At 47.5% G+C, this 118,150-nt stretch overlaps 5 protein-coding genes across 14 annotated transcripts; 3 read left to right on the top strand and 2 right to left on the bottom strand.

Annotated features, from left to right (window-relative positions):
• Nucleotides 1-4,261: 4,261 nt before the first annotated feature.
• Nucleotides 4,262-22,443, top strand: LOC117039025 (solute carrier family 22 member 6-B-like). Its single transcript, XM_033136059.1, has 10 exons — nucleotides 4,262-4,747; nucleotides 6,733-6,836; nucleotides 8,017-8,171; nucleotides 11,273-11,441; nucleotides 12,799-12,922; nucleotides 13,524-13,639; nucleotides 15,398-15,612; nucleotides 17,390-17,498; nucleotides 18,634-18,837; nucleotides 22,220-22,443. The coding sequence occupies exons 1-10, from the start codon at nucleotides 4,352-4,354 to the stop codon at nucleotides 22,374-22,376; spliced, it is 1,749 nt and encodes a 582-aa protein (XP_032991950.1). The 5' UTR covers nucleotides 4,262-4,351; the 3' UTR covers nucleotides 22,377-22,443.
• A 5,334-nt stretch (nucleotides 22,444-27,777) lies between these two features.
• On the top strand, nucleotides 27,778-44,626 carry LOC117038926 (solute carrier family 22 member 6-A-like). 2 transcript variants are annotated; one of them, XM_033135913.1, is made up of 10 exons: nucleotides 27,781-28,526; nucleotides 31,640-31,743; nucleotides 32,089-32,243; nucleotides 34,390-34,558; nucleotides 34,822-34,945; nucleotides 38,716-38,831; nucleotides 40,170-40,384; nucleotides 41,761-41,869; nucleotides 43,109-43,312; nucleotides 44,457-44,626. In XM_033135913.1, the coding sequence occupies exons 1-10, from the start codon at nucleotides 28,110-28,112 to the stop codon at nucleotides 44,551-44,553; spliced, it is 1,710 nt and encodes a 569-aa protein (XP_032991804.1). In that variant the 5' UTR covers nucleotides 27,781-28,109; the 3' UTR covers nucleotides 44,554-44,626. The 2 variants fall into 2 exon arrangements, with proteins under 2 accessions (XP_032991805.1, XP_032991804.1); XM_033135914.1 differs by lacking the exon at nucleotides 44,457-44,626 and having other exon boundaries at nucleotides 27,778-28,526; nucleotides 43,089-43,264.
• A 3,161-nt stretch (nucleotides 44,627-47,787) lies between these two features.
• CHRM1 (cholinergic receptor muscarinic 1) lies at nucleotides 47,788-62,507 on the top strand. The gene is made up of 2 exons (XM_033136371.1): nucleotides 47,788-47,917; nucleotides 60,827-62,507. Exon 2 carries the CDS (start codon nucleotides 60,924-60,926, stop codon nucleotides 62,505-62,507), a length of 1,584 nt encoding a protein of 527 aa, XP_032992262.1. The 5' UTR covers nucleotides 47,788-47,917; nucleotides 60,827-60,923.
• Nucleotides 62,508-68,749: 6,242 nt separating this feature from the next.
• On the bottom strand, nucleotides 68,750-91,465 carry DPF2 (double PHD fingers 2). Of its 4 annotated transcripts, none has more exons than XM_033136424.1 (12): nucleotides 91,271-91,465; nucleotides 87,099-87,259; nucleotides 86,329-86,436; nucleotides 83,788-83,951; nucleotides 81,505-81,597; nucleotides 79,662-79,740; nucleotides 78,543-78,584; nucleotides 73,285-73,422; nucleotides 72,551-72,679; nucleotides 71,843-71,955; nucleotides 70,856-70,937; nucleotides 68,750-69,320 (listed from the first exon to the last, which is right to left on the bottom strand). In XM_033136424.1, exons 1-12 carry the CDS (start codon nucleotides 91,300-91,302, stop codon nucleotides 69,244-69,246), a joined length of 1,218 nt encoding a protein of 405 aa, XP_032992315.1. In that variant the 5' UTR covers nucleotides 91,303-91,465; the 3' UTR covers nucleotides 68,750-69,243. The 4 variants fall into 4 exon arrangements, with proteins under 4 accessions (XP_032992315.1, XP_032992318.1, XP_032992317.1 ...); XM_033136427.1 differs by lacking the exon at nucleotides 91,271-91,465 and adding an exon at nucleotides 88,952-88,968; XM_033136426.1 differs by lacking the exon at nucleotides 91,271-91,465 and adding an exon at nucleotides 88,829-88,847.
• A 12,597-nt stretch (nucleotides 91,466-104,062) lies between these two features.
• On the bottom strand, nucleotides 104,063-117,496 carry CDC42EP2 (CDC42 effector protein 2). Of its 6 annotated transcripts, none has more exons than XM_033135799.1 (3): nucleotides 117,407-117,496; nucleotides 105,342-105,544; nucleotides 104,063-105,159 (listed from the first exon to the last, which is right to left on the bottom strand). In XM_033135799.1, the coding sequence occupies exon 3, from the start codon at nucleotides 105,145-105,147 to the stop codon at nucleotides 104,425-104,427; it is 723 nt and encodes a 240-aa protein (XP_032991690.1). In that variant the 5' UTR covers nucleotides 105,148-105,159; nucleotides 105,342-105,544; nucleotides 117,407-117,496; the 3' UTR covers nucleotides 104,063-104,424. The 6 variants fall into 6 exon arrangements, with proteins under 6 accessions (XP_032991690.1, XP_032991691.1, XP_032991692.1 ...); XM_033135800.1 differs by having other exon boundaries at nucleotides 105,342-105,547; nucleotides 117,407-117,465; XM_033135801.1 differs by lacking the exon at nucleotides 117,407-117,496 and adding an exon at nucleotides 116,973-116,990.
• Between the last annotated feature and the right edge of the window lie 654 nt (nucleotides 117,497-118,150).

The raw sequence follows: 118,150 nt of genomic DNA, 5'->3' as shown, positions 1-118,150 counted from the left end.
TCAGGGACGATGGGAGTTGCAATTCAGTAACATATGGGGGACCGCAGGCTTCTCACCTGCCAAAGCTGTTGAGGGATACACTCTGCAACTTGACATGACTCCACACTAGGCAGCCTCCTCTCGTACCTGGTGTGTAATTAGTGGAGCAAAGTTTGGAAGATTGCCAGTTCCTACTGATAAAAATTGTTACTGTGCTTATTGTATTGTATACAGCTGAGATTTGCGAAGAAATGTCAGGCTGTACTTTCTGCATCCTGTGGCCTTTGGGCCCCACTGTTTACAGTTTTCTCTATACCTATATATGTGTGTGTGTCGGCCATGGGAGGCTTTTTCATGCATATGATGCCTTAATAAATATTTTAGCCTTTAAAATGCCCCAAGGCTCTTTGTTTCATTTTGCATTGCTTTGCTTCAACAGACGGCATTTTCGTTTTGCACAGCTACTCCTCTTTAAACTGTGATAATAAATCTGTTAAGATGTCACTGAACTCTTAGCTCAATCCATGGCAGCCCTTGGTGTTTTGGATAAAGGGCTGGTCTAGACAGAAACATAGAAAGGTACCTGATACGGAGGGCCCCTCCAAACTGGTGGGCTGTGGTTTTTGTTGGAAATCACTGGGGAATACTAGTTAATCCTGAAGTCCAATGTGGGAGAGGGGGCGGGAACAACAAAGAAAAAATGGCTGGGGGGAAAGGGTGCGAGGCTTGACCTACTCTTACGAAAAGCAGTTGTTTAGTCATGTCCGACTCTTCGTGACCCCATGGACCAAAGCACGCCAGGCACTCCTGTCTTCCACTGTCTCCCGCAGTTTGGTCAGACTCATGTTGGTAGCTTTGAAAACACTGTCCAACCATCTCATCCTCTGTCATCCCCTTCTCCTTGTGCCCTCAATCTTTCCCAACACCAGGGTCTTTTCCAGGGAGTCTTCTCTTCTCATGAGGTGGACAAAGTATTGGAGCCTCAGCTTCAGGATCTGTCCTTCCAGTGAGCACTCAGGGCTGATTTCCTTCAGATTGGATAGGTTTGATCTTCTTGCAGTCCATGGAACTCTCAAGAGTCTCCTCCAGCACCATAATTCAAAAGCATCAATTCTTTGGCGATCAGCCTTCTTTATGGTCCAGCTCTCACTCAAATGATATAGTTTTTTTTTTTTTTTTTTTAATAAGAATTTATTGACATTTTTACTTATAACAACATACAACCTTAACCACACCTACATTTATACACATACAAAACAAATACAATTACACATCTAATACAAAAATTGCCATGATTTTTCTTCTTAATTAAACATCTCAAAAAAAAATTTCTTTTTCCAATCTTGACAGTTGACTTCCCCTGCCTTTTCACCTTCGAGTTTATATCCATAATCTACTTTTTAACCTCTTCATTTAAAGAAATTAAACTTAATTATATATATAAAGTAAAACATTCATCTTAATCTTCATCTTAGTCTTAATCATCTTAATCTATAAACTTAAACCACTTAAAATGACTTCATTTATACTACATCCTCATAAATCCTCACAAATCATCTTCAACAAATCTATCTCTTCTATCCTTTGAGCTGCTGCTAATAACATAGAAACTTAAAATATCTCTTTTCGTGTTCAAACAAATAATAAAACAAGCCATTGTTGACAGTGTTCACCCTCCAATTTCAAAATACCATAACAGATTGCTTTAGATTTTACTTAATACTTCACCCCACACCCCCTCTGTCCATTCTTCTTCTCCTGATGGCATCAGCACTGAACTTCCATGCAACTTCCCTCTCCCAACGTCCACAGATCCAGGCACAGTCCAAAGCTCTCCTTGCCACGAGCTCCGAGGTATCCAACTCTCCCTCTCTCAGCTTCTCCGGTTCTTTGTAGCATTCCTTTTCTTCTTGTAAATACCTTAATTCTCTGTCCCTGGCCCCCGAGCTCACACCTCGGGGACTGGATATAGCAAATCTTGACATCGCCTTGGGGCTGCCACCCCCAACAAGCGAATTTCCTCTCCGAAGTAGCTCATTCATTTCTTCCCATCTTTCCATCCATCCTCTCAGCTCTTTGACAAGATTTTCTTCCAAAGTGTCAAAAGTTTTGTTAGCCTCCTCTGTGGGCAGTTGGTTCCATTTCAGACCCCCACACAAGACTTTGACTTTTCTGTAAATTAGTTCCACCTTCAAGGCAGTGAGCCTTTGTTCATCTGTTAGTCCAGAGTTCAATACCAGTTCAAGGACGAAACCCAGCATACTGGCAGAGGAGGAGGAAGTGGGTATCATATTTCTTCTCCTGTCTCTTTGTTCGTCGCCATTTTCCTAAGCTGGAGCGCAAACACCGCAACTTTAAATAGAGATATTTTCCGCTAGTTAGCTTCCCAAGAAAAAAGTTTGCCAGTCTCATGTATCGATTTTAGATACTTTATAACCAGTTCTGTGGCAGCAATCCCTCAAATTGGTTAATTTCTTAAGCTCGAAGGGAGGGAGGCAGGCTGCCTTTCTCCTTCCCCCCGGATCGTTCCAAAAACACGATTTCTGCCAAGATTATTTACTCACGACCACCGGGTTCCTTTAGCTCCATTCTTCACAGGTAGAACTTGGACGCTCACCGCGGGCTTTGCCGCCGCATTTGCATCCCGGTTGGGGCATATCCCCGTAAGCCCGGCTCCGTTGTCCCTTCACCCCCACTCCCCCTTTACAGGGGGGCAGGGGAAGGGTTCGGAGCCTCCGCGGGCGCAGCCGGGGAGCCCAGGGTGCGGGACGCTCTTCCCGCACCCCAACCGGAGCCGCGCGCTGCGGTAGCGCGGCTCCTAACCCCCGGGATGGACAAGGCGCTTCAGACCCGAAGCAGCCTTCGACCACCCGGCGATGGCGTCGCCGCCGGAAGTCACTCACTCAAATGATATAGTAAACCCAAAAGTGAGCAGTGTTTGGCCCACACCTCACCCTAGCAGCCACCTCCGAAGTCACATAGCCAGGAAACTAGGAGACCCCTCAACTAGCTGCAAATGTCTTACCAGTTGGAAAGGGTTACTTGTCCACAGCAGAGGGAACTGTCATTTGCTTATCAAAGAGAGGAATGTGGGCAAGAGCAAGAAGAATAGATCTGGGAGGGAGAAGGAGACGTGGTCATTTAAATGCCTGGAGAGGGGAATAAAATGTGTCTGAATTTGAATGGCGGTTCAAGACAGGCAATTCACAAAGTATTGTGATTGACAAGTTCGGAAACTATGTACCGGTACTCATGTGTGCTCCGGTGTCACTAAACACCTCCTCTTTCTTTGTGATGTTTTCATTACATTTTGGGTGGTCTTTCTGACAGGGAGGTGGGCAGTTTCCTCTCATTTTAGCTGGCTGTCAACTCTGTTTCCTTCCACTGACCAATAGCGGACAGTGCAGGGTCTCCCTTGAGAGAGCCCCATTTTTTTGTAACATGTGGATGTGTCAAAGGCAGAAGTGTTCCCCGTGCAGACGGATACCTCAGTGGGAAGCATCCCAGACCAAGGGAAGGGTGGAAAAAGTCTTACCAAACACCCAGAGCAGCAAATGATTCCCACCCGCTCCCCCCCCCGGCCGGATTTGCACAGCCCCCATAAATAAAGCTTATTGTTGCGATGTTTTCTTTGATACCAGGAATGCAAATGACTTCGAGGGGAAAAGTTCATATTCCAGGCCTGACTCAGCTCATTCCTACGCCTGTTACCACCATCTCGCCCAAGTTCCCTGGAAATGAATGTGCACCCCTCCCTTCTCACTAATACCTCCATTCTTAGGGGATGTGGGTCTAATGGAACCGACTAAGCCGCCTGAAACTCAGCAGGAGCTTAATCAGAAGCACAGAAAAACAAGCCCCTCGCCAGAGCATGGTCCAGTCGGGCTCTGGCCTTTTCAGCCTTATTCTACCTTTCGTTCCTGCAGGCAGAGGGGGGAGAGGGGAAGGTGCCCTACTGGTTCCTTCGTAGGAACTGCACATAAGCGGCGACGCATTTCTGGGTGACCTTGGAGCAGGCTCAACTATGAAATGCACACGCAGGAGGGCAGAGGTCCCGTCTGTTTGCCCATCGGCAGGAGGCATGGGAAGTGTCCTTCTTAACTGTTTCATTCCTTCGGTACAGCTCCGACCACTGCAAAGGAAATCAGCCGTGGAATCATTTTGACAGCCTCCACCGGGCCGCTTCTTGGAGGTTTCCATCTCTATATTTTAGCAAGCCCATTTGTGATTTGCACCTCCAGATCGCTCAAGCAAACACCTAACGTTTGCAAATATATATATATATTTTCCCTTCCTCTGCTGCCATTGCATCTACATCGGCCAACGTGCCTCGTCCGATTCAGCAGGGCCCGTCCTGCGTCTCTGGGCCGCGATGACTTTTGCCCAACTTTTGGATCAGGTTGGCGGCATGGGCCGTTTCCAGGTCCTCAACGTGCTGCTGCTGAGCTTCCCGATGGTCCTCATGGCAGCCCACAACCTCTTGCAGAACTTTACAGCAGCCGTCCCCGGGCACCGCTGCCGCACCGACATTAACGGCACGTGCGGCGGCGGCGGCAACATCACCGGAGGCGCAGACTGTCCTCTGAGAGCCTCCATCCCGACAGACGGCAACCAGGTGCTGCAGAAGTGCCGCCGCTTCGTCACCACCCAGTGGCACTTCCTCGAGCCCAATTCCACGGAGCTGGAGAGAACAGAGGCAGAGTTGGAGCCTTGCCTTGATGGCTGGACCTACGATGGCCGAGTCTTCACGTCGACCATTGTGACAGAGGTAGGAAGGCCTTAGGCGAGGATCAGCAATGCCTCGCCACATTTTGGGGGGGGGGATTGGATTGGGACTGAAGTGGGATTCTGGATGACATTGCAGGATTTGTGTAGATCGGGGACGGGGGACGGGACACTTGCTGCTAGACTATAGTCCCTGGTCTGGGGTGATGGGAATCGCAGTCAGTGCAGAGGTTAAGTGTGTTGGAAGTGGGCCTGGGAAACCAGGGTTCAAATCCCCACGCAGCTGGGTGACCTTCAGCCAGTCACTCTCTCTTAGACTGGCCTACCTCCCAAGGTTGTTGTGAGGATAAAGCGGAGAGGGGGATACACATGTTTGGCACCTTGAGCTCCTTGGTGGAAAGGCAGGGTACAAATAATAATTAAATAACCCGGAGGGTCCCCATCAATGATGTAGATGACTTCCTGTAACAAAACTTTGCACAAATAAAGGGAGGGGGGCAGAGATAGGCCACATGTCCACATTCAATATGAAATATGACTATGCCCAAGATTAATTTTTAAGGCAGCAATGCTAAGTAGCTAAATTGTGATTATCTATTTGCAAAAGTTTAGTGATTTAAATAACCCGTCCCCCCTCCTGCAAAGAAACCCCCCACCTTCTCCTAATCCTTCATTCATTAAAGCTCTCTGCAAAGAATCTCCATATAAATATGTGTTTTTTGGGAGGGGAAGGTCTATGGTTCAGAAGTGGAGGACCTGTTTTGTCTAAATTCAGCAAGTTCCTACTCAACACAATTGCCACAATACTTGCCAACAAGATTTAAGGATTAAAGTCTCTGCAGTAAAAACAACCTAGAGTCTGGCGGCATCTTAAACGCACACACGTTTATTGTGGGACAGAACCTAAGTGGTTAGATACATGAGGAGGCCACCTAAATGGTTATACCCTCTGACCATAGAGTTTGTTTATTCGTTGTTTGTTTTATTTTAAGTTTCTGTCCCTTCCCTTCAAAGGAGCCAGGGCTGCAAACCACAAAGCAGCAAAACAATACAATTTAAATTAAATCAAAAAGTTTAAAAACATTAAGAATATGTTGGTGTGCAACTAAGTCTTACTCAGAGTAGACCCATTGAAATTAATGTACACATTTTATTTAAATGGGTCTACTCTAAGTAAAAGTTAGTTTGAATACCACACATAGGTTGGAGCCAATGTTAGCCCTACTCTGAATAGTTAATTGAAATTAATGAGCATGACAACCTTAGGTCCATTCAATTCAACGGGGCTGCTCTGAGTAGGACATGCATTCTCAGTTCTACCTAGAGCAAGCATTGGAATAACGGACCCTTTATTTCAATGGGTCTACTCTGAGTAGGACTAATGCTTGATACAATCCTGTGCATTCCCTAACAAAGTGAGGGAAATGCAGCAGTAGATGTGTCCTGTTAATACTGTATGCCAAAGACAACTCAATTGTAGGGCCTCCCTCAAAATTGGATTATCACAGAATTTTAGAGTCAGAAGGGACTTCTGAGGTCATGATTGTACCCCCAACCTGCTGCTCAGCAGAGGAATAAACTCAAGCATCCCTGAGAGGTGGTTGTCCAGCCTCTGCTCAGATGACTCCAGCAAGGAGAGCTCACTCGTCCCATCCCAAAGCAAACCGGTCCCACCACTGAACACCATCTCCTTCTGTTGAGCTGAAATCTGTTTCCTTGCAATTTCCACCTTTGAGTTCTAGGCAGAGGCACCAGGTTCTCCAGAGGAATGGGGGGGGGGAGCCACACAACATCGCACAATGTCCTGATGTTGCAAGCGCAATGTTGCGAGGAGCCAGGAGGCGGAGGCGAACACCCTCTGAAAATTGAGGGGGGGGCCAGCCCCCTCAAAAATATATTCAGGGGCCCAAACTGCCTCGGCCCGTAGGAGTCAGCACCTATGGTTCTAGAAATGCCTTTTGGAGCTGCGGAGATTGAGCCAGGAGATGGTGATGCTGCCGTGCTAACCGCCCTCCCCCCCCCCCGCAGTGGGACCTGGTGTGCGACTTTCGGACGCTGCAGCAGATGGCCCAGTCAATCTACATGGCGGGGGTGCTGGTGGGTGCGGTCGCATTCGGAGGCCTCTCGGACAAGTAAGGCGTTTCGCGCTTCGAAAAACACGTCGCGAATGCACGTCACAGCGGTTGGTTCTAGCTGGGCCAGGGAATCCTTTGTTTGTTTGTTTTAAAAAATACATTCCTACTAGATTAATAAGTAGCAGCAAAATGGCAAATGGTATGTTGTGGGGACGGGGGCGCCATAAAAGGGGGACTGGGGGCCAGCCCCCCATATTTTCAAGGGAATTCCATGGCAATCCTCAAAAGGATGAGCCAGGATGAAGCGTCTTTGCCTTGGCACATCCCTTTCATGAAGGTAATGTGGCTGTGGGGGGGGGTATAATGGGCCAAGTCGGCCTGGCCGGGTTGGGGGTGGCGGCGCATGTGTGATGTCATGCACACACGCCACGTGCCCCCCCCCCCCCCATGATGGGGTCAACTCAGTGTGTGTGTGCAGGTAAGAAGAATTCATTGGGCCAGTTTTTTTCTTAGCCAGAAACTGACTTTCTCCCAGTCCCAGAGTTATCCGGATTACACACTGTGGGCTCAGGGCCAATGGAAGTATCCGACTTTGGGCTCATCTACATTTTCATTTGCCCTGTGATTTCTTCAATTCATCCCATGATCCTCAAAGGTTTTAGTGTTATCCTGCCACTTTCCTTGGGGAAACCCAAGGCGGCGATGGGTGGCAGCGATGTGTAAGGGCGGCTGGCGGCAAGATTTGCCCTCCCCAGATGGTGTGTTCTCTTACCATTCTCCAGCCATTATCGCCTTGGTGCTTCTACAGTAGCTCTGGGGTGGGAAGCCTCAGGCCCGGGGGACAAATTCTGCCCTCCATGACTCTCTTTCTGGCCTTCAGGAGCCTCCCCAGGCCACCCCAGCCAGACGCTCCTTGAGTGTTTATGCCTGGCTAGAATGCACCCTCAAACTCTGATACCGCCTCTTACTTGTCCAGGAGAAAGAGGCATGTGCAGAAACCGGCCGGCTGTACAAATATAACATTTGCATTCCTTGCCCCTCCCACTTTTGCCTCTGGTCCTGCCTACCACAGCCATGTGGCCCCTGGTAGGTTGCTCAGAAGGGAATGTGGCCCTCAGGCTGTAAAAGCTCCCCCACTCCTTTTCCAGATCATTCTTCCATTCCCACTGCTTCCAGATTTCACCCACACAGAGACCACCACCCTGCCTGTAACAAGACTCGTTCCTCCCCGGTTTAGGTTTGGCCGGAAAGCTTTGCTGATCTGGTCCTGTCTCCAAATGGCTGTTTCGGGGTCCTGCGCTGCTTTTTCCCCCAGCTTCACAGCTTACTGCATCTTCCGCTTCCTGTCAGGAATGGCTCTCTCAGGCATCGGGCTGAACTGCGTGTCGCTGTGTAAGTTAAGTTTCCTCTGGTGGCTGGTTCCAAGACTTAAAACTTTAGCCAAGCATGCTGCAAATCTGCCCTGAGGCCTCTGGGCATGTGCAAAGGACATTGTTCTCCTTCTCCCATTAACCACAGGCAGTCATATCCACCAAAAGCAACAAGTTACAGGTGAGAGAGAGTTTGAGTCTTGGAATCTCTTTTTTCATTTGTTTTTTTCCTGAGAAAATGGCCGCCTACGCACACTGCTTTTTCTTACCATGATATTAAATCAGGGGTCACCAACATGGTACCCTTGGGCACCCGGGCACCTTTGAGGACTTCCCCTGGAGCTCACAAAGCCTCTGAGGCCCCCCCCCACCACCACCACCACACAGGTACTGCCCCCTGCTGGAGAAGGTAGTTGCCCCTTTCTCCTTTGAAAGGTACGTGGAGACGATGAAGGAAGTTGAAAATGTGCTGCTGTTTCCTTGTTCAGCTCTGTTTTTCAAGCCTCTGATTAATTCTGCTAGATCTGACTTTTACACAGATCTCCTGGAAAATCAATGGGCTTTTTTCACCTGTATGTTGTGTATGCCAATGACACCAACTATAGGGGACCCTGGGGGGCCCAAGCACCCACTAATTTTTTTGTTGTGGGTGCTGCTCGGCACCCACACCGCAGGGCCTCCAATGCGACTTCTGGTGCCTCGTGACCATCTAATCTGCACACGTAATAAAGCAACTGAAACAGAGGCATCTTTTCTCATTCACACCTCTAAAACCTGGGTACAAAAAAGCACATAAATATGCATATATTCATGAAAAATAAATGGGAAAATGCATTGTATCAGGAGACATCGCTTTGCAAAAATATGCATATTAGGGAAAATTACAAACATTTATTTATTAGGAAAACTTCACACAAAAATGCTGGTGAATTTTCATGAGGATTTATATATATATATATAAAATAAACTTGCAAACTGATGTGGAATCAAGGAGGAATAAGATTGGTAAAATGAGAACCCGAGAGAAACAGCAATCATCATTGACAGATTCACTCATCCCTATGCACCAATGGGGAAAAATGAGTGACGACTACTTCCCACCCTTGTGATCTGGGTTCAAGTCTGATTTGTGCACACACACACACCCCCGAGGCAGTACGTTGTGTTGTAGTGAGTGTTGCACAGAATAAGGGATATCTGGGTTTAAATCTCCACTCATTGAGAGCATACGATATCGGACTAACAAAACCTGTTCTTCATTATTTACATGTGTGAATTCAAATCAGGGGATTAAACTGCCAAAATATTTAGAAGTGATAAATCTCCCTAAATATAGCAGTGCCTTAACATTAGCTAGGTTTGTGTTTTAACTTCTGTACTGCTGCAAAGAAGCTTTTAGGGTATCCCTTTCGATGTACATTTATATCCCAGAGGAACTGGAGACGTTCACTCTGTCCCATATGTTTTATACAGTGGTGTTTTTTGTTGTTGTTTTTAAAAAAGGAAAAAAGGTACTCACCATGAAATTGTTACAGTAAGTACCACACTTTTAACATGGGGGGAGAAGGTGCCGCTACTGTGTACCCTTGAGTACCCCCATGAAAAAAGTACTGGTTTTATATTTTCTGTTTGACACAGAGTTTAGGTCAAAGTTCTTGTTAGAAACCCCAGAATCAGTTAGGTGGGTGTTTAAATTTCTGCAAAAAGCATACATCAGATTGAATTTACAAAAAGAAAGAAAGAAATCTCAAAGAGAGTAAGACCTAAGAAATGCTGGTTTAATTTTTAAAATTTGATGCTGTTTCAAATAGTCTTTAAATTTCTTCCAGTCCTCCTGAAAAGAGGACTGAAAAGATTGATATTTGAGAATGAAATCAGAGGATATATAAGGTTTCAGTTATGAAATTAGTTAGTTTAAGATAGGAAATAAGAACTAGATATTAGTATTTTATGTTTATAAGGATTAAGATTAGATGAGAATGATGATTATACAATGTTATGAAATTACTGAAGAGGATTTGCAATGAACGCAGAAAGAGAGGATGTGAGGAGGTCCCATAACAATGTTAGTAATATTATAAGAATAGTTAAATAAGTGTTTGTTAAGATTTTTAGTTGTGTGTTTTTTGTATTTTTGTATTTGTATTTTTGTCTTTTTTGTAGTTTTTGTAGTGTTTTGTTGCATTTTATGTTTGTGATATTATCAAAATTTAATAAATTTCTTTTTCTAATTAATAATAATAATTTTTAAAATTTGGGCTTCTTGGTACCACGCTGGACCACAATGTAGCTTTGTTTGGAATCTCCACTCATCCATCATCATCATCATTTTTTACTTATACCCCGCCCATTTGGCCGGGCCTCCCCAGCCACTCTGGGCGGCTCCCAACAGAATATTAAAAACACAATAAAAAAATCAAACATTAAAAACTTCCCTAAACAGGGCTGCCTTCAGATGTCTTCTAAAAGTCAGAAAGTTGTTTATTTCCTTGACATCTGATGGGAGGGCGTTCCACAGGGCGGGCGCCACTACCGAGAAGGCCCTGTGCCTGGTTCCCTGTAACTTCACTTCTCGCAATGAGGGAACTGCCAGAAGCCCCTTGGAGATGGACCTCAATGTCCACGAAGCTCACTGAGCAACTCTGAGCCAGCCACTCTTCCTCTCTGTGTGGCCTACCTTATAGGGGTGTTATGATGATAACACGGGGGGTGGGATCGCAGTGCAAAATCATGCAAGAGCACAGCGTCCAAAATGGCAGCTGTTCTCTCCGGAGAACTGGATGTCCCAGCTTTCCTGGAACACTTACAAGATAGGGCCACAGTGTCCATGTCGTGCCCCCCCCCTCGCATTTTCCCGCAACTGGAATTCTGAAGCATTTCCCCTCCAATGGTGAAGGGAGAACCAGTTGCTAGTTGACACCCTGAAGCTCATAACTCCCATAAGGATGAGTCTCCTCCTTTTCACAGGGGAAGAGAGGAGTGGGGGGGGGGAGCTGTCCTGTCCATCTATCTGTCTGTCTGTGAGTCTTCTCCAAAGTTTCCCTCAAGCAGTGAGGGAAGGTGATGGGGAAATTCACTCCTTTGAACATTGCTAGATGGCAACGTGAGTTTTTCCTCTTCCAGCGGTAGAGTGGACCCCAATGCATTCCCGGGCCACCATCAGCATGGTAACTGGATACAGCTACAGCATCGGGCAGTTCATCCTCGCCGGCATAGCTTATGCCATCCGCGACTGGCGCTGGCTCCAGCTGGCCGTCTCCTTACCTTATTTCACCTTCTTCCTGTACGGCTGGTAGGTGGCGCTGTGGCCCTGCTCTCTTGTCTGCTGTGAGCGGCAGTAGTGGGAGTCCCTGCCCCCAAAACGCTGGCATTAATTGTGCAGGGAGGCTGGGGACTGGTGGGTGAAGGCAAGGGAAGCAGAGGTTGTGGGGAAGGAGCTGGGGAGGAAGGAGTGCCTTGAGGGCTTTGCAAAGAAGGACACTCGTCATTTGAGGAACGGGGGGAGTGTCACAAGGAAGCCTCTGGAAGGGGAGGCTGGAGAAGCAAGGAGGGGGAAAAGGGGTGTCTCTTCTCCTCTCTCGCAGTCCCCATTTAAGCATGCCACTTTAAAGATAAAGATGCAGGGTTTATCCACCTTTACCATTCCTCCACGCTTTCCAGGCACAACCACACGTCTGTGTCCGAGCACCCTTTTTCTTTCGCTCCGAAGCTTCCCCCACAAAAAAAACACAACTCTTTAAAGCTGAATTGGAGCAAACAGCGCTCTGCAGAAAACCCGAACTTCCATTTGCTCCGATTCAGCTTTAAAGAGCAGGTCCTGTGTTTGCACCATTGACAAACAGTAGTTCAACAGTAAAAGCTTCCCCAGCACATTATCATAGGGAAGCTCCAACTGTTGTTTTCCTGCCTTTCTTGAAGCCAAGCGTGCTGACTCGGGAGGGTGATTGGAGCGGCTGATATCGTGTGTGATGCCGTGATGTCACAAGTCGCATCCGGGCATCACGCGTGATGCTGTGATGCTGCACGTGACGCCCAGACATCGGACACGACACCAAGACACAACGCCATCGTGCACAATGTCTGGGTGTCTGGGCAGCTCCTCTGCTGCCGCCTCCTGCCACTGCCATGAGCCGGGGGCTGCTCCCCCACCATGGAAGAGGGAGGAGCCGCCGCATCCCAGACTCACGCGACTGTGGAACACCCAGGCATCGCACGCAACAGCTTTGCATCTAGGTGTTGCGCATCACAGCGTCGTGGCCAGGTATCACATCTGGGGTCTGAGCGTCCCGTACGATGTCATGACATCACATGTGATGCCCAGACAAACATTGTGGGGACTCTGCCCCCCATTAATAAATATTGGGGTGGGGGCTCAAAGGGGTTTAACCCCTAGGAGTCGGTGCCCCTGCTTACAGCCATTGGAGGCACAGAAGTATAAGCCCTAAGAAGGGGGGGTGGGAAAGCTAGATGAACCTAGGGAGGGGGTTGTTGGAGGAGGAGATGCATGGGGTGCAGAGCTGTTAAACAAATACCCAAGGGCTCCTTCTGTAGAGGAGGGTGGGCATTACCTAGGGGTTGTATTCACCTGCTTTTACCTCACTGTGTCCTAGTTCCCCCACCTTGCTGCCTCTCTGTTTTCTCTTGCCCAGGTGGTTTACAGAGTCTGCCCGGTGGTATGCCACAGCTGGCAAACTGGACCAGGCCCTCAAGGAGCTGCAGAAAGTGGCACGGATAAATGGGCAGAAGGAGCAAGGGCAGAAGCTCAGCCTCGAGGTAGCGAGAGAAAGAAATGTTTCTTCCTTTTCTTCCTGGTTTACGCTCCTAAGCCTTTAACATCTGCACAACAGGTAGAGATTCAGCAGTGCCAGCTCCACCCCCCCCAAAAAACACCAAAAAATGCACCTCTCTGCTGTTAAAAAAAAAACAGCACCAGTTGAATATCTGCCTGCCAAACATCTACAGGGAACAGGAGCCTGCCTGGGAGTGCAGGTGGGGAATGGTAACAACCTTAGGAAGAAGGTGAGGTGGACCAGCCACCCAAGAAATGGCTGTGTGTATTTTGCAGCAGTCTTGATTCCGCAGTCAGGATACACTAATTCTGCAATCGGGGTGCAGGTTGTGGATTCGCCTGTTTGGCCTCTGCCCTCACTAGCCTGCTGATCTGTAAGGTTTCCGATGGGGCTTGAAAAAGGTTGAGGATTGAATGTGGAACCTTCTTTATCCAAAGCATGCACTCGAACGTGGAACTATGGCCCTTCCCCTTAAACATTAAGTAAGTTCCCATTCGCCTCGCGATTCCATCCCTAAATGCGCGGAATTTGGCAGGAGACCACAGCGGACGGCAGGCAACACCTTGCTTGTCTTTTCCTTGCAGGTCTTGAAAGCCAGCCTACAGAAAGAGACACCCTCGGCCAAGTCCAACTTCACGGCAGCTGACTTGGTGCGAACGCCTGTTGTGCGAAGGGTAACGTGTTGCCTTTGTTTCGTCTGGTAAGTTTGAGGTGGAAACAGCTGGTGGGGAAGGCAAGAGAGGGAATGAATGAAGCGGAAGCAGAATGGACGTTCCCCACATCAAATGGGGTGCGCATTTTGCGTGGTCGCGAGTAGCCCCCTTAGATCACAAAGCAGCTCCTGGCAGTTGGGCCTGGCACCGCCATCCCAGGTTGGATACCTGTGGACTCCACCTACTCCAGCAGCCGCCCAATCCCGCCTGGGGAGGTGTTGCCGGGGGGGGGATTGGCCAGGGAGAAGGAGGGATTATACAGTGCACACAATAAAACTTGAGTCATACCTGGGAAGCGGCCGTCAGATTCAGAGCTTCCCCACCCTCCACTCCCTTCAATTGATGTTTCCTTTGCAGGTTAACCACCTTTTCCCCCCACAGCCACACAGGCACGCAGGCGCTGCTATGTCAAGGTCGCTGTTGAAGGGCTGGAAAGGACTTTCCCTGCATTAGCAGGTTTCGCCTTTCCCGTAGCAATTCGTCACAACTTTGGCGGTTGTAGGCCTTGGGCGGAATCCTTTAGTCATCTACAAAATTGGGGGGGCGTGGGGCAGTGACCCCCGCCCCTATTGCGATGTCGATAACAGGGTTCCCATTAAAGGGGTCTCAGGGGGAGGCATTGGCCATACGCCCAGAGGTCGTCACTGCCCTCCCCCTCCAGCAGCGGCGAACAGGGGGGCGGGCTATCTGCTTGAACATATGTTCTCCAGAGTTAGCCCACTCACTCCTCACTCAGGCTGGATAACCCTAAAATTACCCAGAACCCCGGCTGGGGGGCTGGGAAGGATAAACACCCAATGCCTGAGCCAAGGTCTCCCTACATCTGAATATTAATAAAGCTGTGGTCAATTTAATCCCATAGAACGTTGTCACGTTTCGTTATTTCCCTCAGGAGCTGCCCGGGGTTCGAGGGACTCCGCCTGGCCACGCAAAAGCCAGATCGCTTTAAAGATCGTTTGCTCGGCTCAGTAGTGGGGGGCTCAGTTGGTTAGAGCAGTGGTGTAGTGTGGGGGGCTGGGGGGCTGTGCCCCAGGTGCTTTTTTGAGAGTGGGCGTGATCAGCCCCCCCCCTCCACAAGCTCCCTCTCAGACTAACCTACCTCACAGGGTTGTTGTGAGGGACTAAATGAGGGGAGAATCCACATTTGCCACCTTGAGCTCTGTGGAGAAAAAGTTGGGATATACAGTGGTTCCTCAGTTTTCGAATGTAATCCCTTCCTGAACACCGTTCGGCTTCCGAAACATTCGAAAACCGAGGCACAAAGGGAGAATTCCAATTTCAATGGAGAAAATTGTAAAACACACGCAGCGGAAGCCATTCGACTTCCAAGGCGCGTTCGAAAATGAAATCATTTACTTCCGGGTTTTTGGTGTTTGAAAACCGAAATGTTCGGCTTCTGGGACGCTCAGAAAACAGAGGAACCATTGTAAATGGAATGCTAGGTGGTTGGTTGTAAGTCGCTTTGGGTTGGAAGGCGACTAACAAATTTAATTAATAAATAAAGAATAATGATGGAAAACAGAGTCCAAAAACATTCGGGGGGCGGGTCAAAGGTTGAAAAGCATTGAGCTAACTCGGTATCTATGCTGACAGGCAGCGGATTCACCTGGTTTCTGACGGGGGTGTCCCTCCGTTCCACCTGGAGATGCTGGAGATTGAACCTGGGACTTTACGCAAAGCAAATGTTCTGCCCCTGAGCCGCAACCCTCAGCTTATTTTTGTGTTTTCCCTGTATCCACCACCAGGTTCTCCACCAGCTTCGCCTACTATGGGTTGGCTATGGACCTGCAGAACTTTGGGGTCAGCGTCTACCTCATCCAGGTGATCTTTGGGGCCGTCGATATCCCAGCGAAACTCATTGCCTTCGTTGTGATTTGCTACTTTGGCCGCAGGATCACCCAGGCATTGACTCTCATCCTAGCAGGCCTGTCCATTGCCGGAAACATCTTTGTCCCCCAAGGTGAGACTCCAGATAAACCACACTTTAGGGGGCTCCTCTGGACCATTGAGCATTCATTCTGATTTGCTTGCACAAAGCTTATGCGGAAGTTGGATTTATTGAGCACTTGCTCCAATTCGTTTCCTGGGAGGTTATACATTGACAACGAATGTTCATCCTGATTTGTTTGCAGGCTGTTCATGCATCTTCTCTCCACCCACACTTTTCAGTGTATGTCCCCATCACTTTCCAAACTGTCTGTTTGGAATGCTTTATGCATTAAATTTATATCCCACGGCTCTTCCTCCAAGATCTCAGGGCATCTTATTTTTTCAAGTGGGTAATAAGGTAATAATAATAATAATAATAATAATAATAATAATAATAATAATAATAATAATAATAATAATAATATTTGTACCCCACCCACCTGACTGGGTTGTCCCAGCCACTCTGGGTGGCTTCCAACATATATAAAGACACAACGTATTTTTTGCTCCATAAGACGCACCTAAACTTTAGACGCACATAATTTTTAGAGTAGGAAAGGGGGAAAGCCCTGTTTTTTTGAGGATCAGCTCAAAGTGGTGCAGCTTCTTTTGCAAAGGGAAAAGCCCTGTTTTTTTTAGGATCAGCTCAAAGTGCTCTATTTTTTTACAAAGAGAGAAGGGGTGTTGAAAGGAAGCCGCTGAACAGCTGTTCAGCAAGTGATCGGGAGAGAGATGAGGCTCCTTTTCCAGCCCCGCCCCCTTGCCCAGGCCTCAATTGTTGAATGCAGAGGGAGGCTGCAAAACATGCTTCTGCAAACCTATGTTTCCTGGTATGTGCTTAAGCTCCTCCCACAAAATAGAGAACAGTCAGGTTTTGTACTGCTTGAGGTGTTTGGGCACCCTCCAAGGACCTCTTGGGAACTGTAGTCTGGTGAGGGTGCGGAAAGCAGATTCCTAGGGTTATAGGCTCCCAACAGGGTTTCCTGTGGAAGAGGAAAGGCTGCTTGTTTCAGTGTGAAGTGGGATTAACTCCTAGAATTGTGTGGCACAAGACCTTGTGACTGAGGCTACAGGTTCATGCTTCTGGCTCAAAAGCATGTGGAAGAATAGGTGAAAGAGCCCCTGAGCGTATGCAGGGTACATTTTTCTTACGGACAGCTTCCTTCCTCCAGGCAAATTTTAATTCATTAATTCATTTGCTTATTTTGCATATGTGGATATTACCCAACAGCTAAAGTTTTCTGAGTGTTAAATCCACAAAACAGCAAATAATCAGGGGGGGGGGGCTTTTTGTTGAAACCACAGCATAGTGGGAAAGGATTAAACTGCAGCGTTATTTTAAAACCACAAACAGACACGTTAAATGCAATTCCTTATTTAACATAATGTGTCGTTTCGCTCACAGTGTAAATGCCAATATTCACCAAAGCTTGATTGTTTATATAATAGGGTTAAAATGTGGCTGTTGCCTGCCACCTTCAGGCTGCCACCCTTGTGATTGGCTGAGCTGCTGGTGAGATCACAGAATGTTCACAAATGCTCTAATGGTTCCGAGAAGGTTGCTGGTGACACAACACTGACAAACTGCGAAAGGTCATTTGGCTGGAGACAGAGGGAGAAAACCTTATCTTAAGATTGAGGTGGGGGGCGGGCAGGAAATGTATGCCAAATGCAAAGTGGAACAGGAAGTCAAATAATGGCGAGAAACCAAAGGTCGAAACGGTAACAGAATTTGTCAGGGGGCTCGGGGTTGGAGGGCTCTGGACAATAGTTGTTTGCAAAATCATTCGATTTGACCTTCTCCCCAGATATGCAGATCCTGCGCACTGTCTTCGCTGTCTTTGGGAAAGGGTGCTTGGCAGCCTCTTTCAACTGTGTCTTCTTATACACGGGAGAGCTTTACCCCACGGTGATCAGGTACCTCAGACTTAGCAGAAGCTCTTCACTGTCGGCCATTTTATATGGACGGTTATCCTGGAATACCGTCAGAACCAGGCCAGGGCTCCGAACAGAGTGAGCTCTGTCTTGCGGACCCGGAAATAAATGCGCAAGATATCAGCCCAGTCATGTGAGAGCAAGGCACCCAAAATGGCCGTCGTACTCTTGGGGGGGGGGAATGAGATGTCCCAGTTTTTCCAGGGCAGTTGATGGGTATACAATACTGCCCACTGCTATTCCTTCTACATTCTGTGGCCTGAGCACACACAACTGCGGGGAGCTCCCTGGAGGTGGAAGCCCCCTAGACCCAAGCTATTTAAGGCAGGCCGGTCTTTTAAAACAGGCAGGTGGAGCCATCCTTCAATTAACCCGGCTGCCGTGGAGGCTGGTCCATTCGGGCGAATGGGGCGGTGCCCCACCAATCTCAGTCTCCCATACTGTATGCCAGCCGCCTTCCACCAGTCTTCATATACCCAGCTATCCCTGGGATTGGCACTGCCTGGCAGCTTCCTCCTCCTCTTCCTCAATCTCAGTGTTGCTCCATGTAGAACTCAGCAGGGAGGAAGAGGAGAGCAAAACCAGAACAAGTCGGCTGCTCTGCCTGTCGTTGGCTCTGGCTCCCCCTAGTGTTGGGCTCCCTGCCTTTTGCCCTACCAGTCCCAATGAGCACCACACACCATAGAATCATAGAATAGAATCATAGAATCATCGAGTTGGAAGAGACCACAAGGGCCATCCAGTCCAACCCCCTGCCAAGCAGGAAACACCATCAAAGCATGCCTGACAGGTGGCTGTCAAGCCTCTGCTTAAAGACCTCCAAAGAAGGAGACTCCACCACACTCCTTGGCAGCAAATTCCACTGTCGAACAGCTCTTACTGTCAGGAAGTTCTTCCTAATGTTTAGGTGGAATCTTCTTTCTTGTAGGCCAATCTATTTAGGCCAACAATAACGAGCCTGTGGCCCTCCAGACAACTCCCATCATCCCGCACTATTGGCCATGCTGGTTGGGTCTGATGGGAGTTGAAGTCTGGGGTCATCTGGGGGGGGGCACCACAGTTTCCCCCAGTTTAAGTCTTTCCCCCTTTGTCAACTTTATGTCCGTTTGCATGGCAGGCAAACCGGGATGGGGTTTGGGAACACCATGGCTCGTGTCGGCGGGATCGTGGCTCCCTTGGTGAGGATGACCGGCGAGTATTCCCCATCTCTCCCCCTTCTGATCTATGGGGCAGCTCCCATCATCTCCGGCATTGCCGCCTGCTTCCTTCCAGAGACCCTGAACATGCCCCTACCTGATACCATTGAAGATGTGGAGAACCAGTAAGTAGGATCTGCCTTTTCCCCTCCTCATTCCTTAACCACGTTTGTTTGCTAATTAGTAGAGCAACCCCGGTGCCTGCCATTGTTTGGGAATTCCGAGAGGACCCCCCCACACACACACACAAAACCCACAGTGCAGTTTAAAAATCAGTGGCTAAAACTGGCGCAGTTTTGAAAGGTTCATCATTCAGCCCGGACACTGAGATCCAGCACCGAGGGCCTTCTGGCGGTTCCCTCATTGCGAGAAGTGAGGACCGCAGTTTGGGGGTGCCTGCTCTAACCACTGCACCACATTGCCTTCCTTCCATTTAGTAAGCCATCAGTGGCTGGGACAAGGTCTGTGTTGGCGGAGAAGTGACTTGCATCAAGGAAAACACAACATTCCTGCATTTTACCCAAAATAGTTAAAGGACACGTGAAGGTTCTTATGCTAGCAACGTTTATAGAGATATTATAATACAAACAGAAGAAACGGTGCCTTTTCATGTCATGATTCATACACAGGAATTGTCATCATTTAGGCTACCCCCTCTCTTAATTCAAAACATGGAATGGGCGTCATTTGGCTCATCAAAGTATGCAAATCATAATTGCATGAATTATCTGCCTATATCATGCAGATCACTCACAAAGTGTGCAGATAATCAGCTTACACAGATGAAACTGGCTTGTGAAGCGAAGACGTTGAATTTGCTGTTGCCACTGTCACATGGTAGACACTGACTGAAAGGCCTAGGGATAGTTCCCCACAGTTTAGGGACCAAAAACTGCTGCCTTCGCACCAGATTTGGCAATCAGACAAATAAATCTGGTTTGTTTGCTTTAAAACATCTTTTTACCATGCTGTTTTACTCTATAAATGCTCCCAGAGTGGCTTAAAAAGATAATGCAGTTTTGTATGTTATTTCCATCGAGATACATATTTACATGTATGCTGTACAGAAGTATATGCATTTTTGTATGCATTGCTTAGCGGAGAAACAGCATTGCAAAATTCAGGAAAGCGTGCATTTCAAAAGATGGCTGTGGGTTGATTTGCATCTTGTTTTTCGAAAGGTAAGTTCCCCTTTAAGTGCAAACGGAATCGAATTTCTGCCCAACACTACGGGGAGGTCATCTAATCCAACCCCACCGTGACTCTTATCTTCTGTTTAAAATTGCTTTGAGCAATTTGGCGTGAAGGTAAAGTCTGCATTCAGGCCCTGGATTATCTCCGTTAATTTGCAGGAACAAATGATTAACTCAAGGTGCCTAAAAACGGAGTAACCTTGGACCCGACGGAAATTTCCTCCGCAGGTCCTCTCCTGCAGATTTTGGGGGGATGGCTGCGTATTCCCGAGAGAGAAGTGATGCTTGCTTTTCCTTTCCTTTGCTGATCAGCATCTTGACATAGGAATCCAAGGGTGTGGCTGAGCAATCTCCAGCTCCTCTGCTAGCTGAAAGACTAGCTTGTGAGGGGAAGCAGTCCAGTTGCAGGCTGCACACACCCCTTAACAACAACAAAAAATGCCCCTGATCAGTACAGAACTTAAGGAAAGCTTTTCAACACATCAGCTGGCATGTTCATGGAAATCAGAAGGGCAAGTGCTGCTGTACTGCTTGGGGCCTTCCCACAAGGGCATCTGATCGGCCACTGAGAGACTAATGGGCCATTGGCCTGATCCTGCTCTTCTTAGGTTCTTATGTGCAGAACAACCTCCCTTGAGCAAACAGAATCTCCAGCCGAAACAAAATAAAAAATAAAAAAATACATTCCAGTAGCACCTTTGTTGTTGTTGTTGTTCAGTCGTTCAGTCGTGTCCGACTCTTCGTGACCCCATGGACCAGAGCACGCCAGGCACGCCTATCCTTCACTGCCTCTCGCAGTTTGGCCAAACTCATGTTGGTAGCTTCGAGAACACTGTCCAACCATCTCATCCTCTGTTGTCCCCTTCTCCTTGTGCCCTCCATTTTTCCCAACATCAGGGTCTTTTCCAGGGAGTCTTCTCTTCTCATGAGGTGGCCAAAGTACTGGAGCCTCAACTTCAGGATCTGCCCTTCCAGTGAGCACTCAGGGCTGATTTCTTTAAGAATGGATAGGTTTGATCTTCTTGCAGTCCATGGGACTCTCAAGAGTCTCCTCCAGCACCATAATTCAAAAGCATAAATTCTTCGGCGATCAGTCTTCTTGATGGTCCAGCTCTCACTTCCGTACATTACTACTGGGAAAAACATAGCTTTAACTATACGGACCTTTGCCGGCAAGGTGATGTCTTTGCTTTTTAAGATGCTGTCTAGGTTTGTCATTGCTTTTCTCCCAAGAAGCAGGCGTGGTGTACACCAGTGTGGTGTAGCGGTTAAGAGCGGTGGACTCGTAATCTGGTGAACCGGGTTCGATTCCCAGCTCCTCCGCATGCAGCTGCTGGGTGACCTTGGGCTAGTCACGCTTCTCTGAAGTCTCTCAGCCCCACTCACCTCACAGAGTGTTTGTTGTGGGGGAGGAAGGGAAAGGAGAATGTGAGCCGCTTTGAGACTCCTTCGGGTAGTGATAAAGCGGGATATCAAATCCAAACTCTTCTTCTTCTTCTAAGTAGCACCTTAGAGACCAACTAAGTTTGTTCTTAGGTGCTACTGGAAGGATTTTTATTTATTTTTTATTTTGTTTTGACTACAGCAGACCAACACGGCTGGCTACCTACCTGTAACAGAATCTCCAGCTGAAGTCAGCTTGGATTACACGGGCAAGAGGGTCCTGTGTGCCTGTTAAAACATCCCCTGCCTTCCGAAATACTTTTTTTTTTTTTAATGGAAACACAAGCCTGGAGTTCAGAGGCCTTTAGTATCAAATCCAGTAGTACTATGTGGGAAATGAAGGTTAAACCAGCTATGGCACACCTGCTCTAAAGAACTATCCAGGACTTCTAATCCAGGGGGAGGGCCAGGGGGGCCGTAGCCCCAGGCGCATGGTTTTGAAGGGGTACGAGTCAGGCGCCCCCATGCAGGGATCCCCACCCTGCCTGCCGCCAGAGGACTCTGGACCCTGGAGCCTAGTCTTGCCGCCGTGCCCCTAGCCTCCTCGCCAAGGGACAGCCGGCCGGGCTCCCCTCTGCGGAGGCAGACAGACTGGTGGTACAGCTGAGCCCCATGAACCCTCTGTGTCCTGAGCCCACCTGGCAGCAGCAGCCTGGCGGCAGCAGCAGTAAAACATTAGCTGGCATAGCAGGTTTTCTTCACCCTCCATGCCCAGCCCCTCATTTTATTATTGAGCTGAGCTGGGGAGGAGTCAGTTTGTAAGATTACCTACACCTAAGCAGAAGGATTTGCAGGAACCCATAATATTCCCCCAATCCTCTCTCTCTCCCCCCCCCCCCCAATTCAGCTTCATTATTTTGTCTTCTTCTAGGAACTTGGAGCAGCAGAAAGGCGACGAGGGCTGCAAAGGAAACCCTTCCCATCAGGACGACATTTTCCTGGACATGAGGATGTTTAAAGATCCCAGGCCGCTTGAAAACACAGGAAAAGGAGATGGGGCAGCCGCTGGCCCAGCCAAGAGTAGCTGAGCATCAAAGGTGTGGCCCCATGGGCAGGGAAGCCTCTGCTGCCTGCAGTGTACCACCTCCAGCAATAATAAAAAAAACCTCAGTGCCTTCTTCCACCAGCATAGCAAAGTCGAGACATTCTGTTAATCGTAATAGGCTAGGACACCGTTCTGCCCTGGCTGACATGTCCAAGTGTGAAAAACTCACAGCTGGGGACCTGCAAAAAAGCAGGGGGGGCATCCTCATCTCCTTAAAGGGCTTCTTGTGTTCGGGGATCTGACCTGCCATGCCCTCCACCCTGCAATGACACTGTAAGGTGGAAGGGGCTTAAGCTAGTCTCTGCTGCAGGGACCCACCAACTCTCGTTTTTCCAGTTACCAGTTCAGTTCCTGGCATGTCTACAACATTTTGGCGTGTTGATGTTTTTTTAAGTCCTCCTGCAAATTCACCAGCATTTATTTATTTTTTTTAGTGCACTCCTAAATAAAGATGGAAAGAGCTGTCAGTTCTATATACGCTTCTTTTTTACCATTGTTTACTTGGAAAACTGCAAGGTGAAATTCGTATGAGCGTGAATTTTAACAGACAGCTGTGTTTTGGTTCACACTTTGTTTCAGACAGTACAGATTTGATAGATTCAGCTTCAGGTGAGAGCTGGATCTAATTTCTCCCCAGTCCTAATGCAATATCCCCTAATAGAACGCACTGTTGATGTTATACTAGGGACACAAATACATGCATTTTAAGACATGATTTTCCTAGTTATATGCATTTTGGAGAAGGGGAGGTACCCTCTGTTTTGGGTTGCATATTGTTTCAGAATGTGCAGATGAGGTTGGTTCAAATTAAGATGCAAGTGGAGGTTGCAGGTGCCATCAGATCAACACTTTCAAAGCAATGAGCTCTCCCTACTTGGGCAGAGGAAGCCAGCAGGAGAGGAGGAGCAAGGGAAAGAGGGGAGCCAAAAGGCCAGAGAGAAAAACCAGCCGTGGCCAGATCCAGTGGGCCGTTCACCATCCCTGCCTTATCATGTGGATTTTATTGGGAGGTGAGGCTCAGCAAAACAACAGAACTTATTTGGAAGCCATCAAAGAAATGCAGCAGCACACAGAGCGCCAGCTCTCAATTATTGTCAGGTTAGCGTGGAATAGTGTCCAGTTTTTACTTTGGGTTCAAACAAGGACTTTCAGCAGGGTGCTCATTTCTGCCAGGAAATACTTGAACTATACAAACACATTCACAGTCTTGTGGAGTGCCGTTGGTTCCCCGTGCCTGCTCCCAGTGGTGGCTGGTGTCCATTGGGGCTGGTGGGGCAGAAAGCCAGGAGGGCCAAGTAGGCGGAGCCAGAGTCAACAACAGCTGGAGCCACAGCCAATGGCAGGCAGAGCTAAGGAGCTCTTGTTTCTGCCCCATTAGGGGCGGAGGAAGAATTCAATTCAGTATGCATTCAAAGCCAAACCTATCCAACTTGCCCTTTTCTGAAACCACGTGCGAACCGAAACAGAGCTATCCTTCAAAATTCACACTTTTCCCAATTTCGGGTTACAGTTTTCCAACCATTTTTTTAATGCACATTTTAAGGGAAAGCATGCATTAAAAAGAAATTTGTATTTTTTTTATTTAAAAAGACATTAAAAATGCATTGCATATGGGGAAATTGCTTGCAAAAATGTGTACGTTCGCCAAAACTGCATATGAAAATGTGTTTATTAGGAGAAATTCGTACTAAAAATGCTGGTGAATTTTCATGGGGAATCAATAAATTTCAAATCGCTTCAAAATGTGGGGAACTGGATTTAAGAATGAGAACCTGGGAGAACTGGAATCCTTCCACTCCTCGTCCCCATCTTCCTCCACCACCTGCCTTCTGAGCTCTGCAAGACGGCCACCTCTTTTGTAAAAAAGGCAGGCAGGTGGAGGCTGGTGGAGGGCAGGCTCAGAGCAGTGCCCCATTTGCCCCAATGGACCAGCCTCCACTGCCAGCTCCAACTGAAGCACCTCACCCTCCATCAAGGCCCTCTTCTTCCTTGTGTACTGCTTAGACAGGATTGCCATACGTCTGGAATTTCCCAGACATGCCTGGAATGCTGCAGTCAGAAGGAGTGTCCAGGTGGAAATCGGCAAGAAAATGTCCGGGAAAATCCGGGACATATGGCAGCCCATATCGGCAGTGTCGTTTTTGCCAATTTCCCATAAAAATAGCTCAAAAAGTAAACCTTAGCGCACACGCCATCTTCCCACCTGCCACTACTCTCACCCTACTGCGGCCTCAGCTTCCTCGTGGGGCTTCTTCTTCCCATAATGCAGCTGAGGTTTGGTCAGCCATGGAGGCAGCTCCCGGTTCCAGCCTAACAATCGCCTCCTCTGTTTCTCCGGACACATTTGGCAGAAATCTTCGGAGAGAGGCTTCAGCGGGGGGCGTGAAGGGCTGGAGAAGAGGGAAGGAGGGGCGTGGGGAAAGGGGCGCACGGAGCTCCTCGTGACGGCTTCAACAACTTTTGTGTCCGTATTTACACTTTTTGAAATAACGGCAACCCTAGCTTAGAATGGCATCGCAACTCTGTGCAGCCTGTCAAATCTGACTTGATAATGACATCACTGAGAGCAAGTGAGGGCAATGGTGAGTGAAGACAGTGACAACAACAAAAAACAGGACCCAGTTCTCCAAAAATGTTAAGAAATTCTCAAAAAGGAGAGGCATCCCCTGCACCCGGCAAGATGGCTTAAAAATATGGATTAAAAGATTGACAAACTTTCCTACTCGGCCCACATCCTGAGGGATTTCTCAGTCAGCAGAGCTTGAGACTCTTAATCTCAGGGTCGTGAGTTCGAGCCCCACACTGGGCAAAAGATTCCTGCATTGCAGGGGGGCAGACTAGACGAACCATGGTGGTCCCCTCCAACACCACAATTCTATGATTCCTCTATGATTTAACTCTCCTCCAAGGAGCTTGAGGTGAAATAAATAGGGGGTGTTCCTTTTTATAATCACGGCAGGCGTATGAGGGAGGCAAAGATAATGTTACAATGGGCAACTTCCCAACCAGGCAGAAACCAGAAGGTTGTGCACATGCCTCTCCTTTCCCCATCTAGGCAAGCAGACGCATGGTCAGACTTGAAGGACACATCCTGGCAAGCAAAAGCCCTGAAGGAGGGTCAGTGAGAGGGTGTGGCCTGGGAGGAGTCCCAAGGGCTGGGCAGAGAACTCCTGGGGGCCACATTTAACCTCTAGCTTTGAGGGCCCACAGCCCTGCTCAGGGGTGGAGGAAGGGGATGTGGTGGGGGCAGTCCGCCCCAGGTGTCACCACCGAGGGAGGTGACAAAATGCTGGGCAGCACTTACCGCGGGGCCTGCATCTCTCCTGGGAGTGACGCGGTGGTTTGGGTGCCTGCAGGCTCCCTGCTGCCCCAAACTGTCTGCCCACCGCTTCCCCCTCAGATGTAGGGCGGGTGAGTGGGAGGAGGCAGGCAGACACCTCGGAGGCCCCGCAGAGAGTCCTGCCCCAGCTTGCCCCACCCCCACGGGTGGCTGGCCCCCACCCCTGGGTGCAGAGCATGCGCGCTGCCCCAGGTGCTCAGACAGCTTGCCCCAGGTGCTCCACCGCTGGCCCTGCTCTAGACGATGATTGGAAATGGTGAACAAGGTTCATTGGACGGGGCGATCTTGCCCTGCAGCACACATTGCAAGGCAGCATTAAAAGTACTGGGGGAATTTGTTCTTCACTCACTTGAGTCAACAGGAAGCTTCAACCGGCCTGGGCACGGTACCCTTTGAGTAGAAGAAGAAGAAGAGTTTGGATTTGATATCCCGCTTTTCACTACCCGAAGGAGTCTCAAAGCGGCTAACATTCTCCTTTCCCTTCCTCCCCCACAACAAACACTCTGTGAGGTGAGTGGGGCTGAGAGACTTCAGAGAAGTGTGACTAGCCCAAGGTCACCCAGCAGCTGCATGTGGAGGAGTGGAGACACGAACCCGGTTCCCCAGATTACGAGTCTACCGCTCTTAACCACTACACCACACTGGCTCTCACACACCCCGGAGTGGAGTGCACACCCCGGAACACGTCCCAGAATCCTTTGCCACACACAGTGGAACACCACGCTTCAACACTTGGGGTGAAGTCAGTGCGGCTGGTGCTTCCCTGAAGGCAGAAATTATGAAGCACACTGCCCTGCTGCGTAATTTTACCACACCATTTGGCTGCTTTGGGTTGCGTCTGTCAAGAACACTGCAGTCACATTTTTCACACATTAGCATCTCAGCCACGAAAGCTAGAAACCTTTCCCGCCCCCTCCCTTCAAAAAAGCAGACAGATAGTTAATAATCACAACACTGTTCTTTGTACAGTGCCTTCAGCCAGCAAATAAAAAGATAGGGATTAAATCAAGGTTGCAGAAGCATTTTTAGTCTGGGGGCTACATTACCCCCTGGGCTAGTTTCTGGCTGGTTTCTACACACACACACACACACACACCTTAAATTGATAAGGCCACACAAAATTTGAAGGCCTCACATGCTAATGAACTTCCCTTATTTGTGCAGCTCCTCTTTATTTCACTGAGTCACACGCGCGAAGATTTTGGCGCTGTTCCCCACGTGGGCCCTTTGTGACACTGGTGCAGGCAGCTGCCTCACCTGGGTCGCCTCTTGGCAGCTTTTCAGCCTCACACAGCACTTTCCCAGGCAGGAAGGGGCAAAATAATAAAGCGCCCTGTGTAGCTCGAAAGCTTGCACACACGCACACACACACACCAACCAGAGCCTGATAGGGGAATACATTATAGGAAATGTCCTTCTGCTGAGTCAGAGCCAATGGTCCATGCAGCTCACTATTGTCCATACTGACTGGCAGCAGCCCTCCGGGTTTTTAGACAGGGAATCTCACTCAGTGCTACCCAGAGACGCTGGGGATCGAACTCCGGACCTTCTGCCTGCTCCAACAGAGATGCTCTACCACAGAGGCACTTCCCACTTCCTGATGAGAACAATCATTCTTTCCAGTGCTGTGCCATCTCCTGCCTTTGTCATTCCAGGGCAGGCGATTTCCAGCGGTCCGCTTTTTAAGATTATGAGCACGGAACAAGGAACAAAAAACGATGCTTCCTGTAGCCAAGAGAACACAGCCAGCTCCCCCTCTTTCCTTTCTCCACACGCCTCCCCCCCCACCCAAAAAAAACCTAATACTTGTTCCATGCAACACCCTGCCCCACATTTACTGAATGCCTGCATTTTCTCCTCCTTCCTATCCTTTTTGGACTAATCCTTCAAAGCCTCATTAGAACTTTGACCCAAGTAAAGTGATTAGGGCTTGCATAATCCCATGGAGAAGAGAACAACCCCCCTTTTCTGAAACTTAGCCCCATTGGTTCCCCCCTCAAGGCTATGGCACACACACACACAAACACACACTGAAAAGGGGACTCATAAACACCCCATGCAGTTTACAGCCTGTGTGGGGAACAGTCTTGCCGGGATGACTTGAGTTCACAAAACAGGTTGCTTGAAAATGTGTTTTTTATTTCCCCCGCCAGGCCGGCCTGCGATGTTTTCAGCTGCGGCCAAGATGGGGGGCGTCACAGCTTTGCCTTGAGAAAGATCCTGACCCTGAATTAGCGAGAGGAAACTTCTTTCCAGCGAGGGTGGGAAGGGTTTGCCTGGGGCTGGCATGCGTTCCGGAGATCCCGGCCACAAAAAGATCGCTCCTGAGCCCAGCCACTCGGTCGTCCCCTTCCAAACATTCCTCCCTCTTCCACCATGGCGTTTGCCGACCTACTTGAGAAGATCGGGGGCATGGGCCGCTTCCAGGTCCTGCAGGTGGCCTTGCTGGTGACTCCCGTCTTGCTGGTCGCCAGCCACAACCTGCTGCAGAACTTCTCCGCGGCCATCCCGGACCACCACTGCCGGATCCGGCTGACCGGCAACGCCACCAACCCTGGCCATGCAAACAGAACTACTCAAAAGCCAGGGACGGAGGAGGACCTCCTGTGGATCTACATCCCCAAAGACGTGGCTGGGAAACCGGAGAAGTGTCGCCGGTTTGTTACCCCCCGCTGGCATCTCCTCAATTCCAGCGCCGACGACAGCCACAATGTGACACAGATGGACACCGAGCCGTGCCACGATGGGTGGATCTACGACAACAGCGTTTTCGTCAACACTATCATCATGGAGGTGAGGTGGGGTGGTGGCCAGGCTGCCACGGCATTCCACATGGGTTCCACGTGCAGTGATGTTTCGCAGCGGGTGGTAGCCTTTCAAGGCAAGCGTTTAAGAAATGACTCGCACCACGTCCTCCTGCAGCCCAATGATGTCTGGAACTGATGGGGGATTGTAGTCCTGAGGGCCACAGCCCCCCCCCCCAGCTCAGTCTCTGCCAATTGGAGACAACCGAGGGCTAAAGCTGACATGGCGTTGAATGTGTCTTTGCATTTAATGGGCAGGTTTTTTCTCCCGCTAGAACTAACTGCTAATTATTAGGATCCGTGGCAGGGAGAAGTTTAACCGTCTCCTAGCCCGTTGCGCTGGCAAGGAAAATTTGGGCGCTGAAAGTGGCTAGTGGCTTTTTGGGGGGAGTGTGCCAAACCTCAGAACACACCTCTCTTCTCTCTTGCCCGGTCCTCATCAGCCTGGGCCCAAGCAGACAGGGCGTGGCAAGGGCTTGGAGGAGCAACTGGCCCCCACAGGCTCCTAATCAGGGGCCCCAGTTTAGGCACGGGAGAGAAAGCCAATTCTGTTCGTATTTATAAGTGAGTCTGCCTACTTCGCACGTCCCAAAGCAATGTGCAAACTGAACGACAGCCGCCATCCTTTGAAAGGCGCACTTCTCTGAATTTTACAGTGACGTTCTCCAGACATGCAGCCTGCACACGAATACATATATACAGTGGTGCCTCACAAGACGAAATCAATTCGTTCCGCAAGTGTTGTCACCTAGCGAAAATTTCGTCTTGCGAAGCACGGACGGGGGAAGCGCGGTTTGGCGAGGGGGAAAAAAACGCGAAAATTTTTCATCTTGCGATTCGTGCCCATAGGGAAATTCGTCTTTTGAGCCACCCTTTCGTTAGCGAATGCCTTTCGTCTAGCGAGTTTTTCGTCTAGCGAGGCATTCGTCTTGCGAAGTACCACTGTACTGGAGTAAGTTGCATATAAAATTATACATACTTGTAGGAAGATTGTGTATAAAAATGTGTTATATTAGGGAACATGTGTATATTAAGCAAAATTTCACAGAAAGGTTTGTATACGTGAATCATTAATATTGGGAGAAATTCGCACAAAATTGCTGATGAATATTCAGGAGGACTATTCTTTTAAAAAAATTGCGACCTGGAATGGAAATATGGAGAACTGTACTTAAGATTGGAAGGCTGAAGGCTAGGCTGCTTTTAAAAAGGGATGGGGGATATTTGGTATAGGCAGCAAATACAATCACCATCATGCTTTATATCTTATTTTGCTTGGCTACTAAAATCCTGCCATCCCCCTAAATTAGAAATCTTGTAAAATAATGTAATATACTTTTGCCAATGCTGGCGAGAGGTAGCTGTGCAAGAGAATTCCACCATCAGTTGCTAACTACAAGGGCAAAGTGAAACTGCCACAGTCGGTAGCAGTCTACCTCTGATCACCAGAAGCCCGGGAATAACAGCGGAAGAGGGCTATTGCCTGCATGTTTGGCATGTGGACTTTCCATAGGCACTTTGGCTGTCCAGCGTTGGAAGTAGATTACTAGGTCAGAGGTATATTACTGCTCTCTTTCCGCAGGACACTTGCTTCCATGGTGCCAGGAACAGCCACATCGACTGCCACAGCGTAGGAAGATTAATGTTTCAGCTGATTTGATGCACACTGATGTTTTCTGTGCATGCTATCTGCCTGTTTTTCATGTACTGTAGTAATTCTTTTTATATATAAAAAAAGGTTAATGTGGCAAAAAGGTAAAATGTTCTAAAGCAGCAGCACCAACCCTGTGCTTCAGTTCACCATTTTTCTCACAGCTTAATTCAACAAGTAAGAGGAAAGGGATATGATATCAAGTAACAGCATGTAGAAAATTCAACTGGGGAAAGGGAAGCATGGGAGGCCAGAGGTTGACAACCTTTTTAGGCCTTTGGGCACATTTGGATTTTTGAGCAAGTGCCACAGGCATCGGTTGCTCTCATCACTGCTTCCCCCCGCCCCTCCACTGAATCAGCACCTGCCTACTTCGTTTTTCCAAAGGATCTGGGCAAAAGTCCCATCCAGCAGAATTGACCGGAGCTTTGAAAAACGCATAGAGCTGAAAGAGGAAGTGAGAAAGAGCGTCACTCTTTCAACTTCCTCCTTTAGCTCTCTGTGCTTTTCAACAGAGAAATGGATAGCTACCCTCACCACCTCATCGCCGCAGAGGCGGAGCGGGGGGGCTTCTCCAGAGGGAAGACCTCAGAGGTGCTGTAGTGCCCACAGGTGCCAAGTTGGCACCCCCTGCTGTAGACCCAGAGATTATCAACTACAGCAGACTCCTGCAAGCACACAACACTGTGTGGGGCTCTCTCCTGTCAAACGGAATCTCAGTGCTATGAGGTCTGATCAGTTGCTGGGGGCGGGCGGGGCTCAGCATCAGTCCCACCTGCCCCACCAGATGATTGGCGCTGTCACGGCTAGCTCTCCATTTGACAATAATCTTTTGCGCTCACACAGACCGCATCCAGATGGGCAAGCGGTGTGTGTGCTGAGGCATGCCTCCACACTCTGGTTGGCTTCCAACACATAAAAACATATCAAACATTTAAAAACCTCCGGATAAAGGGCTGCATTCGGATGTCTTCTAAAAGTTGTGTAGTAGCTTAGATCAAGTGTGGGAAGCTTGTCAGGCCCTCTAGGTCAGTGTTTCCCAACCTTGGGCCTCCAGCTGTTTTCAGACTACAATTCCCATCATCCTGACCACTGGTCTTGCCAGCTAGGGATGATGGGAGTTGTAGTCCAAAAACATCTGGAGGCCAAGGTTGGGGAACACTGCTCTAGGTATTGCTGGACTACAGTTCCCATAATCCCTGGCCATTGACCATGCTGGCTGGGGCTGATGGGAGTTGGGAGTCCAACAATATCATGGATGGCATCAGATCCCCCCGGCCTGCTTTAGACCTCCCACCACCCAGCTTCTCCTCTAGGGGGTGGCACACTGAACCACACCTCCCCCAGTGGTGGGATGTTAACCGACTGACACAGGTGGGTTGCGATTCCTCTTTTTGTGCCAAAGGGTCGCTTTGCCTTCATTTTAACCCTCTTCCATTCCATCCATGCAGTGGGATCTGGTGTGTAACCTGCGGACCCGGAGACAGATGGCACAGTCCATTTACATGGGGGGAGTCCTGGTGGGTGCTCTCCTGTTTGGGAGCTTAGCTGACAGGTGGGTATCTATGGTTGTTCAATATATCTGCTCAGGGGTGGGTGAAACAGCTCAGGTGGAGGGTGGGGGAACAGATGAAGACATGAACTGCCATCTCAGTTAGGCTTGACAAAACGTTGGCCTCAGCAGCACTGTTCCCGCAAAGGGGCATTGTGGGAAATCGAACTGGCAGGCCGTTTCCCAAATTAGTTGCTAGCACCAGGGAAACCTGCAGCTTGTGAGGCACCTTGCTAGACTCTGTCCCCCCCCCCCAAAAAAGAATCTGGGGGCCAGTCCTGCTGTTAATATTCAGATTGTTGGTACAGTAGCAATGGCAATATATCCACGCAGTGTCCTGTGTTGCAGATTTGGGCGCAAACCAGTTTTAAGCTGGTCCTACCTGCAGATGGCCGTTGCGGGACTGTGCACAGCTTTCTCCCCGAATCTCACAGCCTACTGCGTCTTCCGCTTCCTGGTTGGCATGTCGTACTCTGGGATTATCCTGAACTGCATGTCCTTAGGTAAGAGTTGCAAGGCCCAGTCCGGTGAGGCCCTCACCCATCCCACCACTAAAATCCAGTCACTGGGCCAATGGCTTCACTTGATTCAGACACCAATGAGAAATAGAGCTTTGGTGTCCATCACCTTAGCTTTTTCTCTCCCTCAGCTCTGCCCCTACCCCCTGTTGTAAAAGAAGCATCAAAACCCTGGAGTATCTACCATTTAGATTCACCCCGTCTTTCCTCTGAGGTGCTTCAGGGGGTGGGCAGAAGATAGATTGGGATCGATTAATAGGCCTCTATGTGGTTTGCAGTGGGTCGACCAGCAGTTCTGATTCCCAGCAGTTCTAACAAAGAGGAGCAAGTGTTTTTCTCCAAAATCAGTTTGCTGAAAGAGTATACTTGGAGGAAAACCAGGAGCGGATTTTTATGTAAAACGACTTGGAAGCTTGGTTCTGGGCTTAGCCTGCGTTCAAAAACAGACCCTGTTCCTTTATTCTGCCGGACTGAGATATTACTTTGCTTGGGGCTGTAGCTAAACAATGAACAAAGTTGGTTCCACAATTCTGAGCCTTCCCCCTATTGGTATACATGGCTTTCACCATTTTATCCTCACAACAACCCTGTAAAGGAGGCAAGTCGAAGAGATGGTGACAAACTGGTGAGCTTCAGTGGCAAGTGGGGATTTGAACCCAGAACTCCCTGGTCCTATTTCTACACTTGCCTAACCACTGCTGGCTCTCTTGTAAGAGAATCAACCATTTGAAAAGTTGTCAAAGAATTTCAACTATGACTATCCTGGAAACTCCCCCCCCCAACATTGTTCCATTTCTGCCCTAAGCCTAAATGTGAAGATCCTTCTCCCTGTTTCCCCCACCCCCACAAAAATCTGGGGAGATAGGTTACAGAGAGAGGAGACTGAATCAGGCTCACCCATTGAGCCTCATGGTTGTCTCTACCCACTGAATCACACTACCCCTCGCTCTGTAATTCCAAACATTTCCGCCCACAGACTTGTAGGCTGGTGCTTTTAACACCTGTAATACAGGTCACTATGTAACGGGTGCAGCTTTTACTCCAGTGTGGAAATGGAGCAGTGGCTGAAGCTAGACCTGCTGGATTTCTGCCTGCCAAGCAGCTGCGGGAGCCACAGGGGAGAGCTTGCTTTTGCATGGTGGCGTGTGGAAGAGTGTTTTCGTGTTTGCATTTTCTTGCATTCCTGACTCCATTAGCTGTGTTTTGCCCTCAGCATGTTGCTGAGCTGTACAAATATTTATCCCCCTGGTTTGGCATACCTGCCTCTCATTTGCTTTATCACACGCAGAGAGGAGAGGCGCAAAGGGTGGGTGGGTCACATGATGTGGAAACATTGGAGACGGATTGTGGGGGGACAGGCTTGTTTGGTCATATGGGAATAATTAATGCAAAACAATATCTCATTTGATCTGCCCTGTGCTAGATTTGCCAACTGACCGGAAAAACACACAACCTGGCCTGCTCTTCTGCTCCTTAACAGCAGCTTGACAATGTGCAGAAGGGAGCAGAGGAGGTTTTCTATGGGATGAAGAAAAAATAGCATTCTCGGCTTTGTAATATCTGCAGAACCAGTCACTGTTAAAAGCAGGGGAGCAGAGGGCAGGAAGAGAGTTGGCAACCCTTGCTGCACCCCTACTTTAATAAACATGCACTTCTGCAAAGAATAATCATATAATTCTATGATTCCTATCAGATAGATCAGCCCTTTATCCAGAAACACAAAGACTAGAATCTTACTTTATTTTTATGAAAAGAACCATAGCTCCGTGGCAGAGCATCTCTGCAGAAGGCCCCAGGTTCATTCACCAATGGCATCTCCAGACAGAGGTGGGAAAGGCTCCCTCTCTGAAACCCTGGGCAAACTCTGCCAGTCAGTGTAGACAGTACTAAGATGTATGGGTCCCAGTGGAATATATATGTGTGTGTTGTTACACTGTGACACCAGAGGGCGACGTAGAGCTGAAATTAGAACTGAATGAATTTTTCCATTATGTGAGCTGTAAACCGTTTCTTTCCAGATCATTTTCGGAGCGTTTTTTTATAGCTGTGTAGATGCAGCCCCTGTTGCCATATAATGATTGATTGGCTGCATCTCTATCTTCTGCTCTCGCTCTCTCTGTGTTTCCTTTAGTCCTCGAGTGGGTACCAACCAAAGTGCGCACGATTGCTGGGACTGTGGTGGGATATTCTGCAACCGCCGGGCAAATCATCCTTCCTGGACTGGCCTACGCCCTCCCAGACTGGCGCTGGCTCCAGTTCGCTGTTTCAGTGCCCTTTCTCGCCTTCTTTGTCTACTCCTGGTGAGCACACATCATCCCTTTGCAGAAAACACCCTTAATTAAAAGATTAAACCCTACAGAGCAGCCAGGGTCTCACCCAACAGCTCCTGTGACTTTTGCCATGAACTGGTGTCATGTGAGCATTTGGCCAAATGGCTCATTCACACGTCAGTCTTGCTACAAGCAGGGCTGGCTGACCCATAAACCAGAAGTTGCCCAGGGGTGCTGGTCCTTACTGTCCCCAACAGTTTGAGATGTGACTTTTTTTTTTAAACCCTGCCTAGGTGGTTTGCAGAATCCGCACGGTGGTTAATACTCTCGAACCGACTGGAACAGGCTGTGAAAGTTCTTAAGAGGGTAGCACAGATCAACAGGAAAATGGAAGAGGGAGAGAAACTCAGCACAGAGGTACAAAGACGAATTGAGGTTGTTGATGCAACCAAATTCACAAGCAAGGAGTGCGCACATTCTGTGAACCTGTGTCTGTTACGTTGGCTGGATTTGTAGTTGTTTTTTAATGTGAACCTTGAATTTTGAAATATCCCAATGTGACTCAATTTGGAGGGCACCTTTAGGAGAAACACAGTACAGTCGTACCTTGGATCTCAAACGTCTTGGCTCCAGAACTAATCGGCTCCTGAACGATTGAAACCTGGAAGTGAGTGTTCCGGTTTTCGAACGTTCTTTTGGAAGCTGAATGTCCGACAGGGCTTCCGTGGCTTCCGATTGGCTGCAGGAGCTTCCTGCAGCCAATCAGAAGCCACGCTTTGGTTTCTAAACATTTTGGAAGTCGAACGGGCTTCTGGAACAGATTCCATTTGACTTTCAAGGTACAACTGTATTAACATATTGAGGGGGGGATGGACAGACACCGTATGAAAACACTTCCTTGCCAACATTAGTATCAGCATTATTTATATATTACATTTATCTGTCACTTTATACAATAGATAGAGTCTCAAAGTGACCTGACAAAATGAAATACAACAAATAAAAGCAAGTTAGAACCAGAAAGAAATTAAACAAACAATAGAAAATGCTCAGTGGTCCAGCTAGGCCGGGGGTCTGCAACCCGCGGCTCTGGAGCCGCATGCGGCTCTTTTGCACCTTTGCCACGGCTCCGGGCAGGGCCGGTGCGTTTAGCGCCGAAATGTAGGGGGCGCTGCGCCACGCTGCTGGCCCACCTGCGCCCACCCACTTCTCTACCTTGCTGGCGGCTGTGCTGCTCATGCGTGCCTCGTTTTGTGCCAGCGCAGGCGCAGCAGCAGACCGCAGCAGCTTCCCTCCTTGGCGCCTGTCCCGGCGCTTGTGTTTGGCTGCTGCTGGTGGAGCTGCTGGCTGCTGCGATTCGACGAGGCGTGACGACTCAACGAGGTAAGGAGGCAGCTGCGGGCTGGGCCAGGGGCGACGGGCGGCGGGCGAGGGGGAAGCCCTCTTTTAAAAAAGTGGAAGGGCCCGGCTCCAGGACACGTGGCAGTCTGGGAAGGAAAAGGAAGCCCGGCTGTTCAGCTAAGGGCGGCCCAATGGGATGAGATGGGCGCGGGAAAAAGCTCAGGGGACGACCGGTCCAGGGCTCTGTTTCGGGGGCACGCAGGAGACTTCCCTTAAGCAGCGTGGCGAAAGGGGCCCGAGCATGGGCGTACCGACGGGGGGGGGCAGGAGGGGGCAGCGGCCCCCCCTAGAAGCGGGAGTCCCATGGACTGAAAGAAGGGTTTTATCCATTCTGAAGGAATGTTTTCCCGCACCTGCAGGGGGGACGTGATCAGCCCCCTGCTTCAGCCCCTCTCAGCTGCCTTGCCCAGCCCCTCTGCTGGCCAATAGTGATTGGGGCAGTGTGCATGCTGTGTGCTTTTGCATAGGTTTGCTAAACTTTTAGGGTTGCATTTGTGCTGTTCATGGGGCGGAAGTATTCTGGGGGGTTGGATTTCCCCTTCTAGATTTGCCCCTGCAGCGTCAGGCGTTTGGACGGTTCCTTTAATACAGTGCTTGTTGTTTGGCTGGGGGGGGAGCGTTTCGTGATATTTTGCCATTTTGCCTTCATTAACTGCTCTTCACTACCTGTCTAAATTGTGCTATGAGCTTCTGTGTGTTTATAGTGCTTGGAGCCTGTACTTGCATCCGTGTTGGGCAGTGGTTTGGGGACATATTGGAGGTCACCATTTTTGGTGGGTAAAAAACTTCGTGTTTTAAAAGTCACCCTGCTGCATTTTAGAATTGCCCTTTGACTTTTCCCCCCCAGGCACTGTAGCTTAATCGCTGACCTCTTTGTTATTCAGTTGCCTTGGAATTAGCTACATTGTTCTTTAATAGCTGGGCTATTACCTCACCGCAACTGGATTCCCAAATTGTTTTTTTTAAAAAAAAAAGATTTTCTTGGTTTACAAAGTGTGTGCAATGAGAGAAGGGGGAAAGAGGTTTTTGTGCTGTTCATGGGGCGGAAGTTTTCTGGGGGGTTGGATTTCCCCTTCTAGATTTGCCCCTGCAGCGTCAGGCGTTTGGACGGTTCCTTTAATACAGTGCTTGTTGTTTGGCTGGGGGGGGGGAGCGTTTCGTGATATTTTGCCATTTTGCCATTTTGCCTTCATTACCTGCTCTTCATTACCTGTCTAAATTGTGCTATGAGCTTCTGGGTGTTTATATTTTTGTGGGCCGCAATGGTTTTGCGGCTCCCAGTTTTTTTTTCTCTTCAGAAACGGGTCCAAGTGGCTCTTTTTGTCTTAAAGGTTGCAGACCCCTGAGCTAGGCCAATATTGTCAACACTTACTGGCAGCCTCTCTCCAGGGTTTCAGAGACGAGGTCTCTCACAATCCTTCCTGGAAATGCCAGGGAAGGAACCTGGGGCATTTTGCATGCAGGGCATCTGCCACTGAGCTTACAAACTCACCCATCCATCACCTGACACCGCATGCTGTCACGCACAGGACGGGAAAAGCAACAGTTTCAAATGCAAAGAAGCATCCCTTTGAAGCTGCAGCTTAGATTCAACAGGGAAAGGTGCCAATTTTAAAAGGAAGGAGCATTCCTGGTTCCTTTGCAGTTCAAGGTGGGAACCTGATGTCATATGATGCCAGGTGACAAGTGGGTGCACAGCTTGGCCCACTGCTCAAAGTGGTCCACCCATTCCTGCCCCCCCACCTCCAAGCTTTGCAACAACCCTAACAGATAGGCTATGCCAGGCATGTCCAACAGGTAGATCGTGATCTACCGGTAGATCACTGGACGTCTGCGGTAGATCACTGGTAGATCATTGGGTCCCCCCAAAGAAGCTGAACAACTCTGACCCCCCTAAAAAAAAACCTCAATATTTTACCGCCTCCCTGAAAAAAACTCAACAACTGTGACCCGAACCCCCCCCAAAAAACAGGGGCCTTCCTTCTTCCTAAAAGAAGCTCAACAACTTTGAGCCCCCCAAAAGGGTGTAGATCACTTCCAGTTTTTAACTCTGTCAGTAGATCGCAGTCTCTTGGGAGTTAGCCACCCCTGGGCTATGCTATCCAACATTCTACTTAAATGCCTCCAGCACAGGATTTCCGGGCATGTCCTAAACTCTATCTTTCTCTCCTTTTCAGCTGAGTACATGTGTATTTACTGGAGTGCACATATTTTTAAAAACTGTGAACCCAACGTTATCCATCTTTGCAAACGGGAATCATTCCCTGTACTCCTAGTGTTCGGTGGTTACGTGCCGCTTCTTAGGGAGTAGTGCACTGTGTGACATACGGACAATCCCAAGCAGGTTTGGTGACTCTTCAGAAACTCAAGAGATAGGACTCGTGAAGGTTGACAAGTCACTCAAGACCAGTGGCAGACTTCCTGAGGTCCTTTAGGCTCTGCTACCAGTGCCTCTGCCAACCTTTGCCTTCATTAGGAACATTAAACATTAAACATTAGGAAGAACTTCCTGACAGTAAGAGCTGTTCGACAGTGGAATTTTCTGCCAAGGAGTGTGGTGGAGTCTCCTTCTTTGGAGGTCTTTAAGCGGAGGCTTGACAGCCATCTGTCGGGAATGCTTTGATGGTGTTTCCTGCTTGGCAGGGGGTTGGACTGGATGGCCCTTGTGGTCTCTTCCAACTCTATGATTCTATGATTCATTCTTTCCTTAGATTGGGGCAGTCCAGGAAAGCTTCTGCATCAGTGACGAATAAGATCAACCATGTGTTCTCCTGTTCTTCCTGCAGGTCTTAAAATCTAGCATGCAGAAAGAATTGTCTCTGGCACGATCATCCTACACAGCCGTCAGCTTAGTTCGTACACCCACCGTGCGCCGGATCTCCTGTTGTATTTCTAGTGTCTGGTACGCTTTGATCGTTACTTTTCATCCCCCCGCTCCTAAAATTCAAATACTCTCACCAGGGCTAGAAACTTGGTTTTCAGTTTCTTTTTAAAATGCAACACTAAAATTATCAAGAGGTTGAGTTCTAATTACTAAATTATAGGACTGCAATATTTTAGGTGCTGCTAAAACATTTGGATGAGTGAAAGATGTTCCTGATTAGATGGGGAGCAGATTATTATTATTATTATTATTATTATTATTATTAACATTATTTTTAACCTAACTGCTTACAAACCTATGGCTGTCATACACTTTCTCCAGTTTCTTTTTCCCCCAATATAATTTTTTTCTTTGAATTTCCAGTTTCCCCCCCCCAAAAAAAAACCTGATTTCAAATTAAATAGTTACATTGTTTCATGTATTGACTTCCCACCCCCACCTCCAGAATGTTTTTGTTCAACCCCTTTTTTTCTACTGCATTATATATCAAAGCTTTCTCTCCAGTTTCATATCCACTGTGACTAAAGTGTACATTGTCTAAAATCAAAACAAATGATCGCCCCCACCCATAGCTGTGAACTTTCCCCTTTTCTTGCGAGGAATCCTATTCGGAATAAGGGAATTTCCCTTTTTTTAAAAAGGAAAAAGTTGACAGCTATGCCCCCACCCCACTCCAGAACAGTTGCTTTAGTCCTATGAAAAATTATGTAAATTTAATGGATTAAATATTATGGCTCATAGAGTTAATTAGCCAACACTCTGATCCTGTGGACATTTAGAAGACAAGTTTATCCCCAAATCAGATTATATATTTGTGCCACATATATAAAAAAGAAGAGTCTAGAAATAAGGTACAGCCGTACTTTGGTTGTCAAATGCCTTGACACTCAGATGTTTTGGCTCCTGAACGGCGCAAACCCGTGAGTGAGTGTTCCAGTTTGCGAATGTTCTTCGGAAGCCAAATGTCTGACGCGGCTTCCACTGCTTCCAACTGAGTGCAGGAAGCTCCTGCAGCCAATCGGAAGCCATTGGTTTTTGAACCGTTTCGGGAGTCAAACGGACTCCTGGAATGGATTAAGTTTGACAACCAAGGTAACCACTGCATTTGGTGTTTTTGTAGCATCTTTTCCAGGGCCGGTTGTATCTTAGAGCTATGGAGTGATCAACAGTGTGAGTGACACAATATTATGTCCCGCTGGAATCTTGTTGCATTCTGTCAAATTGGTAACAAGCGAAATCCACACAGCTCTCGGCTCCAAAAGCCATTATTTCTGACACTGATACCCACCACAACCAGAACCTGCACATCCCTTGCCTTTCTTTCTGTGCCATCTCCTTTTAACACCCGGTTTCCAGGTTTGCCACTAGTTTCGCTTACTACGGCCTCGTCATGGACCTCCAGAACTTTGGCTTCAGCATCTACCTGATCCAGGTGGCGTTTGGCTGCATCGACATCCCAGCCAAACTGGGTGCCGCCATCGGGATGAGCTACATCGGGCGGAGAACCACACAGGCCTCTTCCGTCATCATGGCTGGCTTAGCCATCCTGGCCAATCTATTTGTGCCCCAAGGTAAGCTGACGTCAAGCAGAAGTGGTGAACGTCATCGCTGCTTGGCACCATGCATAGCCACCTCTTGCTCTGAAAATCAGTCTCCTGAGGTGGTTTGGCGGCTGATGGCACTTACTGTAGTTGGTAAATCCTCTCTCTTCTTTTATATTGCTACAGTCACCGGATAGCTTTCCTTTGTTAGGGGTGCTTGTTGGTTAATGCATCAGAATGGCTCTAGTAGATGCTTCCTTGATGGGAGCAATTGGATGGGAGAGCTTTCTGGAATACACCAGTGTGGTGTAGTGGTTAAGAGTGGTAGACTTGTAATCTGGGGAACCGGGTTCGCGTCTCCACTCCTCCACATGCAGCTGCTGGGTGACCTTGGGCTAGTCACACTTCTCTGAAGTCTCTCCGCCCCACTCAGCTCACAGAGTGTTTGTTGTGGGGGAGGAAGGGAAAGGAGAATGTTAGCCACTTTGAGACTCCTTCGGGCAGTGAAAAGCGGGATATCAAATCCAAACTCCTCTTCTTCTTCTTCTTCTTCTACTTAAAATGCAAGGTTTACTCACATCAAAGTCTTGCCAGGATTCAGCAAATACCATGATGAAAAACAGGCAGGCCATAATCCTTAAACCAGGCACCCCCAAACTCGGCCCTCCAGGTGTTTTGGGGCTACAATTCCCATCATCCCTAGCTAACAGGACCAGTGGTCAGGGATGATGGGAATTGTAGCCCCAAAACATCTGGAGGGCCGAGTTTGGGGGTGCCTGCCTTAAATGTTAAAAATATAAATAGTCCAGTTCAAAATGGAGATTGCTGTCTGGAGCACAGCAAAGAAATGTCTTCCCACATTGCAGGTAGGAAAAAGAGTGTGTAGTGACAGGAAGAAGTATAAATTACGTTTTCTGTTGTTCTCCTTCCCGCAACAAATGTTTAGAGCATGGGTAGGAAAACTAAGGCCCGGGGGCCGGATCTGGCCCAATCGCCTTCTAAATCCGGCCCGCGGACGGACCAGGAACCAGCGTTTATTTACATGAGTAGAATGTGTCCTTTTATTTAAAATGCATTTCTGGGTTATTTGTGGGGCATAGGAATTCGTTCATTCCCCCCACCTCCAAAATATAGTCCGCCCCCCCCCCACAAGGTCTGAGCGACAGTGGACTGGCCCCCTGCTGAAAAAGTTTGCTGACCCCTGGTTTAGAGGCTATGACATTGTAAACGTCCCCTGTTTGTGACTATCTAGCCACCCTGCTTTCTGTGATTTGGCTGAAGATCCTCCCGCAGTTCCCTGGACTTGTTGGTAGCTAGGAAAAATAAAATAACCATCAAGGTGTAAGGAATAGAAAACTCACCATAACCCCCTGACTCTCTTTTCCACCTTTCCCCGATCGCACAAGATCTATACACCTTGAGGACGTCCCTGGCAGTGCTTGGAAAAGGGTGCTTGGCTTCATCCTTTAATTGCCTCTATCTCTACACAGGCGAGCTCTACCCAACCGTGATCAGGTACGTCTCCACCTCTGACTGTCACCTCCCCTTTAGATTACCGGTATATGGAACACGACTGGCAAAAATTGAGAAAAATCGGAGCCAGTGGGCTTCTTATCGCTAGAGTATGATATCCCTTTTATCATCCGAACATGCAGCTTCCGTGCTGAATCCAGGCTCCTGTCATAGCAGCACAAAGCCATTCCCAGTGTGTCACAGAAATAATTGCCTGGGCAGTAGCAAAGCTCACTAAGAATATGCTTGTTTCTTGGATGCCACATGAGCAAAGTGCCTATTTGCATGTGAGAAAGAGAGATCGGAGCTATCAACGACCACAAACATTCACTTAATGCTGTCTCATATAACTTAAGAGCACAGGAGGCTGTCTTACAATGAGTCACCCAGCCACAAAAATCATAGCAGATTTGACTTCTTCACACCCAAAAACATATTTCTAAGGCCCCTCACTGAAGAAATTTGCAAAAATTAAGCTTCACCCACCCCCCAAAATGGCACAACTTATTGGCAGTGGCGTAGCGTGGGTTGCCAGCGATCAGGGCCACGCCAAAGGGGTGAATGTAAGGGAGGGAAACAGACTAAGTATGCTTGCGCATGCAACTGCCCAACAGCATCCACGTCACCCAGATCACAACTGCCAAGATAAGAAAAGAAGAGTCACTCCATTGTCTGGAGAGGTCACTTCCTGGTTCACATGGAGAAGCCATTTTCAACAGAGGCCAGCAACGAAAGCGTGCAGCTGTACTGAGGCAGCACCGGGTGTTGACATTTTGTGCCCCTAACAATTTTGCGCGTGGGGCAACCACCCCTGTGCCCCCCCATGCTACGCCTGTGCCCCCCTATTGGTCCAGCTAGCTCAGTATTGCCTTATGCTGACCAGAAATATCTCTCTAGGGTTTCAGGCAGGGGTGTCTCTCTCTCTCCTAGCCCTGAACCTGAGACCTTCTGCATACAAAGCAGATGTTCTGCTGCTAAATTGCAGCCTTTAATGCTCATTGGTGCCAGTTCAGACATTCAGCACAAAGAAGCAGTGCCAAGCAAATTGTGGCTCAGCCCCCAAAGCAGCTTCTCTGAATAAGCAAGTCCTACAAAAATATCCCCCCCCCCAAATAGAGACACCCAGATCTTGGTTCCCTTTGTTCTGGTTTGTTTACTTGTTTAAAGAACCAAGAGAAACCAACCTTTTGTTTTTTACCATTTTATGGTTTCTCCTTTAAAGGTTGTTTTCTACACTTGCAGACAGACCGGGATGGGGCTAGGAAGCACCCTGGCTCGTGTGGGGGGCATAGTGGCGCCGATGGTAAAAATGACCGGGGAATATTTTCCATACCTCCCACCTCTCATATACGGGACAGCCCCAATTCTGTCTGGGATTGCCGCTTTCTTCCTGCCAGAGACACGCAACAGGCCGCTCTCGGATACCATCGAAGAAGTTGAGAGTGGGTGAGTTCCTGTTTGTGGCCTCCTGGAAAGGCACAGCCAGGGGGTCAAGAAGCTTTTGCAAGTCTCCATTCACGAGTCCACAGTGCATCCCATCTTTGCATTTCTGCACCATTTAAAACAAAAACAAAAAAGCACAATTTGCATTTATAAATGCATGTTTTTGAGCCTGTTTCCTCACAAAATTTTATGCATTTCTAAATATATACTTTATTCCAAAGTGGACATTTCCTAATACATTTGAATTTTGTTACAAAGAAATTTCTTTATACGCCTCCAAGTGGCTTACAGAAGGGAATAAACCATGCCATGCACGGGCTGTCATACGTGTGGAGGAAAACCTTCACACGTTGCAGTGTTTCCAAAAAAATAGACCAGAGGCAATTGTATTTCATCCAGCAGAGCTTTACTGCTGCTGAAGGCAAATGAGTATAATGATCACTAATCCAGTACATTCAGGATTGGCACTGTCCATAAGAAACTCAGCACTTACAAAAACGTATTACAAGATTGAAACTTGTAAGCATACTATGTAAAGAACACCACACCAGAAGGAAGGAAGAGAGATTGAAAGAGAAAGTAACACCCAGGCTCCTTCTGGCCTATATTTATAGTCAGCATGATCTTAATTGAAAGAGATAAGAGAACCAGTTCAAACCAGCTTCCCAGAAGGTATAACCCAAACAATCATGACCCTTCTCCTTGTTTCTCTCACGCACAGAAGCTTCTAGTAGCTTCTAGAATCCTCTTGTATTAAATCAGAATTGGGAAGATCTCCACACATCAGATCAATACTTTCTGCACTAAGAAATGCAACTCCCCATTTATACACAGTCAAGGCATGAGTGACCATAACAGCACTCATCGCCACATACCTGGAAGTGACATCAAAAGGGGCCAAAATGGCCCATTTGATTCTGGATGCAGAGCCATTTGACACAACTTTGCGGAAAATTCACATTTGCTCATTTATGTGGAGTGATGCAAATTAAGGCTGCCATGTAAGCAAAGTAAAACAAAAATAAAATTGAGTTTAAAGGGAGGGGGTGGGGAGGAGCAGGAGATCCTGGTCCAAATCTATGGCCCCTGCAGTCTGCAGCTGCCTTGAGATGTTCTGACAATGACTTGCTTTTTTATCCCCCAACAGGCAGATGCCGGAGCAACATCTCCCTACCAAGGACCATGAGCAGGTTTTGCTGCAGAAGGTGGGCCAGGAGATTCCCCAGGAACCTGGACTGTGCTAAGATGGGGGCAGACGAAGCCGCTGACCATCTGCTGGGAATCGCCATGCCTTGAGCATCCTCTGGAGGAAGGGAAGAGGGAGTGTCAGAAATTGACATGAATGGACCAAATAAAACTAAGAAATCAATTGCAGCACATCTCTCTCTGGGCACAGGGAGAAGATCAGGTCAAGCTTTTTTGCTTGTGGCAAAACCATGCAGAAACCAGCATTTGGGGTGCAAAATTCCAGATGTTCTTGCATAGGCATAACCAGCATTTATGTTTGGGGGGGCAGGACACCCGCCTGTCATCACCCTCTCTCTGGCTCTGCCCAGCAGATTCGGAATGAAACGTCTCAACAACGGTTGTTTTAAATTACTTTATTTTCACCCCAAGTGCTCAGGGGGGAAAAAAATCTGTAAAAATATTCAGTCATTTGAAAACTGGGAAGCTAAATAAAAAAATTAACATCAGGGAGTGGCTTTCATGTCGAGTATATTTTGCAAAATTACAAAGAACATGCCTTTTTTCATCTTGTGTTTTTTTTAAATTAAACTAGAATAAGTTTTCTTGGATTTGCTGAAAACCTTTTCAGCACTTCCTTCTCAAATTCCTCCTTTTTCCAATGCATTTTTTCTGTGCACGCTCAGAAAGCATATCTCCCCTGCCATCATTGACATTAGACAGGTATTTACTATCTGCAAGGTACTGAATGACCGCTCTATAGTACAAGTTGTGCATGGCTGAGCAAGACAGGTGAGCAGAGCCTTTTTAGTGGTGGGTTCAAAGACGCCCATGGGTTCTTGGCTTTCGTTTTAAGCAGAAAAGCAGCAAGTTGCTAGCCTAAGGTTACCAGATTTTTTTTTCAATGAATCCGGGGACACTTTTCAACTGCAATGGCTTTTGTATGGGGACTGATTTGTAAATCCGGGGACTGTCTCCAGGAAACAGGGACGTCTGGTAACCTTATCCTAGCCCCACTATGAAGGCAGGGAGTTCAAATAGTCCTGCAAAGGTGGTCAAGGTCGGTGAACAGAAAAATCTAACGTGTCTCAACAAACCTGCAAGGTTGAAAGGGGAACACAAGGGATTGAAGCTTGTGGTGTAGAGGCAGGGCCCTAATTTCCAGAGCTGTAAATTTGTGTCAATTAATCAGCAGAACCAAAGGAAACCTGTTCAGAGATTAAAAGGGCACTCAGTTTAACTGGGCAGCCACTTTAAAACGTTTTTTTTTTTTTAAATCTCAAAGCTGGCACCAGCAGTGGGCAGGATTGGGCATATCTCAGGACCCAGAGGGGGTTGGGCAGTGCCACTTGGGACCTCTGCCACCATCCTCCCTACCAGGGAACAGGAGATGCATAAAAACTGGCAGGCCGTTGGCATCCAGCTCCGCACAGTGGACATTCATTACTAATTCCTAGGCTGCAATGAACAGAAACAGTTGTGGGGTATCCTTACATTCTTAACCTGCGGCTACCACTTGTTGTTGGACTACAGCCACCAATTTCCTCACACCCTCATAATACCAAACCACAGCTGGATCATTTGGTGCCACTGAACATTGGGAGATTCAGGGCTAGCAGTGATTTCTGCATTGCAGGGGGTTGAACCAGTTGACCCTTTGGGTCTCTCCCAAATCTACAATTCTAAGACTCTACAACTCCCATCACCCCTGAACATTGGCAATGCTGGGGCTGGAGGGAATTGAAGACTACTATTGGACTACTGGGCTAGTCCAATCTAGTGGCCCAATAATCAGGCTGGTTTGCTGAAAAATGGAGATCAAACTACGGTACATTCTCAAACGTCTCCACCAACCATTGGCTAAATCTCTCAGCCAGAGATGAGGAGGAGACTGGAAGTGCTGCAACATTCAGATATTTTACTCTGGACCATGAGTAGGGAACGGATGGATCAATCAATTTCAGTTTTTCTCAGTATCTCATTCCCCACCCCCACCCCCAAGCTCAAATTCTGTTCTTCACATTACTGCAGTGATTTGCAATTTTTTGTTTTTAACGCTCATTAAGATTCATCAGCATTTTAGTGCAAATTTCTCCCAATAATGTTTCTGTGTGAAGTTTTGACTAATATGCACTTTTATCGCAAGCAATCTTCTCCTAACATAATACCTTTTGGGGTGTGATTTTTCACCCATGTGTGCATTTCTAAATGCACACAGTCCCCCTGATATGGTTGGGTTGGAGAAGTGTGTTGCAAAATTCAGAGAAGTGTGGAATTTGAAGTTGTGCTTTCAGGTCAGAAATGTGTGAATTGCATAGTTCCTCATTAAAATGCAAGCAAAATCAAGCCGCCGCCCCCACCCCATTCCTAACCATGAGAAATCAAACCTTAAAACTCCCTTCTCTCTTCCACCAATAACTTTCTACAAAGGCAGAAAGGCTAGGAAAAATTGCTTTGGTGAAAAGAAAAGAAAGCGGAGCTTTTCTGCCTGCCAAATTGGGGGTTCCATCCAGCCAGGCTCCTGGATATGAATAGAGTACACAGGCCCTGCCAATGGGAAATGAGCAAAGAAATGTAGGAGAAAATAAAATACTCTCATCTCCGCTGTTTTCTGCAGGACTTCTCTACGGCTAAGACCTTTTTCTCCCCATGAAAGGCCCAGCTGTGTTCTATGGCAAGCTCACCCCATTAATCTAGGCCCGTGTTCCAGCGAGTTCCCACATACAGCACTACTCTGTACAAAGGAGAGATGTTTTAAATCTCACAGCTGTTTCCTGTCTGCTTCCATTTACCAAAGCAGAGGTATATTTGTGACTTTCTTTTTTTTAAAGTAAGGATTTCTTTAAAAAGCTGGGAAATGCCATAGGCCAGCGGTGGAGCTTAAATGCAGAATGTCCCAGGTTCAAACCCCAGCATCTCCAGATAGGGTTAGGGTCAGATTCTTTGCCTGTCTTTCTGACTATCGGTCGAATAAAGGATTTGTAGTAGTTGTAGTAGATTCTCTGCCTGAAACCCTGACGAGATCTGCTGCCAGCCAGTGCAGACGATATGGAGCTAGATGGGCCAATGGTCTGACTCAGTCGAAGGCAACTTCCTATGCTACTAATCCATTTCGTATTTGTCAATTCCATAACAACCTTCTAAAATCCTCCCACAAAGCCATGAGTCTCACTCTTGGTCTCGTATCCAGCAGAGGGAGCGAAGGAGAGGAGGATGGTTTATTGGAGCGCAGGGTGGGTGTTTTTTCCTTCTTCTTCTTCCAGTCTGCTGTTTGCTCCCACTACCAGACTTCCCAGAAAGAGCAAAAGCCCTCGGCTAGAGACCAGGCAAGTGCTTCAGTGGGTCTCAAAGGAACCAGAGAGGCCAGCAAGCATCTCACCTGGATGGGCTATGAACCGAGAATCTGAGTCAGGGCTCAAGAAGGTAAGTGAGGCATTTGTGTCAACTGCCTTGTAGCCTTTAGAGATCGGCACGATCTAAGGCACAGCTGAGGCCGTTTCCAGACAATCTGTTTTCATGAGCACTCATCCTGCCTCGTTAGCACAAAGTTTGCGGGGAGGCTAAGACAACCATGGCAATTTATCTAGAAATTGTTCTGATTTGTTTACGGTCATGTTAGACGGTGTAGCATCAAAGCAACGGCTATCCCACAATTTACTGTGTGTTGCCTATCATTTTCCTTATAAAAAGAAGTCTGGGGGGAGTTTTTTTTTTGGGGGGGGGAGTTTGTTGTGCAAATGCTCCAAATCAGCCTGAATTGCGCAACATGAATTTGACGGCATGTGGCTGAATCCTACCAAAACTGTTGACCGCCTGGGAAATGCTTTTGTTCAATGTAAGGGGACAAATCCAGGCGAACTGACCCAGGACAGTGACTCTCAGGCCTAAAAACCAGCCTCATTACCCCTTAAGCTTTTTTGATATTACCTGTCTGAGTCAAATCACTGATGGTCGGCGGATTGTAGACCTAAACATCCACAGTTATTCTGTGGCATAAAGCTTTCGGCCGCAATAAAGAGTCTAGTTTTATCGTGCCACAAGGCTTTTTCTGTGTTTGTTTGCCTGAATTGAATAGGCTATCACAGCTGCCTCGCTGGAACGTAGCTTAAGATTTAATATAGACTAGATGCTCATTAGAAATGAACACATTTCACCCAGGAATGAAAGACAAATTTGATTCTGTTCGCATTTGAAGGCAACCCTACCTCATTCACACTTTCACGAACCCAAACCCAAGCGAACCTTAACGGTTCTCAGAATATGGCGATGCAAGTTCTCGGGCCGAGTGACATGTACCAAAATAGAGGCACTGGGGTAAAATGTGTTCCTATGCATGTAAAGCCAAAAATTAGCATGCAGAAAAATTGCACTATATTAGAGGAAATTGCTTTGCGAAAAACGTGTATGATGGGCAAAATTGCATACCAAAAAAAAAAAAAATGTGCATAGCAGGAGAAATTCATGCTAAATTGAATTTTCACAAGGCCTTTAAAAACAACATTCACAAACCGCCATGGAAATGTGGAGGGCTGAACATTAGGCTGGGAAAACGAGAAATGGAGGGAAACCAAAACTGAGGGATTCACCCATGAAATGAAAAATTGTTGGAAAGAATTTTGCTTGCCGTTTAACAACAGAAAGAATTTCCCCAACAGGCACACAGAAATGCTCCTCCTGTGCCCTTGGAGGTTGTTAAGGGGATGGTTTGCATCCCGAGCGTAGGTCAGATGGCAGAAGAGAAACAGTTGTGGGCTACAATGAGGAACCATGGGCAAGAGAAAGCCTGTTTGTTAACTGTGCTAACTCAGAAGCATTTCCAATTCGTTTCAGAAGGATTTACTTCCAAGCAAACTGGTTTTGCTTGGAATGAGAAAGCAGGTCTGTTCTCATTTGAACAGAGAACCCAGAATTAGTACCAAGAGGACCGTTTTATGTGTACCTCACCTTTTCCAGGTTAAGGGGAACCATTGCCCCCTGCTCAAGAAGGGTTGGGGGACGTCGTACGTGTGATGTCATGCATGCGCAATGGGGCCCCTCCAATGTTGGGTGCAATTCGGCATCCCTAGCCTGAGACCTGGGAGACCACTGGGGACCTTGGACCCGCCAGTATCTCTCAGCCTAAGCCTACCTCTCAGGGTTGTTGTGAGGATAGAATTGGGAGAGGGGAAGAGAACCATGTGCGCCCCCTTGCGGTCCAAGAAGGAAAAGTGGGGTGCAACTGTCATTATAATGTAAAGGATTCTCAGAACAGAGAAGCATGGGGTCCCCCCCTCCCCCCAAAGCAAGGTGGCTTTATGCTCAGAGGCACTGTCACCATTACTTTCTGTAATGATGTGCTTCTGCTTGCGAGGGAGCGTTGAGTTTTCTGAAAATGCATATAACAATTCGTCCCCATATACCACCCCAAGAAACATTCCATGTTAACTGAATCGCTTTAATTCTGTGCTATTGTACGGTTACTCTGATGGAAAGGTTGCTTGCTAATTTTCAGTGCTTTGTAATTATCCGGAGCTGCGTCGAGCTCGGTGTCGTTGTTGGGGGAGCAGCGTACAGATAATCAATCATATCAAATGCCTTTCTGGGCCAAGCCGTGGCACTGGAAAGAGGTTCAGGGGTTCAATCCTGCGTGCTCGAATGTAAAGTTCTAAACACTTCAGTGTTTAGAAGCACTCGCAAGTTCTGTGGAATTGCAAGCACGTGGCTAAAGCAGACGGGGAGAGCTTATATGGGGAAGATATGACACAAATGTTCCGCTTCTCTGGAAGGAGCTGAGTGGGGGCTCACTTCCCCAGTCCGCCCCCCACCCCCAACAGTAACATTAACCACCTGCCAGCGAAGGCGGCCTCAAAGGTTTCCTGCAAGCTTTGCAACGCACGTGTGCTGCATTTTATTCTCTTCACACAGCTTTCGGAAAATCTGGTTTCTCTTTCCCACAGCAAAAAAAGTGGGAAAAGTCAAGACACCCCACCCCACGCAAGGGATGGGTGAATCTGTCCCTTTTGATTTTCCTGTTTCTCAATTTTCCAGCCTTAATTTCACTTCTCCACAATTATTATTGTTTTTTACACCAGTTTGGGATTTTTTGGTTTTTAAGTCTTCATGAAATTCCATCAGCATTTTAGTGCGATTTTTCACCCCCCAAAAAAAAAGCTTAACAACTTTTGTGTCCTGAATTTTACTTCTAGAAACGTGGCACCCCTACCCTACCCTACCCTTGACCATTGGCTTTGCTTCCCGTGGGAGCATCTGCTTGGCCACTGTGAGGAAAGGATGCTGAATTAGACGGGCCTTTGGCGTGGTCCAGTAGAAGCAGCCAGGCTCTCCTTATATAAATATATAAAAGGATGTCATATAGAGGAGGGTGAAAGGTTGTTTTCTGCTGCTCCAGAGAAGCAGACACGGGGCAATGGAATCAAACTACAAGAAAGAAGATTCCGCCTAAACATTAGGAAGAACTTCCTGACAGTGAGAGCTGTTCGACAGTGGAATTTGCTGCCAAGGAGTGTGGTGGAGTCTCCTTCTTTGGAGGTCTTTAAGCAGAGACTTGACAGCCATCTGTCAGAAATGCTTTGATGGTGTTTCCTGCTTGGCAGGGGGTTGGACTGGATGGCCCTTGTGGTCTCTTCCAACTCTATGATTCTATGCTTCTATGTCCCTATGTTAGATTCCCTTCAGGGGCCTTGCTGGACCCCTAGCAAGGTTGTAAACAACTGCCTTCTGTTTCAAATTAAGGCTTTTAGAAGGAGAGAAATTAAATAAGGGTAAGCAGGCAGACGGTCCCCGACTCTGGGCATCAATTGAGAATGGATGCGTCTGCAGATATAAAAGACATCATTATGTAATGCATCAGATCCTAGATTTAGCTGCACTGCCACTTGTTTCTAACTGCTGCCAGGCTGGTGCTTTTGGAAGGTCAGATGCAGGCTATGAAACTGGACATTTGTACAGTACTTACATTGATAAGCTCACCTTTCCTCCAAGCTGGCAGTCATGGTTCTCCCCATTCACATCCTACCCTCACAACAACCCTGCAAAGTAGGTTAGGCTAAGACGGCAACAACCTTTGAACATCAATGTGCACAGAACAGATCGTGTTTATTAATACTATAGTCAAAATTACAAAACGCAAACAAACCGTTCAAGTTCATTCATCCACTGCAAGAACAGAACGGGAGTTAAAGTCAGGCTAAGGGATGCGGGTGGCGCTGTGGTCTAAACCACTGAGCCTCTTGGGCTTGCCCATCAGAAGGTCAGCGGTTCAAATCCCCGCGACGGGGTGAGCTCCCGTTGCTCGGTCCCAGCTCCTGCCAACCTAGCAGTTCGAAAGCACGTCCAAAAGTGCAAGTAGATAAATAGGTACCGCTCCGGCGGGAAGGTAAACGGCGTGTCCGTGCGCTGCTCTGGTTTCAGTGTTTCCGTTGTGCCAGAAGTGGCTTAGTCATGCTGGCCACATGACCCAGAAAAACTGTCTGCGGACAAACGCCGGCTCCTTCGGCCTGTAAAGCGAGATGAGCGCCACAACCCCAGAGTTGTCTGCGACTGGACTTAACTGTCAGGGGTCCTTTACCTTTACCTTTTTAAGGGTTTATTTCCATCACACCGTTCCCCCAAGGAGCTCAATATGGTTGACATTGTTCTTCCCCCTCCTCATTTATCCTCACAAATAAGGTTAATCTGAGAGACAGGTGATTGACCCAGTGAGCTTCACTGCAGAGCAGGTGTTTGAATCTATGTCTCGACATGGAGGTTTTTGTTACTTGGTGCTGAAGGGAGCAATTAATGTCACCCACCTGAAAAGTTTCCCCACTCCTCTTTTGCGGCAAAGCCTCTCTGCTCGTGCTCAGACGTAGGCCACGTCAGGTGATCTGTTTATTGAGCATTCCTCCTAATTTGTTTGCAGGCAACACCTGTGGGGTGGTTAGACGTCATCGGCTACTTATTGAGCATTTTTGCAGAGAGGTCAGGTGAGGCTGCATCAAGCCATCATTTATCCCACACTTTCCCATTTGTATTCCTGACACTTTGATGTACTTTAATTGTACAAACCTTAAATTCCTCCCACAAAAACATTTATTGATTTTTACTTTTGTAAAAACATATCAAAACAGCATTACAATATCTAAGAATAAAACCAGCGAGAAGCATCCACGAAAGCATTGTTAAATGCCGATGAGCTAAAAAAAAGAAAATTCATATTGCAAAGGAGGCCTAAGTTGAAAACAGTGCCATTCCAGACCCTCCAAAGACCCCTATTTTCCAGGGACAGTCCTGGATTTACAGAAGCTGTCCCAGTCTCTGATTTGATCCTGGAATGTCCCACTTTTCCTTAGGGCATCCCTATTTTCATCAGATAAATGTTGGAGGGTGTGGAGTTATGCAACCCCTGAGCCAAGGAGATAAATAACTATACAAGCTCTATAAGACATCTGAGGGCAGTCCTATATAGGGAAGTTTGAAAAAAAAAGTTTACTGTTTTATTATGTTTTTATATATGTTGTAAGCCACCCAAAGTGGCTGGGTGAATTATTATTATTATTATTATTATTATTATTATTATTATTATTATTATTATTATTATTGAACAGGACGTCCCTATTTTCATCAGAGAAATGTTGGAGGGTATACACTTCCCTTATCACAAAATGCCCAATGGGAGGTAGCTCAGACCTTCTCTATTCTTCAGCAACAGTCCCAAATTTACAGAAGCCATCCTGGTTTCTGATTTGATTCCATAATGTTTTCCTTAGGACGTCCCTATTTCACCGGAGAAATGTTGGAGGGTATACTGGTTTGTTGCACAATACCTCCAAACCATCTCGAATTATTGCACAACCTGCACTTACTGGAATTTGCGACCGAACCGCACCTGAAAATAGCAACTGTTGGAACTGTACTGGAGCAAGACTTCACACAGCTTCGGCGCACATTACGAACCTTTGTGACACTTAAAGTAATGATTAGCGCCCTGCCTGTGGAGCTGTGGAATGCCACCACCTCTGGCCACAGCCAATCGGGTGCCACATTCCCCACTCTCTCCCATGAGCATCCATGCAATTCACCGCCCTTTCCATGCGCCAAGCCCCAAAATAGAACAGCACGCTGACTTACAGCAGCGGCAGAGAAAGAGAGGAAGGCAGGCAGCACGGAGGTGTCACTCTGCGATTTTATTCCATAAACACAGTGTGAGTAAGAACACGCTCTGGCAGATTCCAGAGGGTTCAAGAAAGCGAGACGCGAAACGTTCCCACAAATGCACGCCGATATTGTGAGTCACGCACCAGTTGAGGCTGTTGTATTAGGGCGAAAGAGGCGCTCGCGGCCCAACAAACCTCACCTCTACCCTTAGCCAGCCCCCACCCAGCCCCCCACCTGCCCGTTTTTGAACTTACAACCAATCCAGGGGGTAGCACTCCCTCTCAGCTTCTCGTTCTTTACAGTGGCGGAGGAAAGGGGTGCGGTGGGTGCGGTCCACCCCGGGTGTCATCACTGAGGGGGGGGTGACAAAATGACAAAAAAATGAGTTAAAAAAATAATTAAAAAATAATAATAAATTGGGCTCGTGAAACTTTTTAGTTCAGTCAAGAAACGCAACGAAACATGGCTGGCACTGGGCGCCACACCATGGGGGCTGGCACTTAACTGCGGGGCCTGCAGCGTGCCCAAGCCACGCATCTCTCCTGGGAGTGACGTGGTGGCTTCAGCGCATGCAGGCTCGGCGCTGTCTGAAACGGCAGTGTGGAGCTTGTGTCTGCCCACAACGTCTCCCTCAGCGTGCCCCACCCCAGCTGCAGGATGCACGCACCGCACCAGGCACCCGAGTGGCTAGCTATGTGGCTGGTTCTTTAGTCCCAAGGCTCATCCATGCTTCCATGATTCCTAGGCATGGGTCCGAGAGTTTTTCTCCTTTTGTCCCGGTGCTTTCCCCAGGAAAGCCCATTGTATACCACTGAATCGGAACGAAAGTCAATCAGGTTTGCTACGGATTGGCATCGTTCCGATTCAGCGGTAATAATGATGAGAAGAACTTTATTATTTGTACCCCGCCCACCTGACTGGGTTTCCGCAGCCACTATGGGTGGTAGACACAAAAACCCTGCCACAAACACGAAGCAATAGAATGAAAATGTCATCAACCCCCCCCCACACACACCCTCCCTCTCCCTCTCCCTCCCTCTCTCTCCCCGCCTCCCCCCCCCAAAAAAAATCTGTGACAATAGTGGCAGAATCTAGACACATATAAAAAACGTTGTGAAAATGCTTTTTTTTTAAAAGACATTTTGAAAAAAAATATGTTGAATTTGCCATAGCTCACCATCGCCATCTAGTGTCACATTTGTATAATGCACTTTACAACACACTTAAAACGGTTTTTTTTCAGCGGTATAGCTGAGTCCAGCGTCTCACACCGAATGTAAATGAACTGTGGAAAAATATTCTATGAATTGCAAGTGGAGACGTTATATGTACTTTTCCTTGCTTATTTGTTTGTTTTGTGTCACAAAAAGTCTATAATAAAAATTAAATTACAAACAAACAAACGAAAAGAGTGGCTTTCCCACAGGGAGAGCTGCGTGGCAAAAGAAAAATGTCTCATACCCATGCCTATAAATTGTGGGACAAAGCGAAGTGTGGATGAGCCCTCCATGTAGAACTCTGGAAGATGGGGACAAAAATGTTCCTAGCTCTGTGTTTCTCTGCATTATTTCTACTCCCAGGCTGGAGCTAGTTTGCAAGGAGAGACTCCCTTGATTAGACACTAGCCAGCAAGGGGACAAACTGCTGCCCAGGCCACTAGGAGGGCACAACACTTGCCCTGCCCCGGGCACCAGCAACCCATGCTATGCCCCTGGCCAGGCAAGTCACAAGAAAGGCACCCTGATTCTCCTTTCAACTCTGTCTTTCCTTCTGCAGTCTTACTGTTTCCTTTTCCCAATTGCAATAGCGGTCACAGCTTAGGACAGGTTTCTGCTGCCTGTGTTGTACTACAAATCCCAAACTTCCTGGAGCTTTGATCCTGTTTTGTCCTTCTAATGTCCCAGAGAACTAATGTTTGGGCAGGAGAACATGCTGGTGTTTTGCCCCCTCTCCCTGGGTCAAATTCCTCCGTCTCCCAACTCTGGCACCCGAGAGATTGCCCTCTTGTTGACAAATAGAAAGGCAGGCCTGCTCTGGGTTGGAGCACCTACATAGGCACAGGATATTCCAGATGGCTTAGCACTCTCGCCGCCCAAAGATGTACAGACCGAGGAGGAGGGTGGCAAGAGCAGCTCTTTCCCCATCAGCAGCTCCATGATGACATCCAGAGCTCCATTCATCAAAAGCTAATGTAAATATTTTCCACCAACGGACGGATGCCTAAGAGAGGCAGCGTTCTCGGCCACGCTCCGGTCTTGGCCCGATCCGCAAGACACACGCACCTGGCCTCCTCACTTGGCAAGCCTCTCTCCTCCCTGCCTTGGTAGAGGTTTAGAAACCATTCGGAGCAGGCAAGAGAAATTGTCGCCCGAAAATACGAGGTTGGAGCAGGCTGGTGCCGTAAGCCTGGCACCTGGGTCTAGAGAATTGGTGTTGGGGGGTGGAATTCAGTCTGGTTCATGTTTAAAAGGAAGCCTCCCTGCTTTGCCCTTCCCAAAACAAGGCAGCAATCCTTCGAAGACAGCACTGCTTCAATTTTGGCAATACAGTTCTGCAAGCAAAAAATGTGTACCAAAAGATGCATGTAGTGGAGAGAAATGGGCACAGAAATGCATGCATTGGTGAAGATAACATAGAATGGTGCATTTTATTAGGCGAAATGGCAAAAATGTGAATGTCTCAAGGACTGCTTGGGTGCAGAGGAATGGTGGGAGGGGAACCAGCTGGGGAACCCCCTGAGGGAACTTCCATAGTTCCAGTTACAGGTGGGTAGCCGTGTTGGTCTGCCATAGTCAAAACAAAATCGAAAATTCTTTCTAGTAGCACCTTAGAGACCAACTGAGTTTGTTCCTGGTATGAGCTTTCGTGTGCATGCACACTTCTTCAGATACACTGAAACAGAAGTCACCAGATCCTTAAATATAGTGGGGGAGTGGGGAGGGGTATTACTCAGAAGGGTGGTGGGAATGGGTGATAGGCTGATAAGTGTGGAAAACCTGTTGACGACTCTAAACGGACTAATTGCAGCCGTTTAGAGTCGTCAACAGGTTTTCCACACTTATCAGCCTATCACCCATTCCCACCACCCTTCTGAGTAATACCCCTCCCCACTCCCCCACTATATTTAAGGATCTGGTGACTTCTGTTTCAGTGTATCTGAAGAAGTGTGCATGCACACGAAAGCTCATACCAGGAACAAACTCAGTTGGTCTCTAAGGTGCTACTAGAAAGAATTTTCGATTTCCCCTGAGGGAAGAAGGCTCAGGACCTGGGGAGTGGTGGTGGGACGGCAAGGAGAGGGAGAAGAGGGAGGAGACTGAAGCTGAAGAAGAAACCGAAGCAGAAACCGAAGCAGGCAAGAGCAAGAGGGAGGCCAAGAGGCAGGGATGAGTCAGGCTGGGGAAGAGTCACGGGTGTCTCTTCCCCCTGCTGCGGCAAGCTCCCATCCCTGCTGGTCTCCCAGAACCAAGAAAGGTATGAAGAGAGCAGAGGAGGAATTAGCTTCACACAGGCGCTGTCTCAGATTACATGGGGAAAACCCTGGAGAGGAAGAGACAAACCCTCTGAGTAAGCCCCTGGGATTTCACACTGCTTGGAGATTGGGGTGTCATGTAACCCTGCTGCCTGGGTGACGGTGGGCCAGTCACTGCCTCTCTCCGCCTAACCTTCCTCACGGGGTTGCTGTCAGGATAACATGTACACCACCTTGAGCTCCTTGGAGGAAAGATGGAATAAAAATGTAGTAGTAGTAGTAGTAGTAATAATAATAATAATAATAATAATAATAATAATAATAATAATAATACTTTCCACTGCAAAGATGCTTGGGGTAATCCAGATTAGGACCACAGCAGGGTGGGTGTGAAGTGTTAAAGAAAGGTGGGTGGAACAGTACATCTGCATTTCACCTCTGTGCAGTAAGCTAGTTTCCACACACTTGCAGCCCTCTCTCCATCTTCCATCCGTGCAAGCAAGAAGCACGGGGCCCGGGGGCCAAATGCTGCCCAATCGCCTTCTAAATCCAGCCTGCGGACGGTCTGGGAATCAGCGTGTTTTTACATGAGTAGAATGTGTCCTTTTATTTAAAATGCATCTCTGGGTTATTTGTGGGGCATAGGAATTCGTTCATTTTTTATTTTATTTTTTCAAAATATAGCCCGGTCCCCCCACAAGGTCTGAGGGACAGTGGACCGGCCCCCTGCTGAAAAAGTTTGCTGACCCCTGCTTTAAGGGCACATTCCAGCCAGGCACAGACACTGGGGGTTCAAAGCAAGACCAGTGAGGCTGCAGCCTGGGGAGAATCCTTAGGACCAGATGGAGAGGGTTGAAGGGCTATCCCACCATTCTTGAGGGTTTCCCGTTCCTGTTCTGTTGCATGGCAGCAGCTCCACCAAGATCTCAGTGGGAGAAGGGTCTGTTCTATCACTTAACCCGTGTTCTTTTTTAACTTGAACTTGGAACCTCCTGCATACCTAGCAGGTCCTGCCACTCAGCCACAAACCTCCCTATTTTTAACCAGGCCTCCCTCAGCTTCCTTCTCTCCCAAGGTGCCTCTGTGGTGCCAGGAGGTTCTGTTTGAACTCGTGACTATGGAATATTGACACAAGGGGAAGACAGAGAAGAAGTGGGGGAAGCCCCACAAGGAGCAGTTTTGGAAGGAACAACGGCCGGCCGGCTCTTTCTGCTTGAGAAACCCCTCACCCTGAGCTGCCCCTTGGTGGGCAGGAGGGAGAGAAAGAGAAAGGAGAAAGGAAGGAGAAGAAAGACCAAAGGAGACCTTCCAAGCTGCCCAGGGAGGGACAGGAGGTGAGGTGAGGATATTGTAGACCAAAGCAGCTGTTTCCCCCATATGGCAGGCCTTCAGGTATGCTAGATTTATTTTCTTGGATCACCTGCAGACTGTCGCCATTTGCTACTGGGTCAAGGTACCTGGGTTAATTCACAAAGCCCTAAACAACTGGGGCTCAAAAGACCTTAAAAATCCTTCCTGATTCCTTATGCTCCACTGCAAGCCATGAGATCCTCTGTTAGGGCATTTATGGGGGTTTCCCCCCACACCCCTGAGGTATGGCTCACCTTTGCAAGGGTCCAGAGCCTTTGGGTGGTAAGCCTTGCCCTGTGGAACTCACTGCCAGTGGACGATTTGGCAGAAACCATCCCTTTCTTCCTTCAGATGCCTTCTGAGAATGGCACACCCTCCAACATTTATCTGATGAAAATAGGGACATCCTATTCAACAACAACAGTTTTATTATTTATGCCCCACCCATCTGACTGGGTTGCTTCAGATGTCTTCTAAAGGTTGTATTGTTACTTATCTCCTTGGTTCGGGGGTCCAATAACTCCATACTCTCCAACATTTACCTGATGAAAATAGGGATGCCCTAAGGAAAAGCGGGACATTCCAGGATCAATTCAGAAACCAGGACAGCTTCTGTAAATCTGGGGCCGTTGCTGGAAAATAGGAACACTTGGAGGGTCTGGAACAACACCCTTTTCAACGTAGGCCTCTTTTGCAATATGGATTTTCTCTCTTCTTCTTTTTTTTAGCTCATCGGCATTTAACAGTGGATGCTTCTTGCTGGTTTTATTTTTAGATATTGCAACGCTGCCTTGATATGTTTTTATGAAAGTAAAAATTAATAAATGTTTTGCGGGAGGAATTTAAGGTTTGTACAATTAAAGTACATTTAAGTGCTTTGATGCAACAAATCCACTTAAACACACACACACAACACACAAAACACACCAGACTTTTTGCAGTTGGAAATGTGATGGGGAGATGGATGGATGGATGGATGGATGAGCGAATGATTGGTAAGATGTGTAAACGCCCTGCAAGCAAATCAAGATGAATGACCCACGTCATATAATCTTCCCACAAGCCAAACATAATGAATGGCTATTCACTACCACAATGGCTATACACTACCTCTGTTATTGGAGGCAGTGTGACAGTTGCTCAGAATCACAAGTGGAGATTTCTCTGTTATGCTCAGGCCCTGCTTGCGAGCTTCCCAGAGGCTTCTGGTTGGAAACTGAGGACAGGATGCTGGGCAAGATGGGGCTTCGGCCTGGTCCAGCAGTCAGGGTCGTCTTATGTTCTTACAAATGTTCAGTAAAGACAGGGCATTGCCTAACCTCCACATAAGCACCGTGCAGGCAAATTGAGACAAATGCATACCCCACAAGTGTCCCGGAACAACCGGGACGTCCTTTCTTAATCACAAGAGAATAGTGGCCATTTTGGATGCCGCAGCAATCTCGCGCAAGTTCGCGGTGTGATTTCCCCCTGAAAAATGTGCTCCCCCCCCCCAGGTCAAGAGCCTCGTGCTCTACTGATTGAGCTACCACGGTGAAGCTTTTCCCATAATTGTATGAGAAGAAGCTTAACCTGTTGAGCTTCCACTTAGAAAATAAGACAGAAGCAGGTAAAGTGCATTGATGGGGGAGGTTGAAACAGGAGCTCTTTAGGAAGTCAGGGGTTTATAACGCCTGGTGTCCAAACAGGAAGTGCATCAAGCACAGCTCTGGCTTCACTCATTGGCTAAGATGTCTGACAAGTGGACGAGGCAGGTTGTCTCATTTCACAGATATCACTTAGGAGGATACCTGCACATTTTGCTTCGCAACTGTTTTTCTAAGAGGACTAGAGACTTACTTTTTTATTTTATTTTTAAAGAAATTTATTGAATTTTCAAAAAAATATAACAAACATTAAACACTACCAAAATTATACCAAAAAAAACATAAAATACACTCAATACAAAAACAGATACAAAAATACAAGACAAAAAAACAAAAATAGCAACAAAACCTAAAACAATTATTTAATTATAATCATACTAGTACTAAACATTGTAGGTGACCTCCTCACGCCCTCTCTTTCTGCGTTCATTGCATAACATCTTTAGTAACTTCGAAACATTATAAAATCTTCATTCTCTTCTAATCTTATTTCACATTAGAAATTCTATTACCTATTGTTATTTGAGAGTGGAATCAGAGGATATATAAGGTTACAGTTAAGAAATTAGTTAGTATTGAGATAGGAGATAAGAACTAGGTAATAGACTTACTTTTTTTTTTAAGGCTCAGAGTTGGAGCGGGGGAGGGGGTCTATCTGGGACCACCAATGTAGGTTTTGCAGGCATCAGGTTATGTTACTTACTAATGTCTCCATTCCTCTCCTTCCAGGTGAAGTCCTTGGGCTGAAGGACAGTCTGCAACTGCCACTTCCTTTTAATCTAAGGTGGCCATCAGAAGAAGAAAAAGGACCTCGTCCCACATATCCATGTGGCTGTCTTCCTGGAACCCTTTCCTAGATGGTGGCCAGGAGAGACTTCACGGTGACACCATGAACATCTCAAGCAACCCACTAGCTCCAAACGACACCCTGGAACCCACCGAGCCTTCATCAGAAGGTGGGCACTCTCTTTGGGAGGTGGTCTTGATCATTTTGACGACGGGGATCATCTCCTTTGTCACTGTGGTAGGGAACCTTCTGGTGATGGTCTCTTTCAAGGTCAACCGGGAGCTGAAGACCGTCAACAATTACTTCTTGCTCAGCTTAGCTGGCGCCGACCTCATCATTGGAGTCATCTCCATGAACTTGTACACCACCTACATTGTCATGGGGCGGTGGGCGATGGGCAGTGTGGCCTGCGATTTGTGGCTGGCCCTGGACTACGTTGCCAGCAACGCGTCTGTCATGAACCTGTTGGTCATCAGCTTCGACCGCTACTTCTCCATCACCCGCCCGCTCACCTACAGAGCCAAGCGGACACCCAAGAGGGCCGCTGTTATGATAGGCTTGGCTTGGCTGATCTCCATTATCCTGTGGGCACCCGCCATCTTGTTCTGGCAGAACTTTGTCGGCAAGCGGACAGTCCCCGAGGACGACTGCTACATCCAGTTCTTCTCTGTGCCGATCATCACCTTCGGAACGGCCATTGCGGCCTTCTACCTCCCTGTCATCATAATGGTGGCTCTCTACTGGAAGATCTTCCAGGAGATCCAGAAGAGAGCCAAGGAACTGTCTGGACTACAGGGCTCAGAGTTTGGGAACAACCCCCAAGCTGCCACCAGAATACCCCCAAACAGTGGCAGTGGGGGCAGCAGCAGCAGCAGCTCGGAGCCATCCCACGCTGTCGCAGCTTCCTCTGCCATGGCTGTACTTCCTCTGCAGACATGCTGCTTTCCTGCTGGGCAGAGGGCCGAGGGTCTGTTCGTAGACCAAAGCAGCAATGGCAGCTGGAACAACACGGAGGACGAGGAAGTGGAGGAGGCCTCTGCCGACTCCTTGACGTCGTCCGAGGGCGAGGAACAGCCCTTCGAAGTCCACACCATCTGCTCTGCAGTCATTCGCCTGCCCATGATCAACACCGTCCTGCAGCCACCGAGGCCAGGTCAGTGCCAAGATCCCAAGGCAGCATCTGGTAGGAACTGGGCGGGCGGAAAGGTCCTCGTCGGGATCCCAAGGCAACCTCCGGTCATGGAGAACAAGCTCAAAAAAGCAGCAATGCCACCACTGATGGAGAAGACTCCAGCAGCGGCAAAGAGCCAAGCCTTCAGGAGGAAGAGGAGGAAGAATCGGGTCTCCAAAAGGAAAAAACTCTCGCTGATGAAGGAGAGGAAAGCAGCCCGGACGCTCAGCGCCATCCTTTTGGCCTTCATCATCACCTGGACTCCCTACAACATCATGGTGTTGGTGTCAACTTTCTGCCAGGGATGCATCCCCAAAGGACTTTGGAAACTGGGGTACTGGCTTTGCTATGTCAACAGCACCATCAACCCCATGTGCTACGCCCTCTGCAATAGGTCGTTCCGGACCACCTTCCGGATGCTGCTGCAGTGTCGTGGAGGTCGGCGACGCTAGAGGGAGAAGGGAGCAACTCCTAGGTGGTGCTGGTCCTTTGAGCAGGGGGCACAAAGACCCCGACGTGGTGCATAAAATAAGGAAGGGCAAACAAAGAGTGGGATGAAACAGGTATCCTTCCCAGTTTTAGGGCTACGTATTTATATTTTGGAAGGATAACTATGATATGTCTGGGTATGTTTACAGAATTCAGCACTGCAGAAGCACAGAGGTGGTCTCCCCCTTAATGGATGCTTAAATATATATATACTTTGCTCAGAAGACATTTTGCTCCTAAGAACATAAGAACCACTGGGACACTCCATCCTAGACCAGGACATGAAGGCTTCAACCACCTAGACCCCCAGAATCTGGCATTCAGAAGTAGGCTGCCTGTGAATAAATTTGTTCCAGAAAATAAAGTGTTCCTCTGTTAACTACTAGGCCACCACAAATTCTTTGCAAAAGGAATAAAGGAAGGAGAGTAAGTTGTACTGAAGGTGCAGATTGAATCAGTGTCACTTCGTTATTCGGATTTCGGAATTTATAGGCTTATTGGCAGAGACTTTATGAGAGAGAACCATAGGTGTATCCAACTAAGTTCTAAGATCAGACCCATTGGAATGAATGGATCTAAGCTACACTAACACTAGCTACAACCCTATTCACATGATTCATGTTTGCCTTGCTCACTCTTTCTGTTGTTACAAGGACAATGAAAACGAGTGCTTTACAAATCCTATGCAGAACGGTGGAAGTTGTTGGGTGTATTTAGCCTGGAAAAGAGAAGGGGAGACACAATAGTCTTCAGCAAGTCTGTGTTGTGCAGAAGATGGAACAGACTTACAGTTGTTTGCCTTTCCAGAAGACAGAACTGGAAGCAATGGGTGGAAATTGCAGCTTTGGACTAAAGATTAGGAGAAACTTTGTAATGGAGATATGCGGCAGAGGAACAGAACAGGCTGCCCAGGAAGATGGCAGGCTCTCCTTTGCTGAGGGCATCTGAGCAGAGCCTGGAGAGTTATATTTCAGGAGGTGCTTTAGCTGCATCCAACAACAGTGTAGTATAGTGGTTTGGGTACTGGACTAAGACCTGAGAGACCAGGGTGCAAATCCCCACTCATTCATTTCAGTGCTCTGGTTGACCTTGGGCCAGGTACTCACTCTCAGCCTAACCTACCTCACAGGGTTGTTGTGAGGATTAAAATTGGGGGGGGGGGTCGTGCATGCCGCCTTGAGCTCTGTGAAGGAAAGATGGGGTATAAATGTAATGTAATGAAATAAGTAAGTTATAGATCCTGCTCAGAGCAGGCAGTTGGGCTAGATAAATGCCGGACGCCATTTCCAGCTTTTAACAATTCTATGAACTTGCTTCACCTTTTCAAAACAAAACCAAAAAAGCATTCTTTCCAGTAGCACCTTAGAGACCAACTGAGTTTGTTCTTGGTATGAGCTTTCGTGTGCATGCACACGAAAGCTCATACCAAGAACAAACTCAGTTGGTCTCTAAGGTGCTACTGGAAAGAATTTTCTATTTTGTTTCGACTATGGCAGACCAACACAGCTACCCACCTGTAACCAAAAAAGCATGCAATCTTCATGTTGCCCATGATTACAAATGAAAGAAGTGTGAGTTACTTAATCCACTCAGCATCCATTAAATCTGCATAAATGTACGGTGATTTTGAAGGGAACGCGAGCTTCTTGGGCTTCAGATAGCGCAGGGGTCTCCAACGTGGCACCCGTGGGCGCAAGGATAACTTTGAGGTCTTCCCGATGCTTGGGGTGCCTCTGCCTTCTCCCCCTCCCAGTACCCCCTTAGTCAAGAGTTGGGGAAGCTTCCATGGAAAGTACATAGAGCTGAAGGAGGAAGTTGGAAAGCGACATTCGTTCCCACTTCCTCTTTCAGCGCTATGTACTTTTTAAGGCTCAGATTAATTCTATTGCGTCTAAACTTCACCCAGATGACTGGGAAATATAAGGAGTGTGTGTGGTGCACTCTTTCCTTCTATGTCTCAGGAATGGGCTGATCCAGGAAGCAGGGAGAGAATGGACTATTGGAGGTGGCACCCACAGCACTCCCTGAAAAATCCAAACGTGTCCAGGGGCCTAAAAGTGCTGGCAAACCTTGAGATTATATGCATGTACATTTTGCAACAAACATTGTCCTAGAAAATGTCTTCCCTCCTATGCCACCATGATGGGAAAGGCCTGTTTTATTGTGGTGCCTTTTGCGCTGTATTTAGGAAGTCCTAATATGAAAAATAAAACATATTTTTGTTAAAGATGGTGCTGCCAAATTAATCCGGGATGCTTTTTTTAGTTGGTGGTCCAACTCTGGCAAAACTGGAGAAGGGCAGTTTAGCTACTCCTGTATTAAGGAGAGACAACGTTTGGACATTTGGACAACACAGTGGGGGAAAGGCTTACACTGCCCCTTGGTGGCTGCAGGAAAGCCTTGCAACATTGGGATTTTGCAGAGAGGGGAACCCCAAGCTGTAGGCCGTGCTCATTTTCCCTGCAAGGCACATCAGCACAGGTTTCCCTTCCCTTGAGGTCTCTATTTTTAAAGCTGAAAGAGCACAGGCACTCATGGCAAATGGAAAGGGCTGTAGTGTTGCTGCAGAGAAAGCAGCCTGCAAGCTAAATGTCCCAGGTTCAATTCCTGGACAGATTTTCACCCACACGGGGAAATTGGTTTCCATTTGTGGGAACCTCTAGATCAGGGGTAGGCAACCTAAGACCCGTGGGCCAGATGCGGCCCAATTGCCTTCTAAATCTGGCCCACGGACAGTCCAGGAATCAAGCCTGTTTTTACATGAGTAGAACGTGTCCTTTTATTTAAAACGCATCTCTAGGTTATTTGTGGGGCATAGGAATTCGTTCATTTCCCTCCCCCACCCCCCACCCCAAAATATAGCCCGGCCCACCACATGGTCTGAGGGACGGTGAACCGGCCCACAGCTGAAAAATGTTGTTGACCCCTGCTCTAGATCAGTGTTTCCCAAACTTGGGTCTCCAGCTGCTTTGGGACTACAGCTCCCATCATCCCTAGCCAGCAGGACCAGTGGTCAGGGATGGTGGTAACTACTGTCTTCGTAACTTAAGATCATTTTCAGGCTTCCTCAAACTCGGTCCTCCAGATGTTTTTGGCCTACAACTCCCATGATCCCTAGCTAGCAGGACCAGTGGTCAGGGATGATAGGAATTGTAGTCTCAAAACATCTGGAGGGCCGAGTTTGAGGAAGCCTGATCATTTTGGTTGCCCTTTTATGAAACTGTTTCAACTGATGAGGCACCAAGAACTGACTCCGCTTTCTGGTCCCTTCCAACTCTACAGTTCTCATTCCGATTCAATACTTCTCTCCATTTGGAGTACTGCTCATTTATTCCTACCCTTTTGCTTCCTGAATCTTAACACCTCGCCACTCCCCTAATCGCATCAAACCCAGAAAAATCCCAGCGCGCCAGATGATTGTTGGACAGAGAAACTGGAGAGCGCTTTCTGTGTAAAAATGATTTATTCGCTAATACTTATTACAATACCTTAAAATAAAACAAAAAAGCTAAAACACACTTTAGCTTCAGCTGCAATTAAAAAAAAAAGTGTGGGTGGGTGTGTGAAGAGCCTCGACATACCGTAACCAATTCCAAACCTAAAAAAATCAAATTATCTGCATAATTAATTGCCTGGGGAGAGGGAGAAACACAGCCACCAATTCATTGTAAAACTGGTGACGTCTGGGCAGGAGGGAGTCCAGGAGCAAGGAGCCTCAGAATCAACTTGCGGCAAAAACAGGGGGGATGATGAGGTATTCTGACCAGCTTCTGAGTGCTCAAGGAATAGAAGGGATGTGGGTTTGAAAACCTAAAACCCACCCCAACATACAGAGAGCACTGAAGCAAAGCCCGCTTGAAAAAGACAAAAAAGGACATGGACCATGTTCTTATATACCCTTCCCAACTCCCCTTCCCTCAAACCAACAGATCTAACCTGAGCATAAAATCTCCATAATGCAACACTGCTTCGTTTCCCCCCCCAAAAAAAGCTTCCCCCCCAAAAAAGCTACTTTCAACCCACTCCCACAGACAAAAGACTGCAATAAAATAATTAGTCCAAACAAGCCATTTTGGTGTTTATTCGGGTTGTGAGTTTTAAGACACGGGTGTGATGCTTTGAACGAGGAAATGCCCCCATCTGGGGTTGGGACAGCAACTCCCCACAACACAAGGTTTGCCCCCCCCTCCCCTTCATTAACAGGCCGCCTCTACCTGTTCCCTCCCCAATCCCAACCAGCTATGGGAGAGAAATCAAGTGCAAGGTCAAAGAAACCAAAATGGCTTCCCTGTGTGGGGTTGCGGCCCCCAAGGGGATCCAGGGCTGTAAGTGCACAATGACTCCACCTCTCTTGACATCCCTTATAGACTCAATGGGGAGTCTGTGGACCTTTTAAATCCTGAAAGCCTCTAGTCCACATGGCATAGCGAATGAGAGCATGGGTGGGTGGGTGAAAGCTTCCGTTTTGGTTCCCAAAGTGCCTCTTTCCCCTTCCAGAGGCCAAATACAGCCCCACTAAAACCCACCTTAGCTAGCAGGGTACTGAGAACAAAGGCAAGGATGGCACCCTTCCTGCGGTTTGGCTGGGGGTGTGGAGTCCGACTCCCAGCAGCTCCGGCAGCCAACAAGGCCAATGGGTAAGAGATGATGATGGGTGCCATAGCCCAATAATATCTTTTTGGGGGGGAAAGGCGAGGGAAAGCCAAGGCAAGACGCTGCAGTGCCCACTCACAGAATGGATGTTAACTCGGTGAGGCAAGCTATTCTAAAAAGAACCATCCCCCTCTGCTTTGCCAGTCCCCCTGAGTCTTCATGTATTGCCTCTGCAAAGATGCAGGCAGAAAAGGGATGGATGCATTTTGGGGGAGTGCAAGAGGATGTATGACTAGGGCAAGGGGCTTTGGAGGTAGGTATGAAGTCAATTTTTAGAAAAAACAGGCACATCATTAGTATATTACACAGAACCCTATTCCAGAGAAAAACACCTCTCCTCCCCAAATGGGGTGCCATACAAAGGGGGTTAGGGGGAAGACGGGTGGAAATTTCCAATGAAGGTTTTCAAAATGTCACTTCTTATTAAGGACCGATTCCTCCAGAGAGTGGGGGTGGGGAGGTGAAGAAGGCAGCCAAGGGGGAAGGCAGGATGAATGCAGAAGAGAGCTTCCATTCTTGGAAAGGGAGGAGGCTTCCGCATGCCAGCTTGCTTACTTCTCCTTGGAGAGCAGCCCAAAAGTATAAGGGCTCGCCCTCCACCTGCAGACACGCACACAGAGAATGTGGGAAATCAGGACTCAGCAAACAGGCATCAAGTGAGGCTAGGGAAAGAAAGAAAAAAGTGGCCCGCACAGGCAACCCCAGAAATCTGTGGCCAACGTCTCCAGAGAGGCACACAGCACCGGGGGGGGGGGGGAGAGAGAGAGAGAGACCAGGCAACTTTGGAAGGGTCCAACTCCTGCCAACAAGCCCTGCTCCAGGGAAGAAAGAGCTGCCGGCCCTCCATTCATCCACCTCTGAGCAACTAGCCTGTTCCCGTAGAGGCCCATATGGTGGGAGGAAGATACGAGGGGAAATGTAAAATGGTGCCAGGACTGGAAACGTTCCCCCGAGAATTAAAAACATACTAAAACCCACCATGGCACAGAAATGCTGTTTCGGGGGAAGGCGCAGTCAACACCCCATGGGTTAAGGGCTTGCTAAAGAGAGGTGGGGGAAAGTGCTGGAACCCTCTCTTTGCTCTAAAGAGGACTTTCCCCCAATCCCAATTCCCCACCCCGACACAACCCCTGGTTAAAAATATATATATAGCCTTGTGTGTGTGTAAACAAGGAAGGAGGCAATGGTCTTTGTGTTAACAACGGGAGGGTTCTTTGGGTCAGGATCCAGCCTCCATCAGGACAAGGGGAAGCCTCAAAAGATCTTCCCTGACTGAGGTAAATGAAGTCACTTTGTTTTCACACCTGCCTAAGCCAAGTCCTGGTCCACACTGTTGAAGGCCAAAGGTAGGTTTTCCATTGGACAATGCCTTCCCAGGGTTCTCTCGGGTCTAGGAGGCTGCTCCAGACCAGAACCGGATCCGCTTGTAATTATATCAGGGACAAAACCACTTTCTTATGGAGAGGGAGGAACACGTGGCCAAGGGCTGGGTGGGAGCCTATAAGCCCTGTGGGTAGTATCAAGAGTGCTCGTGGTGGTTTTGTGTTTAAACAAAAAAAGTTTTAGAAATTGCTGGCTCTGCTTTCGGAGACATAGAAGCCTGCAGATCAGCTGTTGATTCAATAGCACAATGTTAGTGAGATGAGAAGGAGTCGCCTCCTCCCAGCAAGCCCAGTTCAGTCGGGATATATTTCTATATATATATATATTTGTCCTTGAGCATTAAGGCCGTAGATATGATGATCTGTTTGGTGCTTCTCAGCCAGCCTGGAGGCAAGTGAGGAAAGGGCATGGAGAGTCCTCCCTCCCAGGAGAGCAGGGAGAGAGAGAGAAAGAGAAGTTCTAAACCCAAAAACCGCTGTGCAGAGGACAACGGAGAGCGCCGGCAGGGGCTGGATCCGACTGGTGAAGGAGACACTGACTAAGAGTGGGAGGCAGCATAGGAAAAAGACTAAACCAAGAAAGGGAAAAAGAGCCCTGCAAGGTAGTGGACAACTGGTGGTTCCTCTTTCAAGCTCCCTTTCTTCTCTGCTGCCCCAGCGCCCATCAGGAGGAGTTCTGGTTCTGATAGATGGAGGCTTTCTCCTTCAGCAAGTCCAGACACAGGTGACAGCTCCAGCTTCCTGAAACAGAAAAGAGGGCAGGGGGAGAGATAAGACACCTATTGCAGCAATGGGAGAACCAGTGGCTCTCTAGGGGACGTTGGACATGAACTCCCAACAACCCCAAGCAGCATGGCCAAGAATTAGGATGAACTGCAGTTTTAGCCCAGCAATATCTTGGAAGTGCCAGGTTACCCATCTTTGACCTGCTGTTAAATTTGGGTGAGGGATGCTGCACAAGCAAGTCTTGTGCACTCCAAAAGTGATACCCTTTGTTCAAAAGTTCACTTAGTGATAATCTGAGAAGGGCCCCTCTCTCTGATCGTAAACTACAAGATGGGACATACTGAGAAAGTACTTGGTTATTTTAGCATAATATTGAATTTATTCTATGCTTATTGAACTGCTGGTTTTGCCCTTTTTGAATTTAATGATATGTTTTGAAACACAAAGTTGTTTCAAATGTTGTATGTTCCGATAAGAAATTAATGTTTATTGTGAGCCACCAAGGTCACAGTGGAAAAGCGAAATATAAGCAAACTAAACTTAAGCATAGCAGACAGTGGTGCACACGGAGTGTCATTTTGTCCACCTCCTTGTTTACAGGTATGTGACTTGTCCTCTCTGGAGTGTGTGGGATGCATTATAGCTACACTAGACACACACTGTACACCAGCAGAACTTGACACCACAGCAGAGGTGTCTTTCATGTGTGAACTGTGTGCTCCGCCCCAAACCTACAGCCCCTTCTACTGGTCTTACAGTAGACAGGCAGTCTGTGGGCCTTGACTGGAAGCCCAACTAGGCCTCAGAAAAGCCTGAGCTGTGACCTGCGACTCGAAAGAAGTGATGTAAAGATTAAACAAGCGATTTAAGATTAACACAGGCTACCTCTGGCTGTGGGCCTGGTGCTGGAAGCGTCATTTCAAAATCCCAAGTCAGCACCTGCTCAGGAAATGAGTCGGCAAACTGCCTGCTACAAGTCACCAGCGTTTTGCCATGTCATGCTACATGCAAACTTTCTTCTTTTATATAATTGGCACGCTAAGGCAGGTTTAAAATCCCAAAGCATTAAAAAAGAAAAAGAAAAATCCTATTTGATTTGTTATGCAGAATGAGGCCCAGAAGGAACTTTTCTTAATTTAACTTTAACTCAATTTAAATTGCAGGCCAGTTAATTTAATTTAATTTAACTTTAACTCAATTTAAATTGCAGGCCAGTTAATTACAAAATAGGTAATCAAGCTGTGCAGAGCAGCCTTTTATTCTATGCCCCCAAATAGGATGCTGCCTTATACAGAGTCAGAACCTTGGTCCACCAAGCTCAGCAATGTCTACACTGACCGGCAGCAGCTCTCCAGGGTTTCAGGCAGGGGTCTCTCTCTCCCAGCCCTACCTGGAGACACCAGAAACTGAACCAGGGCTTTTTGTCTACAAAGCAGTCACTCTTTATCGCTGAACTATGGCCTCCAGGATTCCCTCTGCAAAAACCAGGAGAAACTCAAAATTCACACAAAGGTGGGAAGAGGCAAACAGGGAAGCAGAGAAGTACTCACCTTCCGGTGGTTCTGACATGGGTGGAGTGAGGCAATACATATGGTAGCCACGGTCACAATCGTCACAGAAGAGCAGCTGGTCCTAAGCAGGATGGGGAGGGAGGGAAAGCCAGAAAAAAGGAGAATGGAAATTATTCCACTTCTTTTCAGAAAGGGAGAAAATCTGTCCTGCACCCCTAAAAACCAAGGTGTTACAGTTTAATCTATCCAATTTATATCCCACCTTTGCTCTAAGGAGCTTAGAGAGGAATGCATGCCACCTTTCAGCCTCACAACAACCATGGGGAACTAGAAATGGGGAACTATAGGCCTGGGGAATGGATGTGGCCCTCCAGATCGCACTATCTGGCCCTCAGAACTCTCCCCCAGGCCAAGCCCCTAATTGTCTTTGCTTTGCACTATCCTTGCAATCTTCTTCCTGGCTGGGAGGTACCCTTGACCTCTGATAAACACTTGTCACTTGCCTTGAAGGAGGATGGAACGAGGGGCGCGTGTAGAAAGCGGTCTACTGTAAAAAAAGGTTAAAATTTACATTGTTTGCTCCAACCGCTTTGGCCTATGACCCTGCCTGCCACCAGGCTTTTAATGAGTTGATTTTGTTCTGGGGGCGGGGGGGGGGAGGAGTTTCTATGAGAATGTTACAGTTTTGCATGAATTGGTGTAATGCATTTAAATTTACAGATGCAAATTGTTTAGAGACCTTTTAGGCATATAATATAAATCTAATAAATAAATAAATAATACCTTGTTTTATGTATTTGTGGCAGCCTGCCTGGGGTCACGTGACAAAGGGTGGGATAGAGGTTTTGGGTTGCCTCAAAGGTATCAGAGCAGCCCAGGAGGAGGAACAGCAATGAAGACGGCAAGGAGAGAGAGGGAGAAGTTGACAGCGACGAAGAGGGACATTCATGATGAAAGGACACAGGGAGAAGGGATTCAGTCATGCAAAGGGCAGGGGCAGGGGCAGGAGAGAGAAGGGGTACTCACATCGTTCTCAGAGGTGCCACAGATGTTACAGCACTTGCACTCAATACACTGCCAGCGGTAGGTCTTCACCGCCGCCATCATAACTGGTGTGAACTGCAGGCATGAAGGGTGCCCTGGTGGGGAGAGACAGTGGGGCAGGCATTAAGACAGGAAGGTTGTGTGGGCACCTCAGCAAGCGGATAAACAAAGACGTCACACCTCTTCATCACATTTGCCGCTTGCCTTTTCTCCAAGGAAAACCAGGGTGGCAAGTGTTTTGACAGGAAGAGGGAAAGAGCTACTGAATTTTATTCTCACAATGGTCACATACGACCAAACAACAGAATATTGTAATTACTTTTGGAATGGCATACAAAGGATGAAGAGGTTACGGCAGTTATTATGATACTCTGGGCTAGAGACTTTGGATATACAGTGGTACCCCATGTTACGCACGCGATCCGTTCTGGATCGCGCTACGTAACATGGGCATGCTTAACACGAATGCCCCCCCCCAAAAAGCTGTAAGAACATGCCTCCTGAGCCTACTTCATTTCTCTTGTTTAGATTCTTTTTGAAAAGGTTGTTCTTGGGACCAAAACCAACAAGCATGGGAAGGTGCAGGTTGGAAGGATCAGGAGTGGCATCCCAAGCAAACCCACAAAACTTACGTAGGACACTCAAGCTCTTGGCAGGATCTGGCCCCACTGCTCCCCACAGTTCATATACCTGATCGTCCACAGTCAGAACATGAAACCAGCTCTTCAGGTTGCCCTGTTTTCTTATTGATCTTGGAGTCTCCAAGGCAGAAGTCGCAGTAATTGTTGGGCAAGGCCAAGCCATCTGGACCTTTCTTGGCTATTGGGAAAAGGTGTTTTAATCAATGACAAGACAGAGGCAAAACAGAGCCCCCAAAACACACTCCACCCAGACCTAGGAGGAGTTTATTATTTTTAAACGGCAGCCCAGCTTCTCTCAAAGGAAAGGGAAGGGGTGACCACAAGAGAAAAACTTCTTGTGTGCATTCTCAGCAGCACTGTCCCATTGCCACTACAGGATACAGGCTATAGCATCTCATCCTGGTGATCATTTTATGCTCACCCTGTATTCACAGCCTACTTAAAGAGAACAGCTGGCTCATACCTATGGCTCGGACATACATAGGTCCAGCCCTTCAGTCTTGGTTGTGATGGTTCCACATGCAGCTGCTCAATGCACGACAGGCTTGGTCACTTGCTAGCGCATGCCACCAATCTGGCTGAAATTGACTCCCTTAGTCTTTCAATTGGCTCATAGAAATCCCGACACCACAACACGACAGTTAAGTGTGGGACTCGTATTAGGTCTATCCTTTTTTCCAGGGCAAATCTTGAGATCCAATTTAAGCTGGGGTAGAGGAGAACTGTTACATAAAGAGATCTTAAAGTTCAGGAAAGCCCCAGAAGGAGGAAGAAGACACTTACATTTCTGCTCCTCAGATCTCTGTGATACAGGCGTGGGGGGCTGCGAGTCTTCCTTGTCTTCCCCCTCTTCCTCAGCCAGGTGGGAGTGCGCATAGTGGTAACTCAGCCCAGGACGGTTCTTGTAACGCTTCCCACAGACTGAACAGGAAGAAAATTTTACGGCAGACAAGACACAGGTTTGAGCTTCCCGTCCCCAGAGGGGCTGCCTTCCTCCCCTCTCCCTCCGTGACAAAACTATCCCATTCTCAGCCAACCTTTATCCCCTTCTCCAAGTCCCCTCCAAAAAACGCACACTGCTCATCCCCTCAATGTGCTACTGTGTCAACCTGTTGCAGAAACAGAAACTGCACAAATCTCAAAACAAGGGTGGGGAAAATATTTGCTGTTGCTCAGCACCAGAACCAGATTTCTAAACACAGTGCATGTCGTAGCACCCTTTGCAACCTGCACTCAGAATGCTCTCAAAGAATCTCCACACACACCCCAACTAAACAGTAATGAACGAAGGGGCTAGTACACAATTGTGTATGTCTGGCACTCCCAAGTAATCGAAGACTCTTAACACGCACAGCACATGTTTCTGGCCCTCATGAAAAAACGACCTGAAACCCTGTTTGTCTGGTTTCAGAAAGAGAAAAGCTAAGAGCAGATTTCTAGTGGCCAGCTTTTAGTTGCCCTGCACAGCTTTTCAGCCTTGCTGCAAGTCCATTCTTCCCCAATTGCCACCCCACCATTCCTCCACCTTCTACCCTCAAGCCCTGGGCAAAGAGGAAAAAGCAATTTGTTTGAAGGTCTGGCTCTGATTCAGAATTGCATTATGGATATATAAAGGAGAGCAGGGATTAATACCCGCAGCTCAACAGCCTAGGCTGAACTACCAAAACAGTGTACTCCAGATATGGAAGTAGCTAAGACACAGAAACAAGGAAGTGAGCCATATCTAGCGGGGAACACTGCTTGAGGGGGGAAAAAAAAACCCTGCTTGGGCTGGAGGAGAACATACACAAACTCACAATCTCCCATAAACACTCCAGGTCTAATCAAGTTCTGATTTGGGGGAGGGAGACAAATGTTTTCTAAAGCACATTAAGTCCAGCAAGTCTTTCGCATAGCGACTGGAAAGCCAATTTGCAGGGGGAAAGTAATGGCTCTCTTAAGGGCTGTGTAAACACAGCTGATTAAGTAGGGAGCCTATGCTGGCAGGCTCCCTCCGCAGAGGCAGTGGTTGCTACATGCTGCTTCCAAGGAGGCTCAACATAGCTTACAAAAAAAAGCCCATTTTGGAGCAGCAGCAGCAGGAGGAGAAAAAACCTCCATCCTCTTTCCTTGGGCTGTGGTTCCAAAGTAGCGCGCTCTCTCTCTCTCTCTCTCTCTCTCTCTCTCTCTCTCTCTCACACACACACACACACACACACAGTGCAATGGGACCTTGTTAATGAAATACTGGTTTGTATCCAGTATTAGTCATGCTCAACAGTAGCTGAGCCATTAATTTCCAATTGCATCTACTCCAAGGAGAACTTAGATGGATACAATCCATTGCGTGCTTCTGGGCAGAAGCAGAGTGCTTTTCTCTCACCACCAACAGCCCAGAGCCACGTATCTGGGATGAAGGGTCGGGATACTTGAGATAGCCAACAATTCTCAGTTAAAAATAAGTAAGTCCTATGTTCAACCCTGCAGCCCACTTGCTCATGGCACCAGAAAATGGGAGGCAAGGCTGAATATACTCTGCAAATTTGCTTCATTCCAATGTTTTCCTTTGCAGAACCGACTCTCGTTAATAAAAACAATAAAGTTAAAATAAATTAGTTCCTAAGACTTGCATAGATGTAAGAACGTAAGAACCTGGCGACAGGCCAAAGGCCCATTGGGGCCAACAGGGACCAGCCAGGTCCCAATGGGAAGCCTTTAAGCAGGGCCCGACTGCACCCGCGTTCTCCTTGCGATTCCCAACAAATGGGATTTAGAGGCATACACTGCCTCTAACAGAGGACGGAGAATATATTCATGGTGGCTAATAGCCACTAATAGTCTGACCTTCCATGAATTCCTCTCATCCTTTTATAAAGTCATCTAAGTTGGTGGCCATCACTGCCTCTGGTGGGAGCAAATTCCGTAGTTCAACTATGCCCTGTGTGAAGGACTTCCTTTGTCTGGCCTTAAATTTCAAATATTCTGCTTCATTGGATGCTCCTGAGTTTCAGGGCTTTAAGAAAAAGAAATGTCTCTCTATAGGATTCAAATGGAGGGCTGGGCAGGATTGCCAGGGGACAGGGGTTACCCTTGTGGGTCTTTTTCTGCTCAGAGTTGTGAGCAAACATTCCCAGAATAGCACAATACTGCTGTTCCAAAACTTCTTCAACAAGCTTGGAGGGCTCTTCTACATGAGCGCTGTGCCTGAGGTTATCAGTTTGAGCTGCCGCCCTGCCTTTGCCCAGGGAGGGCCCTTTCCTCCTCTGGTTGGCTAATTCCAAGGGAAGGGACAGGTAAAATCAGGCTGCTCTGCTTGACAAATCAAAGGCTAGCAAATGTTAAGAACCTTCCCATCAGCCCCAGCAAGGATGAACAATGACCATGGATGATGGGGGGGCAGGCGTAGTTCAGGAACATCAAACCAATGGATTTAAATTACAAGGAGACTCTGACTAAACATTAGGAAGAACTTTCTGGCAGTAAGAGCTGTTTGGGAGGGGAACAGACTCCCTTGGAAGGTGGTAAAAAAAAGCTGGGGTCCCTTCCCACTCTACAATTCTATGATAACAGTTACAGGTCCCATTATTATTATTATTATTATTATTATTATTATTATTATTATTATTATTATTTCCTATACTGCCCTTAATCTACAACACCTAGAGACCCAAAGCTGAAGAGGAATGACATAGTAGATCATGCAAGTTTTTGTATATTTGCACTGTGTCAAAATACAACTAGAGGGGAAATGATGGTATGAAGCTGATTATCATGTAAAGGCTTCTTTAATACCACAAAAATTACTCTAGATTTATTTTGGGAGTTTTTTTTTTAAAAAAAAAAACCAATAAATCAAGGAAAATATAAATATAAATTCATTCTCAGAAGCCTGCAACAATACTTGAGGTACCTTTTCCCATGATGCTTAAATGCTTTGAAAACCAGAATGAAACATTAAACTGAAGCATAACTGGTTGAGGTTGTGGCCAAAGGTGGCATTGGCCCTTGGTTCAGGTGGCTATAAGAAGGAGCAAGAGTCCAAAGGGAAGAGAAAACTGAAGACTCAGGGCTTAGCCTATCATTAACAGAGCTTATAAAATTCCAAGGCCTTTTGGACCCTGGGACTGTGTTAATACATTATCTAGCTCTGGAAGGAATAACTTGGCTGCCTAGCACATCAAGCTAGGTAGGGTGGGGGATAATATTCAACAGCTATCCAGGATGGGAAGAACTCAGCCTATGTGCCAGGGATAGGGGGACCTGACAGGGCCTCCAGATGTTGCTGGACTCCAACTCCCATCATCCCTGACCACTGACCATGCTGGCTGGGGCAGATGGGAGTTGGAGTCCAGCACATACTGAGGACCAGAGGTTCCTCATCTCTGCTATACACCAAAGCCCTTGCAGATCAACCACAGAGTGCTGCAAGCAAAGATCACAAAAAGGTGGTCTGCAGTTCCAAAACCGCCGGGTGACTCATGCAAGCGAGTCAAACCAGAAGTCACAGGAGAAAGCAAAATACACAACAGTTTCACTAGCTAACATCCATTCCCCCAAGCAAAATCCAGCACCTTCTCAAGGAAACTAGATATTAGACACAACTCTGCAGCACTAAACATCCTGCAGTGCAAAGTTGTAAATAGCCTGGTCAACCAGGGCAAATCAGAGCATGCCAAGTTTACAAAAAAGGCTCTTATTTCTACCCACCTACCCTTCAGGCCACAAATAACAGCCATGGGCATGTGTGGGCATGTGGGAGTATTTGTGAGCTACTATTTTTGTGGCCTTTAAGGCTATACTCCTGGTGTGACAGATCCTGTTGCCCTGGGAGCAACAGGAAGCAAGCACTCAAAATCACATACAGAGGTAAAAACAAAAACAGAACACCTCTCTTTCTGACCTCAGTGGGTCAGAACCAAAAGACAAATTTCTGTGACTGCAGGAGTGAAGAGAAGGCCACTCTAGCCTTTGTCACTAGCCAGAGATCAAGGCCATGTGGAAGTCTCTCCCCACTTTTCCAAGAAGGGGATCAGACAAAGAGAAGATCCACCAGAGAAGAAGCAGTTTCCAGACACTTGCTTCCCTCCTCCAAACATCTGGAATGACTACAAGGGCAAAGACGAAGGACATCCTGGCCCATCACCAGCCTAAGGGCTACTAGATAGCTGCATCACTTCCTTTTCACCAGGCAGGGAACATCATCCCAGTCGCACAAGAATTTAAATGCCTGGTAGCAACTCACCACTTCATTCTAGGTCAGGCAAATCCATCTCCCATTTCCCCTTGTGTCTCGTCCTTTCAGGCACAATCCTAACCCTACTTCTCTCGGAGGAAGTCGTAATGAATTCAACTGGTCTTGCTTCTAAGTGGACATAGATAGGATTGTGCTATTAAATATTAAATGTATGCCAGGGGTGAGCAGACAGGCTTGAGGAATATACTTGGTGGTGGTGGTTTTACTAGGTCCACCAATCAGAGCACCTGCAAGATTTAAAGAACAGGGTGCCACTTATGAGCACATGATTAGTCCAGGAATGTGTGGTCAGTAGCACAGCGAAGCTCACAAGTCCATTGATATAAAAATGTGCTCCCTGTTTCTTTTTCTGCAACCTAATTTGTGGCTGGAGGGGAGGGGAAAGCTTTTTCATTTGTTACTGCTAGACAATAGGAAGTCAGAATCCTTTGCCAATCTACTGCAAAACATCCTGATGTACTTTCTTCCCAACTCAATGCACAGCACCTTACAATAACAATGCTTATTGAATTTTAATTGCTATGAGCCACTAAGGAAGATATATATTTATCCAAATTTCCAGGGGGGGAAATTATCACCTTTCCCACAGCAACTTGGGAGAGAATCGGGCCAAAAAGCTGGGTGCTAACCCTATTAGGCCACACACACTAAATAAAAAACCTGAACTGCATTATTACATGAGGGAAGGTTTTTTTTGTGCCCTGCATCAAAAGACCTGCTTTTTAAAAAAAGAAGAGTTTTTAAAACTAACATTTCAGAAGAACGAAGTCAGGAAGAAATAAATAGCAAGACAGAGAGAATGGACTACCTCGGTCAGGAGGTTTCGAGGTATGCTTTTGTTTGTAACTATCTGAAATACAGAAAGAGAATAATGAGAGAAAAGGTGAAAACACTCTATAGGTCACACACATAACATGCACACAGTAAAGCTATATACAACGATTAAAAGGGAGAAAAGAAAAATGCTTACTGGTGTTATTTTAAAGTAAAAAGGGGGAGTATAAAATTCTTACAGGACAGTAAAAGGAGAAGAGAAAGAAAAGTAATTTCAAAAACTCATTGTTTGCAATTTTGAAAATTCTGGCCAATTGCCCCCCACCTTTTACGTTAATAACCAGGTTTGCACGGGCGTTCATTTCCAGATTGGCACACAGGGAGCAGCTCTAAAGAACAGAAAAGTCATGCAATATGGAACTGGCAAAGGCAGCCACACGCAGCAGGGCTGGTCACCTAGCTTGGGAGTCTGCACACAAACACAGCCCCCAATGGACTGGTAAAGCGATACCAAGGTCTATACAAGTCTTGGGATCTGCCAGAGGAAGGCAGGGCTGGAGCACTGTGGCTGAGCACCTGCTTTGCATCCATGAAGCCCTGGCTCAATCCCCCAAGTCTCCAGTTTAGAGGACCAATGGTGGCAGGGCTAAGACCCTGCATGGACAAGACTGGGTTAGTCTGCCAAGTCTGTCCCAAAGGAGATGAGAACATTGGTAAAGTTATCTCCTAATGGGCTGACGAGCTGATGCAGAAGTATGTAATTTTGTGCACTTTCACAGAACTCTTCACCAGCCAGAATGAAGCGCTCTGTGAAACAGGAAAATTTGCACATCGGGCAAATAAAAGGCATCATTTTATCAGCCTAAGATCTCATCGAAGCAACTGCCCATACCCACAGGAGACTCCAGATAGTGCCAGACCTCCAACGCTCCCAAACTAGACAAGTAATATAATAGCCTCCAAGAAGCTCGCTTAAAAAGCAAGGGACCAAGGACAAGTAGGAAGCTCACGCAGCCCCTCTTTCAAAGAAGCTTTGACCTCTGCATCTTCCGTTCACCCACCTCCCCACCACACCGTCCTCCTATCTAGGAAAAGCAAAGGTGTTCTGCTCACGGCAGCTGCGTCCCACAGCACGGCTCGCCTTCTTACTCACTGTCACAGGCATACGGTTTGTCTCGGTCTTCCAAAATGGCTGCATCCAGCTTTTTCCGGGCGCTCCCAACTCCTTTGCCCTAGGAAGCCAGAGAGGAGGATGTCATGAGCAAGGGAAAAAATGCCTCACCCAACAACCCCTCACCGAAAGAACCTTGAAGTGACATAAAGTGGGAGCTGAAACAAATCAAGTAGCTGTTAAGGAGGCCTGCAGGAAAGTTAAGCAGATTCAGTGCCACAAGGTGAGGCAAGGGGAATAAACAAGAATCTGAGTAATGCCAGTTGCTGGGGGTTGGAGGAGAGAGAGGGAGAGAGAGAGAGAGAGAGAGAGAGAGAGAGAGAGAGAGAGAGAGATGCCTGGCCACACTGGGAGACATGATACAGGCTAGGTGGTCTATGCCAGTCTTCCCCAACCTAGCACCCTTCAGACCACATATCCTGGACTGAAACTCCCAATGGGTGTTGGGTGTTGTAGTGTACAACATCTAGAGAATGTACGTTGGGGGAAGGTCAGGTGTGATAGAAAATATAGTCCAGAATATCTGGAGGGTACCACGTTGCGGAAAGACCAATGAACATATAATCTAGCAAGGAATAGTAACAACTACTAGTACTACTGCTGGACAGTTCTTGTGGGTCCAAGGAATTCAAAAACATTTTCAAGCCCTTTATGAGACTATTAAATTACCTGATTTATCCATGGGTAAGAACAATATTATAGTATGATCTGAAGACAGTGACCCCACCATTATTTAGGCCTATGAGACAGGGGATAATCACAGGTGACACATTGAACTCTTCCCCCACCCCCAACAGCTCAACTGTTAGATCCGTCATGAAGAAAAACATATGTGGTTCCCACCATGACGGCTAAATGTTTTCTCTAGATTGCAGCCATGGTGTACACCATGCATTTATGTGATGCACCATTATTTACATATAATGACCTTCAGAGGGGAAAAATCACACGTATTCTCTTTCTCAAGTAACACAGCTGTCACCAAGATGCTTTGAGGGAACAGTTGCAATTGTCATTTTCAGGGCTGAAGTCTTAACTTTTAAAACTGTTCTGTTTGTCTTTCAATATGTTTTCACCACTAGAACAGGGTAGGACAATTATTTCAGTAAATCAAAAAGCCAAGCAGAGGAAGGGAGTCATGCTAATGAAGTGTTGCAGAGTCCAAGAGCTCAGCTGGCAATATTTTAAAAGGCAGCCCACTACTGCCCCACAGTGGCACATGCTTTGAATGATTTTTTTCCCCAAATTTCTTCTTCCATTTCATTATTATTCATATGACAACCAATATTGTGCCAAGCAATTATAGCCCCAGAATCCCCCCTTCCCCCACAAGGATCAATCATCCCTTTCCTTTAGTACTTACAATTACCTTGTGTTTATGGTGTTATATTAATTTCAACCTTTTAGCCTTTGGGCATGGGGGCAGGAGAGTGTGTCCATGCATGTTTTTCCCAGGGACATCAAGGTTTTTAAAACTAAAGAAAGGCAGACTGAGAAATACTTGGACAAGAATGGAGAAGCTGTGGCCTTCCAGATATTGCTGGACTTCAGTTCCCATCAGCCACAGAAAGGATGGGATGATGGATACTGTAGTACAAAGACATCTGGAAGACCACATGTTTTCCCCATCCCATTCTCACTAGTCTTTACAATCATAGAGTGTTCATTCCTTTCCAGCACCCAACATATTTTGCGACATCCATAGAATTTCCTTGCCTGCCACTGCCGTAGAGCCCCAGTGCTCCTTTCCACTCCATGCAGACTCAAAGTGCACACTGACTCAAGACTGAGCAAGCATTACTGAGCCCCAGTATGTGAACTGTACCTTGGCCTTGCCTTTGCCTCGGCGTTTTGGCGTGTCTTCTTCGTAGTCCTCATCATCTAGATCATCCAAGAAATCGTCAGGTTCCAGGATCCGCTAGAACAGAGAAGCAAGACTACTGTAGAGAAAACAGACAGATTCAAAAAGACAAGGGGGGGGGGCGGACAGAAGACTTCGGAGTCTGGCTAAGAAGCACCCCCTCAAATGCATTCTAGTTAGACCAATGGCAATGACCACCTAATAGTTTCATTTTCACTGCAGAGCTTTCAAGGTAACATTAAAAACTGTCATAAGGACATAAGAGAAGCCCTGTTGGATCAGAGTAAAAGCCTATTCTCAGATGTGGGGAACCTCTGCCCCTCCAGATGTTGCTGAACACCATCCCTGCGAGTTATATTTCAGCAACATCTGGAGGGCCAAAGGTTCACCTGTGCCCTATGTAGTCCAGCACATTGTTTCAACCAGATACCTATGGGGAACTGAGAAGTTCGGCATGGACTCTTACTGTTGTTCCCCAGCACATGATACTCAAGAGGCATGGTGCCTCTGAGCCTAAACAGTGACTGAAAACCTGTGGTCCTTCAAATGTCACTGGACTCCAACTCAGATAAGCCCCGAACAAGAAGGATTATGGGAGCTGTAGTCCAACAACAGCTGCAGGGCCACAGGTGCTCCCTACATTATCTAGACATACAGCCATCATGACAAGTAGTTACAAACAGCTTCATCTTTTAGTAATTTGTTGAATCTCCTAAACTATCCATTTAGGGCCACCTATGCATCTTTCAGAGGCAGATTTCATAGGCTTTCTGTGAAGAAGTACTTCCGGCTCTCTGTCCTGAATCTTTCAGTTGGTTAGAGCATGCTGCTGATAACACCAAGGTTGCAGGTTCGATCCCCGTATGCAGCTGCTGTATACTCCTGCACTGCAGGGGGTTGGACTAGATGATCCATCAGGGTCCCTTCCAACTCAACAATTCTGTGATTCTACCTTTCAGCTTTATCAGATGACCCTGCGTCATGGCATTAACAAGAGAAAGTCTTCTATATCTGCTTTCTTCACGTCATATATAATTTTATTTGTCGCTACATTTATATCCTACCTCTCTGTCAGGGATTCTTTAGCTGTGATTCCTGCATTGCATGGGGTTGGACTTCACTAGATGATCCTTGGGGGTCCCTTCCAATTCTACAGTTCTTTGATTCTATGAAAACGCATGGGCTCAAAAAAGCGCATTTCATGCCCACATTTCAAAATCAGTAAGTGCTCTTTCTCTCTCTCTCTTTCTCTATTGCTCTCTCTCTCACACACATCCTGTCCTCCTGGATGCTGTAAGACAAGCTATAGCATTCCATCTTTGGCTGCCTTACTAGGCTATTAGAGTTGATCCTGGGAAGCAGCCAATGTGTATTATGACATTCAGTATCTCACCAAGCCAAAAAACTTGATGAAAACCAGAAAGTGTCATTGCACCACCACCTCCTCCCTGTTTGCTCCACCCCCACCCCCATCCCAGCATGGCTTTTGCAAAATAGACTGGCTTTCATTTCACACTAAACTCCACTCTGGTTCATTTTTTATTTTATTTTTTAAAGGAAGCTCTTGCAATCCAAACCAATAGTTTGTAGTAAAAGGGTGGAATTGGGAACAAATAAAGCTGAAGAAACTGGAGCAAGGGAACAACAGATGAGACCTTGGGCTGGGCTGAGAGAAGCATGCCTAGCACCACAGTGGAACAAAACACTGGTCCATGAAATGATTTTTCTGGCAATGAGGATCTTTGAGACAGAAGCAGTCTGACAAGCTGAAAGGACACTACCAACAGGGGTACGGCTGTGCACTCCTCAGCTACTACACAGACGCAAAAAATAGGCACTCAGCTCTCTCCCTCTTCTGCATTTGAAGCAGGTTTTGAGCCCTTATGTCTGTGGTGAAAAGCTGGTGAAACAGCAAGGGGTGGTGGGATCAGAAGTATTTCCAGAAGTCATGGGCTAGGAGCCTAAAGCTCCACACAGCTCCTTGTTCTGGTGTAAACTGGATTTAAGTGCTCAAAACTCAGCAACCGTTTGTGCACTTGTTAAAAATCTGAACAATTTATTCATGTAGCAACCTTCTGTTTCTCTGGGTACAAAAACTAGGTCTCCATGGTGCAAGATTTCTATCCGTTGTGTAGTTAAAGGCAAGGACAGCAGAGGAGAGGTAGGAAGAAGCTGCGAGGAGCCATTCATATGTTACCATGGAGCCCCCTTTCGAAACAGTCGATGCTACCCTCTGCCTGCCATTACCTTCCGCGCGCGACTATTGGCAACAGGAAACTCGCCGAGGCTGTCTTCATCAGTACGAGGATCAGGCAGACTGCGCTTCTCAAGAGAGTCCGTCCTCAAAAGGGCCTCCAGGCTGCTGCCATCCTGAGAGATCAAACCCTCTTTCTTTAGGGTCTGCTCAGTGTCTACAGAAGTAACATCCAGAGGGTTGGCTGTGTAATTTTTTGATTATGTACTTAAATCTGTATCCTGCTCCCTCCTCCCACAGAAGCCCAGGGTAATAAACACCAAATGTTTAAACTACAGTGGTGCCCCGCTAGACGAATGCCTCGCTAGACGAAAAACTCGCTAGACGAAGGCATTCGTCTAGCGGAAGGCTGCCCCGCAAGACGAATTTGTCTACGGGGCTGCCTCGCAAGACAGAAAAAAAATTTTTTTGTCTAGCGAAAACCGCGGTTTGCATTGCCGCTTCGCTAGACGAAAAAACTGCTAGACGAAAATATTCGCAGAACGAATTATTTTCGTCTAGCGGGGCACCACTGTATACTATTTAAAATAAAAGAAGAACACATTTAAAACAATTTTAAAGCATCTAAAAACATTTTAAAGCAATCACATATGCTCACAGTCACTAATTTCAAGGTTGCCATGGTCAGTATCTGTCAGCCATCAAATGCTTGGGTAAACAGGAATGACTTTAAATTTCTCCGGGAAGTCAGTAAGGAGCAAGACACTCTCGATCTCACCAGGAAGGGAATTTTCCAAACCAAGAGCCAACCAAGGGCCTCTGCTGGCCATTGCTAAAACTGCCACCCACGTCACCAAAGGAGAAGGACTGGAGGCTCCAATACATGGTGGAAGGAAAGAACGCACTGGAGGAGAGATTGTGAACCACAGTTAAGGAAGCAGAGCCCATTGCGGAACAAAGCCTCTGAAACATCTCCCCTGTTTGGGAGGTTGCAACATTTTGGGCTCTTTAGTTGACCAACAAGGTGAATAAGAAGCAACATGGTAGAAAAAATATATAATTATGTGCGGCAGGGCAGGGAGAAAGTGGATACAGAGGGTTTTTTAAGGAAACAAAGAGAAAGAATAACAAGCATAAGGCAGAGAGATGAAAGAACACATTTGGGTGAAGGCAGGGCCTGAAACTGAAAGAGAAATCAAAAGGGAGGAGGCTATAGCGAACAATATAGTCATATGCTGCCACTGCTACCACCATCCCTTAAGCAAATGAGAGGACACAACTCACTATGTGGATGGCTCACATAGAATTGGGCTTGCTTCAGGCTACTTGATTGGTGTGTCTTTTTCATGAAGATCAAAGGGTATAGTATTAAGGTTGTTACCAAGTGATCCCATTGGTCCGACTAGTCAGAACTGTGCACATATGCATTGGAACGGATGGGGCAGGGTGTGAGTATTGGGCTCTGCTGCTCAAAGGCACTCTGTGCACTTTTGGAAAGTGGCCGCCAGATGCTCAGTCTCTCATCCCATCCCCAACAACCTCAGGCCAGCTTTTGGTGGGGTGGGCAGGGGTAGCAGCAACTACAATTTCTGGCTCGGCCAGCAAGGCCAGAAAAAAAACCTTGATTCATACATATAAAGGCCCTCCTATTTCATCTGTCTCTGGCTACAAGATACTTGGCCCAAGCAGAAACCTTAACAGCCAATACAAACAACTGTTTATCACCTGTGGCCCTCCAGATGGGGAATCTTGGAACCAGCCACAGCAGAAGAAAGGGAAGGGAAGAAATTCCCAAGCTGGAGGGGCTCCATCGCTCTGCCTTCTAGCTTAGAAAAATTTCCTCTTCCCCTGTTTTGCCAAAATATGAACATTCCTGGAGAAACCTAAAATCCAATGTAAATGTGCTACCAGGTGTGAATCTCGTGAAAAGTCAGCATGTCAGGAGTGTAATTGCAATTGTTATTCCTGACCCATTAAAAGAACTTTAAGTTTTGCCTTGATTTGGGATGTGGAACTTGTGGCCTATAATTCCCATCACCCCTGACCACTGACTATGCTGAATGCAGCTGAGAAATGTTGGAGTCCAGCAACAGAATGCAAGCCAAAACAGTTCATCAAGACAGTATATCAAGACTTTAATAAGGTTTCATGTGGTAATAGAACGACGGTGGGTACCCTGTGGTCCTCCAGATGTCACTGAACTACAGCTTCCATCATCTGTGGCCATTGGCCATGCTGACTGGGGCTGATGAAAGGTTTAGTTCCACAAGCTCTGGTGGGCCACTCGTTAGCCACCCCTGCATTAGAGATGTGATGGGATAAATGGGGAAAGGGGTAGCCTTTGAATAATATAGGGCTCAAAGACTTCCAAGGGTTACTAAAATCAAAACAGGAATTTACCTGGGAGGTTAGAGATGCTGATAATGATGCTCCTGAAAGCACAGCTGTGTCGGTGATGCAACTCACCCTGGCAGAAGAGGTTCTCTCTAATCAATTTGCTATGGGGTACACACCCATCCCCAATCCCTAGGAAAAACTAATTTTATCCCAAGTGAAGTCCCAGCAGCAGCTCAGAGAGAAAGGAAAATATGTACCTGGCTTAATGGAAGGGAAGGAAAGCCTTGGATCCTCAGGAGGGTGAGCGCGACGTTTTTTCCGCCAGCGCCGAGCTGGGTAAGAATAGAGCTGGCCAGACGCCAAACCTTCCAATAAAAAAGCAAAGCAGGACAGGAAAGGAAGAAAAAGCATAAGATTATCAGTTCAATGCAGCCTTTTCAGAGCTCTGGCCTTGGGCACTTCCCCAACAACCCTCACTTCAGGAATTAACAGAGCACACCCACTCCTTACAATCCATCCCAGTTTGCCGCTAATCCGCGCAGTTGATATGGACCAATAAATAAAGGACTATGCAGTATATGCAGATAGGCTCCCTGCAATGAGTAAAGCTATTTCCATGAAGGAAAAAAAAAGAGACCTACCTCTCCCCATCCACCCACTCCTCAGGTGAGCTGTCAAAGAACAGGTGCAGTGCCTGATCAAAAACAAGCAAACCTGATGCCGGACCCCAAAGTGTTACAAACTGCACCCCAAAGAAGAAGAAGAAGAGTTTGGATTTGATATCCCGCTTTATCACTACCCGAAGGAGTCCCAAAGCGGCTCACATTCTCCTTTCCCTTCCTCTCCCACAACAAACACTCTGTGAGGTGAGTGGGGCTGAGAGACTTCAGAGAAGTGTGACTAGCCCAAGGTCACCCAGCAGCTGCATGTGGAGGAGCGGAGACGCGAACCCGGTTCCCCAGATTACAAGTCTACCACTCTTAACCACTAAACGTCAAGTTTTCAAAACATCCTATGGGTATCCAACCTGGCCCCCTGTGCCGCTTCTCCATCCAGATGTAGCAGTTACTCTGCGCCACTCCAGTCTGCGAGTCCAGAAATGGCAATCGGACACTTCTCTCAGCACACAGTCGGGCATTGTAGTTGTGGCACTGCTCCATCGCGTCCTTATAATATTGTTCGCCAAGGCTGGTGGGAGGCAAAAGCAAGCATGCATTAGAACATGGGTGTGCCAGCTTCAGGCTTGATAGATCCACTTTGTTCTTAAAGGACCTCAGGATGCACAAACCAGCCATTTGCAATTAAGGAGCAAGGTGCCTCTTGAACGTATGCTCAGCCCATAAATTTGCTTTCAGGACCAGAACTGATCCACTCCTGGGCGAATTTAAAAAAGGATAAAACTGATGAGAGGAACATAAGTAAAAACACTGTTTTCCAATGAAGCTGAATGTGGGGAGACTCAAGACAGACGCAAGACAGTACTTCTTTGCAAAGCACTTAGCTAACCTATGGAATTTGCTCCCACAGCAGCTAGTGACTGTCACTAACATGGATGACTTTACAAAATTAGACCAATTTATGGAATATAAGGCTATCAGCAGTGACTAACCATGATGGCTATGTTCTTCTTCCACTGTCAGAGGCATTCTACCTCTGAATACTCAGCTTGCAGGCTTCCCATAGGCACCTGGTTTGCCGCTGTGAGAACACGATACTGGACTAGCCAAGCAATTTTTATGTTGTTATGGTTTTCACTCATGCTTGCTTCATGTCCTCAATCTAATTGTGGGGAAACCTTTTTGCATTGCTATTGCTAAATCATTGGGCACCAGAAACACTTGCCAATCTGTTGCAGATCACCTCAAGATCTACCAGTGCACCCAACTATACCTTCTGCCTACTCCTGTATTAGAGGAAGTCTTTCCCAACTAGATAGTTCACCAAGAGTCTAGGTTCACAGAACTATAGAATTGTAGAATTGGAAGCGACCCCAGGGGTCATCTAGCCCAGCCCCCTGCAATGCAGGAATCTTTTGCCCAAGGTGGGGCTCGGACCCACAACCCTGAGAGTCCCGTGCTCTACCAACTGATTGACTACATCACACAAAGAGAAATCTAGGAAGCTGGATCTTCCCACAAGGATCTCTTTGGAAAGCTGAAGTGCACACATGAGTGAGGATTCTCAGGCTAAATACCACAGCTAATAATTGCAACAATGTTGAACTGGGTGTGCAGAAAGTACTCCACTTTTGTTATACTTTAATTTTAAGGTGCCAGGATCAAAATTCTGATTACAAAGCTGGTTTTGAGCTTCCCTTATTGGAACAAAAAAGAGGCATCTGTAGAGCTAGCTTTTTATATTACATCTCATTTTCAATCTATTACAATCACAGAAGAAAGAAAATGCCCAATTCTATTCAATAATCCCATTAGTGAAGACTCAGATGGAGAGTTCTCAGAGCGAAGCGGAAAGGGAGGGAAAAAATACATCACTTGCATTTATATTCTTGTTCTTTAAAAATCTGTGGTGTGGCAGCAATGAAATTTCCTTAATTGAGCAGCCTATAATTACAGTAATTTTAGTGTTTCAATCTCGCCACATAAAGTAGCTGAGGGAAGGGAATAGAAACTGGTGGGCATCAGCTTGCTTTGGGGGGAAAGAATTTAATATCTTTGCTGCCGGAGGAAAAGCAGCTTGTCGGGGGGGGGGGAGTGGAGGGATGAAAAAGAAAATTAGGTAATTAAATTGCAAGTCCACCTTGTTTACAATGTTTTATAATCCTCTTGGCGCTCTATCATCAGTTGAAGCAGCTCTGTGAAATTTAGAGGATGCAAATCAGGACAGAAAACTGCCACAACCCAGGAAACAGCTTCGACTGGCCAGCTGAACTATGTGAGGATAGCCGAACGTCCCCTGCATGCGAAGACAGGCTCTGGCAAATTGAGTCAACAAGACCAATAGTGGGCCAAGAAGGTGGTTTCTGCAGCTGTAGAGGGAAGTGAGGAGCAGTTGGGGCTCATCAACCTGGAAAGGTAGCCCACCTAGGAGAAGGAAAACTGATCCAAAACCTCTGCTGCCTTGTGGGATATCTTCATGAGAAGAAAAGGCTAAGGAGTAAACCCTATACAAATCTACAGTGGAGTCCCTAAGACTGTTGGATGGCACTTTCTATGCCTCCTTCCAGCAGCTCCTGCAGCCAAGCTGGTGCCAAACAAATTGCTCTGCTTTCCTTTGGACCACATCAGTGAGGCCAAGGACGGGGGAGGGTTGTCATCTCGGCAGCCCAGGACCTCCATACACACTGCCCAGGCTAGTGCCAAAAGAGGTCACTATGGTGCTGCCAATGCAGCAGTCTGACTTTACTCTCAGAGGCGCACTCCTTTGTCTCTCGAGATAGATGGATGCCAACAACAACATAATTGCAAGAATGTATCGTGTAGAACCTTCAGGTACCAACATATTGTATGCCAGGGGTTGCCAACTGGGGACAATTCCTACCATCCCTGACCATTGGCTATGCTGGCTGGGGCTGATGAGAGCTGGAGTCCAGAGCAACATCCAGAGGGCACCACATCTGGAACCTGGGTCCACCCTACATCCATTACTTCTTGATATCCAATGCCAGCAAAGTATAGCCAAAGTTGCCATCTTAAAATTCTACACCAGCTCAGAAGCTTAGCTTTTCTTATGTGGAAAGCAGGCCCATCACTTTTTCTCCATTCGAGAGCAACGGAGCAATGACCCATCCATTTGCACTTCTGCCCACCTCCCATTAGCAGTCCTGACTATTATGGGTCATGGTTCCTCTTTCCATCCTGCCTCTTTGGGGCAGGAATTCAAATCATTCTCTCCCCTACCCAAAAACTTATTTTAAACTCTTGCAAGGAGGTGGGTCTTTGTGCTCTTCACTCCAGCCTCTCCTACTGGGCAAGCAACTTTCATCTCTTCACTTGTTATTCCAACCCCTGGAACTTGCCCGACATTGCGAGGGGGAAGGGAAAATCTGTTTCTCTCTAGCATGAGGACGAGGTACCTTTTGCCCTCCAGATGTTATTGGACACATCAGCCCCAGCAAAGCATGGTCAGGGATGATGGGAGTCGTAGTCCAGCAGGGTCACAGGTTGCCCATCCCTTCCCTAGTTTCTCTAGCCACCCTACCTCTTTGCTAGCCAGAATCTCTTGCCGCCCTTCATCTCCCATATAAAGAAGAGGAAGAGAAGGTGGCTGTGTTGTTTTAACTGTGCCCCCATCACATTTTATTTCTGGAGATCTGAATTGTGTGGATGGTAGATCTATATATTATGTTCTTGGCTTATATCCATTTCACTCCCCCACCCAGATTTTCTTCTGGGTTCTGATATGAAGTCGGGGAAGAACTCATTCTTACCCCCATGACTGGAATCCTACTTTTCAATAGTGATTTTTTCCTGCTTTCCCCCCACTCCATTTGAAATACTTTTTTTTAAGGGTATGATAGTCTCTCTCGACACACATGCCTATTAAAAATCCACTCCACTTCCACCCCACACACACTTTTTTGAGGGACCACCTGGTGTATTTTCCCCTCTCAAGACACAAATTGTATCTCTGTTTTCCTGAATGGGTATTTCCCCCTTTTCCCAACACCCCGTTTTTGTTTCACAATTACTGTTTAAAGGGAAGGAGGCTGTCTTCCTCCGGGCCTCTTTCAGAGCTCCACGGGGGGCATGAGGTAGGAGGACCATTTTTCTCATCATTCCCCATTTTCTTTTGGGACTTTATGGAAAGTGGAGGGGGGTTTCCTGCTCTTTTCTCCTCCCCGTGGGGGCTCTACTTCACCTCCCTCTGTTTTTTATTTTTTGAGCAGCCTTTTATTTTTGTCATTCCAATCCCCCACCACCAAAATTGGGGTATTTCAAGGCGGGGTGTCCTCTTTTCCACCCACTTTTAAAACTCTGAGACGAAGGCACTCTCCCCTCTCCTCATCCGGCCTCCACACATAGAAAGGGAGTTTAATTTTTTATTTATAAAAACTTCAGCCCTGAACAATAAAAAGAGCCAACAGCTGCCCCCTCGCCTCCTATTCCGCCCCCAAGTCCACCCCGATAACAGAATGGTCTCTCCTACGACCCTCCTGCGAGCATTTCTCGGAGATTCGGGCTGTACCATTAGAACCAAACAGGGGAGGGGAAGGGGGGGGAGAACGAGAGTTGCACTCACAGCTTCACCACATTCTGTACCACCGCCGCCATCTTCCCCTCTGCCGCCTGAGGCCGCGGAGTACTTAAGTGCGCATGCACCACCGGCCGTTCGAGCTCACCAGGGCGACTTCCATAAGCATCTCACTCAGTTCCACGGCATGGCGCATGCGCCCCGCTGCCACCATCTTTAGCGCATGCGTAATTTAAAAAAACCTGAATCCTCCCACGCTCTTCCCGCCGGCCCTGCTGTCAAATATCATGAAGGCGCACGCGTAGAGAAGACAAGAAAAACTTGCTAGTGACGCCACCACGGGTGACTATTTATCTATATTGCGCAGGCGCAACGGGAAAATCCTCCCTCATAGGGGAAATAATGTAAATTTCGCGGTCAAAGAGTCAGCAGCCAAGAACGCATGCGTGAATCTGGAAAGATTTGGCGGGAAAACCACGTTGGTTGACGAGGAAACTAAAATAAACAATTCAACTAAAATACAAGATAGTGCCCATCTTGGGACAGATATTAATCTGTACAATTACATTTAATGTTTTGTTCATATCGTATTTATCAAATTTCTTTACTGCCTTTCATCAGAGGATTACAGCGTGATATATTTAAAATATAAAGGTAAAGGGACCCCATACCATCTGGTCCAGTCGTGGACGACTCTAGGGTTGCGGCGCTCATCTCACTTTACTGGCTGAGGGGCCGGCGCACAATTTCCAGGTCATGTGGCCCGCCAGTTGTTGTTGTTCAGTCGTTCAGTCGTGTCGGACTCTTCGTGACCCCATGGACCAGAGTACGCCAGGCACGCCTATCCTTCACTGCCTCTCGCAGTTTGGCCAAACTCATGTTAGTAGCTTCAAAAACACTGTCCAACCATCTCATCCTCTGTCGTCCCCTTCTCCTTGTGCCCTCCATCTTTCCCAACATCAGGGTCTTTTCTAGGGATTCTTCTCTTCTCATGAGGTGGCCAAAGTACTGGAGCCTCAACTTCAGGATCTGTCCTTCTAGTGAGTACTCAGGGCTGATTTCTTTGAGAATGGATAGGTTTGATCTTCTTGCAGTCCATGGGACTCTCAAGAGTCTCCTCCAGCACCATAATTCAAAAGCATCAATTCTACGGCGATCAGCCTTCTTTATGGTCCAGCTCTCACTTCCGTACATTACTACTGGGAAAACCATAGCTTTAACTATACGGACTTTTGTCGGCAAGGTGATGTCTTTGCTTTTTAAGATGCTGTCTAGGTTTGTCATTGCTTTTCTCCCAAGAAGCAGGCGTCCATGGGCGTACCGAAGGGGGGGCAGGGGGGGGGCAGCTGCCCCCCCCTGGAAGCAAGCTGCCCCCCCAGAAGCAAAAATGATCGGCATTCTTTTCCGTATTTTTTTCCCCATGAGCATTTGTTTTCCTGGCTGGGCACAATTTCTCACCCTTTCCCTCCCTGCATCCTCCCTCCTCCACCTCCCCTAGAAGCAAGCTGCCGCCCCCCAGCAAAAATGATCAGCGTTCAAAACTTCAATGCATTCCCCCCCCCTAATTATTTTTTTCAGAAGCATTTCCCCACCCGCGATCGCTCTCCCCCACTGCATCCTCCCTCCTCCCTCCCTCCTCCTGATGCAGCCATTGGCTAATATCGCTGAGGCACAGGCCAATGGGTGGGCAGCTCTGCAAGGCTGAGAGCAGGAAGAGGGCTGGCTCAGCACGTGCACGTGTCTCCTCCTTGGCCCCTCTGCTTTTTGCTTCTGCTTTCTGCCTCAACACCAGCCCAGCGCAGTAGTCCAGCAGCAGTAAGTAATTTATTTCTGGGAACTTCGTGTATAAGAAACCTTTCTGAAAAGTTATAGCTTTCTAGGTCCTTTCCTTAGGTTGTGGTCAAAGAGATAAAATGTCCTTCATAATTCAGTCCCCCTCAAGTCCTTTATGGGAAGAAATTGTTGTGGCCAATTGGCCATTGTGATGCATTGACAATTTGGTCTCCCATAAAACATCCTTTTGAAATAAGCCTGCAGGGGGTTGGTTGGGGTCTGAAGACAATAATGTCTGAAGACATAATTAGTTTAAAAAAAGGAGGAAGATAATAATAGTCAAGAAAGGAGAGAATAAAACTCAAATCTAAACTCTGAAAACCCAGATTTCCATCTTTCCTTGCCAGAAAGCAGAGTTGGTCTGAACTCCAACCCATTACACCAGTATTAAAAAATAATAAAATTTATGCTCCAACGCTTGCAGACACATTGCTTTCATACCTAAATTGAGAGTTGGAAGGGACCCTGAGGTCACCTAGTCCAACCCCCTAAAATACAGGGTTCACAACAAGATTTGTACTACCAGAGAGAGACACACACACTTGGATAAATACCTACTTTATATGGAAGCCTTTAACACAGATGGGGTGCTTATTATAACACATAAACTACCCAAGTTGGGCAAAGTCTCTAGAGAAGAATTAATAGTTAATAAAGATAAAAGGGAACACACACAGGAATTGAGAATGGATGAGTACCTTTCACTTATATTTTTATATTTTATATTGGCAGTGCCAGTAGGCCACGAGTTTCTGCAGAGCTCTAACTTTTGTAACAATGTGTCAGGGGCAAGGGGACATTGTCTAGAGGGGCTCCCTTGAGGGCATAGATTCGTTCCTTACTGCTCAACTTGGGAGACTTCGGCGGCCTGTTTTGGTTGTGGACCGTGTTATAAGAATTTTTAAGGTCTTTCATATTTATATAATATATATGTGTTATTAATGTATGAAACAAATAAGGCCACATGTCTGAAAACAGCACAGGAAGACAGGCCTCATTCCATTTTTACTCCTAGCTGGCCAAGTGTTTTCATCTGCAGGGAGGAGGTGAGAAGTCTCTGCCTGAGTGATTCTCTGGCATCCAGAGTGCCAGATGATGGGCCATTTCCCTCACAAAGGACGACCATTAGCTCTACCGGCCATGGCAGGAAACCTTTTGTTTTACAGAAATGTGTGTCTGGGAGGGGTGAAGGAGAGATGGCACAGGTGTGGAAAATTCCCAAGTTACCTCCTCTGACCCTCCCAAATTTATTTGCTAATTTATTTCCATTTATTTCCATATGCTTTATATTGGATTTCTTGGGTGGGGCCTGTGTTTTGGCACCAAAAGTACAATATTTGGGGGAGGGAGAGACTATGGGAAATTGCAAAGGGGGCGTCCAAAAGAGTAGTGGTGGGTTTTTGCAGGGATAAATAAAAGAAGAGGAAAAGAATGGGATGTGTGTGTATGTGTAAGGGGTTGATTTCAGGGAGCCGAAATGGCACCGGGAGATGTGTGTGCATGTGTAAGCAACGCTGAAGCGATTTAAGATGCAGGGTGCATTTTGGGACAGGTGGCAACCCAAGCAGATCAGAGCCCTGCTTAATTTGCTTTGCTTCTCCACTATGGCACTTTCCTCTTTCCCCCACCTCTGTGGCTTCTCCTTCCCTTTGCTCCCCAGTCGTATCCATATGGCGGGCGGGGATCTTTGTGCCATGGGGCGCTGCTGCGTGCATGTGGGGGGCGCCGGAGGGATCGTTGAACCATGGCGCCAGGTAGGCTTAAGACGGCCCTGGGCGTGACCATGGCTTGCCCCCCCCTAGTTTTGATCCTGGGTACGCCCCTGCAGGCGTCTTCTGATTTCGTGACTGCTGTCACCATCTGCAGTGATCATGGAACCCAAGAAAGTGAAATCTCTCACTGCCTCCATTTCTTCCCCTTCTATTTGCCAGGAGGTGATGGGACCAGTGGCCATGATCTTAGTTTTTTTGATGTTGAGCTTCAGACCATATTTTGCGCTCTCTTCTTTCACCCTCATTAAAAGGTTCTTCAATTCCTCCTCACTTTCTGCCATCAAGGTTGTATCATCAGCATATCTGAGGTTGTTGATATTTTTTCCGGCAATCTTAATTCCGGTTGGGGATTCATCCAGTCCAGCCTTTCGCATGATGTATTCTGCATATAAGTTAAATAAGCAGGGAGACAATATACAGCCTTGTCGTACTCCTTTCCCAATTTTGAACCAATCAGTTGTTCCATATCCGGTTCTAACTGTAGCTTCTTGTCCCACATAGAGATTTCTCAGGAGGCAAATGAGGTGATCTGGCACTCCCATTTCTTTAAGAACTTGCCATAGTTCTTAAATTTATATCTACTTTGCAGTGCTTTCAAACTGCTAGGTTGGCAGGAGCAGGGAGCAAGCAACGGGAGCTCACCCCATCACGGGGATTCGAACCACCGACCTTCTGATCAGCAAACCCAAGAGGCTCAATGGTGTAGACCACAGCACCACCCGCGTCCCTTCTATTTAATATATAAACTCATGAAAACATAGCAACAAACAAAAATAATAAACCCCACCTTGGCATAATGGTCAATATGTTAAAATTATGTGTTGATGCGTTAACGCTTGTTAATAATATTTTAAAAGAGTGAGAGACATGTTAACCAAGATCCCTTTATTAATAAGGTATTTATTTAATAATATTTCAGTCTGCAAAACAGTCCCCTACAACATCATAAACACATAACCAAACAGCAAAAAAAGGGGGGGGGGGTTGGATCAAGCTCAAGCTCACATCCACACAATACAGGGCTTATTACAAAGGATCCAGGGAAGTTGAAGCTGCTAAGGGACTGGGAAGTGTGGTTCTATGAGGGGGAAACGATGGTTCCCATATTTTTTAGAGGAAACTAGGGGATTTGAATGTGATTGCAATATGTGAGGCAGTCCTACCACAGCTTGCAGAAGCCCTTGCAGAAACTAAAGGGAAGGGTCTTTTTTGTGATGGCACCCATGTTATGGAATCACCTCAATGAAAACAGGCAAGTGCCAATGGTGATGTGCTTCCTCCACTTGCTGAAAACTTTTTTAGTCACAAAGGCCTTTGAGGCCCATTAGTACCCATTGTTGCATGTTTAGTTGCATTATTAGTTTACTTCAGGGATAGCCAACATGGTGCCCTCCATATATTTTTGGACTACACTTCCCAGCAACCATGAATGGTGGTCAGGGACGGTGGGAGCTGTTGTCCAGCAATATCTTGGGGCACCATGTTGGCAACCCCTGTTTTACTGCATTGATTTTAATGAATGTATTTTAGATAGGTGAAAATTGTCTTGATATTTTGGAATGTTTACCATTTTCCCAGGCGTTGGAATGACTAGAATGAAAACAGAAGCTTTTTGCTGCTGTTTTTGGGGGTTGCAGTTTTTATGAACGGCATGTGTTTTTGTGTAAATGTGATTTTATTATGATGCATTTTTACGTATACTTCTGCTGTTAAATATGTTGCAAGTCTCTGGGAGATCTTGGGTTGTATTCAATGTTAGTCATACTTGGAGTAGATCCATGGCAATCAAGGGATTTCAGTTAGTCATGCCCCTTAATTTCAAAAGGATACAATACCTTTCATGTATCAAACAACTAATACAGTAATAATAATAATAAATTAATAAATAATAATGTTTATCTGCTAACTAAAGGAAAGGCCTAAGCACTCAGAAAGGAAACAAAGTACATAATCTAGCACTTAATGTTTCCTGAGACATGTCTGTTGGGTAATAACAACATTCTTTTGGTAGAGTGGATTCCTCCAGTAGGGATACATTTCGTGCCATGGGCTTTCTGCTGGCCAGCTGCATCTAGACACTTTCTTGGCATATTTCATAGGAAAAGAATGAGAAATCAACATTCCCCCCCCTCCTCTGACATTCTGTTTTGTTTTTCCTTTAGACATAATCAAGCCATTGTCACTGCAAATAATTTAAGAGCCCTGCTAGGAAAGCTTCATCTAGTCCAGCCCCTTGTCTCCAGTTCAAATTTGGAGGTAGACTGGACTGGTTCTGAATCGGAGGTTCCATTCAGCTATTAGGACCAATCATTGCTGCCAGATCTACTATTAATTTATCTATATGGGTGGGGAACCTCAGGCCTGGGGACCAAATGTGACTGTCCAGGTCTCTATAACTGGTTCTTGAAACTCCCCAGATTTGGGCCCTGCCCGACACCCTTATTTATTTTTTTGATGGCTGGATTGAGCCTTTGGACTCTGATAATGCTTCTTGCTTGACTGGATAGAGGACAGAGAGGGGTGTGTGGGTGTAGAAACTAGCCTACTGCACAAAGGTGGATGTTAACATTCATTGCTCTGCCCTCTTTGGCCATCATGTGGCTGCCATGAAGTTGCCCAGAAAGAAATGCAGCCCTCAAGACTGAAAAAGCAAACTTCCCCCATATGCTTCCAATATGCATTTTCAATTAATGCACATGAGCCCAGTTGCCAGCAAGTAAAAGGTCTTGATAGGCACAGAGGTCTGGCACTTTCGTCTTGAGCAGACACATCTGGGATCAAGCTGTAAAAAAACAAACATCCAGAGATGAGCGAAGAAACCAAGGAATTTGCCTGTGATGAAACAGATGCAGCTGGGACATTTTGGCTGTGGAACTCTCCCTGTAACTGCCCTTTTCCAGCAATAATTCTTGAAAAACTTCAGCAGGCCAAAATGCGAGGGAGAAGATTCAAATGGGACTAGACCCCAGCTGATGGGAGTTGTAGTCCAACAACATCAGGAGGGAGCCAGGCTGGTGGATGCTGCTTTTGAGCTTACTGGATAAAGTCACATCTTCCCCCAAGTGATCCCAAAAGAGGCTTGACAGGTCTCACAGCTTAATCAGGATTTTAGCATCAGGGTCTTAAGGAAAAGGAGTGACATCTCAGGATACTGGCCTAGAATAGGAATGGGGAACCTGATTTATGTCCCTCCAGATGTGGTCAGACTCCAACTCCCATCATCCCTGATTGCTACTTATTCTGACCCAGGAGAAAATGTATTAGTTATTCTAACCCCTTTGGCCTTGCCCACCACTGGCATGTCCCCATGGGCTGAAAAAGTTTCCACGGCCCTGGACTGGATGACCTGCTCCCTTCCAACTTTCTGTCGTCCCCCACAACTCACCCGTTGCTGCTGACCCTTGCTTCACCCCATGAAGCAACATTTCTCGCCACCATCGTGTGTACGGACACAGTTCCTTATTTCGCAACAGCTTGAGGGGTTGGAAATCGTTCTTTTGCATTTTGAGAAAGTTAAAGGACACCGCAGGCAGGCAGTGCTGATTTTGCAAGGGAATGCAGGGGGGGGCGGAAGGGAGGGGCTCTGAGACAGGGCCACGGGGGGGGGGGGGCGGTTGCCAAGGAGTCAGAACCAAACAAAGGAAGCCCTAGCAAGCTGCTGGGAGAACATCTGAACCCGGGACAAGGGCCTGGTCCACAACTCTGCCAATGAGTCACTCCTGCCCCTGGGCAGTGGCGAAAGAGGAAGGAAGAGGGTGAGAAGATGCAAGGGAAAGCAGAGTCACTTGCAAACTGGACTTTTCCCAAAGGATATTCCTCCAGTACTGAAAGGCTCAGGAGCACAACTTCAACCCAAATCTTTCCCTTTCCCGGATGGGACCATATACGCATATATATGTGTGTCTGGGGAGGGGAACACCTTGCATACTGCAAAGAACTCTGGGGCACCCTTGGGTGCAGTGTTGAAGAGCAAGGGTGGGGAACCTCAGGCTTCGTAGCTGGATGTGGTCCCCCAGCCTTGCCTGTATGCATAGGAAAAAACTCCTAGGGGGGTGAGGTCCCTTTGCACCCCCAAAATAAAATATTTCAGGGGGCAGGGGGTGCAAAATTAATGGGCATTGCCATTTAAATAGTGTGTGTGCACCACATCAAGTGATCAATTGTGTGAGGCGGGGCTTACCTGCCACCCAATATTTTTTCAAGCTGGCACCCCTGTCTGTATGGAAGATAGCGAGCAGCATGTAAAAGCTAGACTACCGTGCGAAAGGTAAAATATACATTTGTTGCTCCACCCCCATTTGCCTCTGCCTTAGATTAGGGCAAATGATTTGTCCACCTAGCCCTGTATTGTGTGAGGTGGTGAGATGCTTTTTCAGCTCATGTACCAGTGGTGGGTGTGGCCTGACATGCCCCGTCCCCAACCCATGCAGACAAGCAAGAGATATCAGCACACTTCAAGGACATGTCAGCCTGGATAGCTCAGTTGGTTAGAGTGTGGTGCTGTTAACGCCAGGGTTCTAGGTTTGATCCCCGTATGGGACAGCTGCATATTCCTGCATTGCAGGGGGTTGGACTTAGATGATCCTTAGGGTCCCTTCCAGCTCTACGTTTCTATCCCAGGCAGGTTAAATCACAGAGCAGAGCTGGTGAGGGGTGTGTGGCTTGGACAGTCCTGAGGTCTGGATAGAGATATCTGGAGGACCACATTCCCACCTACTGTAATACTGCCTTCTCTGACTGGCAGTGGCCCTTAGGCAGAGATGGGTCTTCCCCATCTCCTGATTCTTGCTTAACTCAGGATGCTTAACAAGCATCTGGCTGACAGCTGTGAGTGCAAGATTCTGGACCACATGGACTGTTGGCTTGGACCAGCTGGGCTTTTCTAATGGTCTTATTCCTGGGATTGAAGTTGGGGCCTTCTGCATGCAAGGTCACTGTTCTGCCACAGTGATCCACTGATCTACGAGGGAAGTGGTAGAAGATGAACACAAGCAGTTGATTTAGACTAGGTTGAACAATTGGTCCATTGCAATCCAGTGTTTGGCTGCCCTAGTTGCTCTCCAGGATATTGGAGACAAAAGGGGCCTTTCAAGAAATTTCATTCACCATTAGGGATGGGCAAACCTATCAGTTTTGGTTTCTCTTTGTTTCTCATTTTTCCAACCACAACTTTAGTTCTCCACATCCATTTGTCACCACCCCCCCCAAGTCCTCATAAAATTTCATCAGCACTGTTGCACAAATTTATGCTTAAATGAATTTTTGTTTGCAATTTTCAGCAATAAACACTTTCTTGCAATTTCCCCATGCACAATACACTATTATGTCATTTTCACTGAGATATGCATTTGTGCACACATTACTAGGGCTGGAGAATCACACTGCAAAATTAAGAACTGTGCAAATTTTGAAAGATGGCTTCATTTCTGACCAAGTTAGGTAGATCAACCATCAAAAGCAAAATGAATCAAATTTCTCTGCCATATTCCTTCGTCATCAGTACTAAAGCGTGCCCTGTCTGTACCCACTCTCCGGCTACTGCAAAAACCCTCAATTTACTGCATTCAGAGAATATACTGAGAAACTGGAGGAGGCGAGGAGAATGGAAGGTCCGGGGTTCACCTCGGGTTCAAATCCATTTGTGCGCTTGACTTTGGTGAGGAGAAAACCCATGGCAACGAAGGCACTGGTCCGTCATGACTGCTTTTGCCACCTCCATGACCACGGAGACCATAGAAGGGTTACGGAAAGGGAGAGAGGGAGAAAGCAACAGATGCTGCCTGGTTGTAACAGGCTGGCTTTTGCACACAAGGCAGTCTTGCTGGTTCCAGAAATTTGCCTCCCATTTGTTCTCGCGAACAATCGGCTTGCAGGCCGTTTGGGGGGAAACAAACAAAAAGCTTGCAAAAAGGGAATCGGAAAGCGTGAGAGACAGTAATTTTGCAAAAAGAAAAAAAGAAAAGGTGGGGCTTTCACTCTGGGAGCTGGAGAGGGGGGGGTGGATATACCGGTAATGAATAGAATCAAAGCTGCAAAGAGCTGCCGTCTCCAGTCGCCCCCAGTTAGAAGTCAAAGAGAACGCTCTACACTACACTTGGGTTATATTTGGCAAACAAGCCATGTTTGCAATGTTTCCATCACCACCAAGGCACACACATTGCTTCACTTCTTCAAAACCCAATTTTTCTGTGAACCCCACCCCCTCAACACACACACACACACACACACACACAGGGGGAGGGGGGGGGAGAGAGAGAGAGAGTCAAATAATCCACAATGGGCTTTCGTGCTATTTTTAAATAAGTTTAATATCAGTTGCAGGGGAGCCCAAATCTGATCAGGACTGCAGTGCTGGCAGAGGAGGCGTTAACTCTCATCCCTGTGGCGATTTTCTCCCACATATGGGTACCTATGCTTTTTCATTAAAGCTGCAAAGAGCTGCTTCAGGAGAGCCATTTGCAATGGGAAATTGAAGCTCCCCAAACCCCAGAATTGTGCTTCCAAAGGGTTTCTCCCTCCCACTGTAAAACTGAAACAAACAAACAAACCTGGATCTCCCATAACACACCCTAAAGCATAAGAACAGCCTTTTGTATCGGGCCAAAGGCCCATCTAGTCCAGCATCCTGCTCTCCCAGTGGTCAGCCAGATACTTGTGGGAAGCTGCCAAGCAGGACCTGAATGCAACACAGCTATTGTGGCCAGAAGCCATTGATCTCATGATGAATTGATCCAGTCCTCCCAAGTTACTCGCGATGGTCGCCATCCCTGTCTCCTGTGGCAGTGAGTTCCATACTTTATAACTATGCACTGCATAAAGAAGTACTATCTTTTGTCTGTCCCAAATCCTCCAATATTCATTGGAAAGCAGCCACTAAGCACACATGTACGTATTAGCTTTACCCATAAGCTTTGCCTCTCCCCTGTGGATAGCTCAGTTGTCATGGGTAATCTCAGGGTCATGGGTGAAAGATTCCTGCATTGCAGGGGGTTGGACTAGATGACCCTTGTGGTCCCTTCCAGCTCTACAGTTCTATGATTCCTTCCTCCCTTCATGCTGTTTGTCTCCACCCCCCCCCCACCCATCTGCTTCCTTCTTTTTAACAGTTCATACACAGCACAGATAGGGAACCTTATTTCAGCCTGAGGGCCACATTCCCTTCTGGGCAGCCTTCCAGGGGCCATGTGCTTGAGGTGTGCAGGGCCAGAAGCAAAAGTGGCCAGAGCAACTAATCAAAACGTTACCTTTGCAGTTTCTACACAACGTTCTCTGGCTAGGCAAGCAGGAAGCATCATCAGTGTTCGAAGACACACTTCAGTCAAGCAAAAACAGAGGAAATGTGCAAAGCAGCACCAGTCCTGGGAAGGCCCTGAGGGCCAGACAGAGAACTCTTGAGGGCCACATTTGGCCCCTGGGCCCAAGGCTCCCCACCCCTCCCTGATATAAGTTGCTGGTGCTGAATCATAAATAGCTTTGGGGGACATAAAAATAAAGATTTGCAATATTCGAATTCAGGGCCCCTTTTGAATTTGTTTAAATCCAACATAGCTTTCTAGTGAATTTTGGAGAACCCACAGTGAAACGCCAGATTGGAGTATCCAATTCTTGGAACAAACCCAGTACACATCTGGCGAGGAGTGAGTCCTTGAGGAAGCCATGCTATGAAGGAGAGATTTTTAAACTTGGCTTAAGGCCAAAGATGCTCCAAAGAAGCTGTAGCAGCAATGTCTGCCCAAAAGTCGCTTGGGACACTGAAAATGGCTTTCTTGGCGAAGCCTGCCCCTTTTCGAGAGTCATCCCCACCTTTTGTAATGTGCTGTGGGAATGACAGCATCCTAGCATCCTGACAGGGTCCCCTTGCGAAGCGGCCTTTGCAGCGACAGATGGGCCGGATGAGAACCGGCTGCCAAACAGCCAGTTGCCTGGGGACAATGCCAGGCCACGGTTTGTTAGTTTAACAAGCTTCTATTTATTCTTCCCCAGAAGATGCTGAAATGGGGCTTTGTCTGCTTTGCTGGACAGCCTACTACAGAAGCGGCCAGGATGGTGCAGGAAAAACCAAGCACAGGAACGGCCAAAAGAGGAGAGCTGCAGCCACTAGGCAACCCCCTCTTCTGAACAGTATAACCATTAACAGGAATCCAGGAAGTTGCCTTATACCATTGGTCCATCTCACTCACTATTATCCACACTGACAAGCAGTAACTTTCTTGAAGTTCAGGCGATGGTCTCTCTCCTGTCCTACCTGAAGATGCCAGGGATTGATTGAACCAAGGATCTTTTGCTTGCCGAGCATGTGCTCTGCCACTGAACTGCAGCCCTTCTGCTAAAAAGGAAGTAAGATTCCAGTCCTCATGGTTCCGAATAAAGGGTGGATTCCAATAGGGACATAGGGAGCTGTCTTCTCCTGAATCCTAACATGGGTTCAACTAGCTCACTGACGGGCAGCGGCTCCCGGCAGTTTCAAGCAGAGGTCTTTCCCATGCCTACCTGGAGATGTTGAACCTGGGATCTTCTGCCGGCAAAACAGCTGCTCCACAGCTAAACCACAGTCCTCTCTATGCTGTTGGCTGCGGGGTCACCACCGAGGAGTGTTGCCCAGTAAAATAACCAATCTTTCTTCCATCAGAGGAGGAGAAACACACATGGGGAAATGGAACTGGTATTAACTATGGACTAAGGTTCAGATCTTGGCGTTTCTTGGCGTTTAAAAGGATCAGGTAGCAAGTGATGGGAAAGGCACCTTCTCTGCTTAGGACCCTGCCATCCATCAGAGCACATGATCCTGATCTAGATAGAGAAATAGTGTGATGTGTTATAAGGCAGCTCCCTAAACTGCACCAGCCACAGCCAACCTGTATGACTCAGAATCTTTCCCCATGAAATTCCAGCATGTCTCCCTTAACTATTCCAGCACGTCTCCCTTAACTATTCATTAACATGGCCATATTGCCAGCTTAAGAATTTAAATGAGACATCCTGACTCCTGTTTACATTCCAACGCTCGAAACACAGCTTCCTCCTCCCTCCAGCACGGGACGATCTCTGAAGACTGCTCAGAGCACCGTGCCGCCCTTCCCATCAATGAGCAGTGCAACATCGTCCCCGCCACTCCCGCTACAAAGAATGTACAACAACACACACCTCTTCACTGTTGAGGTTTTCTTCCCCAACCCATCAATTAACCATCAGCTTTTCGGAATCCACACCCATAACATTAGTTCACAAGGGTAACTTTAACAGATGCTTATTAATTTATTGCTTTGCTTCCAATACAAGTTTCAGTAGCAGGGTGTGTTCGTGTGTGTAGAGCCTCCCGAGAGCACACAAGACAGGGACCCATCTCAGCTTTTGTCAAAACGGAGTGCTGCGTTGTAAGAAAGAAAGCCTGCATTCTGCAAGGTGCTCTTTGAAAGCTGGGAGGAATTATAGTACTAGTGAAGGTGCACGGAAGGATCTCACACAGGTGTGTGTGCACATCCACGCCTGCACACGCATCACCTCCAGTCACCCAATTTAACAGCAAAACACTCTCTTATGTACAAAAAGGCTGCGCTTTCAAAGTCACAGGTCCCCCTCCGCCGGCCGCCTTTCTCATTACGTCAGGATCTCCTGTCTGCCGGAATCCTGCAACGGAGCACCCACATCTGCCGTTTGGTGCTTCTCCATCACCTGCAGGACGTCATCCAAAATCGACGGCCCTAAGTCCACGTGAAGGGAGAGAAGGGAGCCTGCGTGGGACATGAAAGCCTTGTCTTTGTTCTCCTCCCCCGAGAACCCATTCACAGAGGCCGGGCACTTGCCGTTGGCAGTGCCAAGGGGTTCCGAAGTCCTAGCAGACACAGCGCAGGGAGGACTCAGCACAGGGTCATTCGTCTGGGGAGCGGCTTGGACTTTGTCATCGAGGTGCAGGCGTGGCGGTTTGGGTGGGGCTTGAGCAGAAGGCAGGGTCAGCGCTTGCAAGCCACCGATGACCGGCAGGGAGATGGCGTTTTTGAGGAGAGGGGAGGGGATGTCCGTAGGCGGCGGCTCGTAACCCGAGATGGTAGCGGTCCTCGAGAACTCGAAGGGCACCATGTACTGGCTGGTGCCGCCTGGACTCACGTTGCCCTCTGTCCTGGGCAGGAGGTGGAACTTCCCTTGGAGAAAGGAGATGTCACCAAACATGTCATTCTCCCCACCGCTGCCGATATGAATCGTGTGCCGGAAGTCCCCTAGCGGTGGGCTGATCATGTCTGAAGAGAGGATGTCTCGCAGTTTCTCCTTCTTGCCCCTTCTGCTTCCTCTTTTCAGGTAGATGGGCACTTTGGTGGTGGACATCTTTGTCGGCTGCTGTAAAGGAGGGGGGGGGGAGAAGAAGGCAAGGGCCGTTCAGTGCTGGAGCATCAGATTCAAAACAATCATCATCAAGTCAAAATCAGGCCGGTTAAAAGGTGAAGGGTCCTTGCAAGACAGGAGGTTATCAGCCACAATGGGATCAGCTTTCAGTCGGGCATGAGCCACTAACAAATTACCTAGAGGTAAGTTGATTCTGCTGGCGGGAGGTGACCCTACGAAGGATTTCCCGGCAGCTGTGCACCTGAGAAGTTCGCCAACGCGGAGGCCGAGCCACAGGAGATTCCAACAGAACTTCAAGAAGTCAATACAGGAGGGAAACCTCAGAGCCACCTCAGGCTGGATAAATTCCTTCCTTCATAACCAGAATCTGTCTGCAGTTCTGCTAAGGAAGAAGAAAAGAGTGATTGAAATTAAGTTAAGAATTCTGTTTTAACAATCGTCCAATTGGAATTTAAGCCCACCCATAGAGAGAAGGACTACAGCTCAAGGGTAGAGCATCTGCTTTGCATGCAGAAGATCCCAGGTTTAATCCCTGATGGGGAATCCTATTCACCCAGAGGACCACATTCCCTTCTGAGGACCCTATTTCTGTGGTGGGCGGGGCCAGAAGCAATAGTGGGCGGAGCAATGAGCACACATTTTACCTTTGTGCAGCAGGCTAATTTCTACACCAGGTGTTGGGAATCTTTGGCCCTCCAGATGTTGCTGAGCTACTATTCCCATCAGCCATCGCAAGCATGGCCAATGATGATGGGAGTTGTAGTTTAGCAGTTTCTGTAGGGCTGAAGGTTCCCCACACATACAGTATTCTACACTCGACCCCTCTCTATCCTCCATCCAGGCAAGCATTTTCAGACTACATTCAGGCCGAGCAAAAACACAGCTGGTGAGGAGCGTGGCCGGGGGAGAGTCCCAAGGGCCAGATAAGGAGGGCTTGGAGGGCCACATCCATTCTCTAGGCCTGAGGTTCCTCGTCCCTGAGCTAAGAGCTCTCTTTGCTCACCTCATAAGGGCCAAATCTGAAGCCTGTGTTGTTTGGGATTGGAAGCATTTCTTGCTGGCTTGGGCCCGTCAAGGTCATCTCCCTCTCCTTCCCAGAATGCCTTCAGGAAGGACTGGTGTGACCAGGCAGCAGACACTTCCTATTCATCTGCCTCCCTCCCCAGGCATGGAGTGAGGAAAAGGAGCACCAATGTCCCCATGAAGAGCCTGGCTGCTGGATCAGACCAAAGGCCAACAGCAACAACAACAACAATAATAATATACACCATTAGGCACCAGGTGAAAATGTTCCTCTTCAACCAGGCCTCTGATTAACACATTATACCCCTTTTAGATGTTTGTAGAATTGGGGTCCATCATCCCATTCTCACAGTGGCCAGCTGGCTGCCCACTGGGAGCCCCACTACACAGGACCCGAGGGCCAACAGCGCTCTCCCAGTTTTGAATTCCCAGTAACTGGTATTCAGAGCAATACTTTTGTCGCTCGTTTTAAAACCGATTTTCTCTTCACTGTGTTTGTTCAGCTTTTCGAGCACCGCTCAGAGGCAGGGGCGGCAATTAAGCGCCACACATGTTTTTGAAATAAACAACAACTAAAACGGCTGATCCCAGCGCCATTCGGCAACGGCTGTGCTCCCCAAGGCATTAAAAAGCAACAACACCCCAGTCCATGTGGCCTGGCCGGGTTTGAACAAGCGAGAGCGTTCTGCGGCCGGCTCGAAACAGGTGGCTGCTCTGTCAGGGGTGGGCTGATGGATAAAGCGGGCTTTTGTCTGAGCGCCTGGCAGGGCGCTGGTGCACACCAAAGCCTCAAGAGCATTGGCTCGGCGCACTGCTGACAGAGCAGGTTATCACGAGCAACTGTTTAACGGACGAGCCAGGAAGGGAAGGATTTAAAAGGGGAAACGGGCCTCATTTGCAACAACCGCAGAAAAGCAATCCAGGCAGCTTTCTCTCTCTCTCTCTCTTTGCAAGCGGAGGGTGCACAACAGAGAACAATACGCCAGCGGCTGAAAGAAGCCGGGCCCACAGCTCCAATGCACTGCTCTGGACAATCGCCACTTGTTCTCCTGCCCCGCCAAATGCCACACACAAACAGCCATGCCTCTGGGCTCAAAAGCGTCACTGCTCCAGAAAAAGCAGCACAGCTTGAAGCAGCAGCAGCAGCAGATTTGAGGTTTTCCTCCAGACTTCCTCCAAAGAGGTTAGATGGCTCAGAGTTCATCGGTGAGAGCACCTGCTTTGCAGGCAGAAGGTATCGGGTTCAATTCCTGGTATCTCCAGGTAGTCCTGACTAAAATCCAGGAGAGCCACTGGCAGTTGGCGTGGACCAGGCTTCTCCAACCAGATGCCCACCGGGCGCTTTGGACTACAAGGCCTATCAGCCCCAATCAGCAACTGTCAATAATGATGGGAGATGTAGACCAACAGCATCCGAGGGGCACCAGGTTGGGAAAGGCAAGTGCAGGGCTTGGTATCAGGCGATTTTCTACATACCTAGGGCTTCATCTGCATCATAGATTTAAAGCTGTATGATACCACTTTAAACAGCCATGGCTTCTGCCAAACTACTGGGAACTGTAGTTTGTTGCAGATGCCGAGAGTTGGTAGGAGACTCCCCTCGCAGAGCTACAATTCCCAGAGTCCCCTGTGAAGAGGGATTGATTGTTAAACCACTCTGGGAATTGTAGGTCTGTGAGGGGAATAGGGACCTCCTAACAACTTGCTGCTCTCTTAACAAACTGCAACTCCCAGGATTCTTTGAAGGGAAAGTCATGACTGTATTTGGGGGGGGGACTTTGGGGGGGGAAGCCATGATTCATCTTTAAATGTATAGTGCAGATGAGGCCAAGGTCAGGCTGGGGATGTGAACATCCACCTTTAAAAAGCCAAAAATATCCAGGGACTAACGAGGCCTCCCATTTATCCCTCGCCCCCCCCCCCCGTTTAAATTCTGCAAACCCACAATAATTTGCAAGACATTTCTAAAGGGTCCCTCCTCTGCCTGAGCAAACGAGCCCAAGTTCTTCCAAGATTCCACTAGGTGGCTGTGTAAGTCCAGGTAAGTCCCATTTCTCAAAGGAGCAACTCTGGCTCCTCTCAAGAGCAACTGCAAACCACTGGCCAATTCTTTAAACCAGAGATAAGGAACCTGTGGCATTCCCAATGCTGTTGGGCTTCCAACTTCCTTGATCTTTGCCCATGTTGTCTAGGGCAGATGGGAACTCTGTCGGTAGACCATGAGACAAGGAACAAATTCCAGTTCACGTTTGTCCCTTTAGAAAACGGACCATTTCAGGTTTACAGTTCAATTCAAGTTCATCCCAATCACCCTCGGCAATCTTTTCCCTAGCATTCGTAACGCTACAAGTTGCTGAGCTAAAGTGTAAAACGGACTGAAGACTAAGGAAACGTCCGTGTAGTGGAAATGTGAATCGTTTCACTTGTTTTATTTATTTTTTGCCAACAATTACGACCTTTCAGCTTAAAGGCTTAAAGAGACTAAAACCTGAAAAACACATTAAGAGAATGAACTTGAACTAGAAATTGTCCCAAGTTCTACTGCAAAAAAAAGAACTTAATTCATGTTTAGTTCACCTGGCAATTGTGGGTACTTTCAGGTGTAGTTCAGAGATTTTTTTGAACAAATTCAGCAAACTTCATTAGACCAAACTAGTTCATCCCAAGCACGGAGTACACCTATATCCAACCCTCGTCTCCAAAGACATCAGGGCAGCATACTGGCTAACTTATCTGCCTCTTATCATTGCAACAACCATAGGTGAGGCTGAAAGAGATAGAGCAATGTGAACCTGGGTCTTCCAAATCCTATTCAGACACACCCTAACCCCCAGGCCACACTGGTTTGCAATCAGCTTAACTGGCACTGCTTCCTAAGATTCTCTGTGCAAACTGAATCCCTATCAAGTTGCAGTTCTCTGACCAAAGACTAACTTCTGATTAGACATGCACAAGACTGGGACATTGAACCGTTCGTTATTAAGACGGTGGTGCAGTCGGGGCTTCCCATTCCAAGCTACCGGTACTTGGGCACTGCACTCACCAAGGGTGCTGATTCCGGGTGGCATTCAATCGTATACCGCCAAATTCAGGTTGCACAAGTCGCTTTGGAGCTCTTGCACAACAAACACACTGTCAGGGCCGTCTCGTCATAGATGCTGGGTGGCGCGGTGCGCCAGGGCGCCGGGCCCCCCAGGGGCGCCCCCGCGAGCCCGTCGGCATACCGGGCGCCCCCTCCCCAACCCGTCCCCGCGGGCGAGCTGCAAGCCGGCCGCCCTCCGGAGCCCCAGCTGGAGCGCTGGGAAGGGCACGCAAAGCCCCACGCCGCTCCAGCGCCACGCCCCTCATCCCCCGCTCGCCCACCCCCCCTCCCGAAGGGTGGCAGCGCGGGAGGGAGGCGGGCGGAGAGGCGGCACGCAGGGCGCCGAGGGATCGTTGCGCCATGGCGGCCGATCCCTTTAAGACGGCACTGCACACTGTCCATCCCCACACCACAGAAATCCAACTTTTTGCAGAGAAAATGCATCAGAAAGCGCGGGATTAACCCTTGCTTGATGAAACGCCATCTAACCTTCCCACAAATCCAAACGAATGCTCAGCAAACAGGCCGCACGCCATCTAACCTCCCTGCAAACAGACCAGGGTGGAAGTTCCACATTTTCACCCACAAGGAAACGTACTTTCATCCCTTGTAACCTTTTGCCTCCCCCATCCTTCCCTCCTTTGGTTCTTTCCCCATCAATGAATTTTAGATTGCGATATCAGCCAACCTAAAATTGCCCATGGGTCTATATCAGCTCCGTCCAAGGAAACAATCAGGGGAAAGAAAGACATAACATCTTTAAAGGACAGGAAGAAACACCACAGACAGAATAATTGCCACCCACAAAAAGAACAAGTATATAGTTTGAGTTCCTCACTTGAAGTTTTCTAAATCATTTAATGTGTCAACACGAATAGAAGTTATTAATATTGCAGTGGTTGAATAAGGGATTGTTATTATGACCGGAATGTAATTAAAACTGGTAAGATTTCGGAACGCAGAAATAAAGAAAATCATCAAATCTAGCACATGGGGGCCCCCCACTCTAACTAAATTATAGGTAAAGGTAAAGGGACCCCTGACCATTAGGTCCAGTCGTGTCCGACTCTGGGGTTGCGGCGCTCATCTCACGTTACTGGCCGAGGGAGCCAACGTACAGCTTCTGGGTCATGTGGCCAGCATGACAAAGCTGCTTCAGGCAAACCAGAGCAGCACACAGAAACACCGTTTACCTTCCCGCCGGAGTGGTACCTATTTATCTACTTGCACTTTTGACGTGCTTTCAAACTGCTAGGTGGGCAGGAGCTGGGGCCGAGCAACGGGAGCTCACCCCGTCACGGGGGTTCGAACCGCCGACCTTCTGATCAGCAAGCCCTAGGCTCTGTGGTTTAACCCACAGCGCCACTATAATTCACTAATTGAATGATTGGTATTAATAATTGTATTATAAATTGGTATTGTTATAATGGGGGTGCCTGGCGTGCTCTGGTCCATGGGGTCACGAAGAGTCGGAGTGTGGTGGAGTCTCCTTCTTTGGAGGTCTTTAAGCAGAGGCTTGACAGGAATGCTTTGATGGTGTTTCCTGCTTGGTAGGGGGTTGGACTGGATGGCCCTTGTGGTCTCTTCCAACTCTATCATTCTATGACTGAACGACTGAATACACACATTGTTATAATGAGGCTATTATTGGACTGTAATTGAAAATAAATAAAAAATTTATTAACAAATAATAATAATATTGGAATGGGGTCCCATATTGAATAAAATAGGGGGGCAGGTAAGCTGCACACTACATAATTGATCACATGACGCAGTGCACAGACAGTTTTAATGGCAACGCTCATCAACTTATGGGGAGGGCAAAGGGACCTCAACCCCTAGGAGTTAGCTCCTATGGATTGGAAGCAGCTCAGGGCAGGGACCCCACCTTTGCTGCTTATGCTGCAGTGAGCTGTGCACCAATTAATGGTGCTGAATAAACGCAGCACAAAGGAAGCGAGAGCAGGTGGCAACAGCAGCAGCGAAGGCTTGCAAGTGATCATGAAAGCACTTTTCGAGCAGTTTGAGGATGCACCTCGAGGTGTCAGAGCAGCTGCACAGAGGGAGAACAAGAATGAGGTGGGCAGACACTTGCTACAGGGTTGTTTTAGCCTGGGGAAACGATGGCCTGACATTCTTCAAAGACCTGAAAGGCTGCCATATAAAAAGGAGGCGAAGACTTCTTCCCCAGGGTGGAGCAGCAGGACTAGATTTAAAATGGGCTGAAGTTAGAAAGTAGATTTTGGTTGAACTTTGGGGGCGGGGCTCTCCTTTCTACTGTTCATTAGTGCTCCTTTGTATCAGGGAAGTTACCCGCGATTCCACTTTCAGGACAATTTGCTCCCGCCAAAGTTGCAAAGCAGCTTTCCAATTAGTGAATGTCCCAGAACTTCCTGATGAAATTCTGTAACTTTTCATACTGCAAATGTACCATTGTCCCACTTTGGGTCTGGTCCACACTTCTGCTCGGTCCATGACTAGGAAGCACAAGTCCAAGCCGTTTCATGCTTGACCCACCCTTTCTAGTCATAGGTCTGAGTGGTTTTCCCCTTGCCCCATTCTTTAGGGAAAACCTGCTCTTCGGTGCTAAATCTGAGCAAACTCGAATTGCTGTTTGCTCTGATGGAGCGCTAAAGAGCACTTTCCCCCAGGATGAAAGCAGCAGGACGAGAGGCAGTGTGGATGAGACCCTTGTTCCACTATAGCTCAAAATGTGCCCTCTCAGACAACAGCGGAATGATGTGGCCTGTATAAATCCACTACCATTGCATCAATGAAACGTTGCACAATGCACTAGTAAAGGGCAGTCTGTAGAACAGATTACCAATCCTTTATTACTATGCTATTGGATTATCCTTTTAGATATTTTGTATAAAAAATTTTTTTTAAAAAAATTCTGGTTTTAGTTTTTTCATTTGTTGTATCAAGATGTCATCAGATGTCAAGGAGATAAAGAACTACACAGCTTTTAGAAGACATCTAAAGGCAGCTCTGTATTGGGAAGTTTTTAATGTTTGACTTGACACTTTACTATGTTTTTATATGTGCTGTAAACTGCCTAGAGTGGCTTTTTTGAAGGTAAAAAGCCACTGACAAATAATAATAATAATAATAATAATAATAATAATAATAATAATAATAATAATAATAATAATAATAATATGGTAGCTTCCTAGTCCTACCATTAACTGCCTAGAAATCTGCCAGGAAACGCATATCTACTTTCTGCCTGCCATGTCATTGGAAGTCTTCCTGCAGAGGATTGACCATGCTCTCATGGGGTGCCCTTCGCCTGAATTTCCTGCCTCAAGCAGGGGAATGGGCTGTATGAGGTCTCCTTCAACTTTAGGGTCCTGTGAATCAGTGTTAGAAACTCAGACACATAAAAGCTAGGAGCCAAATGGCTCCTTAAACCAGGGTCTAAGGCTACAGTCACCGAAACGGAATGTCTAGTTGCCATTTTGGGACCAGACAGCTCGAAAATCATATTTTTTAATACGACTTTTTGATTTCTGAAATTCGCTCTGATTGTGCAGGTAAAATACCACGGATAGAATTTTACAGGATGTGTTGTTAAGTGTGTGAAAACAGGCAAGATCCAAGGTGGTGGAGACGTCAGGCGCCATCCTGGCACCCAGGTATCCTCACTTGGTTGCTGCTGCCTGTGAAAAGCAATGTTGGGAGGCTGTGAAACTGCAGCAAAATGTGCTCAACTCCCTCCTTGCAGACTGTTTCTTTCTGATCCAAGCTGTTTTTCTGCTTGCTATCAGTCATGACAGCTAAATAAACCCCCTCCCGTGGTCAGAGGCTTTATACCGCTGACCAACAGAGGCCAAGGGACACAGGGACGGCAGAGGGCTGCTTTCTCCATGCTCTGCTTAGAATGGACTTCCTGGAGGCATCTGGCCAACCAGGAGTTAGAAACAGGATACTGGACATCTAGGAGAATTGGGTGACCTATTCCAACAGGAACAATCAAAGAGAACCTCCATACTCAGATGCAGTCTATCTCCAAGTACCCAGGTGTTAGGGAGGTGAACAACAGGAGGTGGCTAAAGCAGTCTGAACACTTGCAAGCGCAACACAAATGTTAAAAACCACCATCAAATCACAGCTCACCTCCATTTACACAGATGTGTCCTGCAATTTGTTTTTCTTCCTCCCATGAAAAAAACAAACCCTGAAGCTCCATAAGGACCAGCACCTTAAACCAACCTGATCTGTGATTTTTACTGTGCAGTAAAAACTTTGATAGTGGGCTTGTTGTTTTTTTAGGAGATCCCATATAAAAATTCTAGAGACTCCATTTTCATTTTACCATACCTGATGTTTATCCAGGTCCCTTGGGAAAGTGAGTGGGGTGGGGGTTGTTTATCTGCCAGCAGGTAAGGAGATGGGGAGAGCAGGGCGCACTCCCTCCAAATGTGCCCACAGGTCCAAACATGCTAACTAACCATCCATGTTTCCTGCTTTTATCACTGTACCCATTCAAAGCACAGGAGGACTCCCATATGAGTACATAAGGACATATGCACAGGGAGAGAAGCATGGGCACCCATGGGAATTTTCCCCTGGCAAGGATGCAGGCAGAGTAAAACACTGAATGAAGAGAGCAGACCATCACCTCACAAAACCAACTAGAATTGTTCCCGTACATTTGCCTAGCAACTGAAAACGCTTACGAAGAGTCCACCCAGCTTCCTCTGCCCACTCCCTCGGCACTATGTCATTTATGTGCCGTGCCCAGTTAGCCCACCCACCGACCCCTCTGTATCCATTTCAGACTTCCCGCAGCCCAAGTAGCATCCAAAGATAGCTCCAGCAAAGCCAGGGGTGGGGGTTCTAAAGTTACAAAGCAGCCCCCCCACCCCGCAACTCGCCAAGGTATTGTCCAATCTAAGATCCTGGTGCAAGTTTCACGTGTGCTCACCTGTTCTGTGAAATCAATGCCATTCAATTCGGAGGGGTCTTTAATAGCTGGGTGGCAATGGAAAGGGCTATATATTGGGGGCAACTTGGGGAGGGGGTGAAAAAAGGGTGGACACTTGCAGAGGGCTTTATATAGCCCAGAAGATGAATCTGGGGGGGGGGTCCTGGTGGGGGGGGGAGAGAGAGAGAGAGAGAGAAGCACTACAATGACGCCAGCTTCTAAACTCGAGAGTTTATAGTTACTCTGCCAGGCCTGGAAGCTCAGAGACGCCCTTCTGACCACCACACCCCTGTTGTAAAAGGTTCAAGATTTATTTCACACACACACACACACACACACACACACACACACACATGAAGCTGCCAGGTTCCATTCCTTAAATACAGAGAGGTGTGGAAAGCCGGGCCAAGACAGATGGGAACAGACATGTCTGCTTGCCATCTGGCCGGTTTTTAATTTATATTTAAGAGAGAGAGAGAGATTGGTTGTTGTTTTTCACTTTTCTTTTCTTTTTTAAAAGAGATCTGTCTTCTGCCCCTGTATTATTCCAGAATCATCACAGTTAAAACAAAACAAAACAGAAACAGCTGACATTACATGATCAAGTGTTCCTTTCTAAAATGCAAAGTGCCAGGGTTTCCAACCCAACAAAGCCCAGCCTTCTATTTACTTCATTTGCTTCCAAGGCCATCCCAGAATAAATATCCCCTGGGCTACTTGTAAACAAGGCAATGGGCTGCATCCAATGCTATTCCTACTCAGAGGAGACCCACTGAAGCTAATGAGGATGAGTAACTTAGGCCCATTCGGTTCTCTGGGAAGAACTTAGTTGAACACAACCCAATATCAAAAACAGTACGCTATCGTAAAAAAAAACAATAAAAGAAAGCAAGACAGTCAAGGATAGGAAGAAACGAGGAGGCGAAATTGTTCACATGAGCATGTAAGTGCAGGTAAGGGTGAACGAAATGAATAAAATAGGGTCGGCACACTAGGGATACAAGGAACAGCTAAAGCAGCTTTTGCCAGCCTGATGCCACCCAGATGGTTTGGACCAGTCCAAAACATCTGGAGGGCACACAGTTGACAAAGGTTGAACTAAAGCATTTTTGGCAGAGGTGAGAAACTTTTTTTTTCTAATGAGGGCAACATTCTAGGCAAGGAGAAAACTTGCCAGGGGCATATGAGGGTGGAGTTGGCACCAAGAAAAATGGGAAGGATACCCCTTTCTCTCTTTTTCCACCATCTCCTTTCCTCTCTCCCTTTTACCACCCCATCCATCCAATTTCCCCCACTGCCACCTGCATGAAATTAGACCGAGGGCCAAATGTGGCCCTCAGGCTGCCTCCACCCTCAATTTAGTGCTGAGTAAGCTTAGAAAGAGACAACAGGGAGAGAGGGGAGAGGGAGATATATATCTTGGGTGACCTAATAAAGTTTGACAGGCAGCACATTGAGAACGAGACACTTCTTTGCACACCATGTTTAACTTAGTAGAAACTCCGGCCACAAGATGTTGCAATGGCAGGGACCACTGCCCAAAATGGCTAGGGTGTGGGGAAGAGGCAATAAATTCCGGGTTTGGGGGGGGGGTGGTTATCAGAGGCTATGTCAGGATTGTTAAATAGAACCTCCCCGTCTTTTAAGAGAGAAATAGCAATAAATATATAAATAAAGCAGGAAGGGGCTTTCAATTGACTGGCTAGTCACATAAATAAATAAATAAGGGACGTGGGTGGCGCTGTGGTCTAAATCACAGAGCCTAGGGCTCGCTGATCAGAAGGTCAGCAGTTCGAATCCCTGTGACGGAGTGAGCTCCGGTTGCTCGGTCCCAGCTCCTGCCAACCTATCAGTTTGAAAGCAAGTCAAAGTGCAAGCAGATAAATAGGTACAGCTCTGGCGGGAAGGTAAACGGTGTTTCCGTGCGCTGCTCTGGTTTGCCAGAAGTGGCTTTGTCATGCTGGCCAGAAGCTGTACGCTGGCTCCCTCAGCCAGTAAAGTGAGATGAGCGCCGCAACCCCAGAGTCGTCCGCGAATGGACGTAATGGTCAGGAGTCCCCTTTACCCTTTACCTATCAGGATTACCAGGGAGATCTGAGCAGCATCTGTCAGGAATAAGACTGGGGTTGTCATCACGTAAAAATAAGGCCCGCTGGACTCAACGGGTCTTCCTTCCGGATAGATAAGTACAGGATTGTATCACCGGTGGACCTTTCTGCAAGTTTTCTGTGACCTCCTTAGATCCAGTTGTTTCTGCTGCTGCTGTAGACACAGGAGCAGAGGAAGGTAAAGGTTGTTGGCAAAAAGTTGCCGGATGCAAAGTGAAGTTCTCTGCTTCACACCCACCCTGGTTGCTCAGGGAGGGGCTAGGAAGTAAGCAAACCCCACCAGCCACTCTCTGCACTCCTTCCAGTAAACTCTCGTTATTATGGCACACGCTGAATGTTGGATCCCCGGAGGGGAAGCTGGGAGATCCCGGGGACAAGCTCTGTATCCTCCTTAGACACCCCGCGCCCGCCCCGCCGCGTGGCTCCCTAACCATTGCGCGCCGCGCCCGCCGCAAAAAACACACACTCATCCCGTTCTAATTAATCTGGATTGGAATGATCTCAAACCCGCCAACTCTTGACATCTCCAAGGGGTAAGAAGCAAGGAAGTGAAGGCACCTCTAACGACTCGGGAGCAGCTAACCCAAAACAGCACCCCCACCCCCCAAAAAACTTTCCACCCCGCCCAGTATACAGTATATCTTTTAAAAAACGGTGTTCATACTTTGCGACTGGGTCTGTGCTGTAGAATGTGGAAAGATCAACGCGGAAGGAGGGTCGGGGGAGTCCGATAGAAGGAAAAGAGAGATCCCCCGGTTAGATTTTTTTACCAGGGAGGAACTGCAACCCTTGGGCCTCTGAACATGTGCAGAGTGCCTTCCCCAAACACTGCAAATCCTCCTCTCCCTACAACACCAGCAGCGTAAGTTGGGCAAACCCTGAACCCTGGCATCTCTTCAGGGCGTTGTCAATGGGATGGATCCCTACCCAAGAGCCCACAATGATCTGGATCCCCACAATAAATACAGAGCACTTCTAAAGATCTTGCGGGTCAGGGACGCAGCTTTTAACCAGGTGTCCCTCCCCCCCCCACAACATTCCGTATTTTTGAAGGCAGTTTCCTCGTTCTCCTCTCCCAATGCGAAGCCGTTTACTCACCCCGGGCTCGCAGCTGGGCGGCGCCGGCTGCTCCTTCTCCTGCGGCAACTGACGAGCAAAGAAGGAGAGACTTCCACTAGCCTGCAACTGCCACCCACCACAAAGCCCCGCCTCTCCGAGGCCACCAGCCAATCCAAGGCTCCCGCTCTGAGCCGCAAGCCCCGCCCTTCTTTCAGACTCCTCCCTCCTTGCTTTTCTGCTTTTTTTCTTTTTTAAATTGCGTATTGCAACAGTCTTTTAAGGAAGCGAAACCTCTGTGCTTGTTGTGACCCAAGAGCCCCCCGAGCGTGTGCAGAGGAACTTTGATTTTCACTGCAGCCGAAGAAGGCTACTTACAATTCCAGACTTTCCTTCAGAGGAAAGGACGATAGTTCAGCGCTGACGGCAGGGGCTTTTCGGGTTGCAGAAAACCCCAAATTCAATCTCAGGAATCTCAAAATAGAAAATTATCAATCAGCCTGTGATGGGAAAGACCCGTCTCTGTGATCCTGGATAGCTGCAGCCAGAAAGAGTGGAAAATCCTGGGCTATATAGCTTCCTGTTACAGGTGGGTAGCCGTGTTGGTCTGCCATAGTCAAAACAAAATCGAAAATTCTTTCTAGTAGCACCTTAGAGACCAACTGAGTTTGTTCCTGGTATGAGCTTTCGTGTGCATGCACACTTCTTCAGATATGAAGAAGTGTGCATGCACACGAAAGCTCATACCAGGAACAAACTCAGTTGGTCTCTAAGGTGCTACTAGAA

Source organism: Lacerta agilis, chromosome 17, assembly GCF_009819535.1.
Source record: "Lacerta agilis isolate rLacAgi1 chromosome 17, rLacAgi1.pri, whole genome shotgun sequence".
Taxonomy (NCBI): domain Eukaryota; kingdom Metazoa; phylum Chordata; class Lepidosauria; order Squamata; family Lacertidae; genus Lacerta; species Lacerta agilis.
This window is presented reverse-complemented; position numbering and strand designations above follow the sequence as displayed.

What these genes read in the sequence shown, in the direction of transcription:
- CDC42EP2 (XM_033135797.1), bottom strand. Translation starts at nt 108,328, where the DNA reads ATGCCACAGGTTCCTTATCTCTGGTTTAAAGAATTG. An exon ending in ATCTCTGGTTTAAAGAATTG is followed by an intron (nt 105,163 to 108,292) that starts GCCAGTGGTTTG and finishes CCCCCTCCTTTA; the next exon opens with CAGCAGCCGACAAAGATGTC.
- CHRM1 (XM_033136371.1), top strand. Translation starts at nt 60,924, where the DNA reads ATGTGGCTGTCTTCCTGGAACCCTTTCCTAGATGGTGGCCAGGAGAGA.
- DPF2 (XM_033136424.1), bottom strand. Translation starts at nt 91,302, where the DNA reads ATGGCGGCGGTGGTACAGAATGTGGTGAAGCT. An exon ending in GAGGCAAAGGCAAGGCCAAG is followed by an intron (nt 79,741 to 81,504) that starts GTACAGTTCACA and finishes CTGGCTTCCTAG; the next exon opens with GGCAAAGGAGTTGGGAGCGC. An exon ending in GAGATCTGAGGAGCAGAAAT is followed by an intron (nt 72,680 to 73,284) that starts GTAAGTGTCTTC and finishes TTTTCCCAATAG; the next exon opens with CCAAGAAAGGTCCAGATGGC.
- LOC117039025 (XM_033136059.1), top strand. Translation starts at nt 4,352, where the DNA reads ATGACTTTTGCCCAACTTTTGGATCAGGTTGGCGGCATGGGCCGTTTC. An exon ending in GCTGAACTGCGTGTCGCTGT is followed by an intron (nt 8,172 to 11,272) that starts GTAAGTTAAGTT and finishes TTCCTCTTCCAG; the next exon opens with CGGTAGAGTGGACCCCAATG. An exon ending in GGCAGAAGCTCAGCCTCGAG is followed by an intron (nt 12,923 to 13,523) that starts GTAGCGAGAGAA and finishes TTTTCCTTGCAG; the next exon opens with GTCTTGAAAGCCAGCCTACA.
- LOC117038926 (XM_033135913.1), top strand. Translation starts at nt 28,110, where the DNA reads ATGGCGTTTGCCGACCTACTTGAGAAGATCGGGGGCATGGGCCGCTTC. An exon ending in GCCTTCTTTGTCTACTCCTG is followed by an intron (nt 34,559 to 34,821) that starts GTGAGCACACAT and finishes AACCCTGCCTAG; the next exon opens with GTGGTTTGCAGAATCCGCAC. An exon ending in CTCTACCCAACCGTGATCAG is followed by an intron (nt 41,870 to 43,108) that starts GTACGTCTCCAC and finishes CTACACTTGCAG; the next exon opens with ACAGACCGGGATGGGGCTAG.